The following is a 144,179-nucleotide window of genomic DNA, read 5'->3' on the forward strand; positions in this document are numbered from 1 at the left end:
CAGGAGGATAGGAGTGTGTGTGATGTTTGGCAAAATGTTTAGGAGTAATATAAACATGTTTTTTTGTTTCTTGCAACAATTTTTAAAAATCTGAGAAATCCAACAGGCTCGTCTTGATCACATGACTACAGAGATCATGTGTACCGATTTGCGTGAGATTTGGATGAAATCTGTGCGACTAACATAAACAATGTGTTTTGCAGAAATCGGCCTCATGGTGGCGCTATAACCGGCAGATGTGGAGGGATGCAGGGAAAATGTTTTCCCATGGCCTCTAGGGAGTGTGCATACATAAGTTGTCGATGCAGTTATAGGTAAAACAGGAATTGGCCTGTTATAGCGCCACCGTGAGGCTGATTTGGGATAAAAAATAGTGGCATGTTGTCCTCGGCCTAGTGGAAATGTGCGTGTATAATTTCATGGAAATTGGACACTGTGTTTGTGATTTGTGGCATTTTGTTCGAAACGGACCAATCATGTGAGCTTTGGAAGCCAATCTTAGCCAATCAGGATGGAAGATGGGAAATTGTGCAGATCTGTGTTGATCACATGACTATGGAGATAGTGTATACCGAATTGTGTGATGTATGGATAAAATGTGTACGAGTTATCTACAGAAATGTGTTTTGCCTAAATCGGCGTCATGGTGGCCGTTGAGGAATATTTGGGGCAAAGGTTCGTCGTTGGCATCCAGGGAGTGTGTGTGCAAAGTTTGGCATGGATCGGGCCAACGGTACCGGAGATTAGCTGATAACGGACGGACGGAAGGACGGAAGGACACACACACACACACACACACGGACGGAGTGCAAAACATACTCTCTCCCCATGCCTTCGGCCTGGTGGAGACAATGAATCCATTAGAACACCCATATTTTCAGAAAAGCAACAGTTGTATACTTATAAGGCTTCAACGATTTGCTGTTAAACACACTCACATGACCTCCATGCAGAGCAAATAACTGAGTTGTGTTGCTGACAGGATGACCCATCCCCCCCACCACTGCTCATCTCTTCCTGTGTTCAGCCTCCTACTACACCACCACCCCCTACCCAGCCACGCACCTCCCCCAGCCTCACCCGCCATGACCCATTTCCCCCCCCCCCCCCCCCCCCCCCCCCCAGCCTAATGGCATCAAGGTCATCTGATCTAACTCTCTCTACCCATCTCTATCATTCCATCTCTCTGTATCTCCTTCCCTTTCTCTATTTATCCGTTTATCATATTCCATTTCTATTCCTGTTCATCCAGTCCACCCCTTCCCAATACTTTCTATTCCTGTCCATCCAGTCCACCCCTTCCCAATACTTTCTATTCCTGTCCATCCAGTACACCCCTTCCCAATACTTTCTATTCCTGTCCATCCAGTACACCCCTTCCCAATACTTTCTATTCCTGTCCATCCAGTACACCCCTTCCCAATACTTTCTATTCCTGTCCATCCAGTACACCCCTTCCCAATACTTTCTATTCCTGTCCATCCAGTACACGCCTTCCCAATACTTTCTATTCCTGTCCATCCAGTACACCCCTTCCCAATACTTTCTATTCCTGTCCATCTAGTACACCCCTTCCCAATACTTTCTATTCCTGTCCATCCAGTACACCCCTTCCCAATACTTTCTATTCCTGTCCATCCAGTACACCCCTTCCCAATACTTTCTATTCCTGTCCATCCAGTACACCCCTTCCCAATACTTTCTATTCCTGTCCATCCAGTACACCCCTTCCCAATACTTTCTATTCCTGTCCATCCAGTACACCCCTTCCCAATACTTTCTGCCTCTCTATTTCTAAGTCTGTTTTTGTTTCTTGTCTATTCTTTCTTTCTTTCTTTCTCTAATTGCTCCTTCCTCTTTCTTTCTTTCTTTCTTTCTTTCTTTCTTTCTTTCTTTCTTTCTTTCTTTCTTTCTTTCTTTCTTTCTTTGCTTGTCTAGAAAGAATTTCTTCTTTATTGTGCATTCCAGTATATTTTTTTCTTCATCTCCCTTTCTTTCTTTCTTTCTTTCTTTCTTTCTTTCTCCATATATAAAGAAAAGATATCTGAACTGAAAATAAGCTCCAAATAAGTGTCAAATGTAATGTGTCAATCAGAATACGACTCCCTCCCTCCCTCTACTGTGTTTCTCATTCTCTTTTTAAACTATCCCTCCCTGTCTCCTTTTCCCTTGAGCTATTGATCTGCTCCTTCTTCATCTCTCCGTATCCCTCTATTCTGCTTTCCTCCATTCTTTTGTCTCTCTCACTCTTTTTTGACTAATCTATCTCCCTCTCTCCCTTACATGCAGAGGAGGTGGGGGGGTGGGGGGGGGGCAGACTTTTACATCCACACAGGGAAAGTAAACGCTCATGCCAGGGCATTCTGCCTACATCTGCACATACATGACCGCATACACACACGTACAGTATGCACACAAGCGTGCTTATAGCATGGAACTGCTCTCTCACTCTGGTTCCTTCACTGAGAGGTCAGTGGGTTTACTGGTGGGAGGAACTTTTCAGAACAAGAGAGGAAGCACGATAGCAGAATAGCAGCAGAAAATACTAGCACTTCAGCTTGACTGGGGACATAATTATGTACTGTCTGTATGCATATCTATTTATTATAGCTATAGATAGATATGTAGATACAGACACCCTTCCATTTTACATCCATCCATCTCATGTTGCCAGTGACATCACCTTGTCACATTATCCCTGCATGCTCTCTCTCTCTCTCTCTCTCTCTCTCTCTCTCTCTCTCTCTCTCTCTCTCTCTCTCTCTCTCTCTCTCTCTCTCTGCATGAACCAGCTTTTGTATTGTCTTTCTTTTTTTCCTTTCCTTTCTTTTGTCTTTCTGCTCCCCTCTGGTGACGGACGGTGCAGCCTCTCTGCCTGGACAGGGCAGGGCAGGGCAGGGCAGGGCAGGTGGTGTAGGGTTCAGGGTGTGGAGGTTGTGTTGTGGTGTGCGAGACCTAGTTGTCGGGGGTAGGGTATCTACTCTGACTCATTACTCCTGACTGCATGCGGCACGTGCAAGTCAGCACGCACACAGCCCAGCTGGCGGGAGAGCCCCCATCACCCTATCACTCTCTCTCTTCTACTTCAATTCACCACTCTTCCTCAAAAAGAGAAAAGAAGAAGGGGGAGGTGGGGAGAGGAGGAGGGAAGAGGAGAAGTGGTGGTGGTGGGGGCAGGGTGGAACCACCAAAACCGGAACAGTACCAAGAACTTGTGTGTATCTCTCACTGACTGAGAGAAGACAGAGACAGTAAGACAAGACAGTAGTGGAAAAGATGACAGGAGAAGGAAGTGGTGATAAAGTAGGAAAGCAAGAATGGTGGTGAGACATTTGCCTGAAACTTGTACATTTTGTACCTGATTATTTGATGATGAACAATAGAGGAACTGGTTAGTCAAGAGTGATGAGATTAAGGTATCACCAACATGAGATAATAGATTTCAATTAGAAAAGCGAGAAGTTAACAAATGATATGGTATGTGTGTACTGTGTCTGCATTCTGAGACTGGAAGTGGAAAGAGAAGCACAAAAGAAAGAGAGATTACAGAGAGACAAAACAAGTGAACCACAGAGGATGTCACAGAACGAAACAGAGTAGAAGAGACAGAGGTAGCAAGCAAGAGAGTACGCATAGAACGGTTTCCTGAGCCTGCGCGGTGGCTCATTGCCAGCCTTGTCTCTCTCCCAGGAGCTGGGCTAAGATTAGCTTCCCATATGTTCAAGTCAGGCGTAGCCTGACTTAAAGGGCCAGCACATGCCTCTAGCGCGGCAAAGAGAAGCCAGCAGCATGTATAAAGGTTCTATTCTAGATGTCAGAATGTTGTATTCTAGAAGAACATTCTAGGATTAGAGGAACAACAACAGGTTACTATGGCTCTGAGCCCTGTACATTCTAATGCATGGAAGCTTGTTTTATGACTTTATAGTCTGGGTAAGAGTGTCACGAGTCTAAATTCTGAAATCTCAACGTGAAATGCATATCTCATTGCAAGGATGTTCAGAATGTACAGTAGCAGTATTCTATATGTTCAGAGAATGTACAGTAGCAGTATTAGATGTATGTAGCAGTAGATGTATTTAGCAGTATTAGGTGTATTCTATGTTCAGAGTGTAGCAGTATTCTATGTTCAGAATGTAGCAGTATTCTATGTTCAGAATGTAGCAGTATTCTATGTTCAGAGTGTAGCAGTATTCTATGTTAAGAATGTATCAGTATTCTATGTTCACTTTGTTCAGAATGTAGCAATATTCTATGTTCAGAATGTAGCAGTATTCTATGTTCACTTTGTTCAGAATGTAGCAATATTCTATGTTCACTTTGTTCAGAATGTAGCAGTATTCTATGTTCACTTTGTTCAGAATGTAGCAGTATTCTATGTTCAGAATGTAGCAGTATTCTATGTTCAGAATGTAGCAGTATTCTATGTTCACTTTGTTCAGAATGTAGCAGTATTCTATGTTCACTTTGTTCAGAATGTAGCAGTATTCTATGTTCAGAATGTAGCAGTATTCTATGTTCACTTTATTCAGAATGTAGCAATATTCTATGTTCACTTTGTTCAGAATGTAGTAGTATTCTATGTTCAGAATGTAGCAGTATTCTATGTTCAGAATGTAGCAGTATTCTATGTTCAGAATGTAGCAGTATTCTATGTTCAGAATGTAGCAGTATTCTATGTTCACTTTGTTCAGAATGTAGCAGTATTCTATGTTCAGAATGTAGCAGTATTCTATGTTCAGAATGTAGCAGTATTCTATGTTCAGAATGTAGCAGTATTCTATGTTCACTTTGTTCAGAATGTAGCAGTATTCTATGTTCACTTTGTTCAGAATGTAGCAGTATTCTATGTTCAGAATGTAGCAGTATTCTATGTTCAGAATGTAGCAGTATTCTATGTTCAGAATGTAGCAGTATTCTATGTTCAGAATGTAGCAGTATCCTAGATCCCAGAGTGTGATTCTAGACACTCAGAACTCAGCTCTGGCTCCCCTGAGCGTGAGTACCAGGACAGCCTCCAGAGAGGCGAGAGTTAAAGGTGCGACAACTTAGCGATCCTCCCCCTTCTTTTCCACCAATTCATTTTTCATTAACTGCAGCACCATGCAGCTGACAGCCTCTCTCTCTCTCTGTCTCTCTGATCTAGGAAGAAAGACAGATACTGTACACCATCCATGCCACACAAGAACGTATCCAACCAACCATCCTGATACCCAGCCATGACCAGCCACCAGGAATTGTGCCATGCAAGAGTACCATGAATCCATGCCAGATCTTAGACAGTGCCAGGTTGTATGCACTTGCAGAAGAACATGGGCAACCAAGCCAGACAGTGCTGCGACAAATGTTAGCTCAGTGGCATTAATTAGAGAACCTAAACATGACAACAGTACAAAGTCAGGTAGCTTGCTTTTAACATTTGATGGAGATGTGTGATTTATGTGAGAGTGGTGTTTTACATGAATAATGATTGAGACCCATGTGGCAATTTAAGTTGTTTTCTAAATGAAGCTTTTCAATAACAGGCAATGACCACGTGTTGACATGTGGGAAAAGGGCGACTTCATTGTTGACTGTGTGGAATTATTATAGTACAGTCGTAGTGGTGAAGTCAAACCCTCCGCTTGCTGTGTGTGCTTTACATCAAGCCATTTAACCCCTCCCCCCCCCCCCCCCCCCCCACACACACACACACACATACACTCCCACACGTTGCTATTTGGCTCACGTGACCCAACCATTGAGGCTGAGCTAAAATTACAGCAGTGATGTCACCAGTCATTCATTGTTGCCACGGAAACTAGGTCACGATTAACCCTTTCTCGTCAAGATGTTGGGGATTCCGCGCGAGGCTAAATGCAATAAATACTGAACTATGCATCTGTTGCCATGCAGTCATCAGTAACTGGATGGCATTGTTTCTGTTGGCCGTATGTGATTCCTTCTGCACCCATACCATGTGGGGTTAATTTCATGATGTAGACTCTTGTAGAGGAAATCCTGTGCATGAGTAATAGAGTACATCACGGCGGAGCAGTCCGACTTGTTCGTGAAACTCTCACCTTGGTCTCATTTCCTAAACAACCAAGGTAAGGAAGGACATGCCATAAGGAGGACCTACCCTAAAATTGAAAGAATGGCTGGTTCCTGTAATGGCATCTAACTGTTATTTTTGTATTTATTTTTTTCGCATTAAATTTAGTGTGCATTTCAGTGCTTTACTGTGAAGCATGTTGACCCACACTGTTTATAAAAAAGTACTATAAAAATGAGGTTGGACTTCCTGTCAAGTGTCTCCAACCTGATTCCCATCTACATTGTCTATCTCTCAGCTGTCCTTTTGTTTCTCAATAAAAACTAAACTCGTGACACAGGCCTACACTGCCTAGTATTTTCTTCATTCAAGATCGTACTAAGCATTATAAATAAGTTGACCAGACATTAACATAGTAAGTTTAAACTTTTTCTTTTCTCCACTGAAATGTGGTTTTGAACGTATGAAGATGTTCATTACAAAATCGTATTTAGAAATAGAAGCCTGCCTTTTTTAAACACATTGCAGATAATGCTTTTCTTCCGCACAATATATTTCTGTCTAGGTCGCGACCCCCCATACATCTGGCTAGCTTCCCAGTACTTTCCGCCCCTGCATCTTTCCACCTAGGTATGTGTGGGACAATTGTGATCGATGCCCATGTGTTGTTTACACAAGTTTGCTTGCTGAGTGCTCGTGATCTACAGTATGTGTCTATGGCAGTGACCGGCCAGCCTCATTCTCCTGGCTGCCATCTTTTCACTCACCCTTGGCAGCCCCCCATACAGATACAGTAAGTTTGTTGGTAACATGCTCAATCTGGTTGATGTTTAGTAGCACTGCTTGTAGCATTCTGAGGTAGCACCAAGAGAACAAACTCTACAGTTGCAGAGAAGCAGCACTTGATACGTTATGCTGTGCACAGGCAGATGCAAAAGATACAAAGATGCAAAGGTACACCGCATATTTGTAGCTGAAGTTGAAATTTTTCGGATGTCGGATGTATCTTTGTATCTTCACTAGAGTGGTGCCCGTTGGGCACTGGCCTACTTGGAACGACGCAAGTTGGAAATGGATGCCCCACCCAGTTAATATGTCTGTGTCCCTTTTATGCCTATATATGGAGTTATTTGTCAGGCATGCCCAAATATGGAGTAGCCTATATGCAGATGTCAGAACAGGCCATATATGGAGATGTCCAGAGCCTGGGCAGGGGCCCTGTCCAGAGCCCGGGCAGAGGCCTTTGTGCTGGTTCTGGACAACCGATCCGACGGACTTGACACCGGGAACTGCACTCCCTGTGGTAGTGTGGAACATGTGTGTCAAATTTGAAGTCGGTGGGGCGAACGGTTCTCGAGTTATGTGGATTACAGTCACACGTAAACATGTACGTACACAGAGACATGGTGAATTTATATTAGGATGTCGCTGGCTTCCATTGAAAAGGTAAGACTGTATCTTTAGATCTGCCCATGTGAACGAAGCATCAGGTGAAGTTTGACTTATACTAGCTACTCTGCCACCAAAATGTGGAATGCCCTGACAGGCTGACACCATCCATTAAAAGGTGTGAATCACTGGTTTCATTCAACTACCAGGAGATCACAAGGGGAGGTAAATTTAATTTCCCATAGAAAGGTGTCATTCACTTGCTGCCGTTTTTCCTTGGTCCTCCACATTAGGGTTAGGATTTAAACGTGTAGACTGTAGTTAGTGTTATTCAAAATGGATGTGTAATATTTTGTAAAGAAGCCCCACATTCATAACCATACCGCAGCGCCATATTTAGATGAGTATGCTCAATCACGAGACTCTGTATCTGCTGGCTACAGAGGGGTGTTTGTCTTGATAAAGTAACCAGGAAAACAGTTGACAGAAAAAACAGAGCCTGTGAGAACAGACCATTCTTCCAGAAACCTTGACTCTCTATAAACACACAATGTAACAAATTTAACTCTGAGAGTGTAAGCATGGACCCTTAGTAGTTCCATTGTTATACCCTGAGTTAAATGAACACTGAAGACTTTGCTGTGCAGCAGCAGAAAAGCCACAAGCAGAGGGTGTAATCACATCCTACACATCTCCTTGTGAATGGACAGTTATGCGGTTTGTTTTTACTACTAGGAGAAAATACAGTATGTTCTCCTGTGCACTTTTCATTGTGACAGATTAGTTGGCAAGCAGAGAGGGACACAACATTGGGGCTGGCACAGGAGAGAAGGCTGAGGCGGAGTTCGAACCCGGGCCAACAGACTGAGGTATGTAGTACAGTGCTACACAATGATTAGCTACCAAAGTGAGGGACCTAACTATACGTTGTGGTGAAAAGGTCACGAGGGAATCCTGAAATTACTTATCCCCCAAGAATCATAGTTGTACTGAAAATAGCCCATCTTACAAGCTGTGGTGGTGGCTTTGTTGTTTTAGAAGTGCTGGGGTGCCGCCAGTTACACTCACATCACATCAGGATGCATTGTGAACGTGTAGATCAGCTATTCTCGCTACTTGTCATATGACAAAGTAGCGAGAATATATGGCTTATGTGGTTAAGTGCATTTATATAGAGCCTTTATCCAAAGCGCTTTACAATGTGTATTACAATCACACACACACACAACCACCAACAGGCACCAGCCTACTCATCAGCTAGGGCTTCGGTGTCTTGCTCAAGAACACTTAATTCAACACTAACCCAGAGGAAGCCAGGGATCGAACCGTGAACGGTCCGCTTCCCACTACCTCCTGAGCCATTGTAACTTTGTAAGTAAATTATCTTAGATTTGGCAGATATTTGGTATCATTGTGTTTTTTCCAATATATATTAATATTAATCAATAGACTGGAATATCATTGGGGTTCAGTTAAGTGAAGTAAAGTGTCACCAACTCTTAACCTACTGTAGATAACAGATGGTGGACATGGACTAGATCTATCAGATAAGGAGCCTATGGAAACATGGATTTGGATTATAGGTCTAGCTCAGATAAAAAAAACCTATGTTGGTACTTTTGAGCTAATTGTCTGTGAGGTTTGAAAATCAATGACTAACCTATATTTTCAACCACTGACTGGTCGTTGCATCACACAGCAGAGTAGGACACCTAGATTGTCTTGATGTAGATTTCCCCTCACTTCCACACAGCAACCTTTCAAACTGTGTCTGTATTTCATTGTAGAAGCTAATTGCATGTCAAATAAAGAGCTCCCTTTCAAGTATGCAGGGAAGACAAGACATCACAAAACCGTGTTATGCAACGGAAGCCTGTGACTGTCAATGGTTCCATTCGCCATCTACACTAATTCTATCTTTGCTGTGAACCCATGCCGCTCAATTCTTTCCATATAAATATACAAGCATGCCACGGCACGGCAAGCCAGCGAACAGCAGCACGCGCTACAGGTTTACAACAGTACACAAACAAACACACACACACACACACACACACACACACACACACACACGCATGTGTGACCCACTAACTTATACACCCTTTACCTCATTTGACTTAATAACTTAAGAGAAGAGAGGAAGGAAGGCCGCCCACCCCCGCCACGACTCCTCCTGAGCCAGAGTGTAGGTTGCCTCCTCCCCTCTTCTCCCCCCGCCCCTGCCTCTTGCATTCGCTGGCCGGCTGTCTCAACACATGCCTGGCTCTGGCGCCAATCAGCGGGCAGCGTGGGACGCTTTAAACCCTGGCCGCCGCCACCGCCGATCCACACCGCTCCTCTCAGCTTCAGCTCACCAGCGTGGCTGGAAGATAAAGCACCGGGCGCCGGCACCTGGGCTAGTCAACCCCACGGCGAGGGGACGGGAGGTTTGCAGCTATAAAACATGACTACACACAGTTTTGAATAGCCAACGTATAACATATGGTTAAAGTAGTTACTCAGATGCTTTCCCGGTTTTAATGGGTTCGTACTTTATGTACTCTCCTGGACAACTCCTATAAGGTAAGGACAACAAGCTCTTAAAGCTGTGCACATCTTCTTGTTAGCAGATACTGTGCTCGTGACTTTCATGTTTTGGATAGAATGAGTAAGCACCACTGTCATACATGCAATCAAAGACATAATGTGAAAACATGGTGTATTTACATGCATAGTACATACATGAAAACAGAAGTACAAAGCACGTGGTTGTGGTCATGTACAACCGTACGGATTGAACATTTACTCACAGGCTCACACACACACACACACACACACACACACACACACACACACACACACACACACACACACACACACACACACACACACAGAGCAACAGGACGGCTTGGTGTACTTTGTACTGCCAACTGTAAACCTTCACCTCCTAAGTGTTTCAGCCATTCTATAATGAACCAAGAGCTCATTATTATAAAGTATTGAAGCAACAACAAAACAATCACACACTCATGACAAGTGAGTCATTTTGACTATTGTCCTCTGCACAGGCACAGTATAAAGGCACGTATGCTCGTTCACACACACACACACACACACACACACACACACACACACACACACACACACACACACACACACACACACACACACACACACACACACACACACACACACTTCTACAGAATGCTTGGGGTGTTCTCTTACCTCAGTTGCCAGTTGTTGGTTCACAGAGCAGCTTTGACCGTCGTTCTCAAAATATCCCACCTTTACAGGCATTCATAAGAAATGCAGGGAGGGGAAGAGAGAGAGAGAGAGAGAGAGAGAGAGAGAGAGAGAGAGAGAGAGAGAGAGAGAGAGAGAGAGAGAGAGAGAGAGAGAGAGAGAGAGAGAGAGAGAGAGAGAGAGAGAGAGAGAGAGATTAGAGATACAGAGGAGAGATAGAAGGGAAGATAAAGGAAAGAGGGGGAGGGAAAGAGAGAGAGAGAGAGAGAGATGAAGAATCAATAGAATAATGCGACAAGAGCCATTTTAAAAACACATGTCACTCCAGACAGCAGTGAAGCCCTGCAGAACACACAGTACACAATCCATCCCCACGTTCTCATCCTTCAGATCCTCAGCAACCACGCCGATACCCCCCTCAGCCCACTGCCTAAATCACTTTTATTTTGTCCTCTAACAGCGATCCGGCACTTCCCTCTACCGCCAACTGTGAGAATGAACCAGACCATCAGAGATAGATAAACAGAAATGGAGCGAGGGAGAAATAGACAGACAGCTGAGGATTCCAATTCAATTATGGAATTATGTAATGCCGCTATTCACATTTGGCGATGCCCGCTTTGCCCTGATGTCGGTCCCGGCATAAGTCTGTAACCCCATTTAAGGTTATGGCAGCAATGCATGCAAATTCACTGTCATCGTGTGCATTAGGGCAACTGTCACCAATGCAAAGGGGGAGGAGGAGGGGATCAAAGCCTTCTAAGAACAGGGTTATCATAACAAGGGTTAATTATGGAAGGAATACAACAACGTTTTTCCCCCCTTATCTGGTAGAGCCTATAGGTCTCCCTTTCCTTCCCTCCTCCTCCCCCCATAGTTTAGTTGTACCCTTGTCTAGCGGTTAAAATGTGCCGGCTGTGTTTTGTCTCAAGCTGGTTCCTGGGTCTAGCCAAACAACCCCACCGCCCCCCTCACCCCACCCTCGCCACAACGCCTATCTCCTCCTGAAACAGTCCCTAGCTTCCCTCCAGGGGGGCTGGTGGTTCATATTTACCCAGTGTGCCTCTGAGCTTCCTCGGTGTGTGCGTTCTCTCTGCCGTCCGTATCCCCATCAGAAGACTCCCCAACTCCTTCCTTCTCCCCTCACCTCTCTATCCCTCTGTCTGTCTATTTCTCTCTCTCCCTCTCTCTCTCCCTCTTCTCTCTCCCTTCCTCTCTCGTCTCTCGTCTCTCTCTCTCTCTCCCTCTCTCTCTCTCTCTCTCTCTCTCTCTCTCTCTCGTCTGTGTTCCAGCCCATTCAGGAAGCCATCTTGTGTTTTAATCCTGTTTTACATTAGCTCTAGTACACACATCTCTCTCTCTCTCTTGCTTTCCCTCTCCCCTCCCTCTAACTCGCTAGTACGCTACAGCAGGTCTACAGGACGCACACACGCATGCACGCAAATACACGCGCATTGGAGGGATTTTTCCCCCCCAAAGCCAGCCTCTGTGATCGCTATCACCACTGCACCGTATAGAACCTCCCTCCTCTCTCTCTCTTTTCATCTAACGCTCCTCCGCGTCTCTCTCTAAATCAGCAGCACACACATGATGTGAATCCCCCCCTCCACCGCCCTCACACCCTTCACACAACACACACAAATTGAATATACTCAAGCGCACACATGTGTGCGCGCACACACACACACACACACACACACACACAGCTTGCCGGCGAGACGTCACGCTACAGATAGCACACAAAGACAGTCGATCAGCCAATCAGAGGCTAGCGTTGGCTCTGCTGCTAGGGCGAAAAATACAGAGGGAAAGAGAGGGAGGGAGGGAGGCAGAGGGAGGGAGGGGTGGAGAGGAAGAGAAAGGGAGGGAACATGAGGGATATTAGCTACTATGGGTTAAAGAGAAATGTGTGTGTGCGCGCATGCACGCCAGCAATGGCTGCCATGCGCATGTTAAAGGGAGGTTGACATAGAGAGAAAAAGAGAGAGAGAGACCGAGGCAAAGGTGGACAGAGAGGGGGATGGGACGGCTCTATGCCTGTCAATTATCTCCTCCAGCTTGCCTTCCCTAAACAATGCCTTTGGTATGCCGTATCACTGAACACCATCTGTGTCAGGGTTGCATGCAATAACTGGACTGGACTGCATGGTGCACTCTCATACACGCACGCACGCACGCACGCACGCACGCACGCACGCACGCACGCATGCACGCACGCACGCACGCACGCGCACACACATACACACACTGAATGGAACACTGGTAGTCATCGTCTGGCAGGGGGAATGCACAATTACACAGCAAAGCCTGTGACTTTACATGCTGACTCAAATCACGTGCAGAGGTGACACAGAAATCAGTTCACAAAGTGTTAATTTTGAAAAATCCCTACTGAACTCAAGTTATCATTTTGAAAAATCCCTACTGAACTAATTGACTACATTCGACAGCAAAGTTAGCACGACCTCCATCCCGGCACACATTCTTTGCTATTGTCGCCGCTTTCACAGCGTCAACAAAGTTACTGCTCTACAAATACACACAATAATATCCAGTAAAAGGTTTCCTCCCTTCGGTCACAATGAGGGCTGTATTGTGCCGGGGATGGGCTTGCGTTTCCTTGTTGAACACTGTGAGACTGGCATACCAAGCATATCTGTGGGGAGCTCTGCCCTCATATGTATGTTTACTTTAATCAAGTATGAAAGATATCCCTGGCTTGTACCATTTAAAAGAAAGAGAAAAGCTTAAAGGTGAATCGTTCATGTCCAGCTTTGTTTACAGCTGTACTATGCCACTGGTTTGGTTCGTATAGAAAAAAAAAAGTTCTTAAAAAACAGTCACGTATCAACCTTTGAGGAAGTTATAGAAAAGTGCAGAAAAAAATATCGATAGGCCTTTGAACAAAGATACCGTGTATAGAAAACATTTAGCTGCTGGACAAAAGAAAAAGGGAAGCCGGAATTCAGTGAAAGTTCAGGCAGCCGGGGCACGAAACAAGGGATCGAGGAAAGAGAGAGATAGAGAGAAAAGAGGCGGCCCGGCAGTGACACAGCATTCGTAGGGTCTTTCTGAGCCGCTCTCTCTCTCTCTCGTATGGCGTGGGAAATCCCTGCGTCTGACGTCAGCAGCCCAGCCACGTGTGCCACTGTGTGTGTGTGTGTGTGTTTGTGTGAATGAATGTGTCAATGTGTGTACGTGTGTGTAAGCCAGGGGTGTGTGTTTGTGGTAAAGCGGGACGAGATGAGGAGAGCGGCGCTGCGCTGCCGTATAGTTGTGTGCTGTTTTAGTGGTAGTTACCATGCGGTAGCAATAGCGGCACACTGTTGTATTTAAAAGGCACCTCTCCCGTTAGGTCGACTACACGAGCGAGCCATTCAGCCCTCATTCTCGGACCAAACGATCTCTGTAAGCGGGAGTCCGATAGATACACTCGATGCCAGGCAGCATGCGTTATCGCTGGTTTTAGATGCACGTCTGACAAGAAGCCAGTGTTGGATACCGTAGGTACCCAAATGTAAAGCACGTTGTGTCATGTTCAGAAATGTGGTATCGCTGCATGCATTTGCCTAATTCAAATAATGGAATTTCAGCTCATTCTGCAGTTGCATGTTTGACGTCACTCAATTGTTGCTTTGCTTATAATGCTGGCAATGTACACAGTAAAAGTGTTCATTTATCCATTTGTAACTCAGAAATTGCGTGAGCAAGGTTGCCACTGACTGAGACGTTGCTTGAAAAAAGAAATCTCCTGTACGGAGCAAGTTGGACAGTGCGCTGGGGTAATCTTTTATTGTTGAATTTGAAATTTAAAGAGCAAAAGGACACTGAAATTGAAGGAGTGTACAAATTAACACTCGTGTTTTACCGGCTGTTACCGGCTGATACCGACAATAAACCACTCCTGACCTACTTTTTTTTTTACAGTGTAGGAAATTAAGCTCATTGTACAGATGCAGTACATGTAAGACTGGTGACTGTCTGTCGATGAGAACAGTAGTAGATAGGGCTACATGGCTGTAATGGACAAACTGCAAAAGGTGAACTAACAAAGAGTAAAGGGGAAGCAGCAGACTGGTAGGTCTCTCCACCCTGTGTTCTCCTCAACACTAAGCCAGGCTGATTACTGAGCACCTGGCACACTCTGAACACAACAGATCATTACCCACCCCGACCTCCCCCCACACACATGCACGCACGCATACACATACACACACGTGTACACAGAAAAACACACTATACTGTGTATACTGTATGGCACATCCACTAACTCGGCAGCGTAATCCTGATCAGTGTACTTAAACACAGCCCACAATTCAGTCTGAACTTCTGTCTCTCACTGTTGTCCACTTATACATAATGACAGATTAGACACACACACACACACACGCCTACATCCAAACCTTTGATAAGCCACACCTCCCCAGTCCCCATACCCCAGCTTCACACACACACACACACGCACGCGCACACACACACGCGCACACGCACACACACACACACACACACACACACACACACACACACACACACACACACATACACACACACACACACACACACAGTACACACACACACACACACAATAGTGTTAAACTAGAAAAAGTGCCCTTCTGGGCACAGGTCTCCACCAGGAGGATAGGACTGTGTGAGATGTTTGGCAAAATGTTTAGGAGTAATATAAATAAGTAATATGTTTGCCTTTGATGGCAATTGGATGATTTGAGGCATTTTGTTCCAAAAATGTGTTTTGCAAAAATCAACCTGTTGGTGGCGCTATAACAGGCCAATGTGAAAAGGGTGGGATATATTCCTCAGCCTAGTAAGAAAATGTGTGAAAGATTTGACGTAAATTGCATGCTGCGTTCATGATTTGAGGCTTTTGTTCAAAACGGGGCAATCTTGCAAACTGTGAAAGCCAATTATAGCCAATTAGGATGGAATATGAAATATCGGACAGATCCGACTTGAGCACATGACCATAGAGATACTGTGTAACGATTTTTTAGATTTTTGGACAGAATCTGGAGGAGTAATATCCAAAAATGTGTTTTACAAAATTCGGCCTCCTGGTGGCACTATAAAAGGCAGATGTGGAAAATGCAGGTCAAAGGTTTGTCCTTGGCCTCTAGGGAGTGTGCATGCAACGTTTCACGCAGATCGGTGCAGTTTTAGGTAAACAATGTGAAAAGCTGCCTCATGGTGGCGCTATAACAGGCCGTTCTGGAAAATGCGGGGCAGAGGTTCATCGTTGGCATCCAGGGAGTGTGTGTGCAAAGTTTGGCATCGACCGGGTTAACGGTGCCGGAGATTAGCTGGTAACGGACGGACGGAAGGACACACGGACACACACACACACACGGACGGAGTGCAAAACATACTCTCTCCCCATGCCTTCGGCCTGGTGGAGACAAAGATCTCTAGGGAAAAGGAGGATAGACCGAGGAGAGTGGGTTGATGTGGTCTGGGGGGGTAGTGGTTCAGCTCTATTACAGTCCAGTTAATGGTATTAATTAGGCACTGTTTCCTGTGACTATAAGGCTACAATGTCTACTTTACCCCTACCCACACATTTCCACTTCATGCACATACATGGGCACCACACATGTGTGGTCCATGCATGCATGCATGCATGCATGTGCATGCATGCAATGCATACTGTAAGCAAGCCTCTGCATTCACACATGCGTGCCACTGCCAACAGTAATACACCTGTGTATCCATTCGCCTATATTACCAAAGCCAGAGCAAGACTGCTCTAAAGGAAAAGCAGGAAAACGTCCCTTCCCGATTTCTGCAGGTCTACGTGCTTGAGAGGTTTCCATCCGACAATATGCTTTATTTATAGGATTATTTCACAAGCATTGCACTCCATGTTAACTTATAATGAAGGCAGTGCATGTGATACTCAAATGAAAAGATGGAGGATGTGGTTGCTAGGCGATAAGGACTCAGCTGTTCACATCCACAGAGGGGTCAGAGAGGAGTGATGGAGGGATGTAAACATGCAGTGAAGGAAGGAGAGGTCGCACGTGATGGAGTGATGGAAGAGTGTTGGTGATGGATGGAGCGTTAACCTATTGTTCAAAGCAACTCATGAGCATGTGTGAGTCTCTGTTCAGTGGAGGTGATCGCGTGCACACACCCACGTAAACGTACACGCGCTTATGTGCATTGTGCGTGCACGCACGCACGCACGCACGCACGCACGCACGCACGCACGCACGCACGCACGCACGCACGCACGCACGCACGCACGCACGCACGCACGCACGCACGCACGCACGCACGCACGCACGCACGCACGCACGCACGCACGCACGCACGCACGCACGCACGCACGCACGCACGCACGCACGCACGCACACACACACACACACACACACACACACACACACACACACACACACACACACACACACACACACACACACACACACACACACACACACACACACACACACACACACACACACACACACACACACACACTTAGTAATCAACATAATATCCTATACCTAGGAGAGGCTTGTATATACTCTGTTCCAAACCACAATTATAAGCAGGATACAGTACACAATAATATCTTTAGTGATTATCAAATTAGACTAAGTTTGAAAGAGGTTCTTTCTTGGCCTAATTGGAGTGCGTGCTTGCAAAGGAGGATGCCCAAGATAAGCCCTTCACGGATGGATGGAAGGTCGGACGAACAGAATCACAGGAGTGAAAACATAATCCCTTGGCTTCAGCCGGTCCGGCCTGATGGGGATAAAATAAGAACATGCATAGAAATAGGATATTTTTTAAAGGGGACTAGGACTAGGGGATTGAATTCTCCACATTGCCTCTGGCTTGTCCAGGCGTTCATATGAAAACAGCTGGCCGTGCACAAGTGGGAAGTCGGTCGATCTCTGTCACTCCGCTAGTTACGGGTTGGTCACCTGTTCAATGAGGTTACTTGGAGGATTAAAGTGTTTCTCTGCATGCATTATAAGGAATGAAACTCCTTACTCTCAGGTGAAAACAATTGACATTGCCTTGACATTATGCGTGCGTGGTTGTATCTTGTATGTGCTTTCCCTAGGACCAACTTTAGGAGCACTGACATGTGTTGATTAATGGAAAAGAAGAGTTTCCAATACAGACCTGTTATGGAATGGAATGTTTGGAACCTAGTTACCGGTGGTTAAAAGGAACATTCCACTATGTTCAGTGAATCTCTTAATTGTTGTTCTCTCTTCCTTTTTGTCAAAATTGACAGTTTTCAAATTACACAATAACAGAGGTAAGAAAAAGATGAGGAACTTCTTTAGTGCTCTGGACTAGTGCATGACCGGTGATGCCATATTTTTGGGTCTGATGCCGATTCCAATTTTTTTTAGAGACTAACCAATAACATTTAACTTTGATAATACAATAAGCAAACAAGTAAATACACACAAGAACTGAACTCTTGGTAACTCTGGCAGCTGAGGCACCACAATAATCAGTATGTATTGTTTTGATATACTTATTTACAAATTTACAGCTACATAATTGCAGATAAACTGATATATCGGTCCAGTCGGGCTCTACTCTGGAAATGGTCACACCAGTCAGTCATAAATCTGTTAGTAAGTATGTAAAGTCCTTGCTACATTCTTAATAGTACCACCAGCAGCAGCAGCAGCAGCCCACCCACGTGGCCACGCCTGTTCCTGTGGCCTTGTCTACCACACTGACATGCTCCTCCTGGCCTTCAGTGTCCTCTACACTCCACTGGTGTAGTAGAGAGGAAAGAGTGTCATATTTTCAAGGTGTCAGGAGCTTTGGTGGGTCAACCAGAATAGCATGTATAACATGCACACATTCCTGAGTTTACGTCAGTTGTGTTAAGCCTTGACTTCACCCTTTCTTTTCTGCATCTATTCTGTCCACTGCACCACTGAATCAAACAGTGGTGCCTAAACTTAAAATATGCTCCCGGTTTGATCATCTTGCCAACCTATACCAGTTATTATGAGAGGTGAGGTGACACATGCTATTAGAGCTATAATGTCAAAGAAATAACTTGATGATCATGTATCAGTTATTATTATATGAAAAAGTATTGCCTAGTACCTGCCAGTCCACCCCAACAGGTTGCTAGGGAGCTTCCTTGGCTGTCATACTATGAAAGGCTGTGCTCGCCTGCCTGTTCCCGCCATACTGCTGACCATTTATTGCCTATTCTTATCCTCCTTGACTTACAGCCCATCCCCCATCTGCAGTTCAGAACCCAACTGCACACTCACACACACACACACACACACACACACACACACACACACACACACACACACACACACACACACACACACACACACACACACACACACACACACACACACACACACACACAGTGGGCTAAGGTCAACCCCCACCCTCATGTGAGGGGTCAGGGGTCAGAGGAGAAAACACAGGGAGCTGGAGGAATTCTCCTTTGCTGCTGTTTGTTAGACCCTCGCACACCCTGCCTCTACATAGACAAACAACCTGGGACCAAGACAACACTCACACAACCACTACTTCAGCAAATGTGATTGCATCAAGGCAGCAATACCTTTAACTGCTAAGCAAAATACGGTGTTATTGATAATTGATTTGTATTTAAATCGGTAACTACCGGTACTCACTATTCAACAAACTTGCAGGCATATTTAAACACTGAGGTTCACCTGCTTTTTAGACAATGATTGATCATATTCAATGTCAGTCTCATATTCACTGTCGGAGTCTCCATACACATACTCCACAAAAGTGTGGAAGACTCCTGGAATTCTGTTTTTTTGTTTATCTTTATCCACACATACACAAGCCTATGTAGTCAGGTGGGCGTTGCCTTTCTTTCCCAGACTGTAGTGATCACCAAGTTAGGATGATGGTGTCTTTAACAGGTTTACAACGTCTGCCAGGAAAAAACCTGCTAGCTCTTTCTCAACACAGCTTCAAGTTAGTTTACTGTAACTCAGTCATGGCTTTATTTTTGCATTTACAAAATTCCAATAATAGTTTAACTATTAAGCTACTTAATGGATGCCTTTCAAATATGAAAAAGGTTACAGAGGTAATGGGAGACCAAACTAAGGACAGACTCACTTCACAACACTGCTTCAAATTAGTTTGATCTGAAATTGACTGAACACATTCTCATGGATTGGCATATTTGCAAAACTACCACATACTACCTGGAATCAATGAGGAATGCTGCTCAAAGTTACAAAGTACAGGACAGTCAAAAACAGGAAATCAGTAGGCCTATAAGTCACTGAAGGCATTATGAACTGCTTTTTTCCCTCCTTTTTTAAAGATATTTCTGGGGTTTCTTCTGCCTTTATTTGACAGTACAGTAGGCTGACAGGACTACAACACACTATCAGGCTTAGCACTGCCTTGGTGAACCGCGTTTATACCGGATAACGCATGCAAAATAAAAGCCACGATCAGATATGTAAATGGCAATATGGCCAAAATATGGCAAATATAGTTAATGTGTTGGTAGCTTGGGGTCTACAATGGAAACAAGTGAGTCATCCTTGATGACTTTAAAAATCAGATACATTTGTACAAATTTATTTTAAGAATCACTGAAACAAACTGTCAATCTAAGTATGTAAGCATTAAGCAAACTAGTAACTTAAAAAAGTAACTATCTATCCTGAAATGTAGGGAGAAGCCTGTCAGGACTAGTCAGCTGAGGAATGCCTACAGTAGGGAGGGTCCAGACAGCGGCTGGAAGGCCTGTGTAGTTTCAAAGAGCCTGGATTAACTTCCCACACAAGTTGTTTATAACCTGGCCTGATGGAAATAGAATAGGTTTTGTTGTATAGTTTGCACAAAATAAATAATTAGTGAATCAATTAATTAATTGACAGACAGAGACAGACATTAGTAGTAAGTCACTCACCTCAAAGTCACTCTTCTTCCTCAGCTGGTCACACTTGCGCTGCTTACAGATCTGCTTGCCCGTCTTGCGGTTCACACAGTTTGTGCATGTGCCACAGTTCTCCTTACGCAGGCATGGGGTACACATGCCACATTTTGTCCTCTTCTTCTTGACACGATCTAATGTGTCAATAGGTGGCAGGGAAAACAGCCCAGCTTGGTGGTGTTCGGAGTCAATGTACTTGCTTAGTGGGGAAACCTTTGATGGTTCATCCACGGGTGGGGCACGAGGCCTTCCCCTTGGCCTGGGCATGGTGACAACTGTACAGCTCAATGGCCGTGCTAATCTCTACGGCTGGTTTAAGGTGGACTGAGATAATAACACCACACACGACAAGTCATTAAAGAAAAATAAATTTGTGAAGTGTGTTTTTGTGTGGAACGTCTGTTAAGTGCATTTAATCAGTCTTTTTTGTTTTAAAAACGTGTGTTACCATGAATTAACATGTCTGGCAAGAATTAGAATCTTGTGGCCACTGTGGGCCACTGGTGAAATGGTTAAGTGTCATGTCTGGTAGCTGTTCTATGGGACAGACATTAACATTAATCCATCTTGTTTCTTCTGTCACAGAGTGGCCTGATGAATCAGAGTTAAGTTGTCAATGCTGGTGTGGAACCTCTTCTTGAGCAACTCTGAGGGATGGATTCGGGGTCCACCACACCCAGAGAATGGCAGGAGTGAGGGAAGCCATGGCCCTGTCAGACTGGGCACAGCAACTGGAGGGCTGGGGAGATAAAAGTGTGGTGATGATGGTACTTTAAATATACCTGTACATCTAAACAGTCTTATACTATGAAATACGTACTTATAGCTTATTGCCTTAGTTGATTGAAAATCATATATCACATGGAAAGAGACACTATTTCTAGTGGATTTAGAAACACAGGACGACATTTTAATCTACTTGGATTTATTTTTACGTGGATCAGAATTTAGCTATGATTATTGTCAATATAATAAATGTAATCTAAAAAGTGGTTGAGTAACACTCTTTTGATTGTTTCTTTAGTTTTTATTTTGTAAAATTCACAATACATTTTCGATTAATATTTCCCGCTGTTCCTTGTTGGAAGTTGGAATCTTCAGAACGTTTCAACTGTGAAAAATAAAACACCATATAGGCCTACCTTATAGCCTAGGTCTGCTTCTATAATATTTTTGATGCATTGGACAGGATATAAAACTTTTTTGCAGTAACTATATCTAGAGCCATTCCAGTACTAGGCTATCTAAAGTGGGACAGACACACCATACAGAACTTTGCCAAAGAATATCCACTTGCCTAATGCCTATATGACGGAATATTAATAGCTTATTTTTGAGGGGCTCCTATATACAGGGACAGAGTTTAATGTTTGTTTAGTCGCTAACACAAACATGAAATGCCATTAACAATAAAGAGAGTTTAATGTTTGTTTTGTCTGTGTTTGTTTTACCTCACCATTACATCACCAAATCATAGCAACATGAGTTAGACTTTAATATATTACTGCCCCTCACTTCACACGGGTGTGATTGTTTTATGGCAAATGCTCGCTGTGCACCTGCACCTAAGACCTGCACCAAATCCAAAGACTTTTCCCACTGGGATGGAGAAAGTCACGTGATGCAGAATTGATACATTTAAATTAAATAGGCCTAGATAACGTAGGCTAGGCAGTAGGCACGCTTTATCTAACTTGAATTGATACAAATGTAACAAATTAGTTAAACACTCACATGGCTGTCTGTGGCTTGGCTTGTTTGCTGAGACATTCAAGATACAAGATACGAATTTGTTCACAACTATTTTAAACATGAAAGGGAAATAAATTGAGTTAATAGACTATGATGTCTGACTATCTAACAAATTGTATTATGTATATTACCTTGCGTAGTTGCGTTACAGTAGTAGACATCGAGCATGACCACTCAGGTTGAAGCTGAAAGCAGCCTACCGGTATAGTTGTACAGTTGAGATATGAGTAGCCTACACACCCACACACATGCCTGAGAGAGATAGGCTACATTTTAAAGTAGGCCTATATAGCATAATATTGCACAAATTGTAGGCTATTGGGCCTATCTATACATGCATGGACTAATTGTTTATCCCCCCAAATCATCAAGGTTAATCTGACCTTTGAGACAAATAGTCAATTGTTGCCAAATATGCAGTTACGGCTTTCTATTGGTTCCTGCTGATTACTAATTCACTAAATGCGAACGCTTAGATTTGAAATGTGAAATGCATAATAAAATAAAGCTTTTTTTTATGCAGAAAGATTCCAGAAAGGCACCGGCTTGGAATGAAGCCATATGCCACCCAGTAGCACGCGCTCTATCAACTTCCCATAAGCACATGGCTTATTCAGCAGTTTTTCCCCTTCATTCGCAGCAGCAGGCACTTTAACAGGCGGCAACTTGAAAGCACGCCGTCATGATGCAACAGAAAACCATGTCAGCACTGAGCAGCCCTATCGTTTTGTAGCCTGCCTGTCGTGTCGACATATTATGCGTGTCCGTTTTAACGGCGTCGGAAGTAGAGAAAAACAAACAAACAAACAAACAACCCCCGGGTTTTTCTAAACAGTCACTCCGGGGAGCCGGCCCGTGCATGATGATCAAAGGACCGGCCGAGAAAGAGACGCATAGTGGCTACATGCCATTAGATTTACATGAAGATAATAAGCTTCCTTATCTCTCCACGGTGGTCAGCAGCGGTGTTAAACAAAACAAATCTATTAGGCTACTAAGTGTGTGAGGTCATTTGACTAATTGACTTAGTGAGAAACTCGGCACTTTCACTGGTTCGAACGAATACACATTCAGCCAGCATTGGGCTAAAGGCTAACCTATTATTGATTTCCTAACCCCCTCCCCCTAATCACCTCAGTTCTAATCACCTCACTTGCATAAGTGGAAATAAATAATTGGCCTACGAGATAAATCAAGGATTAAGCAACAACATACCACGCGTGACGGGTCTTTAAATGCTGTGATGTTCCTCTTCAGCTTGATTAGAATCGTAACCATGTAGGCTCCTGGCTACATCCCAATGCAAGAAGACCAAAAAGAAAGTTACAATATTCAGAAAAAATAAAGAAACATTCGTACTATAAAAGATTATAAACCAAAAAACTTAAGTGCTAAAATAAAATTACTAGTGATATAGGCATAGTAGCCTAGTCCTACAACAAACTTAATTGTGAGGACAACAATAGCCTACTAATTCTTAGTGCGATTAACATAAACAAGAAAAACTTTTGGCAACTCCACTTAAACTATTTCTCTACGAGTTAAGAAAGTCGAAGAGATGACTAGTATAGGAGGAGTGAGGGAAACCAGAGAAAAAACGTTGTAGCAGGCTGCAGTGCGGAGACTGAGAGGTTAAAGTGATCACCAAATTACGGAGTGGAGTTCCAACACTGGAACAAGGGGTTAATGCTCCCAGTTTTAGATTCAGTTTGAAAGTTTGACCACACTGCTCACAACCTCTTCCTCAAAAGCGGACTAGAATGTTGCCAATGCCATCCATAGCACCACATGGGAATGCCACGCAGGGCCGGTCCTGAGCAATCTGGCGCCCCAAGCAGGATTTTTCGCGGCGCCCCCCCCCCCCCCTCCCCTCAAAAAATAAAAAAGTTTTTTTTTTTTTTTTTTTTTTTTACTCTGTCCCAAAAATTGAGGAGACACTGTGGAGGCACTGGGGGGACAGTGGGGACACTGTGGAGGCACTGTGGGTCCATTGGGGAGGCACTGTGGGGACACTGGGGAGGCTCTGTGGAGGCACTGGCGGGACACTGGCACTGGGGAGACACTGGGGAGGCACTGGGGGGGGCACTGGGGAGGCACTGGGGGGGGCACTGGGGGGACACGGTGCGGACAGAGTTGGGACAGAGTAAAAAAAAAAAAAAAAAAAAGTTTTATTTTATTTTTATTTTTGGCGCCCCTCCCCCATGGCGCTCGAAGCCGTTGCTTCGTCGGCCTGTAGGAAGAACCGGGCCTGCCACAATGCAATTCGTTCTTCAAATACAAATATATATTTTTGGTTTGAGATTGCAAATGAAGTTTAATTAAATGTTGGGCTTACAGATCTTATAGAAAATGAAAAAAAAAAAATCCTCTACAGAGCAGCTCCATGATGACATCACTACTGTCTAGTAAGTAGAGTAGTAAAGTCACTACTCACTACTGTTCAGCCAAGAGAGCAATCAGTTCTTCCTGGGGGCCATGACAAAACCCTTTTCAAATATTATGTTCAGAATTTGTGCATTTATGTGAGGAGGCTTAGTGGAAGAAAATATTGTAGCATCCCAGGCTGGGAGTGGAAGTCTTCCCAGTATGCCATGGGGAGTTGTCTGTATAGAGGGTATGCACATGCATAAAGTGAATGGCAAATCGAGTGGCAAAATGAGTGACAGTGAGTTTAATGTCGTTTATCGTCGTCTAATGCAATCAAATTCAAGGTTTCTGTTTGGATGTATGGGCTGTCAAGGCCAGAAAGTCGTTTATGTCAATAAACGACTTTCTGGCCTTGACAGCCCATACATCAGTAGACGTTCCTACATAGCTTCCAGGTTTGATGATGTAACGCGCATACCCTCTGTTTTATTGTTGTGTTATAAAGACGTTATTTGCTATGGGAATTGCTATATAATCTTTTTATATATATAATTTAATTTGTTGTATGTGTAATTTATTTTGGTGGCCATTATGGGCAATGGGGGAAACGGCAGGGAACACCGGCCTCCCTTTTATACCAAGTGAGTGAGTTGTCTTTGTGAGTTTGTGCTTAGTTACAAATAAAAAGGGTTCCATTAAAAAGTTGGCTACTCCTTCAGATCAGAAACCGACCAGTCGTTACAATATATTGTGTGTTCGGGACGGGTAGCTCAGTCGGTATAGCTCTCGCCTTTGGACCACAACTTCATGGGTTCGACTCAGCGTATGAGTAGCATGGCGTGGGTGCGGCAAGTCGTGCGAGAAGTACTTGGAGCTGATGGTAGGTGTGGTGCCCCACCTCAGCAATCCATCTCCCAGGGGTATAGCGCATTGTGGGACAAACTCCTGCGTGTTACCGGCTGATACCGACAATAAGCCACTCCTCCCGACCTACTTCTTCTGTCCGTCTGTAGTTTATGTATCTCTAGAACGCTGACGACCCGTGGGAGTGCAGTGCCCAGCCTCGAGTTGGTCATATGCGTTTGTCCAGAACCACCAATACGACCGATGTACACATTGCCCATATAGGCAAGGCATATTATCCGGTTGTCCAGAACCTCAGATCTGACTGCATGCCCATGAATTGCCCATATATGGGACAGACCGACTTCAAACTCTGCATGCATGTAGAGGACCTGAGGGCGTGATGCGCCAAGTGGGAAGTCGGTTGGATAAGAGGATCACCCAGAAATCTATTGAATCCACTGATGCCATCAATATACATGTCAGACTTTCCTTGATGTCACGTCAGACTGGCCTAGACTCAATATTTGGGCAAGCCCGACACTGAACTCCAAATACTGGAATAAAAGATACAGAAATAGTCAATGAATTTCCATAAATTATCTTTATCACCACTCAGATATAACACTTCAGATCTTGTTTTCTTTTCTTTATTCCTATTGTAAAACCTTTGGGACAACACTCAAACAAAAAGCTCTAAACAAAAAAATACCTGCCTTAAATGTAACAGGTTACATTGCCATTACACCATATGATGTAATAAGTCAGTGCATTTACATGCACATTGATATTCTATTACTTTAGCCATTTAGGTGACACTCTTCTGCAGTGGCTTGCTGTGACTGAGTGCACAGGTGGAAGTCAGTGTCTTGCCCCAAGACAATGGAACACAACACTTGGCTATAACAGGGACCTTACCTATTTGAGGATAGTCAGTATAAAGTATGATTTAATAGTTGAGTATTCCATGGTTATTCCAAGTATTGTTTCATAGTTAAATAGTTTTATTAAGAGTGAAACCATGAACAAGTGTATTTCATTGCCATGTTGATAAAGTGTCTAGAATATATTGTGCATGTAAATACATCAGACTGAAAGCAACATAACAGTTCAGTAGTCCAAGCCACAGCCCTGGCGTGTGGTTCTTCAGCAGTCAGATCACATTTCAGTTATCAATTGTCACTTCAAATAAATAACCATTTCAGTTAGTGAGATGAATAAAATAGATAGATGACATAATTAAACTCTTACAATAAATCAGAAAACAGTAGTGGAGATACAACTTCAGTAGTTTTGATAAGATTAGCAAAAGAAAAAAAAGAAAAGAAAAAAACACAACCCTGTCAGATCTCCCAACCCATTTTGGGTCTTGAGCCACTGGTTGGCAAACGATGCGAGTGTACTTTTCAAACAACTCAAATCTGGAATTTCACTTCAGGGCTGCCGTCTCCATTGGCCTGGTGCCAAACAATAAAAGGGAATGTTGGAAATAAACAAAGGAGTAATAGAAATTAAACAAAAAACAAAAAGAGAGGAATTGTACAAAAACTGAAAGACATAGGAGTTGGAAGGCCAGGACTACCACCGAAGCTCCACTGCAGCCATTGGGCGTCAGTCAGCGCCGCATCGTCAATGCAGGGAATGTTCCCTTTTTAATCAATGGGTGCTCCACTGCCAACGGTTGCGTTTGGACGGCGTCTGGACGGCGTCACCCATTCACCTTGGTGAATTTCTTTTACACCGTCCAAACGCAACATGCACTCAGTGGAGCCCCGGCCTTAGTAATCCAATTTCTCCCTCCAAGGAGAAGACAGTAGTTACTCTAAAATGACAAACTAGGATTGTTGTAAAGAAATGTAGGAATTTGCAAGAAAAACTGACATTGTCAAACTTTGAACCTCAAATTGCACATGATTTTTCTTTTCTTTTAATTGCATGACTGCCATTACCAGTTTAGAGCACTGAATAGTGACACAATCCACATTTAGCCAACACTACAGGTTCTCATAGTTTGAGGTCACTGAACAAAAACAAGTGCAATCCAAACTATTATTTTGTCCATTTACTTCCTCCCGAGTCTAAAAAAGGCCGAAAATCAAGTTGCTTTGCTTTTATTTGGCAACAGATGTTATCAGGAAAACCTTCCGTTACTGATATTCTGACCTAGTATTAGCCCAATACCAGACACCAGTTTACTTTTATCGTACATTCCTTCAGAAAAGGGGACTTCTTTACACTTTGTACTGCAATTGTATTCTGGACATGAAATGTAGCGAACCGTCAACTGAAGGATTATGATGATGACGGGAAGAAATAGTCACCAGCACACATCTGTCAGATCACAACTCAAATGGGAAACATAAGACCACAGGAAAGTTTAAGAAAGGTCACTTACACCACTTACAATGAAAATTAACACTATGAGAAAATGGCCTTCCTTATTTGTTTTAGAACTTGAAATTAAAATTGGACTAGACCATTCACAACCCAAAGGGCTCTGATTGGGTAAGCATGACTATTTAAAACACATTCCCTGCCATTGACGGAGATCTCCGTCGATTGAAATCCACCCGTTGTTTACCATTGACGGAATATTCTGTCAATTCATGTTTTATATTGATTAAGTTTGGTCCCAGTCGTATGCTACATATGATTAGCTCTGGATTGCTATGCGATCAGTAAACAGACAATGACCTGGGATCCAAGATGTCTGCACCCGTTGACTTGCATTTGTTTAGATTCTTTCAATGCTTTTATCTCAGATTCTATTCCCAGATTCCGATTCTAATCAAAACCAGCTTTATTCACGGCCGATAACTAAAATGTTGCTGATCACGGTTACAAAATGGTTATTTCGGGTGAATAATAAAAAAAAAGACAGAGAGAGACTTAACATAGAGGGCTTTTACTTCCGGTTCAAGACCTGGGGTAATCTTGGCCTTAAGCAAAAAGCTCAGAATGGAAATCGGCAGGGGCGAAATAATTAATCAATACGTGGCAGGGAATAAATGTTGTCCAGATTTGGGTCGGGTTAAAAAATATTATTGAAAAATATGGACCACTTTTTACGGAAATTTTTGTTTGGATCAGGTTTGCCTCAAATTTTCAAAACGGAAGCAAACTAATCTTGCTGTATATTTGACTTTTACTTTAATATTAGTTTTAATATGTGACTCCATTCATAACAGATAAGAGGGAGTGTGTGTGCACAAATCCTGAATTGTGTACATTGGGAATGTACCATTGCTTCCTGCTTTCTCTTCTGCTTTTCCCCCATCAAGGCACTCCCTTCGGTCAAGTAGTAGTAGTAGTCTGACAGCCACAGAGCAATGACACTCTATGTCCTGACCTGGAACTTGCCAGCCTTGGTCATGTACTTGATGCCCTTAAAAGGTTTGTACTTCTCTCCATACATATCCAACCGATTCACCTTCAGGCCTGTTAAAAGGAAGAGACACAAAAAAGTTTCATTTCCCAAGACAGATTTTGATGCAACTCCGTTATGTTCACAGGTGCAGTCTTTGTTGGAGCTGGCACCATCTAGTGGAAGATGTGTCACTTTGTTAGGTGGTGTCAGTTGAGACTGCCATGAGCTGATGGCAAGTGTAAATGTGCTTGTGTGTGCATGTGTGTGTCAGGGCTGGGGTCAATTCGTTTAACATTGATACAAGCAATAAAACAAAAGAAAGTGTAAGAGAGTGTGTGTGTGTGTGTGTGTGTGTGTGTGTGTGTGTGTTCCCCCCCCCATCCCCTCTCTATCCCACTTCTCTCCCCTCTCCCCTAACGAGGTCCTTCTCCTTGTTACCTCTAGTCGCCCCACCTCATGCTCTCTGGACCCGGTCCCATCCACTCTGTTGCAGTCTATTGCACCTGAACTTCTTCCCTTCTTAACCCACCTTATTAACACCTCTCTGACATCTGGCTACTTTCCCTCTACTTTCAAGACTGCCAGAGTCACCCCCCTCCTGAAGAAACCGACACTTGACCCCTCTGAGATCAAGAACTACAGACCGGTTTCCCTTCTATCCTTCCTATCTAAAACTCTCGAACGTGCTGTCTTTAAACAACTGTCCTCCTATCTCCACCAGAACAACCTCCTGGACTCCAACCAGTCTGGTTTCAAAGTGGGTCACTCGACAGAGACTGCCCTGCTGGCAGTGACGGAGTCGCTCCATGCCGCTAGAGCGAACTCTCTCTCCTCCGTCCTGATACTCCTGGACCTGTCTGCAGCGTTCGACACGGTGAACCATCAGATCCTCCTCTCCACCCTCGAGGGGATGGGTGTCTCAGGCTCTGCACTCTCCCTGTTTGCATCCTACCTGACGGGTCGCTCCTACCAGGTGATGCTGAGAGGGTCTGTGTCAGAACCACACAGGCTCACAACTGGGGTTCCCCAAGGCTCGGTTCTGGGTCCTCTTCTTTTCTCTCTCTACACTACATCTCTGGGTGCTGTCATCCACTCCCATGGCTTTTCCTACCACTGCTATGCCGATGACACCCAGCTGATCCTCTCATTCCCCCCCTCTGATACCCAAGTGGAGGCACGCATTGCTGCTTGTCTGGCTGACATCTCGGCGTGGATGTCGACAAACCACCTGAAGCTCAACCTGGACAAGACCGAGCTGATGTTCCTCCCGGGGAAGGGCTGTCCGCACCGAGACATGGCCATCACCATTGATAATGCTGTGGTGACCTCAACTCGGACTGCGAAAAATCTGGGTGTGACCCTGGACGATCAACTGACGTTCTCGGCAAACATCGCATCAGTGACAAGGTCCTGCAGATTCCTCCTCTACAACATCAGGAGGATTCGCCCCTTCCTCACGGAGAAGGCAGCCCAGGTGCTCATCCAGGCTCTCGTCATCTCCCGCCTGGACTACTGCAACTCCCTCCTTGCTGGTGCTCCGGCATCTGCCATCAGACCTCTGGAGCTTGTTCAGAAAGCTGCGGCTCGTCTGGTGTTCAACCGCCCCAAGTTCTCCCACACAACCATCCTTCTCCGTTCTCTACACTGGCTCCCCGTAGCGGCCCGCATCCAGTTCAAAACCCTGGTGTTAGCCTATAGGGCAGTGAAAGGAACAGCTCCTTCCTATCTCCGGGCTATGGTCGATGCCTACACCCCTGCCCGACCACTTCGGTCTGCCACCTCGGGGCGACTGATTGCCTCGTCACTCAAGGGTCCTTCTGGCCGATCCACACGGTCACGACTCTTTTCTGTTCTGGCCCCACAGTGGTGGAATGAACTCCCCACTGATGTTAGGACAGCAGAGTCACTGCCCATATTTCGCCGCAGGTTGAAAACCCACCTCTTCAGGAAACACTACCCTTCCTCTCTGCCTGACCTACTTGTTGTTAACTAGTTGTACGAACGCTTGTTTTCTATTGTTGTATTGTTTATTGGATCTTGTTTAGTCGATACACTTAATTGTTTTAGCTCATGCTCATTTGATTTAGCTATTTTGTCTCATCTGGTTAAGGAAATAGGTAGCTGATATATTGCACTTTTACCTTAGCGCTAGGTATACTCTTGGTTGCTTGTTTTTTTGCAGAAAATGCACTAAAAACTTCTGGTGATTAGTAGTTTTTGTTCCCTACCTATGTTGAATACACTTATTGTAAGTCGCTTTGGATAAAAGCGTCTGCTAAATGACTGTAATGTAATGTAATGTAATGTAATGTAATGTAATGTAATGTAATGTGTGTGTGTGTGTAAAAAAACACTATCACCTGATGAAGGCCGCCTGCGGTCGAAACGTTGTGTCTTATACTATGGTGTTTTAAATAAAAGAAAAACACCATTGGAGCAAACCTGTGTGCGGACTCTTCTCTTCACTGTGTGTGTGTGTGTGTACCTGAGAGGGCCATCTGCTGTATTTTGAACTGAATGTTGATGCTGGGATTCTCGTCTGGTTTGGAAGCTCCAGCCTGCAGACTCATGGTGCCCTTCAGGCTGGGCAGCTTCTGAGGGTTAATCTTCCCAACATCCCACGTCAACAACTGTGCAAAACACAAAACATTCTTTGGTGTCTATTTCAAACCCAAACCGCAAAACAGACTGTTCACAGCAAAATCCTTCTCAATCCATCTCAATAATAATAATAATAATGAATTTCATTTTTATAGCGCTTTTCCAAGTGCTCAAAGCGCTTTACAATGGTTCATTCATTCATACATTGGGAGGTGAAGCCAGCGTCCTCACTTCCCACATTCACACACCAATGGTGGCAAGCTAACACCGACCAACTCATTGGAGGCAATGTAGGGTTCAGTGTCTTGCCCAAGGACACTTCGACATGTGGACAGGAGGAGCCGGGATTCGAGCAATAGCCAAAAAGTTTTGATTAGTACTTAGTAGTACATATTGCACACACACGTGTTGATAGTGTGCCAGCCATTTACTACTACTCCATCATCACCTAGGAACAAACACTAAACAACACACACACACACACACACACACACACACACACACACACACACACACACACACACACACACACACACACACACACACACACACACACACACACACACACACACACACACACACACACACACACACACACACACACACACACACACACACACACACACACACAGTGTGCCAGCCATTTACTACTACTCCATCATCAAACATGAACATTCCCTCTGTCTCATAAACACAAATATGTTAACATACAGACACCCATGCTCCGTCATGACTACCTTGGTAACTGGGTCAAAGGTGAATGTTCCCTGGGTGGCGTTGAGGTTGGTGTTGAGGACCCCACGGGGCAGCTGGCTGGTGACCAACACAGACTCCACTGCCTTGCCCATGGTCTGCTTGGGGCCCAGCGTCAGGTCAAAGCGGCCCTGGGAGCTTCCCTCACGGAAGCTGATGTTGTGTTTAACGTAAACTGGGATGGCCACGAGACTGGGCGACAAAGAAGTTGTGGTGTATTATAATCATTATAATTAAAAAATATAAAAAATGGTTACCTTCATCTTCTGTAAAATACATTTCCTTTATATTTTCACTGCAATTAATTGTGATTGATAGAATTACAATGTCAAATTGAACCTATGGTGCTGCGAAATGGAAGGAAATTGAAATGGAATTTGAAGGATGCCAGATACAACATTTGAAGGATGCCAGATACAACATGTTGGCAGACAAGGAGCTATAAATTGGAGAAAGATCTGGATCCAATCACAAATTTTACAATTGAAATATGGAATACAAAATTCAAATTGGAAAAGGAAACAAAAATTCTGGCATATGATCCACGTTTCAAACCGGGAATCTATGACCAAGGATTTAAACGATGGGCAACATGGAAGGGTATTAGGCAGTATGTACGGTGATAGAGAAGGGGGAGAGGTTTTTTTTATACTTGCAAATGAGAGATTATTATGAAAAATAGATAAAACCCTGACTCAATGAATGAGGTTATTAGGATTATGGTTCATGCTTACGAAAAAAAGGGTAGAGTAATCTCAGCTCTTTACCAAGGTCTGATTGCAAGTAAAGAAACATCTACTCTATATTGGAGGACTGGTACAATACATGTAAAACACAGTGTACGGCCACAAGCTGTCTAGAACAGGGGTTCTCAACGTTTTTGGCTGGGGACCCCCGGAAATGCTTTGGCTATGTATCGCGACCCATGCCCCGCCCCACCTCCAATACAAACTGACTGCAAAAATAACCAATAATAGAGAAAATATATCATAAACTAGAAAAAGCGCCCTTCTTGGCACAGGTCTCCACCAGGAGGATAGGAGTGTGGCAAAATGTGGCAAAATGTTTAGGAGTAATATATACATGTTTGTGTGTGTGTGTGTGGGCCTGTTGTAGCGCCACCATGAGGCTGATTTGAAAACTGTCAAGTGGCATTTCTTCCTCAGTCTAGTGACAATATGCATGCACAGTTTCACCGCAATTGGACACTGCGTTGAGGAGTTGTGGCGATTTGTACAAAACGGGCTACTCCTGACAACTTTAGGAGCCAATCGTAGCCAATCAGGATGGATAATTATGAGAAATTACTATGGAGAGCATGTGTACCGATTTGCGTGAAATTTGGATAAAATCTGAAGGAGTAATATTAGAAAATGTGTTTTACATGTCGGCCTCCTGGTGGCGCTATAAAGAGCAGATGTGAAAAATTCCAGGCAAAGGTTTTTCCTTGGCCTCTAGGGAGTGTGTATACAAGGTTTTACACAGATCGTTGCAGTTATAGGTAAAAACACAAATCGGCCAGTTATAGCGCCACCATGAGGCTGAGTTGAAAATATTCAAGTGGCATTTCTTCCTCGGCCTAGTGGTATTGTGCGTGCACAATTTCACGGAAATCACACGATGTGTTCATGATTTGCAGCATTTTGTTTGAAACTGAGCACACCTGCGAACTTTTGAAGCCAATCTTAGCCAATCAGGATGGAGTCTGAAAAATCTGAAAGACCCGTTTCGTTGAATGGCTCTAGAGAGACTGTGTTACCAATTTGCGTGATGTTTGGACAAAATCTGTAGGTGTACTGTCAAAACATTTGTTTTGCACAAAGCGGCCTCCTGGTGGCGCTATAACAGGCCAATGTGAAAACTTTCAGGGAGTGTGTGTGCAGAGTATGGCTGCGATCAAGCCAACGGTGCCAGAGATTAGCTGTTCACAGACGGACGGACACACGGATGGAGTGCAAAACATACTCTCTCCCCATGCCTTCGGTGGAGACAATTAATAGAGGGTATGCGCGTGACATCATCATCATCAAACCCGGAAGTTATGCGGGAACGCCTACTGAGTGGCAAAAACTACTTTCTGGCCTTGACAGCACATGCATTAATGTGTTAAACTCACTTTGCCTGTTGCTTTGCCACTCACTTTAAGCATGCACATACCCTCTATACTGAAACCAGATATAAGCATTAAGGAAAGTTTGTGCATGTACTATGTGTACTATGTAACATTTTCATTTCCATTTGCCAGCCATTCAGTTGCAATATTTTATTTATTTATTTTTTAATAATTTGGGGACCCCCCCAAAATAATTTGGCGGTCCCCCGAGGGGTCGCAATCCATGGGTTGAGAACCCCTGGTCTAGAACATGGAGAGCAGAACCTCCAGTTTGTGAGCAGTGGCTGGACATTGTGGAGGAGATATTTGTAATGGAGAAACTAACTCATACCTTGAGATTACAAGAGGATCTATTCATCGCAAAATGGGAGAAATGGAACGAATATAGAATTGGGTTCTATATCCAGTACATTTCTCCCATGAACATTATTAATGAATGGACTGGACTATGTTGCTTGATATTGTTATGTATGAACCCTTGCTCTGTGATAAACTGCAAATATAGGCATATACAATTATTTTAAGTAAAACAATTGGCATCACTTTCTCACTTTTTCTCAAGTAAGAAGTAGGCCACTGCCAAGAAAACCATTATAAAACTGCACCTGTGAGAAAGCGCCTCTGTGTGTGTGCGTACTGTATGTGTCTCTAGGCACACATGACATAAGAGTGAGAGAAAGAAACATGGGCAGGTCAGGCATCTATCACAAACATAATACAAGTTTATCTGTTATAATATGTTTAACTAACTGTGACATGAAGTCTGGTGGTTCACTGTGAATCTGGCAGCAGCAGTCAGAGGATCTATACATTTACACAGACTTTGTCTATGAGTGGTGGAGCACAAAGAGACTCTTTACCCTCATTTACACGGATGTAACTTTGTCTATGAGTGGTGGAGCCACTCTTTACCCTCAAAATATTAAGTTGGGCGTCTTTGCGCAATTTCATGTGGGCCATGTGGACCGCCTCCAGCCATCAGTTCTGTTCATAACTCACCATTTGTTTTGTAACTACAAGTTGCAGTTAAACCATTGCTTCACAAAACAAGTTGTTAATAAGTTGCATACTGCATATCCAGATCCCATATGCAGCTATAGTCTATATCTATACATTATATTTGCGTGCCTTCGGGGGCTAAAATGAGAAATTGAAGTTCACTTACAAATAATTAACATTCCCACATGGTTAAACTGTGGGGCTTACAAGCATTGATAGGCTACTGTACATTCACGTCATGAATATAAATCATTTGAGAAATCATAGAAAAAAGTGCAAAGAGCCTATGAGGCACACGTCATCAAACTACAACATCGCCGCAGTGTGCTTCTGAACGCACATACTATAAAAGCAACCAATGACAGGCTGCAGCCATATCTAAAGCTATAATGATTATAACATTGGCATGTTGGTCAGTTAATCATGTGCATGAAGATTAGGCTACTCACTCACCATGTCAGTTGCCCCAACGTCCAAATAACTCCATTTATTATCATCATTTCCAGTTGTTAACGTTCCCGAGTTCTTAATTAGTTGTAATTTGGAGATTGAAAGCTCTGGCTACTATAGGCTTGGACAAACCACTGAGCAGGATATATGTGGTTGCGCAGAAACAAACCCTTCAGATATTTGTTTCTTCGCGATGCATTTATGTGAGAATCATTTTAAAAGTGGAATATAGTAATGTAATAAATAAGTAGTAGTAAGTCAGAGAGGCTTATTGCCGGTATCAGCCAGGGTGCAGGAGTCTATCCCTACTTTCAATGCGCTAGACCTCTGGGAGATGGATTGCTGAGGTGGAGTGCAACACCTACCGTCCTTCCAGTACTTAGTGCACAACTTCAAGCCGTGCTACTCATACGCTGAGATGGCAGTGCCCGGGATCGAACCCATGACCTTGCGGTCAAAAGGCAAGTGCTCTACCGACTGAGCTATCTGAACAATGTAATAAATATGTGACATTACATGCATGCGAGTTGAGTCTTTGTCGTTCTGGGTGGTGGGGAGGCGGGCAACTGGCCCACCCTAAAGTGGGGGAGCCCATGCTGCCATTGGCTCCATTGGCTAGGCGCTACTGCTACATACATCATACACCAGTGACCTCTGTCCTGGTCTCCAAGAAAAGTTCACTATAAAACTACATAGCAACCAATTTACAATTTGGCTAACGGGCACATATTCTCTCTCTAGGTCGTCCTCAGACGAGCCCTCCATCGTTGCTTCAAGTCATCCCGTTTCTCCATACATCTGGCCAGCTCATTGGTGCTTTGCGCTCCTGCATCTTTCTTGAGTACATCCACTTATGTTAATGTGGGACGTCCCGTGTGTTAGTTCCCACAGCACTAATTTGGCTGGCAGCTCTTGGTGTCTTTGGCAGTGTCTAGTGTCATTCTCCTCAATATTAGCCGCATATTACTAGTGTACATTATGTTGAGTGTGTGCTTCATTTTGTTTAGTGGTGCTGTTGTAACTACCGGTGATGCTCCAGGCACAATGTAATACACAGTACACATGGGTGGAGACGGCATAAAGGCAACAAGGGAGGGGACAGAATGATGGATGATGTCAGTTTGTGTAAGAAGGTGTGTGGACTGTACGAGTGGTAGGCTACTGTGGGTGCTGACCACACCATATCGACAACACTTAATTCACAAAGAGGCAGTAGTGGATTATTTGAAAAAGGAGTTAACAGACTCACTTCTGTGAGCTGACATGATAGGACAGCAGCCTGAAGTTTCCATCAGGAGGGATGAAGGACAGGATCCTCTCTGACTCCCAACGCTTGAACCGTACACAGGGGTGGAAACTGACATCATCCAGCAGTCGAGGATTCTGGGAGATGAAAGGAATAGAAGATCATAATGGGCGTAAGAGGAAGGGTTGATATATCACACACACACACACACACACACACACACACACACACACACACACACACACACACACACACACACACACACACACACACACACACACACACACACACACACACACACACACACACACACACACACACACACACACACACACACACACACACACAAGATAAACAACTTTTAATGTAATTAATCAGTCAAATTATTCACATTTCTGACACCTGTATATTGATGCCACATTGGATGGAGGTCACTGAGCTCACCATAAATGAGAGGGTGAGGTCTGGCATTCCTGTCAGCTTAACACAAGCATCAATCACTCCCTGGATCTCTGCTGTGATGGTGGAGCCTGACATTGGAGAGGCAGGGAAATCATGTGAGAAATTATATGAAATGAATACTTCATGCTATTACCTCAAGCCCTGAATAATGTAGATTTTTTTGTTGCATTCCTTTATGGTGAATGAAGAGTTCTACATCATCAGTACTTACAAAACACAGGATTTCTACTCAAACTTAACCATTTAAAATACTTCCAGTGTAAACAGCACGCAACAAGGAGCACACATGACCTCAAGTTTTGTGAACTCAGCTTGTGTTGAACCCGTTTTGCTGTTCTAAATCTTGGACCCCTATCGTCTTTAATTCATTAAGCATTTCTTCATCCACGGAGAAGGAATGTGACAAAAACAAGAATTATCCACGGATTGATAGAAAATAGTCATTTTGGGGGTGAAGTATTCCTTCAACCACAATTACTTCTACTGCTGCTAACAATATTTCTGATATTTCTGTTGTTGCTACTACTGCGTCTGCTACTATTGTTACTGCTACTACTACTAATACTATTATTAATGCTACATGGTAGAGAAATGCTAAAAGTAACCAATATCGTAACAGTATCCTGTAATAGTAATGTAATATTAACCACAATGGAAACAAGTCCCCAGAACTTTGTTGTTACCCTTTTAGCCGTAATGTCTGACTGTACTTCATGCGGTTTAATTTCTTCTTCTTTTTTTCCATTCATATTTGTATTAGAAGTTAGGCACAGAATATTCACATCTGCATGACTGCATATATCAACTTATTCAGGTGTACATGGAATGATAACTTCCTTAATTGTTTTCAATTACATTTCTGACTAATAAAGTATTCATTCAATCAATGTACCTGACTTATCAATGATGCAATCAATCTCCTCTACTACGTCAAAGTACGCCTCATTGTTGGTGTATTTCACACCGGTCCGTCGCCATGGCACCACTGACAACTGGCCTGTGGGCAGCTGTTCTCCTACATTTGTACTGCCTGTAAAACAAACAAGAACATGCATTTACTCTACTATGGCTGTTCTTTGTGCCACTTCCCACAATCTATTACAGGCCAGATGCCCCACCTGGGATGACTGTCATAATTTTGATGTCCACAAATTGGGGGGGAGAGGGGACACTGTTTACCGTTTGGTGCATTTGTTTAATTGTCTACTCTACTAGTTAAACAGTATACACGTTATATTGTGTATATTTACCTGGCTTTCAAATATTGAAAAGTTATTTTATTTTTTAAATGTATTGTATAGCTCTACTTTCTTGATCAAGTCTTTATATATATTGTGTTCGTAATCTTCTTTTAATAAAACTTAATAAATCATTATCGAAATGTGTTTGATTCATTCTGGACTATAAGCCTCTGTGGCCTGTAGAGATACAGTACATGTTAAGTTTCAGTGGCCAGTGATGGGGTAAACGCCATGCACACCAAGCACTATGAATATAACAATAACTATATCCTTCACCGTTGTCTTTGTTATAGTTGTGGTGTGGACTCCACCATCCACTTGAGTTAGAACAATTGTTCAGATGATATCTTTATACATTACGGTTTTAATGACTATGGCCCCGAAGTCTGCATCTGTATACATGTGCCCCATAAGAACCTTGTCATCTGTGCCTCCTCTATGTTGTCTCCCTCAGTAAAAACACATTCAGACAGCAGAGTAGGAAGTGGTGAAGTCACTGGGGAGAAGGCACTGGCAGGATCTGACCCAAAACCGGCTGAAGATATGAGAAAGTCTGCACTCTGCCAATATGTGAAAGTCCAGCTATTATGGGAAAAAAAGGAATTCCCATTACCTGTAATGGTGTTGACCATTGTGCGGAGGATGGTTGGAGGTTTGATGAGTTCTTTGAGAATGTTGGACTCAGTGGCCAACGGAAAGCCATTATCCAGCATCTCCTCCAGCAGCTCATATACCACCACAACATTGTCCTTAATGGCAGCCTCTGTGCACACTCCAAAATAGTCCTAATAACAAACAATTCACAATTTAGGCCTTTAGCAGACGCTCTTGATCCAGAGAGACTTACAGTAAAGCAAGAACAACACATGGTACTACATCAAATTATTAAATACATAGAAATAGTCAACAAGGATCATACTGTAAGTAAGCTAATTTAATTACCTAACATCCGTCTAACAATTCTGTACAAGAATGAAACTATAAGTATAAACTTTAGAATGTTATATCTACACAGTACATAATATTCGAAACCAGTAAGAAGCCTGACGGCGCGCTTCTCTCGTGCACGCATCCACCTGGATGACAGCAGACTGCTGGGCGAGTGCTGGCGCTTTGGAATGGGGGGTCAGATCAACATATCTGCCTGGGTGACAGCAGACTGCTGGGCAAGCGCTGGCACTTTGGCATGGGGGGGTAATATCTTAATTTTCGGGCCTGTTAAGAACTCTAGTTTTCGCCGGCTGCACTAATAACTTTGGGGCAGGCCTGTCTAGAGTTTAAATGGACTGGTATCAGTCAAAAGGGAGACATCGAAGAGGAAGGATGGATGGGGAAGGATCAACATATGGAATGTGAGGTCAGCTCCATATATGGAGATGTATGGGTTTGAGGTCAGATGTAGAGTTGCTGGCCAATATTGATGACATCAGGGATCTACCGTAATTTCCGGACTATAAAGCGCACCTGAATATAAACCGCACCAGCTAAATTCAGGGAAAAAAACAAATGTGTACATATACATTATACAAGCTGCACTGGACTATAAACCACAGGTGGCCATAGAGATAGATTTAGAAGGTCCCCTAGCTGTAGCTGTAAAAATCCATAGATTAGCCGCACCGTTGTATAGGCCGCAGGGTTCATGCATGGGGAAAAGTAGCGGCTTATAGTCCGGAAATTACGGTATTCTCCATATATGGGCTTAATATTGATGACATCCGGGATCTCCATCCCTGATGATGTCCCGTGGAGCACGTGACCCACGATGACCCTGATGTCATTGTCACGTGCTCTCTCACCTCGACCACCATTATATGGTGCCCGACACACCAACTGACGGGAAATGTGCAATTCCATAGTTAACTGCAACCTTTGGTCGCAATTACATAATTTTAGCCTTTGCATACGCGTGCAAGGCAAACACAAGGAATGAATGAAGGACTCATGAAGAGTCTAATCACTCAAGTTAAAGACTAAAATTGTTTAATTACTAGCTCTGGAGAACACAAAACAAGAATGACACACAACTGCCAGGTGAAACAAGTGCTCTCCGTTGTGCATCTGTCCCCCTTTTTATTATTATTATTTATATTATTATTATTATATTTTTGTAATGTGTATGTTTCTGTGTCACAACCTTGCGGCCGTTGTTTGCGTTCGTTTCTGACGTTCTGTTTGTGGTTCAATCACTGTGTTTTGTTGTGGCTTTCCTGCTGGCTGTCCAGTTAGCTCATAACATTAGCAGATGTTGGCTGTGCATGTTGCATGCAGTGTGCCTGTGTGGGTGCAGACTTCCACGGTGCGTGGCTTAGGCAACGTTTCAGAGTATACCATTGGCTTAGGGGCAGCCAATCATAACTTGGTCGCTAAACCCACAGCAGAGGTTGTAGGCCAGGCTTCACCTGGCAAAAATTAAGACTGAATTTGAGGGTAAATTTACCTGGAACGTGTCGACAACCCTGTGGAGGAACTCGATGACGAAGAGCGGTGGGACTTCACTCTGAATGACGGCCACAAAGTAGATACGGTGGCGGAGCACATTTATGAGGTAGTGATGCGGTGTCGAGATCACCGGCGACACGTTCTCTGGCTCAGTGGCACGCTCCTGGGCCTCGAAGAAGTAGTCGCACACAGATCGGCTGACAACACTCTTCCAGTGTTTCTCCAGGAAGATATCACCGGAGGCATTGACCAAGAACAGGCTGTGGATCATTTTGGCTAGAGGCTGAGAGATGGAAGCCATTAAGAAATTCCATTAGCCACCATGGAAACGATTTACATTTTACAGATAGTCAGTGGAAGACCAATACAAGATGTGTTGAATCAGTGTCAAGCCGCACTGTAATTTAAGATCACAGGTTGAGTGGACAAAATAACAATGTCATTGCCATGATGTAATAAAGGCATGGTCACACATCACAAGCTTCAGCCTACCGTTCCGTACTATGGGAGCAAAAGAGCTTGGCGTTCCAACATTGGTGAACTTAGTTTGACTAGGTGTCAAACTGTCAACCAACAGGAAAGAAAGCTTAGGGGTTGACCTCACTTTTGACACAGGTATTCAGCTATCAGCTTATAGCCGGGGAGCCAGTCACCCAAAATTTGAGAGGACCTGTAATGTCATGCCGTACTTTTTATTTGTGTTTTTCTATTAATTTGGTCATTAAGGTCCACAGAATGAGAGGTCTGCTCTGCCGGAAACATCGCGAAAAGAAGTTATGGACATTTTTGTATACCACACCAGAGACTACTCTATTCCTTTTGGGCCTGTGGCCCCTCGACTATTATAGTTTTCTTTCATTGAGCCAACCACTTCAATGGGAAATTTGCACATTTGATGCCTTGGCTTTCGGTACAAGTTTCTTGTGCATATGTGTGACAGCAACCACACCCATTGGTGGATTGACTGAGGTTTTTATTGACAAAAAAAATGCATCTCAACATTGTGTTTGTACATAGCCGTCAAAAGGATAAAGCAGCACACACACACACACACACACACACACACACACACACACACACACACACACACACACACACACACACACACACACACACACACACACACACACACACACACACACACACACACACACACACAATTCCCCATTGTTGAGAAACCCTAGGCTGATTGTGTAGTTTGTTTTCAGGTTAAAAAAACTACAGCATTTGAGTCTACAGCAGAGAAGGCAAAGAGCAGATTCTAGACATGGCAGGCAAATAAGCGTTTATTATAGATTTAGGTGTTCTCAGAGGGTGTACGGTATACTAATGTGCACACGTCACTCAGTCACAACCATTATTAATTTGATGTGTTTCTCACATTATGGTATCTTGCAGACTGGCTTTCCTTCCTTTCCTTTTGCCAGGATACAGTACAAAATCAGCCAAGGGCTTTTTTTCCCCGAAAAAGCACTCACGCATTCCAAGATGCTATCACAGATAAAAAGAATGATGAAGTGAAGTCCCTTCTTCACTCACATGATGCTCCAGCTCCACTATGGTTATATAGTGGTGGCTCATATGAGAAGGGAGGCAGATCGTTCTTTTTCAATTGCATGTTTTGTCAAATAGACATATGGGCTAATATACGATGTAATAGCATTAAACTAGTAGCAAGTAAGTTGTGGGTTGGAGGAAGCAGGGGAAGGTGATACCGGAGTATTCATTAAACATGCGACACACACAGGCACACAGCTATCGGGTGTCTCTAGTGAATTGCTACCAGCTGCTTCATACATGGCATACAAAATGAACATAAATATTAGTTAACTGTCTGCTACCTAGCTAAATTACTTACAAGGCCATATTAGAAGCCATCATCTCAGAATATAAACATCCATCCTGTGTTCAAATCCCTCCTCCTCCCTCAGTCTTGTGACAGCGGAAAAGCTCCCGTGATACGGCCAATGATGGGAAATAGTAATCGTCGTCAACAACGACACTACAGTTCTTTTAACAGCTCGCAACGTATTTAGTTATTAAAATACCAATTACTCACCGTAGACTCAATTTACGTTTTTGTCTCGCCTTTCGCCTTTTCTGAATGAAAGATTAGAGGCCGTCGTTCCTTCCCCGTTAGGTGGAGCTAACTTCGCGTCACCAGGCTTTCCGCAGTACTTGTGGAAAGCCCGGTTTCCATTTACTGCTCAGTGCTCTGGTCCGGTCTGTAACCCTTTACTGTATCCGGTCATTTGAACACTTACACACACATGCACGCACGCACCGTTTCCGCACTTCGAGCCAGACCGGATCAGCAACCTGCAAAGCGAATCAATCCCAGTCTAGATGGAACTAAATCCTGTTGGGAACTATACTCTATGGTTGGGAACCTTGACAACAGAGACGACCAATCAGATACTGGAAGTGGAAGAAATTACGCCCATTAAAAAGAGCTATTGGTCGACGATGCGGAAGTGGGTCAGTCTTTGACCTTTATTTTTTGCTCTCGACTGGGCTGTGATTGGACAGTATCCAGTAAACACCGCTAGACTGCCTGTCGATTGGCCGAACGATAACGTTGGTCTGACATTTTGTATCCAGTATCAGATTTCATCTTGCAGATGATACAAAAGAACACCGATCAGATGGTAACCAATACCATCCATCACCACTTTTCATGTCAAGGCCCTCAAGGGCTGTAAAAAGATAGCCTGAAGGAGGTTGAATAGACCGAAACGTTCAGTGTTTTCCATTAAACTTTTCAACTGCATTTGAAGACGGGAGTGCATGAGATTTCCCCCCCCCTTTTCATGTCAAGGACCCCACATTTATATTTGGGGTCCTTGACATGAAAAGGTTTGATTTGCAAAATATTTTGATATGAGCTTGTACATGCTATTTTTGAATAGCATAAAAAAATAATGAGCCTGCAAGTGACATTCCTTTGTAAAAATAAATAAATAGCTCTAGTCCATCAGAAATACATTTTCACAATTGGAGTAGAAAGGTTCTCAATCCTGATTGAATGAAATTAACTAATTACTAACTAAATTAACTTAATTACTAACTGATATGTCCCAACAGAAAAAAATATTCTAAAGAGCTAGGCTCATCATTTTGAGATGTGAGGTAAATTCATGTTTAAATTATTTCTGTCAATTATTCATTTGATCTTAAAATGTCTCATCTTCGTTGAGCGGATCAGAAATGGACCAGTAACAGACTTGAATCACATCTGACCTGAAGAAGCCACCATGAAACATAAATGGCTCAACATAATTTATTTTTGTTTTATGTTAAAATGTACAGAGTTCTTTGAAAGTACTTGCTAAGAAAGGAAACAAAAACAAACAAACGAATAAATGAGAAATACATACAGGGACAAAGTAGAGAGTCGAGGCAGTGCCGAGTGCAACTCAACCTTCACTGCGTGCCCGGCCATCGGTCCTTCTCTCTTTTTATTTTGCGCTCTCTTAGCTTACAACGCACCATGTACAATTACAAAGGATACAAAAAGGGAAGCGATATAAACAGACAGAAATATACTGAGCTCATTTTTACATGCCTCTTAAATGTAAGGAAGTCATCCTATACACAGTCAAAAAATAAAAAATAAAGAAAAGAACACTAAGTGACCTTTAGATATCCGTTTTTTCCTTTTTGTTTAAAATAGCATTAATATACTACACAAAGATAGAAAAAATCTAGAGATGAGATGGAATGGAGAGGTTAAAGGCATCTTAAAGTCACTAAAAGTGAGTGGTAATTTTTTTTCGTTTTGAATTTCTTAGTAATAATTATTACCCCAAGAAGTCGAGCTAAAAAATATGTATTGATTTTGTTCCTGAAACAGAAGTGAAAAAAATGACAGTACCAATATCAATGTCAGAATTTTTCCATTGTATATTATAGAAAAAACATTTTCTCTCTACAATATATTTTTATTTTCTTCCTAAAGTCGAAAAAGAGTCAGCTTGTGTCAAAAGAAAGCTGCCCAGTCAGGTAGAATTCATAGAGAAACAAAACAGAACAGATCAATACACACAAATAAAATATGAAAACATCTGGTCTGTAAGGAGGAGAAAAAAATTGTTTTGACTCTGAATACTGGAACATGGAGCAACTGGGTTCAACTCCTCCAACCCTCCCATCGATCGATCGCCTTTAACCAAACAGGACCCCACCACCACCACACTAATGCCCTCAGTGTGGGCATGTCTGTGGGAGGGGCCAGTAATACACCAGATGCATGTACAGTAGGCACACCTCTGCTGAAGGATGAACAGCCTCTCACCCTGTCAATAGCCAATGGGAGTGCAGAGTTTTAGTTTGAATAGAAGAAACACCATTCAAAAATAGAACCCCTGGACGTCCTGGGTCATCAACACTTGTGGGGAGTGGAGGGAGGGGGTTGTGTTCAGCTACTGTTATTAGCAACTGATTTGCCTTAAGGCAGGATTTCCACAATTCATTCTGTAGCCCCCCCTCCGCCAAACTGCTAAAGGGCTGACATTATATATATATATATATATAAAGAATTTGTCAGTGGAGTGAGATATATATATATATATAAAAAGAAAAGTAGCACTTCAAAGTGCTGGCCACCAGAGGGAGACAGCTAGAGTGTGTATTTGTGTGCTGCTGCTGGATTATTAGGAAGTACCAGAATATTTACATCTAAGTGTTTCTCAGAACGGCGGCGTATTGTAAAACAAAACAAACAAAAACTGCTACTTCTTTTATTTTAGCGACATACTATCCATCAAACATGACCCTGCTCACCTGCCTCCTGTTTCTATTTAGCTGTGCATCGATAGACACATGCGGCGTCCATTTAGGAAGACAGAAATCAGGAAACTGGCTTATTCCTCACATGGGCTGAACGCCTTGCTCCTATGCATGTTCTGTCTACAGCCATGTGAGCTCCTCTCCCTCTCGGAGTGCCTTGCTCCTATGCATGTTCTGTCTACAGCCATGTGAGCTCCTCTCCCTCTCGGAGTGCCTTGCTCCTATGCATGTTATGTCTACAGCCATGTGAGCTCCTCTCCCTCTCGGAGTGCAGACGGGAGACGCTGACGTTTTATTTGGTGAAAGAGCAAACCACTGCTCCATGGATGCCACGTACGTATGGACACCCAAGTGTATGAGCGTAGTATAGGAGTATTTTCATCACAACTAAACGTTGATGAAACAAATGAACAAAAAATAAAAAAAGGTTGTTTAAAAAAAAAAAAAACAGTCCATCTACAATGTCTCATTGTCTCTTTTTTAAGATAAGGCTTCCTATGTCATTTAAAAGATTGTGTGCATGGTTGAATATATTCAGTTAACCGCGTTTTTAATGTTTTCCTCATTTTGAGGTCCCTCCCGCACAGTCTGTCTTTTTCCCCCTCTTTCTCTTGCTCCTCATCTCTCCTCCCATGTGTTGCGTGAACCACTGACACCAGGCGGATGTCGGCACACCGTTGGCCTAATTGACGAACCGTTTCAGAGTGTATAGGCCTCACATCGGATGCTTAAAGGTCGGTGTACGCAAACACAAAGCTATTCTGCCAGCTGCCTCCCATAAAACAACTGGCTGGGGGGAGGGGGGGGAAGTCTGACTGAATGGAACAAAATGACAACATAGAAATACAAGAAAGCCAAAGACCCTTTCTCTCTTTCTCTTTAACTCTCCCTGTCCCGTCTCTTGTGCCTGCTGCGGCTGTAGAGAGGGTGAATGAGAGTCACGGTACAATATTTAAGAATACAGCTCAGTATGAGCGCTGGCCCGCCATGCCCCCCTGGCTGAAGTTGTTTTTTGCAGTTTGTTCTTCAGATGCTCATCTGCTCATGTAAGGTGACTGCTTGGGCACACCGGCATAGCTGTGATGAGTGGGGCCCGTGTACATCATGTTGCCGTGGTGATTGGGCTGCATAGGCTGCTGTGGGTAACCCTGTCCTCCCATCATGCCCATCTGCATCTGCATGGGGTACTGGGCTGGCTGGTTCATGTAGGGTGGGTTACCATGGTAACCGCTGTTCATCATAGGTTGGGGCATGCGGTAGCCAGCTGACATGGCATTGAGTGGCGTCATATTCATAGAATTGTAAGCTGACGGGGCAGGCATCAGGTTGGGCATCATGCCACGCTGCACAGCCAGGGTGCGCGGTGTGCCCTGCATAGCCACGGCACCGGAGCTGCGGCCGTACAGCTGCTGCTGGTGTGGGGCCGGGGCCAGCTGCTGTGTGGCTTTGGAGCGGATGGAGATGTGACCCTTCACCGTGGCCATCTGGCCCTGTAAGCGCTGAGTGTGAGGAGGAGGCGGCAGGCCAATATTGGTGCCAGGCATGTTACACTGCAACTGCAGCGAGCCCAAGTTCATGGAGCCAGAGCTGAGGTTGGGAGGGCTGGTCATGGTGGCCTGTCCCTGGGAGAGGGGAGGGTGGGGAGAGGGGGCAAGTTGAGCCAGCCCTGGGTTGGACAGAGACACACTGGTGGCATAGGACGTGACTGATGCAGAGTGGGAGTAGGGCATGGAGTGGGGGTCCATGATACTGTTGGTGAGCTGCTGGATCTTGGCCAGGCTGAAGGTAGCCGAGGGCTGAGGGTATCCCCCAGTGCCAAAGTCTTGACCCATACGTTCATACAGGCTTCGGCCTCCTCCTCCTCCACTTTCTGGGATCTCCATGATCATGGGAGTGGAAGAAAAGCCATTACCCATACTGCACTGAGACAGGGACTGCTGTTGCTGCTGGGGTGGCGGTGCGGAGGGTGGGGGCTGAGGGTTGGGAGGTTGTTGTTGCTGCTGCTGTTGTTGAGGAGGGGGTTGTTGCTGAGGCACCTTCTTCTGTGGTGCCTGCTGCTGCTGCTGCTGGTTGGTGCTGGGTGGCCTCTCAATTACCACACAGTTCTGGGGAGATTTAATGCCACAGTTAGGGGTGTTGGATGGGGGTGGCGGGGGCTGTACAGCATTACCTCCATTATTGGCTCCCGAACCAGCGTTGTTGGGTCCCGGTGCAGTCTGCTGGATGAGGCTGCAGCTGCCCATGGAGAGTTGTGAACCCACAGGGCCTGAGGAAGACCCAAGGCCTGGTGTGGGGACATAGGAGCAGTTGTTAGCCTGGGAGGAAGAAGAGGAGGGTGTGGCCGACCTGGAGGACGAAGAAGCTGACCCAGAAGTCACCGAGGCGGCTGTACCTGCAACGGCCACTGACATTCCCCCTCCACCACCACCACCGCCGTTGCCTGCCCCACCCATGGTGGAGTCGTAGCTGCTAGGGTTGTCATAGTTCTCAGTGGTGCTCTCAATACTGCCCAGGTCACTGAAGCCACTATCCACCACTTGCTGGGAGTGGTCGGACACCGATGGCACGTCCATCATTGGGGATGTCTCCATGTTCTGTTGGGAAGGGGCCGAGAGGGAGCTGGGATGTTCCGGGGTGATCTGGGTGTATCCTCCTCCGCCCCCCCCTGGTACCCCTGCTGGGCCAGGTGTGCCTCCCCTCTGTGATCCTGCTGGCCCTGGCGACATCACACCAGGAGGCAGCCCTGGGCTGTTGACCGAGCGTACCGACTGGTTGGGCAGGGGAGGCATGGGAGGGTTGGGCAGGGGGCTGCTGTGTTGGGAGGTCCCACATTCATCCACAAGAGCCAGAGTCTCCTCCTCTGCCTCCCCTGTGTGGCTGAAGCTCTGCAGTGTGCGGCAAGCAGCCAGGGTCTCCTCACAGTCCTGGTAGGCTCCATGGTGTGGGTGGGGCTCAGCCTCCTCATCCTGGGCCTCACCCTGGGTCAGAGACTGCACAGCCTGCACCGTTTCCAGGTCCAGCTCATTGGAGTGGTGGGGGTGGTGGTGGTGATGGGTGTGTTGAGGGTGGTGATGGCCCAGCTCCTCTTTGAAGTCGGGGTGTTGTTGGTGAGGGTGGGAGTGAGGGTGGGGGTGCTGGGGCTCCATCAACAGTGAGACTGCCTTGTCCTCTGGGTGAAGAGGCTGGATTTCCATGGGCTCTGCTGGCACAGAGATTGCCGTTACCGTTTCAACAGCCGCGGCTGCTGCTGCCGACTCCTCCTGCTCCCTGCGCCTCCTCTCTTCTTGCTCAGGGTCAGCCGATGAGGGCCTGCACTTCACCTCCTGCTGCTGTTCCTCGTCAGCCTCCTCCTCCTCGTCGTCGTCCTCCTGTTTGCTGACATAGTTGCGGGTTGCACTGTCCTGAATGTCTAAAAAAGCCTCACCACCCTGAGGTTCCTCTTTGACAGGAGGAGAGCTGGCGCGGGAGGCAGGTTCTTCCTCCTCCTCCTCATCATCTTCATCCTCATCTTCCTCCGAGTCCTGGCTCTTCCTCTTCTTACTGCTGCTACTGCTGCTGCTGATGCTCTTGTCCTCCAGGTGTCCATCTCCCTCGTCGTCAGCATCATGGTCTTCACTACGCCGACTGCCAGATCCTGACATGGCCACCGGCCGTCTGTCATTTCCAGGTTCCTCTTCCTCCACCTCGTCGTCATCCTCTTCCTCCTCCCTGTCACCTATTTCTGCTTCCTGGGACTGAGTGCCCCGAGGCGGCACAGTGCAGGATGAGGAAGGGGAGAGCAGGGGACGGGACGGTGGCCGACTGGGCTTGTCGTCACCCCAACAGCTCCTCTCAGTCTCGTCCTCTTCCTCCTCAGGCTCAGAAACAGGAGGTGGTTTGGGGGCGGGCGGAGGTGGCTGGCGAAGTGCGGGGTTCTTGGGCGGTCTGCCACGTCTCTTGGGAACCTTCTGCTCCACGGGCTTGGGTAGGTAGTCGTCTTCATCATCAGTGTCTTTGCGCTTGTTGGCGTTGTCAATGCTGGCTCTGCAGGCTCTCTTTGCAGCTCGGTCCTCTACCGGGGATGGTTGCGCAGCCGTTAGGTGCTGCTGCTCCATGGGTCTCTGCCTTTCCTGCTCTTGCCTCTTTGCCTCCTCCTGTGCCCTCTGCAGGTACCAGCTCTGTGGCTTGCGTCCAGGTTTCATCTTGATCTTTGTGGGTGGGGGGACTCCGGATTGCGCCTGGCTCTCTGCAGCTGCCCGCTGTTTGGAACCGCTGCCTGGCGGCCTGCCTGGACCACGTTTCTTCCAGTGGAGGGGCTTACGGCTCTTGCCTTTAGGCCAACCTTTCTTCTTCTTGACAGGAACTTCAGGATTGGCCTCAGTGGACTCTGAAGGGGCCGCAGGAAGTGTGGATACAGGCTTCAGGACAGGGGTGAGATCTGACGGAGAGAGACGAGAAGAGATTGACCAGAATTAATATATTAGTTAGGCACAAGGCTTAAGGTAATTATTCACTGAATTGTGTCTGTCAGCAAATATTCATCAAATAAGTAATTTGGTGATGCATCCTTCATACATGATGCTTTTATTCACAGTGAATGTTTACCTTTCTTTTAGAGCTGCCACAAAACATCTCAAGGTTCGATTGTTACATTGACATTTGAATTTAAATAAAAAAGATTTGGATGTTCGCGTATTTATTTTCTAGCTCCTGACTCGCATGGCAACTCATTCTGGACTTTTCTACACAACCAGTTTAGAAAGGATAAGGAAATGGTGTGGGTTCAAGCCGTGCATGTGTGTTGTGGCTCTAGACCGGATCTGAACACACAGCAGTAAATAGAAACATGGCTGTCTACAGATATTGCCAGACAATGAGACGGCGCAAGTTATACTTTAATGTTCAGAATCAGTATATCCTGGAGTGGATGCATATTCAGTTGAAGTACTACAGAGGTGGAGTACTGAACGGCATGCTATCCACGAGGGGATTTAGCACAGTCCGCAAATTGCGCTAATTAGCTTAGTATCGATGGCAGTTTTGCTAATAACAATAAAGACGCCCGCGGCCGCACCCAAATAAAAAGATGATCTTAAAAAACGAAGGTCATATTTTTGGTTAATTTAGTTACTACCTGCTGTTGTTTCCGTTTGACAGGATGCAATTAAAATTAGACTTAAAGATTGTACTGTTAACTATGACCGCAAATATGCTCTAGAAGGGTGAAAAAAACGTTTTAAGTGTAGTTTTAATATAATAACCAATAATAATCAATAAAGCCTCGACTGGGAGCTCTGCAAAGTCTCAGTGTGCATTTTTTTATCCTGCCTTGATCTACTGCTGTCCAACGGATGTGCCAGTTTTATTTTTTCTTCTAGTTTCCAATAATCCCAAAACATATCTCAACTCACCGTCGTCCTCTGACTCAGTGAGGTTAGAGCGTCGGCCCCGTTTTGGTGCCGGATCAGACAGCCTCATGGCAGACCGGGCTGGGGGATAGCGTCGCAGTGGGTGGTGGTGGAGCCCCAGGGGGGTTTCCTCCTCCAGGCGGGGCATGGGCCGCTCCGAATCAGAGTCAACAAAGGGTTCGTCCAGGACCTCAGTTGTCTCAGAGATGGTCTCGGTTACTACACTGCTGTGAGGGTGGCTCCGCTGGCGGATTCGACGCTTCCTCAGGGGCTTCTGGTGCGGGAAACAAGGGTAAAGTCAGCCGAGCATTGATTCTCTTTTACAGTAACGTCTCTTGCTGCGTCTTCATCACCTCGCTGTACTTCAGTGAGACACAGGAACTTGTGCTATCACCACCAGTTCAGAACTTGATGTAGCAAAGTTTCAAATAGCTAGCAAGTATTCATTCCTAACTATGCAATTGAGAACATTTGAAACATTTGGAGAAATGGGGAAAAGATAAACCACACAGTCAACTTTGATCTACAATGCAGACAGTTTGCCCATTCAGTAGCCACAGCTTGTATGCGAGAAACTTATATACACAAACTTATATACACAACATGATTGTGTTGATTCTGCAGTAAGGTGAATTTATTAAGTTCTTCCATTCACTAACTATTCTCTCCTATATATTCTGTTATTGGACCACTTAACTGAAATAACACCAGCATGTACATCAGACTGCTCACCTTGCATTTTAGCCCCATGGCAGGTTTGGTGAGGATGGGTGGGGAACAGGCTCTTCTCTCCTCGTTCTCATCGTCGTCCTCGTCATCGTCGTCGTCATCATCATCATCCTCGTCATCATCCTCTTCATCACTGCTCTCACTGAAGCAGCTCTTTCTGACAGGCTGAAGCTGTTGCTCGCCGAGCCTGGCCCCTAGGGCTAGCTGGGACAGTCCCTCCACTTGGCCCTCTCTCAGTCTGGGCTTAGGAGGAACTCTCTTTTTCCTGGGGGGTCGACCACGGCGTGGAGGTGTGACGGCCGGGTGTCTTGCCATGTCCGCTGGCCGCACGCTGGAGGCAGAGTCAACCCGTCGGTCCAGGGAGAATAGGGACGGTGGGCTAGTAGAGGAGTGCTGCGTTGTGTTACTCCCATCGTGGTTCACCTCCTCTTCCTCTTCCTCCTCCTCCTCCTCTTCCTCTTCCTCCACCTCTGGAGGCCGGATCTTGGGCGGCCTCCCCACCCGTGGTCCGTCCTTCACCTTTCCCCAGGGCCAGTTTTTGGGCGGTCGGCCCCGCGGCCGGCGCTCTCCATTGGCAGGAGGAGGAGGGCGTGACGGCTCCTGAGCGGAGGTTGGTGGAGCAGGGCAGCGGGCAACGGCAAGGGAGGAAGTCACTGGGGAACTCTGACTAGTAGGGAAGCCTGGGAAGCACTTTCTTTCCTCCTCCTCCTCCTCTTCTTCCTCCTCTTCCTCCTCATCTTCATGCTCCTCTTCCTCTTCCTTCCGCCTCCTTTCTTGGGGCATGTGCCAGGAGAGGGGAGAGACCTTGTGGCTGGGTTTGATCTGTTTACACAAAGAATTAACAAAATCAATCCCAAATCTAGGAGAATGGAGGCCTAAAACAGTCAAAAGCTCTGATATGACAAAGCTACAACAAATACAAAAACCTCTTCAGTGCCAATGTGACAAACCAATAACATTTGACTTTTATGAATGCAGACAGCGGAACCACTATATAAGTTGATGAACATTAACACAACCGTTGCCGGGATTCCTTCAAAATAGGAGCTCTGGGGTGCCAGAAAGACATGGCCGCTTTTACTCTGAACCCCACGACCCGGAAACAATCCGCTAAAAAAGTTTGCTTAAATTGCTAGCTTACATTGCTATCGTTTTAATTTATACGATATATGATCCAAAAAGCGTTCATATTTTGCGGGAGAGACGGTTGAGGAGCAGAAATGAAGCGCTAGTATATCGATCAGTTCAAAACCACGGAGAGCGCCCTGGATTAGGAGAGACGAGTCATTCTTTCTGCCGTGCAGCTAAATAAACGGTAAGCTAACATGAGTGCAGAGCGTAGCATACGGTAGCCGAAAGGCGAACTGAAAAATTTAAAAAAGGAAAAAATTCAGAATATTCTTATCTCGCCCGGTATCATTGAGGATGCGCTAGGACGTCTACAGACGTCGTATGTACCCCTCAGTTCGATTCCCTGTGACGTTTCCAGACGTCCTATGTACAGATTGTGTTAAGAGAAACAAACCCCCTTTTGAAACTAGCTCCTCGCCCTACACACTTCCACTTGGTTTGAGAATAGATATATAAATAATAGAGACGGCACTGGATGGGAGGGGAATCCCGGTGCCATCTCAATTATTTATATATCTATGCTCAAACCGAGTGGAAGTGTGTAGGGCGAGTGGCAAGGAGCTAGTTTCAAAAAGGTCCAAACAAGTCAGTAGTCAGAAACAGAACACAATCACCACCTACATGAAAACCAAGCAACATATAAACAAAAAGTCACATTCACCTCCTTGCGGTTGTTTTCCTCTGGCTCGTCATCCTCTTCATCATCGTCGTCGTCGTCTGCATCTGCATCAGCGTCAGAGACCACAGTGTTTGTGACAATGACTGGTGTCCAGCGGAGACATTCAGGGTCTACATCGAGCTCCCTGGGCCTAGCCTGGAGACGTGCCATGTGGTTGGCCACCAGCTTCTCTCTCCGCACCATTACCAACCTGGAGAAGACCAGGGAGGGAAGTCAGGAATAAAGTCTGTGCAACGCCTGCGTATGTTTTAGATGTGTACAGATAAACGCATAAATATGTTCAGTGTGCATATGTAGTCTTTTGTCTCTAACCGATCTCCTCGCTGTTCCAGCATGTTGAGCTGGTGCAGCGTAGCGGTGATGTCCTGGGGGCAGATCCCTGTCAGCTTGCTGAGGTGGCGGATGGTGAGCTGTCGGTCACGGACATGGTGGAGGCACTCCAGGACAACGCTGCGCCAGTAGGCCATGTAGGACAGACGGCCTAGGTCAGACAGGGGCTTCTCCGGGGAGCCCGGCTGGCCCTCACGCTTTGACAGCAGATAGCCTGCAGGGGGTTGGGAGGTTACATCCAGAGCTTCTTTGACTCAAAAAGTGTGATAAAGCTAAGCTATGGAACTCAACAGTGTGGTGCTGGAAGTAAAAAATCCCATTCATTTCTGCAGAGATTTACCACGAGTGACATGGTTGTAAAACAATGCATCTCATTGGTGGAGCTTGTGTTATTGAAATGTTAGTGCCCCGCAAAAGTCACATGAGTTTATATGCTACACTAGATTAAACAGCTCAGAGACACAATTGTACATCGTTGCTGAAAATCACTAAAGTCAATTGCAATATTTTACCACCCCATTAATCATCGCGAGGTAAGCAAGAAACATTATGCCTCCCGGTTTTTGTACGGAACGGAAGGGGGGGCTTTCAGAGTAAAAGCTGCCATATCTGCCCAGCACCCTGAGCTCCTGGCGCTCATTGTGTTAATATAAACACTAAAGTTAAAGTAAAAAAGGAGCAAGCTAAACCATCATTTGATTGGAAGCATTGGAAATGTTTATTATGGGATGGGATAGTTAAGTACCGGTAGTTCATTCTTAAAATATGTGCAGTGTCCTTTTATGAACCGAATCAAATGTTTAATGGTCATGATTCACCAGATCTATCTCAAACCTTGTATACTATCGAGTAAATTAATGGGAGATTCTTCCCTACGGCACTGTGCCAGAGACGTTTTAAAAGTGGGTGGTCACTGTTGAACTCTATAGGTGGTAGGGTTTAATGTTGGACTAGTAGAACTACACTACATGGCTGTATAAAAATAAATCACACCCGTGTGAAGTGAGGGGCGCTAATATATTAAAGTCTAACATATGTTGATTAGGTGATGTAAAACAAACGGTGCCAACACAAACATTACATGCCATTAACAATAAAGAGACAATATGACGTAAATGACACATTATGAAGTGAATTTTCCTTTATCCAACAAAGAAACATGTTCAAACAGGTTCAACCAGTAGTGAATCTTTAAGCATGTGAACCTGGTTCCGTAGCAATGCATTTCTAGTATGTTACTAGGGCAGCATATTCACCCGGGCATTGATTACACAGTTCAGAGAAATTATAATTTTTTACAGGCCTCGCTTCAGATCCTATTGCCAAGTTTGCAATGGTTGCTGATGGGTGAATTTGAGTGCAACTGAGACTGCCCACAACAGTCCACAAGATCAAAGAGTCCTTGGGCAAAACGCAGAGCACCCACTTGCTCACTCATTATGCATGTTGTCGGAAAAGAGAAATGTGAGAACATTGTCCTTGTTTCCCAAAAAGTTAATAGGTCTCTCCGAGCCAGCCAGCACTGTTTAAACGCTTTAACCCATTTAGGCCTGACGTCAAAAAAGGGGAAAAAAAGTCTTCTGAAAGAATATATATTCAAAGATTTGTGCCGCATTTTCACGATTTTTCAAAAATAGCAGACCTACAAGCTCGTAGTGCGCCACTCGGTGTCGCGCTATGAGCTTGTAGATCTGCTATTTTTCAATAGTTAAAACACCAAAAGGGGTTCCCGTACAGAATGCGTTAAAGCGAGCAACTAGCACAACTGCTCTCGAAAGAACAGGAAATGTGTCAGTGTGTTTCATAGAGAGTGTTCAATACAGGCAGGTTTCAATCTGAATGGCCACGTGTACTTCGATCTCTTGCTATGGAGTGGAATGCCAACGGCAACAACCCAATCTCTGCAGTAGAGGGATCAGGATTAAACAGGCATGACTCCGTAGGCATGTCTGTCTGTGTGCATGCAGTCGCACATCACTCTGGGTGTGTATGATGGCATCACGACTCACGAGTGTGTTGTGTGGGTGTGTGTATGGATGGATATTTGACTGCATTTGTGTGGGTATGCATTGTGTATATCTGAGCTGTGAGGAAGGCTGAGAGGGCCTTACTGAAGTCAATGAGGAAGCGTCCGTAGCCCTTGCGCTGGTACTGGGGAAGAATCATGATGCAGGACACGTTGTACTTCTGTTGACAGTGCTTCTCCTGAAGAGGAAGACATGCACACAGAGACGTCAGAGAGAGACACACATTTTACACAGAAACCAACGGATGAGAGCGCGCACACACACACACACACACACACACACACACACACACACACACACACACACACACACACACACACACACACACACACACACACACACACACACACACACACACACACACACACACACACACACACACACACACACACACACACACACACACACACACACACTTCAGCATTGAAGTGTGGCATAGATCAGGGGATCTAAACCTGTGGGTCGCGACGACTTGGGGGGGGGGGGCGGGGGTCGACAAATTATTTCTGGGGGTCCCCAAATTATATTAATTATATATAATTATATATAACCATGACGTCCGGGGACTAGAGGAGTTTATGCACTGAAAATGTGCATATCGTGCGCACCTTCTTCAATTCTTGGTTAATAATTAATACATTTTTAATTTGTTATTTTACTAGGACATTCTGGTCACGATCGCCCACCCAGTAAAATATTGTCCATTGTCCAGGTAGGGGGCCCCTGGTGTACAGTGATCCTGTGCATGTTACACAGGAGGCAGTCTGTAGTGCTGAATGTTGATCAAGGTGTACTACCCCACACGCTCACTAGATGCTGCGTTTGGCAGGAGGAGGCATGCTAATGGGAGCACCTGCATCAGGACAATATGCTCCAGAATTCATTACAACAGGTCAGTCTAGACATTTTATTGCAGTTTTCCTTTCATGAGCCACTATTTTACAACTGTATTATGTACCTTATTACTTATTGCTGTGACAACTCCATTTCCCCACTGGGATCAATAAAATTGATATTGTCCTTTTAAGTCATTACTGCCTTATTGGCAATACTTTGAGGACTGAAAGTAGAGATAGAGACAGAGAGGGGATGGGGGTCTGGTTCAAAAGCATAAGTTGCAAAAGGCTCTTGGCCTGTGTGATGCTACCTGCCACAGACAGTCTATCTTATGTCATCTAATCTTATCCCATTTCATCTAATCTAAGCCTATTTCTCATATTACATAATGTCGTAGCTAATGTCATGAAGATCTCTTGTGTTTTTGTAGTAGGGGGACTGTGACGGTGTGTTTGTGTAGTAGGGGGACTGTGACGGTGTGTGTAGTAGGGGGACTGTGACGGTGTGTGTAGTAGGGGGACTGTGACGGTGTGTGTAGTAGGGGGACTGTGACGGTGTGTAGTAGGGGGACTGTGACGGTGTGTGTAGTAGGGGGACTGTGACGGTGTGTGTAGTAGGGGGACTGTGACGGTGTGTGTAGTAGGGGGACTGTGACGGTGTGTGTAGTAGGGGGACTGTGACGGTGTGTGCACCTTAGAGAAGTATCCAACAAGATGGCAGCCCTTGCTGTCGTTCTGGGTGAGGACGTAGAAGAGGAAGGGCTCGACATCATAGTACAGTGTCTTGTGGTCCAGGAACAGCTTAGCCAGTAGGCACAGGTTCTGACAGTAGATTGTGCTCACATTGCCATCCACCTATGGGGAAAATAGAATAGAATGCAAATGTAAGTGCATGTGTACATACTAGAAGTATGCATACGCAAACATCTAGGCCTACAAATGCAAATTTGCATAGACAGAACGCACACACACTGGGAGGATATCAATATGAACTACAGTGACAGGAAAGCATCACAAAGCTCCCCGAGGGCATCTGTAAGTGGACATCTTTAAAGTGCTATTAGAGCTGTGGGACAAGGAGAAGATGAGGAGAGGAGGGACATTGAACACAATGATCTCAGCTACATCTCTGGAGACGCACACATGAGCGCACGCGCACACACAAGAGAGGAGAGAAAGAACACAGAGGAAGGACAGAAAATAGCTACGACAGTGGCGAGAACAATAGAAAAATAGAGGTTGGCAGCTGGCCAGTCCTTTCCTGGACCAGTTTCAACATCAGCACTGATTGAGAACAGTCTGCAGAGAAGATGCAGTAACCAAGGCCTAAATGAACACATCGCTGATAGTCCCTGCTGAACAGCCCAACACAACAAAACACCACATCAGTACGTCTGTGGTCTGAAATGGTTGTGCCTGTACGAGAGGTTACGACGGTAGTGGTACCAAGTACAAGCTCAAATGCTTCATTCACAAGGCAAGTTATCCACAGGCTGCAATGTTTAAGAATCCTAACCCACTGTGCTTCCTGTTAAGCAGTAAATCGAGCTGAAGATTCAAATGCCATTGTCCCAAGTGGGAAATTAGTAGTGTGACAGTAGTCGCAGCCAGGCGTGCTACTTGTGGTAGGTTGTTGGGCTGTATTGTGTAACTGTGATGATCCTGTTGTGTATGGCGTGTAGACTGTGTTGTGTATGGCGTGTAGACTGTGTTGTGTATGGCGTGTAGACTGTGTTGTGTATGGCGTGTAGACTGTGTTGTGTATGGCGTGTAGACTGTGTTGGGTGTCATGCTGTTTGATTTCAGGGTGGGGAGGAGTAAATGACACCTCTGGAGGAGGATGTGGACGAGAGGGGCGGTGGCTGCAGCAGACCTGTGACGAGAGGGGCGGTGGCTGCAGCAGACCTGTGACGAGAGGGGCGGTGGCTGCAGCAGACCTGTGACGAGAGGGGCGGTGGCTGCAGCAGACCTGTGGTTTGAGGGCTAGGCCTCGACTGCCTGCCGCCCAGCCCGTCTTTCTGTCTTTCTTCTCTCAAACATTCTTCCTTTCCTCTAACTCAGTCCTCCATCTTTCTCTCCTCTAATACTCGAGTCGGTCGAACCCAAGGTTGTCCAGAACCGCCACAAAAAGGCCTCTGCTTGGGCTCTGGACAGGGCCCCGGCACAGTGTCCATATGTTGTGGAGCTGGCCTGCTCTGACATCATTCTGACATCTGCATAGACTCAATATTTGGCATATCCACATATGGAGATATAAGGGTTTGAGGTCAGCTGTAGAGTTGCTGGCCAATATTGATGACATCAGGGATCTCCATATATGGGCTTAACTGCGACAGCAGGTCGCATTTACTATGACATCAGGGTCTCCACATCTCCATCCCTGATGATGTCACAGCCAGGATGTCACGAAACCAACACACTGACGGGAAATGCACAATTTCATGTGACCTTCGGTCGCAAAAATAATAAAAAGGGACAAATTATGAAATATAAGTGTAAAGTAGATTGGCATAGTTTTAGATCAGTTTGTCTCATGTTAGTATTGTTAAAAGTGTTATTCAGAGATTAAATGCAAGGCTAAGGGTTTTGTAGTGACAAGGAAAGAGCTTGACTCTTGACAGATGAAAAATGCTTTGTTCTGCCTAATCCATTGTCTGACTTTGACAAACCACTTCCTGCCTGGAACTCCAGGCTCTATAGAAGCCTAAAGGAAAATCTCCAGATGAAGCATATCAAAATGGTAAGATTTATTCAAGTAAACTTGGCCCTAGATCTCATGTTGGACAGGGGGAACCTTCCAGCCTGTGCTTACTTACGTTGGAGGATAATGTCGAGTTCCTTTCATTTCTACTAGAGTACAATATTAGCATAGATTTTTATTTTTATTTATGTATAATTGTCTGGCATTTCTGATGTGAAAGTGTTTTATGCCCAGGTGGTTATCTTACATTTCTGATATTATCCCTATTACAATGGGGTCATGTTTAAAGTGTACACTTTAAACATGACCCCATTGTAAATAAGCAGGCCTATTCAGCTTAATGGGTTATTAGGAATTCTTTTTTTTAAAATCCCATTTGAGGATGTATTTTAATTATTTGAGGTGTAATTTGATATTGAATTACAAATCCTACTCTGTCTTTGATCACTCACTCTTTTGCCCTTGTTTTGCCCTTGTTCCTAAACACTTGACTTTCTTTTCTTTTCTTACTCCACACAATTTCCTCCCTCCACCTTTCCGTTTACCTGCGTCCCATTCTACCCTGCTCCCGCCCCCTCTGCTGTGTGGTGCGTCTCTGTCCCGTTGCTCCCGCCCACCCAAGTCTCACCTCAAACACAGAGACTTCTTCCTTCCTGTAGATCTCGTTGGCCGGCGGGTGGAACCAGCAGCACTTCCTCATGTGCTGGTAGAGGATGCTACGGCTCTTCATGTAGCGCAGGCAGAACTCACACAGGTAGAGCTTAGGGAGCCTGGGATGGAGATTGGGAGAGACAAAGCAGAGTGAGAGAGTATAGAAGAGGAGGACAGCGGAGGGTACGAGGAAGAGGATATAATTGAAAAACTCAGCAAAAGAAGCCAGTGCTCAAAAAAGAGCTTCCCAGTGGACAGGTAACCTAACTTCCTTTTTAAACATCGGCTGTACTGGCAGGCATTTCACACAAATACCTGACACAGTGGCTGGTGGAATAGAGTAGTAGGACAACTGAACCAGCCATAGACTGCTGAGCAATCTATATTCGTTTTAGATACAGCCTGTATATTTGCACATAATCATACTGTACATGTACTGTAATATATACGTATGTAAAATGTTACATGCATGTCATTCTTTTGCCTTCTATATTTGTTTTGACTTCCATTGCTGCTTGTATCTAGGCTCACACAGTGTACACAGTGATCAGTGGCCTTAAGCCCTAACCACATCAAAGGGTCAAATCGGTTTTAGCGTTGTGTGATATGACCCTAGTGATTCAACGCATGGAATTCAATGGCCCAAACCACACCAAAGAGTCGAGGCGGTTTTAGCGTTAACTCCTTGCAACCGTTTGGACCCAAGGAGTTGCATGGTGACCCTTTGGTGTGGTTAGGGCTTTATTCTCATTGTATTGGGTTCAAAATCTTTGAAATTGGTATAATATACCAATGATGTTTGCATGTATGTGTGTGTGGGGGCTCACCGGCTGTACTCTTGTGGGTACGGAGATGAGTACCAAGTCTGGATCTCAAACTTGCCAAACTCGATAACAGACGGACAGCGCATCTGGGGGTCTGGGGGGCCCGTCACCCCGACCTTCTGTAAGGTGGAAGCGACAGAGAGAGACAGAGAAAAAGATGGGTCAAGACCAGGGTTGGGTGATGATACGAATATATCGGCAATCGTGATTTGGATGAGTTTATCGCCGAATATTGTTATTAGGCGATTTATGGGGGGGATTTTATATAAAAAAAGAAAGAAAAGGAAAAGACGAGGAGTGAGTGACAACGTGTTAGCATTGCAACAAGCTAAGCTAAAAACACTGTCACCAGCCATGTTGGTGATGTTAGCTTAGCTTGCTGCTGCTTGTCTGTTCAACTTCACTTCATCTCCGCCTGGAATTTATTTCTTGTTTTGTTACGCTGCAAAAACAGACAGATCTACAAGCTCTCAATGCGTAGCGAACGGCACTGCAAAAACAGGCAGGACACAACGCCTTGAGAGCTTGTAGATCTGGCTTTTTTGCGACCCGCAGTGAGCTGTTCTCACTTTACTTTTATAACACGAATATATCGTCCAATCGGTGATTTTTGGACAGACGATGGACGAATGAAAAAAATTGGCATATCGCCCAACCTTAGTCAAGACCAATTACTTTTACGGTGGACAACGTAAAGCATTGGGTACACACACACACACACACACACACACACACACACACACACACACACACACACACACACACACACACACACACACACACACACACACACACACACACACACACACACACACACACACACACACACACACACACACACAACAAGGCACATAAAGAACTGCACCAAATATGCAAGCACACCGACTCTCTCACACAGACACACACGTCCCAGTAGCGTGATAGTGCCAGCAGGGTTATTATTAGTTGTACGCTCTGTGCTGAAGGGAAACTCTCAGCATCGGCTGGCCGTCTGTCTGTTGGTAGGATGCACACCAGCACCACATGCTAGTGTGTGCAGCATTATGCCTTGGCACTTAATAATAATAAAACTCTAACACAGACACTCGAATACAGACCTGTACATTAAATACCCAGAAATGTAGACTCACCGGTCCATTTCCACAAGCTGTACTCTGTCATGTGTATGATGCTGTATATATGCTGTATATATACTATACAGTGCATAGCATATGCATAATCCAGATGGATAACAAAACCTCAGAAGTCTGAAGAACGGCTTGTTGCTCTAAACGTGATATTGCATTAAATAAAATACTCGTAATGGGAGATTTAGTGTGCGAATCTTTCTGCTGTAATCTTTAAAGTGCATACCTGTAGTGCCAGCTCCTGGATGTGTCTGAACAGTTCAATGTCTTTCTCCATCAGGTTTTCATGACCCGGCAATTTGTCGTCATCGTCACGCCAGTCGCTGCCATCCTGATTGTCTGTAGAAAGAAAAGCTGGATTTAACACAGGCTGAGGCCTACAATGTGAGACAAAACTATACCGAATTTCACAGGCTGCCCCAGGTATCTCAGTCTTTGAGCACTTTGAATTGCAAGGTTCTGGGCTCAATCCTGTCACCACCACTCAGCATACGAGTAGCACAGCTTTGTTAACTAAGACATGTGTTAAGTACTGGGAGCAGTGACAGTAGGTGTGGTGCTCCACCTTATCAATCCATCTCCAAGGGGTCTAGCATATTGCCAAGTAGATAAGACACTCTGTGGCTGTGGCTCAGGAGGTAGAGCAGGTCGTCCAATGATCCATGGGTCGGCGGTTCGAATCCCGGCTCCTCCTGTCTACATGTCGAAGTGTCCTTGGGCAAGACACTGAACCCCAAATTGCTCCCGATGTGCTGGTTGGTACCTTGCATGGCTTCCGCCGCCATCGGTGTATGAATGTGTGTGTGAATGGAATGCACAATCTATGTAAAGCGCCTTGGATAAAGGCGCTATATAAATGCACCATTTACCATTTACCATTTACTCTTTGCTCGGCTGATACAGAAAATATGCCAACATCCTTCCTTTGCTCCCTTGTCCCCTGTCCCCTGTTGTCCCCATTTATTTGTGTCACTGTGCTTGAAAACTCAACCAAGTGAAACACATTTGAGTAAAATCAAACACTGCTACATTTCTGAACATTTAAACTGTGGTAATAAAAGCACACAAGGTTGGTGGTGGGATAGAATTTCAATATGCTATATACAGAAATCACAACGTCCTCACTAAGCTCGCTTGTTGTGTCAGGCTAATACGATACCGTGTCCCTTCTTAACGCCAATTCATACCTCAGCGCAAGTGTCCCTTGACAAACATGCATGTACAAAAACAACTTGACACAGAAAATACTGAACGTCAAGACCAGATATTTCTCACTCCTCCCTCACCTGTCCGATCGTCTCCCTCTCCCTTGCGGCTGGACTTCTTGCGAATGCGGCACTGCTGAGAGTAGTCCACTACCTCCTGGCGTGCCTTGCGGCCCTCCGGCGAGGGCGTAAAAAACTTAGTAAGTGCGTCGATCAGACCCTTGGTCTTCTTGTTGAAGCGCAGACCGCCTCCCCCCTGTGCCGAGTCGTCGTCCTCACGTAGGGAGAACAGCAGGCGGTCGTCGCCGGGGTAGCCCTCGCAAGACGAGCTGGAGGACGAATTGGGGGAGGCGGAGCGCTTCCGCCGGCCACGCCCGCCCAGCTTTTTGAAGGGCCGACCCGGTCTGAAATGGAGGGAGGGGGGAGTGAGTGAGGGGAGAAGATACAGGAATAAATGGTTTTGAATTTCACTTATTCACTCATCTTCTTTCCTACTGCTGTAAATTATATCTATAGTAATTATACTGTACTAGTCCTTACCCGTTCTGAATATATGAACACCAAATGTTCAGTGTGGGTAATGCGATGTAATAGATCACATTACTGATAGGGAGGGAATTCTTTACAGTTTATCTTGGGAAGTTGGGTTGGGCACAAAAGTAGTAACAGACATGAGATGAATGTATGGATGGATGGACAGACAGATAGATAGGTATATAGTGTTGCTGGGTGTCTAACTGATAACCCTAACGGCTACTGGTGAACCCATTACATCAAAACACAAGCCTACGGGGCACCCGTTATTAGCCTACACTCCTGAGCTGGGGAGGGGGGGCAAGTGTGTGTGTGGTGTCGACTGGCAGCCACCTTTGGGCCACTGGGACTGCAACCGTCTTCAGTTCGCTATAAACACAACACGAGATACAACCGTCTTGAATGTGCTCACAGCGCCCTGTCTCTCCCTAGCTCTCAAACTACTTTTGCTGGGCGCAAAAGCGTGCGTGTGTGTGTTGTGTGGTGTGTTGTGTTCAAAATATGAACGCTTTGGAGCTTTTAGCGATACAATAGAATCGAGAGCAAGGTAAGCTAGAAAAATATTTCTCAGTTGTTGTTTTTTTTTGGGGGGGGGGGGGGGGGATTCAGAGTAAATGTTTTCCCGTAAATGTTTTCCCGGCACCCCAGGGCTCCTATTTTGAAGGAATCCCGGGACTTATTGTGTTAAAAATGACTTCAGTTAATTTCAACGAGCCAAAAATAGCTTCTCACTATCAAGTCTGAGGCCTTTAATAGATAGATAGATAGATAGATAGATAGATAGATAGATGACAGTGGCCTTCTGGCCTGTGTAGCAGTCTGCCAGGCTGACAGTGGCCTTCTGGCCTGTGTAGCAGTCTGCCAGGCTGACAGTGGCCTTCTGGCCTGTGTAGCAGTCTGCCAGGCTGACAGTGAAGGAAGACGCCATTAGATGGGCCCCAGTTCTTCAGTTCCTTTTACCTGTTCTTGGGCCGTCCCAGTGGTCCGTTGTAGCGGCGTTTGATTTGTGCTGCCTTTTCATGTAAGAGCTTCCTTCCCTTTTTCCTGGGCTGGCAGATCTGACAGATCCACATGCCTGAGAGGGGGAGAACACACACACACACACACACACACACACACACACACAGAGGGGGGGGGGGGGGGGGGGGGGATGAGAGAGAGAGACAGAGACAGACAGAGGATTAGAGCTGTGCATCACTGCTTCTAATGACATATAGTGTCATATAGGGTAGTACCACTAGAACAAAATGGTATGGTATTATGCACTTCATTAGAATAGATTTTTTTTGTTTTATTAGTTTTGTGAATACTTGAAAAATAATTTAAAGCAGACATTTCCAGAAATACAAGATCGTTTTTCCCGCTATGTTATAGAGGGAAATGGCTGGAGATAAATGACATTTAGGACAAAAATGTGATTAGTGCAATAATTGTTATCCCAAATTAAATAAAAGACAGATAAACACGAGTTATTCTTGTATGTCCAGATATTCAGAGATCTCTGCACGTCTGTGGAAATCTAAATTCAATATATGGGCTAGAACAGTGGAGAAAACCAGTGCTAAACAAACCTACGCCTATTGCTTTAAAATGTAATCCTGATACCATCCTAATTTGATGTTCCAGCCTAAAGTTCTAGCGACGGACGCACACACGCGGACACACACACACACACACACACACACACACACACACACACACACACACACACACACACACACACACACACACACACACACACACACACACACACACACACACACACACACACACACACACACACACACACACACACACACACACACACACACGTGATTATTGATTTCGGCATTAGGCAGAGTTCTCCGATTGTCCATCCTAATTTAAGAAATGACTAGAAAGTCAAGTGTGCTCAGTTTAATGTAAATCTCCACCAGGAGGCATACTCTAACAATAATAATACTTTCCAACACATATCAAAATTGCACCTCTCTGACAAATTGGAAAATATAGACAAACCTAGTGCTTTGATCTGTGGACAGATATATGACCTACACAAGATTACATACTACATAAGAGCCTCTTGAACACATGTCAGATGATCAAGGCGTGAATATTGGAAATGTGAATCAAACATGACTTAAGACGAGTTGTGACGTAAACATAATTTGTATCTTTCTTAAAAACAGAAAATGCACTGGCACAGTGGTATTGACTCAATAGACGTTGTGGTTTGGTGATTTAAAACACTCTCGCTCTCGTACCGTGTGTGTGTGTGTGTGTGTGTCAGACTGTCAGTAGGCTCAGTGTGAAGCTCTGTGTGGAAGAGAAAGGCATGTACTCCAATAAGTATGATCTGTTATAATTATAACAAATTGTACAACAGAGTTGTACAATTTGTTGTTGTACCGCCCATTGTGCATATCTGAAATGATCAAGTGCCCGGTCTAATAGCCTGGAGGGATGATTGCTCTGCGATTATTAGGTAAATCAAATTACATATTTGTCGTTGACAAAGTAGTGGACAGACACACAGACACAACCGATGGCAAGATCTCCACCTGGTGGGAAGGAATAATAATAATGTTTGTTTACCTTAGATTAAAGTGGCAGGCCACAGAAAAAGATCTTACCTTTTGGCATTCGCGTGAGAGGGGGGTCACAACACTCCATGTGGAAGCCCCGGTCACAGGAGTCGCAGAACAACATGTTCTCCTGTGCAGGAGAAATACACCAACTCAAACAATGTGATGTAACAAGACATATAATCAAATCCTATCTGAAATTTCTGATTATGAAAGAGATGAGATGGAATCTATGTGGCAAAATCAAAGGGAAAAAGCTCAGGACAGATGTCTGAATGTCCATTAAGCTTTCCCAGTTTTTCATGTCAGACAAAAGAGGCAAATGCCAGAGCTAACTAAAATAGCCCAATGAACCCACTGGGGCCATTATCACCATCTTCCATTAGGTCATGCCATTTTCAAATGGAAAGTCTGTCAAATGTTGACATTTTATTATTGATGTATTAACCCATTAGCTAAAAAAAAAGATGTCTTGTTGAGCTTTCATTTAGTTTTCCCCTACATTGTTATCCCACAATTTTGTAACCCATTTTTTCACCCAGTGTCAATTATCTAATGAAATCCTGGCCTCTACACTCCCTCTGCCAACCTGGGGAGAGCAACGGACTGACCTCATGCTTCCTTCAATGCATGAGTCCAAGCTGCTTCTTATCACCTGACAGGGGGGGGGGGGGGGGGGTTTCCCCCCGGTAGGACGTAGCGCGTGGAAGGAACACGTTATTTCCAACCAGTGAGGGTACCTACTCTAGGGGACACGGGAGAACATGCAAACTCCACACAGAAAGGCCCTTTCGACAACCCCAACTCGGGTATGGGTACCGATGACACAGAAGAGAAAACACGCCCCCCGTGCCCACAGCTTCCCCAGCGGGAATCAAACCCAGGACCTTCTAGCTGTGAGGCGACAGTGATATCGACTGTGCCCCCACTTTCATTTAGTTTCTTGAAGACAGTGATAAGTGTTGGCACTTGTATCCTTGCACCAGCATAACAGACAAACCACTGTACAGCACATGGCAAATAAAGTAGCTTCTTTCTCATTTTAACTGTAAAATGTCCAGGGAATCAGGTCGAGACACTTTCCGATGTTGGGCTTTCACACGTATAGCATGCAACAGGAGAATGTCTGTTTTTCATGCGTTTACACATGAAGGTAAATAGTCTGTTTGATTTTGGGGGAAGACGCACACATTAGCTACTCCCACTTAAATAGTGTGAGGGATTTTACTTCCTTCCACAGAACATGACGGATACATTGTATTGCTTGACATGCAGTCTCCCAAAACACAAACAAAACATCTGTTCTACCATAGTAAGCTAGGCCTAATGTAGACAACGAGCTACAACCTACTTTTCATCAAAACAAGCCGTCCTCAGAGCTGGAAAAATAACATTGGTCTCTATGTACAGAGTGAGTACTGCGCAGGGAAGCAGGTGTTACTCGTTGTCTACAATTACAAAGAGACTTTTGTTTTATTTAGCTTATGAGCCATATCATTAGTTAGCCTGGTATCCAGCCTGCTTCGCTACGTTCGGCGGATTTTTTTTTCTCTCTTCGCTTATCAGTCTGGAAAGCCTCCCATTGGGAGGTTTTGCAGAACTACACTAGAACTACATATGTTACGTAGTCAACGTCGTTGCTGATTGGATGTTGTTCCAACGAATGAGAGTAGCGTTAGGCAACCTACGTCATCAGCCAGCGCCACCCTCCATGCTTTTCAGCGCAGTAGCTGCGCTTTGCTATGACGTCTCACTGGTGCTTTGTCCCGCCCCGCACCACAGACCAATCAGAAGCCACGTTAGGTTTCGAAGCTTTTGGCATGTCCCGCCTCCCTTGGAGATAGGAGGCTTTCCAGACTGATAAGCGAAGAGAGAAAAAAAAATCCGCCGAACGTAGCGAAGCAGGCTGGATACCAGGCTAATCATTAGTTAGATCGGTTCATATTTCCAACTCAGACCCTGGATTTCAGTTACTACTGCATCTCTGCTGTTGCTAGGAGACCGATAAACCGGAAATTAACCAGAAGTGAAAACTCTGTCTCCATCGGCCTCAATGAAAACAGAATTACAGAAAATGCATTGATCTCGGATTCTTTTCCCAGATTGCGTTTTTTGGTCAAAACCAGTTACAGTATATTCAGTATTCACGGCTCAAACTGAGAAACCAATGATCGCGGTTACAAAATAATTTCCGGGTGAAAGAAAAGACACTCGCCCGCCACTCTACACAGCGTTTGTTTACTTCCGATTCACATCGAGACCTGTAGGCCTTCCAAATAAGGGTCTTCACTGAAAAAACATGCGGCAGTGGCGGAAGAATGAATGAATACCTGGCAGTGTTAAAGAGAATAGATGTCTCTGACTCACCGCATTCTTGCCCTGATCCTGACAGTTGCTGCAGGTCTTGCATTCGATACACTGCCACCACAGAGCCTTGACTCGCACTGTGAGCTCAGGGGAGAACTTGAGGCAGGACGGGTGACCTGCAGAGGACACAAATGTACAAGATAAGACTCACATACTGTACCTAGGCACATGCATCTGGGCGTACACACGTGTACATATATAGAATATATGTTAGGTGTTGGGCCATCATGAGCCGCCAGAAGCGTTTCAATGCTCCTTGGCATAGATTGACTGGAACTCTAATGAAGTGATGGAACACCATTCTAACAAAATATATTCCCTCATTTGGTTTTGATGATGGTGGTGGAGAGCACTGTCTAACATGTTGGTCCAACATCTCCACCATTGGGTTGAGATCTGGTAATTGCGATGTTTATAGCATCATAACATCTTATAACGTAGCATCATGACATCATTTTCAGAGTACTCAACCGTTCAGTGACCCCTCGTGCCCTGTGGAAGGTAGTTTCATCACAGGATAAAGGTGATGGCTCAGAGTGACTTTGCATTGATTTGCAGCGACCATTCCCTCTAAGGGGACAAGTGGATTCATGCCCCCACAGCATAACAGAGCCACCATTACAACCATCAAACTAAATGGACATCTCTGACTGAACAATGTAATAATAATAATAATAATAATAATAATAAAACTTTTTGTATAGCACCTTTCATGACATGAAATGCAGCTCAAAGTGCTTTACACAAAAAAGAAAAGAAAAGCAGGGCATAAACAATACAGTGATGACATGACCAACATTTTTTTTAAAAAGACAGATAAATCAATTAAAAGCAAGGGTGTAAAAGTGGGTCTTGAGCTGAGCTTTAAAAATGTCTACAGAGGCTGCCTGTCGAAGGTACAGTGGGAGTTTGTTCCACGCCGTCGGCCCGTAGAAGCAAAAAGCTGCTTCCCCGTATTTTTTAGTTGCCATTTTTTTAGGCAAAGCGAGCAGGCCAGCAGTGGAAGACCTTAGGGGGCGGTTTGGGACATATTTCGGCAGGCAGTCATGTAGGTAGGAAGGTGCGAGACCATTGAGAGCTTTATAAACAAGTAAAAGAATTTTAAAATCAATCCTAAAAACAACCGGAAGCCAGTGCAATGAGGCCAAGACTGGAGTAATATGTTCTCTCATCTTAGTTCTAGTTAAGACTCTGGCTGCTGCATTTTGGACAAGTTGTAATCTGTCAGTTGATTTCTTAGGCAATCCAGAAAAAAGTGCATTGCAGTAATCAAGCCGAGAAAAAACAAAGGCGTGGATTAGCGTTTTTGCATCGTCCAGTGACAAATAGGCTCTGATTCGTGCAATATTTCTAAGATGAAAAAAGGCAATCTTGGTAACATGATTAATGTGTGAATTAAAATTCAGTTCAGAATCAATAGTGATCCCCAAGTTCTTTACTGTACTGTTACTTTCTACAGTCAGGTTGCCAAGTCTGCTTTTTATCGATTCTTTCTGCTCACTAGAACCGATTATGAGAACTTCTGTCTTATCCTCATTTAGCTTGAGAAGGTTCTCACTCATCCAGCATTTAATGCTAGACAGACAGGTCAACAGCGGGCCTAAGGCACAGAGATCATCTGGATCTACAGAAAGATATAGTTGGGTATCATCAGCATAGAAATGAAAATTGACTCCGTGATTGGTAATGAGTTCTCCCAATGGCAGTATGTACAGGGAGAATAACAGAGGACCAAGAATTGAGCCCAGTGGAATACCAGAACTGATGTTGTGTTTGTCTGAGTCAAACTCAGCTAGATTGACAAAATAGCTTCTGTTTGTTAGGTAGGAGGAAAACCAGGACAGGGCCGTGCCAGACAGGCCTACCCAGTGCTCCAGACGCTGTATTAAAATTGAATGGTCAATCGTGTCAAATGCAGCCGTTAGATCTAGAAGTAAAAGAACGGAAACATGTTTCTTGTCAGCAGACACCCTAAGATCATTCATTACTTTTACAAGTGCTGTTTCTGTGCTGTGGCCTTTCCTAAAGCCAGATTGGAATTTGTTATGCACATTGTTGTTCTGTAGAAACACATCCAATTGATGAAAGATGCATTTTTCTAAAACCTTGCCCAGAAAGGGCAGATTAGAAATGGGTCGGTAGTTACCCAGCACAGAGGGATCAAGATTGTGTTTCTTGAGTAAGGGCCTAACTACAGCCGTCTTCAGTGAGTCTGGAAAGACGCCTGATTGTAGAGAGCTGTTTACAATTTTTAGGATATCTCCAATCACACTGTCTAAAACCTCTTTGAGAAAGGTGGTGGGAATTGTGTCCAATGAACAGGAGGATGATGTCATCTGAGATATGGTTTTTCGGAGTTTGTCTTCATCAATTGTACAGAAAGACAATAGGCTCCCCCTGGAGAGATCAACCCTGGCACCATTAGCTGCTGTTAGAGGGCTTGAGCTAGCAGCAGCACCATTCATAATATCAGCTCTAATGTTACAAATTTTGTTATCAAAAAAGCATGCAAACTCATTACACTTAGCTTTAGAGGCCGGGAACGACTGCTTGTAGGACTGGGGGGGGTTTAAAAGTCGTTCAATGGTAGAGAATAAGACTCTGGCATTTTTCTTGTTCTCATAATTATGTGGCATAATTATGCAAGGGACAACCTGTTTTCCCTGCAGCGATAGTTGATGAAGAGACAACTACCATCCTAGACAAAGCACTGTGTTGATGAAGAGACAACTACCATCCTAGACAAAGCACTGTGGGCACATTTCAACTACCATCCTAGACAAAGCACTGTGGGGTGTGGGCACATTTCAACTACCATCCTAGACAAAGCACTGTGGGCACATTTCAACTACCATCCTAGACAAAGCACTGTGGGCACATTTCAACTACCATCCTAGACAAAGCACTGTGGGCACATTTCAACTACCATCCTAGACAAAGCACTGTGGGCACATTTCAACTACCATCCTAGACAAAGCACTGTGGGCACATTTCTGACTTCATATCAAATTACAAAAAAGCCACACACACAATCAGTTTTACAATTCAGTTAGCATGCATGATTAAAAAATGAGGAGATTAGGTAAGGACTCAGAGGCTGCAGGGAATATAGCGAAAGTTCCTTCTGTCTTGGCAAAAACAACAAAAATGGTGCGTTTGCCCTACAACTGTGCAAGTCAACTTGAGTAACATAGTTGAGGACGCAATGATTTGTGAAAAACTGGAAGAGAGAACTTTTGCTACATCTTGGCAGAGGGACTCCAGTTGGTAAACTTTATAGGGCTACATATGTACCAACTCTGCAACTCAGTTGCTGCGATAATGGGCAAACGCAGCTGCCTTGTTGCTCGAGTCAAAGATGTTGCCCCTTCAGCTACCTTTACCCACTGTTTATTTATATAAGCCAAATTCCAATACTCTAACTTTCACATTTAGTCAAGTGAGGAGGTAAGGATTAGAGGAGTCCGGAGAAATCGAGCAGGTTAGGTCCGATTCCATTCTCATTCCCATATCCACATTCTGCCTGCTTTCCTCCTCCATCCTACATGTCATATATTGGACGTTGCATTTCTCTGTTATGAATTGAGCTTTTTGACATGCATTCTCCAGCACCCATACACAACAAACCGCACGATTGTGTAAATAAAGATCAAACCATTCTTTAATTTGTTGCTTCAGTAGCTTTGATCACTGTTATTTAGATAGATATAAATGCACTTCAGTATCTCTTCAAGTTGAATCAAGTGGAACACTGTCACTCTCAGACCATTGATGAACGCAGGCAGGCACAATGTGTTATGTTTACACAATTAGGATACGAGTTATGTTTACATTATTATAATATGAGCAAATTAAACATTATATTAAATATTATAATATGAGCAAAGCTTCTAGTTCCCATCTCCCAGACAGTATAGTTTCCATCCCATAGCCCGAGGACAGTCTATCCAATAACAAAATATATACGTGTGTGCGTGCGTGCACACACACGTGATGCTACAAGATACTGCTACCTCTAACCTTGATATAGTGCATACATTACTGTAGTGTAGACCAGTGGTTCTCAACCTGTGGTACGCGTACCACCGGTGGTACTTGAGCCCCCCCAGGTGGTACGCGGAATAATCTTCTCAAAAAGGGGCGGGGGGGGGGGGGGGGGGGGGTAAAAAAAACGGTGAAGTTTGACAGAACGGTTGATAAACACATGAGATTCCAATAGCCCCGCCTCTCTCACCCCCCCCCCCCTCTCTCTCTCATTCCCACTCAGTCCGTCAGCCTGACTCCGGAGACTGGAGTTAGTGTGGGCACTGGGCAATTTAGCAGTGAGCAGTCGTCGCTGAATGTCTCCGTAACTCCGTTGGGCTCGTTATTAATTAATTTGCTTCACAATGTGTAAGATCATAAGGTCTTTCAAGTGGGCATTGGGCAAAAGCAACACTCTGGCAGTTTTGGTTGACAAACATAGCAGTTAGTTGTGAAAGTTTGATGCTACCCAGACCATGCTAATGACTGCTAAGCTAAAGCTAATGTTGACAGCCTGACTGTGTGTGTGCGTGCTTGCAGGAGAGAGAGAGGCAGGGGTGTGTGTGTGGGTGTGTGCAGGCCCGGTTCTTCCTACAGGCCGACGAAGGGGGGGGGGTCCCCCAAGTGCCTCCCCAGTGTCTCCCCAGTGTCCCCCCAGTGCCTCCATAGTGCCTCCCCAGTGTCTCCCCAGTGCCTCCCCAGTGTCCCCCCAGTGCCTCCCCAGTGTCCCCCCAGTGCCTCCACAGTACCTCCCCAATGTCTGCCCAGGGCCTCCCCAGTGTCCCCCCAGTGTCTCCCCAGTGCCTCCCCAGTGTCTCCCCAGTGCCTCCCCAGTGCCCAGTGTCCCCCCAGTGCCTCCCCAGTGTCTCCACAGTGTCTCCCCAGTGCCCAGTGTCCCCCCAGTGCCTCCCCAGTGCCTCCCCAGTGTCTGCCCAGTGTCCCCCCAGTGCCTCCCCAGTGCCCAGTGTCCCCCCAGTGCCTCCCCAGTACCTTCCCAGTGCCCAGTGTCCCCCCGGTGCCTCCCCAGTGTCCCCCCAGTGCCTCCACAGTACCTCCCCAATAACCGCCACTTACCACTGTTGCCACAGTCGGCACAGGAGATGAGTTCCTCAGGCTTCTTGTCTGGGGGGGGGGGGGGGGGGGGGGGGGGGGGGGGGGAGTTTTATTATTATTTATTTTTTTACTCCGTCCCAACTCTGTCTGCCCAGTGTTCCCCCAGTACCTCCCCAGTGTCCCCCCAGTGTCCCCCCAGTACCTCCCCAATGTCTGCCCAGGTCCTCCCCAGTGCCTCCCCAGTGTCTCCCCAGTGCCTCCCCAGTGTCTCCCCAGTGTCCCCCCAGTGCCACCACAAATGCCTCCCCAGTGTCTCCCCAGTGCCCAGTACCTCCCCAGTGCCTCCCCAGTGTCTGCCCAGTGTCCCCCCAGTGCCTCCCCAGTGTCCCCCCAGTGCCTCCCCAGTACCTTCCCAGTGTCTCCCCAGTGCCCAGTGTCCCCCCGGTGCCTCCCCAGTGTCCCCCCAGTGCCTCCACAGTACCTCCCCAATAACCGCCACTTACCACTGTTGCCACAGTCGGCACAGGAGATGAGTTCCTCAGGCTTCTTGTCTGGGGGGGGGGGGAAGTTTTATTATTATTTATTTTTTTACTCTGTCCCAACTCTGTCTGCCCAGTGTTCCCCCAGTACCTCCCCAGTGTCCCCCCAGTACCTCCCCAATGTCTGCCCAGGTCCTCCCCAGTGCCTCCCCAGTGTCTCCCCAGTGCCTCCACAAATGCCTCCCCAGTGTCTCCCCAGTGCCCAGTGTCCCCCCCCAGTGCCTCCATAGTGCCTCCCCAGTGTCTCCCCAGTGCCCAGTGTCCCCCAAGTGCCTCCCCAGTGTCTCCCCAGTGTCTCCCCAGTGCCCAGTGTCCCCCAAGTGCCTCCCCAGTGTCTCCCCAGTGCCCCCCAAGTGCCTCCCCAGTGTCTCCCCAGTGTCCCCCCAGTGCCTCCATAGTGCCTCCCCAGTGTCTCCCCAGTGTCCCCCCAGTGCCTCCACAGTACCTCCCCAATGTCTGCCCAGGGCCTCCCCAGTGTCCCCCCAGTGTCTCCCCAGTGCCTCCCCAGTGTCTCCCCAGTGCCTCCCCAGTGTCTCCCCAGTGCCTCCCCAGTGTCTCCCCAGTTCCTCCCCAGTGTCTCCCCAGTGCCTCCCCAGACTATCTTAAAGACTATCTGGTACAGAGCAAGCTAAAAGGAATCAACACACCAGCACGCCAGAGACCAGAATACTTCAAACCCAAACAAATAGTTAAAAATAGAACTACAAAACGTGTGCTGGAGATTAAACAACAGATAACAGCCAGCACCAGCAACTGTATTTATTTAATCACATGTGAAAAATGTGGCTTACAATATGTCGGAGAAACGAGTAAAACAATAGCTGCAAGGCTGAGACAACACAGGTACAATATTAACAATGCAAAAAAGACAACTACAAGGATTGTCCAACATTTCATGGCACATGGCATTGCAGATCTAAAAGTGTCTGGACTCCAACACAATCCCAACTGGACAGTAGGACAAAGACGTTTTAATGAAAGACAGTGGATCAAGAACCTCAACACGGATTTTCCTGGAGGTTTAAACATGCCAAAAAATTAGACAAGTTGTTTTGATTTTGTACCAAAACTCCACAGACACATAGACAAAGCCAACACTCAATGGAAATCAGACTTTGAATAGGGGACACATTAGCACATTCCAAATCAACCTGGGACAAGAAACAAAGAGGTGTCACTGACACCAAATGGGCCATTAGACACCGGACCCAGGGAACAAAAGAGAAACACATGTAAATGTTTCTTTTTTGAAATGGAGCCATGGGGTGAATTAACCCCAATAAGGCTAAATAAACCAAAAATCCTACAACAATAGGGTAAACTTAAACTCAGGGATAAACTGGATAAAATCTAAGAGTGATTGGATTAGGCTTCCTTCAAGTACATGGCGAATGCACTCATTCCTTGCAATGTACTTACATACACTTACATATGTTGCGACCTTCGGTCGCAACATATGTAAGTACATTGCACTGAAGTCCCCAGGTCCCCCCAGTCGAGCTTGTACCTGTAACTTGGGGGAAGTCTATTATAATTATTACTGAATTCTCCAGTAGAGACATGTTGCCTCTACAAAAACCACACTACAAATGAAAGAAACCAGAACAACAGAACACACACCCATTGATTCTGATTGGACGGAATGAAACAATGGCCAAGTAAACCACACCCATCAACAAAGCTAATTGGCTGAATGACTATGAGTCACGCCCACCATTAGGAACACATAAAACCAGGGCTCCAGCACAACTAATCATTCTTCTAACAGAATCTTGCCTGAGGAAGGACCAACCAGTCCGAAACGTCGCTATAGCATGCATCAGATGAACTACCCGAGAGACCACTGCAGAACCACCGGAGAAGCATGGCCTGAGGACAGGTCTCGCTTCCGAGGAGACCCTCCACCTGGACGATGGCCTGGAAACAGGCTACATCACCAGGAGAGACCCAACACCCAACCGCCTGAAGACAGGCCACAATTCCACCGGAGACTGGATGAGCCTTGGATGAACAACAGACCTCAAGACCGGAGGCCTGTATCCCCACCAAGACTCAGAGAGAGATCTCACCAACAGTCCCAGGGAATTCCAAACAACCAACCGCCTGAAGACAGGCCACAGGTCCACCGGAGACGGAACGAGCCTTGGATGAACAACAGACCGCGAGACCAGCGGCCTGTACATCAACCAAGAGTCGGAGAGAGACCTCACCACCAGACCCAATCGGGTACAGTAAGATACAACACACACACCTACACACACACACACCACACAGAAAGAGGTGACTTCTTAAAAGCCATCAGGACCATGAACAAATTGATCATAAGTACACATCATCTGCAGAATGTAAATTCTTCTAGCAGACCACCAGCGAGTATAGCAAGGAAAACACTTGAACTCATCAATTTGATAAAACCAGCTCAACCAACAGCTAAAACTACCCTACTACTCGAAGGGATATCCAGACACTGGTGCCACACAATAATCTTAGCCCTAGAAGAACACTACACTACACTCTTAAACACAACCAAACAAGAGTTAACAGAGAGCTTAACAGAGGACGAGGAGAAAAAAGCCTTCACCATAGCAATCAGATGGGCTAGAAAAAACTTAGGGAAGAGACTAAAACAATTGGAGATAAACAAAGCTCAACAGATAATCACACAGCTAAGAACAAATAGAACTGCAATAGCTGCCCCTCCCCCTCCTGCTGTTGTTTCTCTGCATGCCCCCAATTCCATCTCTCCTCCCACTATTCCTGTTATGCATGTTTCCACTCCCCCTCCTCCTGCCCCATCTGTATGGACGATCCCCCATTGTCCTCCACCCGTACCCTCCCCTTGTGTATCCACTGTCCCTCCCTCTCCTCCTTCACTGTCCTCCACCCTCTCTACCCCAGTTGTATGTATCCCCTTTCTCCGCCCAGCCCTTCTACCTACCCCCCCTACCTCCCAACCCCGTACAGGGACAACAACACCGGGAGCAAGACCAAAGGTACAAACAACAGTAGTACAGGTCCTCCCAAGAAGGGACCTATCACAAGAAGACTTTCCCCACCTGGCCGCACCAATACAGAAGAGCCCACCACAGAGGCAAACACGAAGTAAACAAGACCCACCCCAGGGGGCCAATCCAAATGGCACACCACAACCCCAGAGGGCTGACCGCAGCCGGACGGAACCAACAACACAGGTGAACACCACACAGAACCAGACCCAGGGCACAGAAGGAGATAGAATAGACCCAAGTAGGACCACTACAGACCCAGGAGAGAACCTGGAACAGGGAATAGATGAACCGGAGAAAGATGAACCAAGGATCCCAGGGAAAGTATACAGACACATCAACACGAAGGAAAAGAACACACTTTGGAGACTATACCCAAAGAAAAGCCTCCTCATCGTAGGGGATTCGAACCTGGACAACATCCCACCCTTCGGACGAACGGATCTACAAGTGGATTGCTACCCAGGAATGACATTCCAACATGCAAAGACCCTACTAGAGAAAACACCAAAGAACACCACGGTAGCACATTGCATCCTGTCGGTTGGGATAAACAACAAGGGCCACGCTACCGCTTCAGCACAGAAGTCGATGAGATCGAGCATCGTAGCAGCACAGAACGCCTTTCCAGCCGCAAGTATCCATGTCCCTTTAATCAATTTCTCAAATGACCTCCCAGCAAAGGATAGGCATAACTTAAGAGATTTAAATCGCGTTATTGCAAAACAAAATTTCCTCCCGAAATTGGATGAACGGGATTTTAAAGTGGTTCATGATAACATACATTGGAAAACAGAGACAGGCAAAGCAATGCTTGAAAATTGGCTCCTTAGTTTAAACTAATTGACCCCATAAACCAAGAAAGGAGGGGAGGGAAGTCAAACATAATTAATCTGTCCCATTACTTCCAGCCGGATCAACATCAGACCGAACTGCTGGAAAAGGGACTTTCATTTGTCCCGACCCTAGACATCTACAAACAACAAACCAACAGATTAAAGAAGGACCTCTCCCAGTATCACCGCAGACTGAAACTAGCTACACACTTTAGAATGGACCAGGGGAGGGAAATACCACCCTTCCAGCCAGGATCAAACTGGGAACCTGCAGACGCTGTGCTCCCACAGAGCCTGAAACAACTGATCCAGGACGACACAAACACGGTAAGACACATCCCAGGACACCTTAAGGAGAAAGATAACCTCACAACAGAACAAGCTAAAGCACTGAGGGAACTAGCCAACAACCAACAGATTGTAATCAAGCCAGCAGATAAAGGCTCCTGTATAGTAATAATGGACAGACACCAATACCTGTTTGAAGGGGAGAGACAGCTCAGCAATCAGGATCATTATAGGCAATTAGACAGACCAATTTACAAACAAACTGCTGTAAAGGCCAAAGCCATCATAAAAAGACTGAGGGAAAAGAAGCACATAAACGCCAAACAACAACAATATTTGCTCGGACAGGACACTCCACGAGCGAGGATATTTTATCTTTTGCCAAAAATCCACAAGAGCCCGGATTCATGGACAATACCATACGAAATACCGCCGGGGAGACCAATTGTGTCTGACTGTGGCAGTGAGACCTATCAGACAGCAGAGTATATTGAACACTTCCTGAACCCACTGTCAATAAGACACCCCAGTTTTATAAAAGACACTTACGATTTTGTAGACAAAATCAAAGCAATAGTAGTACCAAAAGAAGCCTTTCTGTTTTCGATAGATATAGACAGCCTCTACACAAACATTGAGACGACAGCAGGGCTACAAGCAGTCAAGGAAGTTTTCAGTAAATACCCAGACACAAATCGACCAGAGGAGGAATTACTCCAATTGTTAGACTTAAATCTAACCAGGAATGATTTTTCCTTCAATAACAAGTTATATCTACAAACCAAAGGGACGGCCATGGGAAAGAGGTTTGCACCATCTTATGCAAACATTTACATGAGCATATGGGAACAGACAGCCCTAGAAAAATGCAGACTAAAACCAACACATTACTATAGATTTCTGGATGATATCTTTGGAATATGGGAACATAGCAAAGAAGAATTCCAGGCATTTATTGATGTGTTAAATAGCCATCATAGATCCATAACGATAAAATATGTGACACACACGGAAAGTATTGACTTTCTTGATGTCACAATCTTCAAGGGCCCAAACTTCAACACAAACGGGAAATTAGACTTAAAAGTATTCTTTAAGGAAACAGACACTCACGCCTTACTACACAAAACGTCATTCCACCCACCACACTCGTACACAGGTATAGTCAAATCACAACTGCTGCGATTCCATAGGATTTGCACGCAAGGAAGTGATTTCAAAATAGCCTGTAAAACGCTATTTAATGCTCTCAGACTACGAGGTTACACCAGGACATTCCTACGGAAAGCTCACAATACCTTCTTAGAGGTAAGAGTACGGGATCAAGGCCCAAAAATAGCCCTAGTAACCAGTTATTCAACACAGAGCAGACTAGCCAACAACAGATTAAAAAGGAATTTTGAGAACCGAACAGATGATCTTCTAAAGGAATATAAAATTATATCAGCCTACAGAAAAAACAAAAATCTTAAAGACTATCTGGTACAGAGCAAGCTAAAAGGAATCAACACACCAGCACGCCAGAGACCAGAATACTTCAAACCCAAACAAATAGTTAAAAATAGAACTACAAAACGTGTGCTGGAGATTAAACAACAGATAACAGCCAGCACCAGCAACTGTATTTATTTAATCACATGTGAAAAATGTGGCTTACAATATGTCGGAGAAACGAGTAAAACAATAGCTGCAAGGCTGAGACAACACAGGTACAATATTAACAATGCAAAAAAGACAACTACAAGGATTGTCCAACATTTCATGGCACATGGCATTGCAGATCTAAAAGTGTCTGGACTCCAACACAATCCCAACTGGACAGTAGGACAAAGACGTTTTAATGAAAGACAGTGGATCAAGAACCTCAACACGGATTTTCCTGGAGGTTTAAACATGCCAAAAAATTAGACAAGTTGTTTTGATTTTGTACCAAAACTCCACAGACACATAGACAAAGCCAACACTCAATGGAAATCAGACTTTGAATAGGGGACACATTAGCACATTCCAAATCAACCTGGGACAAGAAACAAAGAGGTGTCACTGACACCAAATGGGCCATTAGACACCGGACCCAGGGAACAAAAGAGAAACACATGTAAATGTTTCTTTTTTGAAATGGAGCCATGGGGTGAATTAACCCCAATAAGGCTAAATAAACCAAAAATCCTACAACAATAGGGTAAACTTAAACTCAGGGATAAACTGGATAAAATCTAAGAGTGATTGGATTAGGCTTCCTTCAAGTACATGGCGAATGCACTCATTCCTTGCAATGTACTTACATACACTTACATATGTTGCGACCTTCGGTCGCAACATATGTAAGTACATTGCACTGAAGTCCCCAGGTCCCCCCAGTGCCTCCCCAGTGCCCAGTGTCCCCCCAGTGCCTCCCCAGTGTCTCCACAGTGTCTCCCCAGTGCCCAGTGTCCCCCCAGTGCCTCCCCAGTGCCTCCCCAGTGTCTGCCCAGTGTCCCCCCAGTGCCTCCCCAGTGCCCAGTGTCCCCCCAGTGCCTCCCCAGTACCTTCCCAGTGCCCAGTGTCCCCCCGGTGCCTCCCCAGTGTCCCCCCAGTGCCTCCACAGTACCTCCCCAATAACCGCCACTTACCACTGTTGCCACAGTCGGCACAGGAGATGAGTTCCTCAGGCTTCTTGTCTGGGGGGGGGGGGGGGGGGGGGGGGAGTTTTATTATTATTTATTTTTTTACTCCGTCCCAACTCTGTCTGCCCAGTGTTCCCCCAGTACCTCCCCAGTGTCCCCCCAGTGTCCCCCCAGTACCTCCCCAATGTCTGCCCAGGTCCTCCCCAGTGCCTCCCCAGTGTCTCCCCAGTGCCTCCCCAGTGTCTCCCCAGTGTCCCCCCAGTGCCACCACAAATGCCTCCCCAGTGTCTCCCCAGTGCCCAGTACCTCCCCAGTGCCTCCCCAGTGTCTGCCCAGTGTCCCCCCAGTGCCTCCCCAGTGTCCCCCCAGTGCCTCCCCAGTACCTTCCCAGTGTCTCCCCAGTGCCCAGTGTCCCCCCGGTGCCTCCCCAGTGTCCCCCCAGTGCCTCCACAGTACCTCCCCAATAACCGCCACTTACCACTGTTGCCACAGTCGGCACAGGAGATGAGTTCCTCAGGCTTCTTGTCTGGGGGGGGGGGGAAGTTTTATTATTATTTATTTTTTTACTCTGTCCCAACTCTGTCTGCCCAGTGTTCCCCCAGTACCTCCCCAGTGTCCCCCCAGTACCTCCCCAATGTCTGCCCAGGTCCTCCCCAGTGCCTCCCCAGTGTCTCCCCAGTGCCTCCACAAATGCCTCCCCAGTGTCTCCCCAGTGCCCAGTGTCCCCCCCCAGTGCCTCCATAGTGCCTCCCCAGTGTCTCCCCAGTGCCCAGTGTCCCCCAAGTGCCTCCCCAGTGTCTCCCCAGTGTCTCCCCAGTGCCCAGTGTCCCCCAAGTGCCTCCCCAGTGTCTCCCCAGTGCCCCCCAAGTGCCTCCCCAGTGTCTCCCCAGTGTCCCCCCAGTGCCTCCATAGTGCCTCCCCAGTGTCTCCCCAGTGTCCCCCCAGTGCCTCCACAGTACCTCCCCAATGTCTGCCCAGGGCCTCCCCAGTGTCCCCCCAGTGTCTCCCCAGTGCCTCCCCAGTGTCTCCCCAGTGCCTCCCCAGTGTCTCCCCAGTGCCTCCCCAGTGTCTCCCCAGTTCCTCCCCAGTGTCTCCCCAGTGCCTCCCCAGACTATCTTAAAGACTATCTGGTACAGAGCAAGCTAAAAGGAATCAACACACCAGCACGCCAGAGACCAGAATACTTCAAACCCAAACAAATAGTTAAAAATAGAACTACAAAACGTGTGCTGGAGATTAAACAACAGATAACAGCCAGCACCAGCAACTGTATTTATTTAATCACATGTGAAAAATGTGGCTTACAATATGTCGGAGAAACGAGTAAAACAATAGCTGCAAGGCTGAGACAACACAGGTACAATATTAACAATGCAAAAAAGACAACTACAAGGATTGTCCAACATTTCATGGCACATGGCATTGCAGATCTAAAAGTGTCTGGACTCCAACACAATCCCAACTGGACAGTAGGACAAAGACGTTTTAATGAAAGACAGTGGATCAAGAACCTCAACACGGATTTTCCTGGAGGTTTAAACATGCCAAAAAATTAGACAAGTTGTTTTGATTTTGTACCAAAACTCCACAGACACATAGACAAAGCCAACACTCAATGGAAATCAGACTTTGAATAGGGGACACATTAGCACATTCCAAATCAACCTGGGACAAGAAACAAAGAGGTGTCACTGACACCAAATGGGCCATTAGACACCGGACCCAGGGAACAAAAGAGAAACACATGTAAATGTTTCTTTTTTGAAATGGAGCCATGGGGTGAATTAACCCCAATAAGGCTAAATAAACCAAAAATCCTACAACAATAGGGTAAACTTAAACTCAGGGATAAACTGGATAAAATCTAAGAGTGATTGGATTAGGCTTCCTTCAAGTACATGGCGAATGCACTCATTCCTTGCAATGTACTTACATACACTTACATATGTTGCGACCTTCGGTCGCAACATATGTAAGTACATTGCACTGAAGTCCCCAGGTCCCCCCAGTCGAGCTTGTACCTGTAACTTGGGGGAAGTCTATTATAATTATTACTGAATTCTCCAGTAGAGACATGTTGCCTCTACAAAAACCACACTACAAATGAAAGAAACCAGAACAACAGAACACACACCCATTGATTCTGATTGGACGGAATGAAACAATGGCCAAGTAAACCACACCCATCAACAAAGCTAATTGGCTGAATGACTATGAGTCACGCCCACCATTAGGAACACATAAAACCAGGGCTCCAGCACAACTAATCATTCTTCTAACAGAATCTTGCCTGAGGAAGGACCAACCAGTCCGAAACGTCGCTATAGCATGCATCAGATGAACTACCCGAGAGACCACTGCAGAACCACCGGAGAAGCATGGCCTGAGGACAGGTCTCGCTTCCGAGGAGACCCTCCACCTGGACGATGGCCTGGAAACAGGCTACATCACCAGGAGAGACCCAACACCCAACCGCCTGAAGACAGGCCACAATTCCACCGGAGACTGGATGAGCCTTGGATGAACAACAGACCTCAAGACCGGAGGCCTGTATCCCCACCAAGACTCAGAGAGAGATCTCACCAACAGTCCCAGGGAATTCCAAACAACCAACCGCCTGAAGACAGGCCACAGGTCCACCGGAGACGGAACGAGCCTTGGATGAACAACAGACCGCGAGACCAGCGGCCTGTACATCAACCAAGAGTCGGAGAGAGACCTCACCACCAGACCCAATCGGGTACAGTAAGATACAACACACACACCTACACACACACACACCACACAGAAAGAGGTGACTTCTTAAAAGCCATCAGGACCATGAACAAATTGATCATAAGTACACATCATCTGCAGAATGTAAATTCTTCTAGCAGACCACCAGCGAGTATAGCAAGGAAAACACTTGAACTCATCAATTTGATAAAACCAGCTCAACCAACAGCTAAAACTACCCTACTACTCGAAGGGATATCCAGACACTGGTGCCACACAATAATCTTAGCCCTAGAAGAACACTACACTACACTCTTAAACACAACCAAACAAGAGTTAACAGAGAGCTTAACAGAGGACGAGGAGAAAAAAGCCTTCACCATAGCAATCAGATGGGCTAGAAAAAACTTAGGGAAGAGACTAAAACAATTGGAGATAAACAAAGCTCAACAGATAATCACACAGCTAAGAACAAATAGAACTGCAATAGCTGCCCCTCCCCCTCCTGCTGTTGTTTCTCTGCATGCCCCCAATTCCATCTCTCCTCCCACTATTCCTGTTATGCATGTTTCCACTCCCCCTCCTCCTGCCCCATCTGTATGGACGATCCCCCATTGTCCTCCACCCGTACCCTCCCCTTGTGTATCCACTGTCCCTCCCTCTCCTCCTTCACTGTCCTCCACCCTCTCTACCCCAGTTGTATGTATCCCCTTTCTCCGCCCAGCCCTTCTACCTACCCCCCCTACCTCCCAACCCCGTACAGGGACAACAACACCGGGAGCAAGACCAAAGGTACAAACAACAGTAGTACAGGTCCTCCCAAGAAGGGACCTATCACAAGAAGACTTTCCCCACCTGGCCGCACCAATACAGAAGAGCCCACCACAGAGGCAAACACGAAGTAAACAAGACCCACCCCAGGGGGCCAATCCAAATGGCACACCACAACCCCAGAGGGCTGACCGCAGCCGGACGGAACCAACAACACAGGTGAACACCACACAGAACCAGACCCAGGGCACAGAAGGAGATAGAATAGACCCAAGTAGGACCACTACAGACCCAGGAGAGAACCTGGAACAGGGAATAGATGAACCGGAGAAAGATGAACCAAGGATCCCAGGGAAAGTATACAGACACATCAACACGAAGGAAAAGAACACACTTTGGAGACTATACCCAAAGAAAAGCCTCCTCATCGTAGGGGATTCGAACCTGGACAACATCCCACCCTTCGGACGAACGGATCTACAAGTGGATTGCTACCCAGGAATGACATTCCAACATGCAAAGACCCTACTAGAGAAAACACCAAAGAACACCACGGTAGCACATTGCATCCTGTCGGTTGGGATAAACAACAAGGGCCACGCTACCGCTTCAGCACAGAAGTCGATGAGATCGAGCATCGTAGCAGCACAGAACGCCTTTCCAGCCGCAAGTATCCATGTCCCTTTAATCAATTTCTCAAATGACCTCCCAGCAAAGGATAGGCATAACTTAAGAGATTTAAATCGCGTTATTGCAAAACAAAATTTCCTCCCGAAATTGGATGAACGGGATTTTAAAGTGGTTCATGATAACATACATTGGAAAACAGAGACAGGCAAAGCAATGCTTGAAAATTGGCTCCTTAGTTTAAACTAATTGACCCCATAAACCAAGAAAGGAGGGGAGGGAAGTCAAACATAATTAATCTGTCCCATTACTTCCAGCCGGATCAACATCAGACCGAACTGCTGGAAAAGGGACTTTCATTTGTCCCGACCCTAGACATCTACAAACAACAAACCAACAGATTAAAGAAGGACCTCTCCCAGTATCACCGCAGACTGAAACTAGCTACACACTTTAGAATGGACCAGGGGAGGGAAATACCACCCTTCCAGCCAGGATCAAACTGGGAACCTGCAGACGCTGTGCTCCCACAGAGCCTGAAACAACTGATCCAGGACGACACAAACACGGTAAGACACATCCCAGGACACCTTAAGGAGAAAGATAACCTCACAACAGAACAAGCTAAAGCACTGAGGGAACTAGCCAACAACCAACAGATTGTAATCAAGCCAGCAGATAAAGGCTCCTGTATAGTAATAATGGACAGACACCAATACCTGTTTGAAGGGGAGAGACAGCTCAGCAATCAGGATCATTATAGGCAATTAGACAGACCAATTTACAAACAAACTGCTGTAAAGGCCAAAGCCATCATAAAAAGACTGAGGGAAAAGAAGCACATAAACGCCAAACAACAACAATATTTGCTCGGACAGGACACTCCACGAGCGAGGATATTTTATCTTTTGCCAAAAATCCACAAGAGCCCGGATTCATGGACAATACCATACGAAATACCGCCGGGGAGACCAATTGTGTCTGACTGTGGCAGTGAGACCTATCAGACAGCAGAGTATATTGAACACTTCCTGAACCCACTGTCAATAAGACACCCCAGTTTTATAAAAGACACTTACGATTTTGTAGACAAAATCAAAGCAATAGTAGTACCAAAAGAAGCCTTTCTGTTTTCGATAGATATAGACAGCCTCTACACAAACATTGAGACGACAGCAGGGCTACAAGCAGTCAAGGAAGTTTTCAGTAAATACCCAGACACAAATCGACCAGAGGAGGAATTACTCCAATTGTTAGACTTAAATCTAACCAGGAATGATTTTTCCTTCAATAACAAGTTATATCTACAAACCAAAGGGACGGCCATGGGAAAGAGGTTTGCACCATCTTATGCAAACATTTACATGAGCATATGGGAACAGACAGCCCTAGAAAAATGCAGACTAAAACCAACACATTACTATAGATTTCTGGATGATATCTTTGGAATATGGGAACATAGCAAAGAAGAATTCCAGGCATTTATTGATGTGTTAAATAGCCATCATAGATCCATAACGATAAAATATGTGACACACACGGAAAGTATTGACTTTCTTGATGTCACAATCTTCAAGGGCCCAAACTTCAACACAAACGGGAAATTAGACTTAAAAGTATTCTTTAAGGAAACAGACACTCACGCCTTACTACACAAAACGTCATTCCACCCACCACACTCGTACACAGGTATAGTCAAATCACAACTGCTGCGATTCCATAGGATTTGCACGCAAGGAAGTGATTTCAAAATAGCCTGTAAAACGCTATTTAATGCTCTCAGACTACGAGGTTACACCAGGACATTCCTACGGAAAGCTCACAATACCTTCTTAGAGGTAAGAGTACGGGATCAAGGCCCAAAAATAGCCCTAGTAACCAGTTATTCAACACAGAGCAGACTAGCCAACAACAGATTAAAAAGGAATTTTGAGAACCGAACAGATGATCTTCTAAAGGAATATAAAATTATATCAGCCTACAGAAAAAACAAAAATCTTAAAGACTATCTGGTACAGAGCAAGCTAAAAGGAATCAACACACCAGCACGCCAGAGACCAGAATACTTCAAACCCAAACAAATAGTTAAAAATAGAACTACAAAACGTGTGCTGGAGATTAAACAACAGATAACAGCCAGCACCAGCAACTGTATTTATTTAATCACATGTGAAAAATGTGGCTTACAATATGTCGGAGAAACGAGTAAAACAATAGCTGCAAGGCTGAGACAACACAGGTACAATATTAACAATGCAAAAAAGACAACTACAAGGATTGTCCAACATTTCATGGCACATGGCATTGCAGATCTAAAAGTGTCTGGACTCCAACACAATCCCAACTGGACAGTAGGACAAAGACGTTTTAATGAAAGACAGTGGATCAAGAACCTCAACACGGATTTTCCTGGAGGTTTAAACATGCCAAAAAATTAGACAAGTTGTTTTGATTTTGTACCAAAACTCCACAGACACATAGACAAAGCCAACACTCAATGGAAATCAGACTTTGAATAGGGGACACATTAGCACATTCCAAATCAACCTGGGACAAGAAACAAAGAGGTGTCACTGACACCAAATGGGCCATTAGACACCGGACCCAGGGAACAAAAGAGAAACACATGTAAATGTTTCTTTTTTGAAATGGAGCCATGGGGTGAATTAACCCCAATAAGGCTAAATAAACCAAAAATCCTACAACAATAGGGTAAACTTAAACTCAGGGATAAACTGGATAAAATCTAAGAGTGATTGGATTAGGCTTCCTTCAAGTACATGGCGAATGCACTCATTCCTTGCAATGTACTTACATACACTTACATATGTTGCGACCTTCGGTCGCAACATATGTAAGTACATTGCACTGAAGTCCCCAGGTCCCCCCAGTGCCTCCCCAGTGTCTCCCCAGTGCCTCCCCAGTGTCTCCCCAGTTCCTCCCCAGTGTCTCCCCAGTGCCTCCCCAGTGTCTCCCCAGTGTCTCCACAGTGCCCAGTGTCCCCCCAGTGCCTCCCCAGTACCTCCCCAGTGCCTCCCCAGTGTCTGCCCAGTGTCCCCCCAGTGCCTCCCCAGTGTCTCCCCAGTGTCTCCCCAGTGCCCCCCCAGTGCCTCCCCAGTACCTTCCCAGTGTCTCCCCAGTGCCCAGTGTCCCCCCGGTGCCTCCCCAGTGTCCCCCCAGTGCCTCCACAGTACCTCCCCAATGTCTGCCCAGGGCCTCCCCAGTGCCTCCCCAGTGTCTCCCCAGTGTCTCCCAAGTGCCTACCCAAAAAAGCATCAATAACCGCTAATAACCGCAGATTTCCGCCAAACGTGCACGCGTTTGGCGGTGGTGGTACTTGGAGTGACAAATAAAATCTGAGGTGGTACTTGGTGTAAAAAGGTTGAGAACCACTGGTGTAGACAATTGCTTGCCATTCATCTTAAGAATTTGAGATGATGCCATGAAAACAATGAATGGTTATATTGTATCTGCAGTATTTACATCATATATATACATATTGCTCTTTTTTCTTGCTCAGCATGTGGGCATAAATCATTTAGATTGTGGCATAAGCCTGGCTGCGGTTGTACCAGATCTGTCATAACCGCCACTTACCACTGTTGCCACAGTCGGCACAGGAGATGAGTTCCTCAGGCTTCTTGTCGCGGTTCTGCTCCTTTGTACCCAGACAGAAGCTGCAGATGGGGATGGGCTCTGCAACCGGCTGGAGTGGACAGGAGAGAGAGAGACAACAGAGTGAGTGCCGTAGAAATTGGGATATGTGTACTGTTGCATAAGACAGAGAGAGGGATGGCAAGGTTGACTGAGATATATTTTATATATATATATATATACACACACACACACACACACATACAGTACATGGGATGTAAATTATGAAATAGGTATAGAGGTATGATTGAGGTTAGGGACATACATGTGATTACACACAGAAGAAGAATTGGAGAGAGAGTCAGTCAACTTAATATCTGCATTGGACAAAAAGGCATAGGACAATGTGTCACTGTGCATGACCAGCAACAACTCTGTCCCAGCATTAGAACAAAGACTATGAACACAGTGTGCTGGCAGTGCTAAAGACCGGGTCGGTGAACAGAGGTCGAGACTTGTTCTGTGAGGAGTAGAACTCATGCAACATGTGGTGTAAAGCCACCATTGTCTGTGTTGAGGTCTGTGTTCACTTCATCAGGAAGCTGCTCAGTAGTGCCTGTCATGAAGAACCACATTATTCATGCTGGCCTGGGATCTAATGTCACCAAAACCCATTTGTTTTAACACGTCTTATCTTTAAGGCGTTGAAGTGGACGCACGCACGCACGCACGCACGCACGCACGCACGCACGCACGCACGCACGCACACACTTCTGCGTTCAATATGGGCCGCCGAAACGCTTCCGGTCGGCAGCCACTCATTCACTGTGAACATTGTAGGAATAAAGTTTGGTTCTTTAAACCACACTATTTAATTTGATTATGTGATGGCGTAGTTTTTCATAGTTTGTATTATTTGTGTTGTGACGTTGACATGATGACATGCGGTAGAAACGACTTAAATCTCCTTTAGGAGTCCTTCCAGTTGTTACACTGCTGTGTTTAACATCTGGAGAAGAAGTAGGCGGAGAGACCGCGGCTTCACAGAGAAATAGTCCTTCAGTCCGACCGAGACGAGTGGACAGGACAGACACACTGGATTGACTGGACTGCAACAACCTGGAGGAGGAATCATCCTGTTTCACCCGTTGTTTACTCGAACTGCCAAGGTTTACCGTTAATGATGTGCGCAGCACTCAGATGTGTAATGAAAGTCTATATAGAACCTCACAGTGAAAAGAATACAGATTGATTGTGTGAGAGAAATAAGCAACCAGGTCTATGAAAAGAACCATGGCTCAGTGGTCCAGGCACCTTGGCTGGTAATCCAGTCTGGCAGTGTGCCGCGGGTTCGACTCCCGATCCCGACGGCCTTTACTGCATGTCTTCCCCCCATCTCTCTCCCCATTTCCTGTCAGCCTACTGTCTGTCCCTCCATAAAATATATAAAATAAAGGCAAAAGCCACAAAAAATTACATTTAAAAAGAAAAAGAAGCCACTCCACAAATGATTACTATCACTTATATATTTATACTCTAGATCTACAAGCTCACAATGCGTATAGATCTGATATTTTCCTAAATAGTTTTTGTTTTATACAAATAAAAAATAAAAAGCTGACACAAAATATTTTTCAGATGGGGGTCCGTGTGCAGATACATGGGGGTCCTTGGCAGAATCACAGGTTTAAACAACATTAGAGAACAAGCCTAAATAAGCAACTACACTTTAGAAACAAGCCCAAAAAACCCACAACCTGCAACTATAACTACCAATATTTTCAAGCAACTTTAATGAAAAACAAGCCCCAAGTCGCTTATAACAAGCGGACATGGCAACACTGGTAACAACTGTAGAAATCCATAAAGAAATGGCCAAAAATGACGTTCGAATATTCATTTTAAAACACCACGTGGGTTCGGAATGAGGTTCGGAATTATCAATTGATTGATTCATAATTATCGTAATAGCCTAATTTTTGTATAATGGTTTAGTTTAGATACAAGCCCAGGACTTATTTGGAGAAGGGAGACGCATTGTTCCAACGACATGCCGAGTGCTGCTGTGATAGAAGTTCTTACCTCGACATTAATTAAAGTATAGCAATGCATTTGTTTTTGGTTTAAATCAAATTAAGGTAGGCTACAAGATAAATGTGACACAGAGGGAGCTTTACCACGAGAGACAAGAATCCATGCATTGTTTTTACATTGCGTTGTCGGTCGTCAAGTCTCACTGTAAACTGTCTGCCTTGAGTGCCTTCACGACCAGATGAATCAGTTTCAGCTTGACCGGTTAACATTGTGTGATTAAACAGCTTTCTAATAGCGACTCGGAGCAAGTTAAAGTCAAAACTGCCTAGTGACTCCTCCAAGGCCTCTGTGTCACTGTAGTCTGGGTAAAGTCTGTGTTAACAGGCAGGCAAAGCAGAGCGGCAGCTGATTTATTCTTCATTGTATGCCGGTGTCGCGTGGGAAAACTAATCTACAAGCTCACAACGCATTGCATGAACGACGCATTTGAACTTTTAACTGGGCTCTCGTTTACACACGGCACTGTCGTATGATTAAGGGGACTTCTTCTGCCCCCTCTGACTGAGGGTTATGTCTCTGACTGAGGGTTATGTCTCACGAGACAAGCCGCCAATTAACGTTACGTGGCCCAGAGTCTCACGAGAACTCGCACAGCATTTTTATTAATATTTTTTTAAATTCAAAACTTAATTTTTTACATTTGGTTATTCTTTATTTCTGAATATTCTTTAGAATATGGAATATTCGTTGGCAGCACTACTACACAGAGCCTGAGAGGACGTAGAATGCGCACATGGACAGGTGGGTGCTGGGTTAAAGAGACTTCAGTTGACAGATGGATGGAGCCCGCACACCATATTACTGTAGGTAATTTCGACGTTTCGATCCTGTGGATATTCATCAGGTCATAAACTCCCAAATAAACTAACCTCAAAGTTGGTTCGATGTGAATATAATAATTATGTGCAATCTCTCCCTCAACTACATTATTTGGCTTAACAGTCTCAATCAAAAGTTAATTAAAATTTGTATCTAGGCCAATATCAATAATTCAAGGCACTGTGTCAAAGTTGTTTTGAAGTGCCAGTATCCTGACATTAACAGAGACAAATGCATACGTATGCTCCCAAATATGAGAAAAGGTGCAACGAGAAACTGCAACAAAACACACAGATAACACTTTTCCCCTCAGAAATGAATGAGCCTGTTTGTTGCAGAAGAACCTGAAAACCCTGACAAATAAATCATGTCTGAGTACACCTGCAGATTAGTTTTTCAGACACTAGATACAATACACATTCATGCCACACACACACGCACACAGAAACGTGAGGCCGGAGTAGAGAGGAAGGGATGACTCTTTCACAATTACTTTGGCCAGGAGCAGAGACAGGGGAATGGAGGAGGCCAACATCTGCCTCAAACTGGAAAGAGAGGTAGGTTTGGCAGAGCACAAACAAGGTGGAGTGGGTGTAGAATGGAGGCAGGTGATTACAGGAGACAGTAAACCTGTACATTTTAATAGGACACATGTTGTAGGTGTGCATTTCAGTTCACTGTATATTATTATAGTCTATAGGAACAATGCAACCCACATTCCCTTTATTCCATTTCGATGGTCCTGTCCTGTGTTCCTACAGCCTGACACTTATTACAGCAATATGATACAGTAGATTCTGATATTTTCTCAAGTTAAACTCAAGTTAGAAAAAAGGGACAATGCCATGACCACTGACAAAAAAAAAACAGGAAATGAAAGTTATATTGTTCATATTATCAGACTTTCTCAAGTCAAAAGTACACTGCCGACTGCTCAGTGTTATGGATGCAAATGGCTCATTATCCCGTCTACAAATAGTGTTAATGTTGAAAATCTGGATGTTTCATTGAGACACCCATTTTCTCTCCCCCTCAGTCTTCTTCATCTCTCGCTATCCCTCTGGACTTGAGACGGGTATGGCCGGGAGGACACATTTATATATTTTTTCTGAAAATCAGCCAATGCCCTTAATGGGCCCTTAGTGAGCAGGTTCGGTTAATGCACTCGTCCAGGGACTATGATGAACATCATGCATACACATTACATTGGCAGTTGTGGGGAATCAAACCGGTGATCTCCCAACATGACTTCATCCTTCCTATGGTTTGGCAACATTGTCAAACTACGTCACCTTTTAATTAGGCAATGCAGATGTATTTGCATTAGGCTTGAGCATGTTGATATCATGGGAGTAGGAGTCATATACAGTAAAGATTTGCACGAGTGATTTACGGTAATGGGGAGTGCAAAGGGGATCGTGTGCGTTTTCACACCTGTGGCTTGCAGAGACAGAGAGATGCATTTGAGACTTGATGTTAGCCTGCCTACGGGTCCTTGAGCAAGACACTCCACCTCTGGAATAGTGCTCTTGTAAGCCATTCGTATCACGATACGATTTTTCACGATATTTTAAACTTTTTCCAGAATTTTATTTTATTTTATATAATTTATCTTCCTCCGAGCTTTTTTCACATTTTACATACTACAACTACATTGTAAAAAAAAGTAGCATTACTTTTGACAGTGCAGAAACATAATTGCCTTCCTTGATGTATTAATGAGCATCAACGACCATCATCACCTGGGCACACACAGCTCCCCACTACAGTGCTCTACTACTGAAAGTGTAGAGCAATATGATGGAAGCTCACATTTCACATCACACACACCATAATTCATTAGCACCCCCTTTTTTTTTTTTTTATCAATTTTTTTATTTTATTAAATAGATTCACATCGTCGGGATTAATATCGATATACGATATAGCATTACATGCCTAATTTCCCCAGATGAGAGCACTTGAGCGCAACCCACAAAAAAGTACAATACAAAACAAATGATACAGTACTCAACTACAATTGGAAATCAAATTGGAAAGTTAAATGAATGCGATTTTCGTGGACTGTCTACATTGTATTAGTGGTTGGCTGTCTTCTTCGCACATAGCTCCACACAGGCAGCCATCCAGTTTGGCTGGCTGGTTGGTTCAGGGAGGAAGGAGACAGGGACAAGAGCTTGATTTATTGGGTTCATTTCCCTCTGACTCAGGCTGCGCTACTCCCCTCCTAAGCTAACCCTCCCTGAACACAGCACAGAGACACTACTAGCCATGGGGGGGGGGGGGGAGAGAGAGAGAGAGAGAGAGAGAGAGAGAGAGATGGAGGAGAGAAATGTAGAAAGAAGAGGTGATAGAGAAAAGAGAGGGAGGGAGAAGATTGAGGGACGTTCAGGGTACAGGAAGGAAGTGGGAACAAACAGGTAGAGAGAGAGGAGAGGAAGGGCAGATGAGCCTAGAGATAAAAAGATGGAACGAGAGAAACAAAGAGGGAGAGACTGAAAGACAGAGCGAGATCATGAAGAGAGGAGAGAGAGAGAGAAAAGGAAGAAGAAATTTAAAAAAAGCCTGCAGCGGCGGTACTCCTTTGCACGGCCTCCGTGCGACCAACACCTCAATCACTCCTGACATTTAACCCTCTCCCTGCCGCTTCAGGTAAATCGTTCTTGCTCGAGTAAACACAGCGAGGAGAGAGACAGAGACACCATCACATCGCCTTGCACATACAAACAGTCCTACTCCGGTACACACACACACACACACACGCGCGCACACATAAGTATGGCTTAATAACTGCTGTCCACTTAAATGAATCCGATAGATTGTATTTTTTATGGAAGAAAAACCTATTTTCCTCCCAATATGGGGACAGTAATGACAATGTTCAGAATTCACCTCAGTAGATTGTCCTTGTTTTTTGCTGTACCAGACATATCTGGCAGGGAGGACAGTTATTAAGCACAGTGACGTTCAACCGTTTCCTCACACCAACAGACTTGTTTGTCTGCGGTGGACAACATTCATCCAGTTGTTGTGCACAATATATTTTAAGCCTGTGTGTGTGAATGTGTGTCAGAGAGAGAGAGAGAGAGAGAGAGAGAGTTGTGACGTGCATGGCATGCACTGTTAAATAAGTGACAGGAGTCGTTGGTTGAGGCCAAATAGACACACCTCATGTCAACAACAGGTTCCAGCTGCATGGACTGACCGTGCAAGAACAGCCACCTCTCCGACTCCTTATACACACACACACACACACACACACACACACACGTAGAGAAACCCACTGTGACCTTGCTCATACACACGAGCATGCACCAACACTAGCAGATTTAAGCACACAAACATGTAAGAAACAAAGAAACACAAACACTCCTCTGCCATAATTAACACACCAACCCAGCCACTTGTGTTTTACTCGTGCACCACAATGTCAAACACACATGCAGTCTATAGCCCTGAGCAACGCATTGCAGAGTGTAGCACTAGCCTAGTTCTCGGACATCCTTGTGTTTTTTTACTCAAATCAAGTGCAATGATACTGGAGGCTAAGCAGCCTATTGTGTGAGGCCATGTAGGGAGACTATAGATTGATGAGCAGGGCTACCAGCGGTCTACTCCCTCCCATGTCCTTTAAAACACAACTGGCCAATTTACAGGAGACAGAGGGCAGGAGAAAGAGGGACGAGAGGAGGGGGGAAATGCATAGGGAAAACAATGGCAAGAGGACGAACGGATAAAGGGTTGAGGGAGAGCTAGTAGGATAGGGCATGAGTGGATGAGAGACGAGAGTGAGGGGGGAGAGGGAAAGGCGTTCCTGTTGTCCTTGTCTTGTTTCAAGTCAAGGTTCTCATTAACATGGGAAGCCAATCTCAGCCATCCCACCAATAACGTCGGCTCCCCAATAACTAGTCGCCCCAACACACACACACACACACACACACACACACACACACACACACACACACACACACACACACACACACACACACACACACACACACACACACACACACACACACACACACACACACACACACACACACACACACACACACACACACACACACACACACACACACACACACACACACACACACACACACACACACACACACACACACACACGTGCGAGTAGGCAAGTAGGTCTACAACCTATGAGCAAGAAAAGGAATCCAGATGTGACACAAGTGCTTGATTATCTTTTCATGGACAACACAGGCAGTCACATCTTCTGGCTGTGTGTACTCACTCACCCAGCCACTTTGGCATTTCATATTATTTGGTGGTTCTGACCTGAAAAATTATGATGCACCACTGAAATAAAACAAACAGCCCTGTAAAACATATAGCTCACAACGCGTATATCTATTCTACATCCGAGCATAGACATGGTAACGCCCCGCCTGCCTCTGATTGGCCTACAGACACTGCCGGCCTTACCAGACTTTACTCCGAGGTGGATAGCTATATGCTGGATAGTCTGCCGCGAGGTTATTCCGTGGTGGGAACTGGGAAATAAATAAATAATAAAAGTACGATATAATACAAGAGCTTGGCACGCGCAACAGTAACTTTATGTTTGTATCAATCATAGAAAACGGCATAAACAATATTAGTTTGCCTCATCTACAAAAATAACTGTTACTGTCGCGCGTGCCAAGCTGTCATCCTCTTGTACTTGTATTATTTCCCACCACGGAGTAACCTCGTGTCTCGGAGGACAGTCTGGTGAGACCATTGGGGCAAGACAGGCAGTGTCGGTAGGCCAATCAGAGGCAGGCGGGCGTTACCATGTCTATGCTCGGACGTAGAATAGATATACAGTTGGAGGCCATCGATATTGTCCTTTTCTTTTTGCTGAGGTTTGCGTGATCTGCGCAAAAGGACAGTTAACCCATTTTGGGCGGGAACCCCTTTTGGTGTTTTAAACATTGTTATAATTTAGCTATTGAAAAATAGCAGATCTACAAGCTCATAGCGCGCCACCGAGTGGCGCGCTACGAGCTTGTAGGTCTGCTATTTTTGAAAAATCGTGAAAATATTTAGGATTTAGAAGGATTTTTTTAAATTTTGAGGTCAGGCCTAAATGGGTCAAATGATAAGGGACAATATCGGTGGCACCCAACTGTACACGCTCACAACCCACTTTAGGGTCTCGCCCCGCAGAAACAATACTAGACCCTTCTGGCCTCCAGATGATAAAGTTTGTTTGTCACTCCAGAAGCCAGCTGTACACCCTGTGCTGAACCAGTATGCTATTGCTCTCAACCCACTCCAGCCCAGGCCCACCAGTCATTACAGCGAGGTTAGCGAGGGAGAACCACGCTAAATCACTGCATCAAACACTGGAGCCACACTGGCCGCACAGGCCCTGGCCCTCGCTTCCCTCAGCTGCTCCACACATTGCCTCCATTTGCAGGGTTATGGGGGTTAGCGGTACGCACACACACACACACCACGAACCATCACACTCACTTGCGACTACGCTGCTGAATGGCAGCTGGCACAGTGAGCATGGCATCACTGAGGCACTTAACGGTTCTCCCACTTGGTGCAGGCGGTTGAGATAAGGGCTGTGGGACATTTTCAGCAAGCTAATGTCCAGATGCTGCCATGATGCTGCTCTCTGTTGCCTTCTGATGCTAAATTGTTAATGATACCCAAACACCTGTATCCAGGCACCACTACTAGCCAAAGGGTTTAGGCAGGACACTATTGGTATGAAAGGAAAATCCTATTTTACCTTAAAAATAAATGCTAATTAATCTGGAAAATGTGTATATCAATCTCTCTCTCCAACAGAGGTTTTCAACTGAACAAATCTCTGAATTCAGGGATGAAACTAGGACACTACAACACTCTTCTCTTATTATCTAATATCTACCTGGGGATATCTATGACATATGAGGGTAAGGTTTCAGCCCGATCAGAGTGCCCTTTGACTACCATTGTAAAAATAAAGTTAAATATTTTAAAAAGTATAAAACGTAAAAATAAAAAATAAAAAAAAAGGATTAGTGAAGGGACTTCTGTGGCCTAGTGCACAGGACATTTGGCACTAATTGGTCCAGTGGTTTGTGAGATTAGAGGCCTCTGAGGAGCCACAATAAAATCCTTCCTTAAGATATATTTTTTACTAACATCTTGGAGTTCTGTGACCCAATCGGGCAATCGGGCCCTATGTAGAGAGACGAGTCATTCTCTTGACATTCCAGTTGCATGGCACTGACCCCGAGAGGCTTTCTAACACATTCCTCTTCTTTGGCCGCTAAGTATGATGGAGCAGAACTAAGTTTGTTGGCGGGAAGGAACAACAAAATCAGACACAGACTGTGGAACAAAGACACAGACAGACAGACAGCTCCTGGAGAGACAGACACAGACTGTCAGAGCAGCAGAGAGAGAGCGGGTGGCTACTATAGCACCGTCTAACTTGCCAAAACCAATTTCTTCCAAATCCAAATTTGTTCCTAAAATGTGTTTTATGGCAATAAAACACTGGAAAGGAAACACTTAAAGGAAACTAAACAACTTTACTTCAATAATTTACTAACAGAACTGTATTGCTTTTCATTTCTTAAATTATACAAATGAAGTTTGCAAATGCAAGACATTTGGCCTATCATTAAATATAACTCATTACCAGGCCCTCTGTCTACCAGACAGAAGGCAGGTGACACGTTTTAGTTTGGTAAAATGTGCTAAATATTGAAGAAAGAAACAGTTTTGTTTGTTTCAATAAGCATTTTGTTTGGTGGTGTTTAATGGAGGTATAAAGTCTATTGCTTTAAGACTTCACCAAGAGGTCGCAGATTTGATTATGTAATTTGTCATTTCTAGGCAACGCTTAAAAGATCTAAAATGTAACGGATCACACCTCAACGCATTCTTAGCTTGTAGATCTATTCCTTTTGATAAGAAACAGCCTCATTATATAAACAAACTATCTAGAAGCCAAACAAAGCTCTGATGATTTGATCAAATTAAATTTAGCGATGGTGTGCATGAGATATTTAAAATAAATTCCTCTTCCTTTTGTTACCAGCGGTTGCCAGGCAATTCAAGTGTGCATTTCAATGTTTCTGCTCAGACCAGCAGAGCACTGATCATGACCAGCAGAGCACTGATCATGACCAGCAGAGCACTGATCATGACCAGCAGAGCACTGATCATGACCGGCCAATCAGCTGAAAACCGGACGAGTTTGCTCGCCAGGTGATTGCTCGGTGCATCTTTAATACCTAATAATGCAAATGTCAGCAAAGGAGGTATTTGGTATTCATAGTCCCCGAGTGACTATCCTAGAGGTAAACAGTAAAATCCTCTGTTCATTTGACTGTGTTTGTAACTTTGTATATAAATAAGAGTACTGAAGTCTGGACGTCACCCCTGGGATGCAGAAGTCATTTCTCTATGGAGAATAACATTGGATCATCTCAATGAACAAACTGTCTCTGCGATATCGTCGGAGAGGTGGCTCTGTATCGTTATTCGTTTACGATAGTCAGTCACTCATATTTCATACAGTCTGTTTCTGGTGAAAATTTAACAAATTCTGCGGCAGTAACATTAGCGTTTTCTTGCCTTTAGTTGATTCTTCATATCCATACCAGTGAATCGGGAATTCGGGATCATTCGTTTATTTTTGGAACACAGTTATTTATTTATTTTAAATGACAACAAAAGCAAAACATTTAGCAGAAGTCAGTGTAAACAGATAAATGAGAGTATAGTATAAGATCACTACAGTATTATGAGGCATTATCATTACGAAGCATATTCAACACATCAACATTCGTTAAGAGTTGGGTGAAGGGTCCCCAGACTTCATCATACATTACACTTTTTTTCTTCAAAATATAAGTTATCCTGTTAGCACAACAGCTGCTCATTTCCCTGAGCCATTGGCTCGCTCGTGGTCTCTGAGTGTGTTTCCATGTTAGAGCAATTGTGCGCTTTGCTTGGAGTAGTGACATGAGAATCTGTTTATTCCTTGGTATAACCAGGGTTACCGGGTACAATCCCAGTATGACCAGGGTTACCGGGTACAATCCCAGTATGACCAGGGTTACCGGGTACAATCCCAGTATGACCAGGGTTACCGGGTACAATCCCAATATGACCAGGGTTACCGGGTACAATCCCAATATGACCAGGGTTACCGGGTACAATCCCAATATGACCAGGGTTACCGGATACAATCCCAATATGACCAGGGTTACCGGATACAATCCCAATATGACCAGGGTTACCGGGTACAATCCCAATATGACCAGGGTTACCGGGTACAATCCCAATATGCAGAGTTTTGGATCCAATGGTATCCTTACATCTAGCATTCTATAAAGTATTTGTAAGATCTCGCTCCAAAATGCCACAATCTCTCTGCATTCCCACATACAGTGAAAAAGTGTTAATGAGGGGAACAAAACATGAGCCAGGTAGGATGTGTAAATTCCGTCAGACTTTGGTGCTCTAAAGACCCGTTTTTTTTTACAGCTGGAATAGTCCAGACCCAGAGTTACAAATGTATATATGAGAACTGAGGATTTAACTGTGAAACTAGAAACAGTGCCCTTCTGGGCACAGGTCTCCACCAGGAGCCTGCTGGGCACAGGTCTCCATCACTACAGAGATGTGTACCGATTTGGATGAAATCTGTGAGACTAATGTAAACAATGTGTTTTGCAGAAATCGGCCTCATGGTGGCGCTATAACCGGCAGATGTGGAGGGATGCAGGGAGTCAGGGACAATATTTGTCCATAGCCTCTAGGGAGTGTGCATACAAAGTTGTACACAGATCGATGCAGTTGTTGGTAGAATCCGGAATTGCCCAGTTGTAGTGCCACCATGCCGCCGTTTTGGAAAGAAATATGCGGCATGGTGGAAATGTGTGTGTATAATTTCATGGAAATTGCACGCTGTGTGTGATTTGTGGCGTTTTGTTTGATACAGACCAATCATGCGAGCTTTGGAAGCCAATCTTAGCCAATCAGGATGGAATATGGGAAATGGTACAGATCAGTGTTGATCACATGACTATGGAGATAGTGTATACCGAATTGCGTGATGTATGGATGAAATGTGAACGAGTAATCAACAGAAATGTGTTTTGCCCAAATCGGCCTCATGGTGGCGCTATAACAGGCCGTTGTGGAATATTTGGGGCAGAGGTTCGTCAGTTGGCATCCAGGGAGTGTGTGTGCATATTGTGGCATGGATGGGGCCAACGTAGTTCTGGTCCATAGCTCTAATACGTTGCATTTAGAGCTATGTTACTCTGAACTTCAGCCTCTCGTCTTTAGCATAAATAAAAAGAACGTTTTTGCTACTCACCAAAATAAAGGCGGGTTGTGTCATTAGAAAGCCTACTTTCCTTAGTGGAAGCACTCTGAACCCCCCACCACACGTATAAACGGTACCTTTTGGCCAAAAGAGGATTTTGTTTCCACCGGAAAAAAATACTTTTAGTTACTCTACTGCGCCTTCTACCGATATTGCCCAGAGAATTGCCTCAGAGAATATTTTTCCTCCGGTGGAAAAAAAATCGCTTTCTGGCCAAAAAGTACCGTTTATACGTGTGGTGGGGGGCTCAGAGTGCTTCCACTCAGGAAAGTAGGCTTTCTAATGACACAACCCGCCTTTGTTTTGGTGAGTAGGAAAAACGTTCTTTTTATTTACGCTAAAGACGAGAGGCTGGTCTGCATTCATGTGAGCGGCGGAAGTTGAGAGTAACATAGCTCTAAATGCAACGCATTAGAGCTATGGACCAGAGCTAGGGCCAACGGTGCCGGAGATTAGCTGGTAACGGACGGACGGACAGACACACAAACGGACAGACGGACTACGCAGCAAAACATACTCTCTCCCCATGCCTTCGGCCTGGTGGAGACAATCAAGAACAATCTAAAAAAGAAAATGTGTCTGTGAATTGGGGGGCACACATAAAGGCCGGATGCTTAATGTAGCATCTCAATTACCATTCCTGAGCAATGGTCTCATTAGCCAGGCAGCCAGCATTAGCCAAACCAGTTAAGAGGGTCAATGGGACATTTGGTAGGAAATCACCAACACGCACGCACATACACACGTACTACATCTATGTGTGTGTGCATGACAGTAGGGGTGTATGTTTATTCATGTGTAGGTGTGTGAATATGTGTTCGCTTGCATCAATAATAAAGTATAGCATGCTGAATAAGTCTTCGGGCTCGTGTGTATCGGTTTTGGGTTTTTTCACACGTCCCCACCATGACACTGCAAATCAACAGAGGGAACTCTGAGTGACCCCACTCCAGCTGTTGGAGAAGAGGGCAATCGCAGGGCAGCAACATCCCTCTTCTCTGCTATGACGGGATGGAGACACACACACACACACACACACACACACACACCATTCACTCACTCTCACACGCAGACACATATAGACACAAATGTTTACGGATGGACAAATGCACACGCACGAACATGTGCACACGTGCACACAAACACACGAAGGCTCAGCGAGTGTTCGCTACGGCCCATCCCACCTAATGGCCATAGCCTCATACGGCTAACGGGTGCTCAGGGAGGCAATGAGCTTTGCTATCTATATACCCCTGACCTCTGGTTGACTTCTCTCCCCCATTTACCTCCCCCTTCATGGCCTGGCAATGACCCCCTATTAAGGGGAGAGGAAAGAGCAGGGAAGGGTGGGAATGGTGCTGGTGGTGGGTGTGCAGGGGAGAGGAGACGTCTAGTTTGAATGGGAGTCCTCTGACACAGCCATTGGGGTGTTGAGTACACAAATCTCCCTCTGATAGGGTCAGAGCCAGTGCTTGGCCATTTGTTTTGATTTTTTTTTTCTTCACACAGCAAGAGTGGTCTCTGGTAAATCATAACAGCCAGCAATCATGTGCAGCAATACGGCCCTGATGAGACTGTCAGACAGAGAGAAAGAGAGCGAGGAGAGAGATTGTGAGTGATCGTCAGCAATGCCAGTCTCTCTCTCATGCATCATTTGTAGGACATACAGATCACACTTTCCATCACTTGGATATACACAATATCACACACACATACACATGCCCCGTTCACTGCATAGATTTCAGAGCATCAAAACAGCCAGCTGAAGGTAGGGCTGTGCGATATGACGATATACCGTATAGCGTCTGGACAATAGAAAATGTCTAGTTTAATATGAAGCTCTATCGTTTACATTTATATCGTCGCAAAACAAGCTTTACGGTAGTATTTTACGGTTTAAGGTACGCTGCTAATCTATGCTACTATTGCATAACAAAAATTAAGGGAGACGATAGCTGAGATTCTGAGCAGGGTAAACGACTGGTCACTGTTATAAATTCAGGTTTCATGCTGGTCAAATTGATACTCTGTGGGCCACACATAGTTTTACACGGTGATGTTGTTGAACAAAGAGCTTTGTGCAAACACTTCTGCCTCATTCCTCCTACCTGCAGTGTTGCTGCTTGTCTTGTTGTTCCAAATAAATGACGCGTCGTCGTCGTCTCCCTCTATCCCCTACCTGCAGTGTTACGCGTCGTCGTCTCTCACTCTATCCCCTACCTGCAGTGTTACGCGTCGTCGTCTCTCACTCTATCCCCTACCTGCAGTGTTACGCGTCGTCGTCTCTCACTCTATCCCCTACCTGCAGTGTTACGCGTCGTCGTCTCTCACTCTATCCCCTACCTGCAGTGTTACGCGTCGTCGTCGCTCACTCTATCCCTACCTGCAGTGTTACGCGTCGTCGTCTCTCACTCTATCCCCTACCTGCAGTGTTACGCGTCGTCGTCTCACTCTATCCCCTACCTGCAGTGTTACGCGTCGTCGTCTCTCACTCTATCCCCTACCTGCAGTGTTACGCGTCGTCGTCTCTCACTCTATCCCCTACCTGCAGTGTTACGCGTCGTCGTCTCTCACTCTATCCCCTACCTGCAGTGTTACGCGTCGTCTAGGGATGCCAAACGACTCATATTTGGCCAATCGATAAATCGAGGCCGCAAATCGACGAGTCGATCGACTTTTTTTCCTATTTATTTTCCATTCTTTTTTATTTTTTTATTTTTGTTGTTGCTGCGCAGCAGTTGAGGAGAACGCAACTATGCATTCCTTTAAGCAACACAACTTCTGCAGCTGCATCCATATGTTTAGAATTTGCATCAATGATCAAAGCCCAATAATAAAAAATAAACTTTATTTTGTAAACAACGACACTGAAGGAGCAGCGGCGCTATCGGCTGCTATGCTATCAGCTAGTCCCAACTCAAGTGTCTGCAGCAGCCTGTCACAAGTCCCGTAATGAACTGATACGGGACGCACGTTGTTCCGTATTTTAATGTCGGGTCGGGGAATAAATACAGTATGAATGACGGCGGGATTTATTTGACAACGCTGTCCTGCTTTCTTCACGAGAAGAGAAGAGCGCTCACAGCTCAGAACAGAGCGGACCTGTCTTTGAGCGTGAGCAATGAGATGCGAATTGCGAACCTGGGGTCTGGGGGCTCAGAGCTGCAGCCATTGGCTCATGATACGAGCACACGACCAATGGGACAGAGCATTCAGTGTTGCTAAGATACCCTTCCCCTTCACCCCACACCCTTGGACGATGGCGCTCTAACTGCAGCCAGGGCATGCATGTGAGGTGCGGCGCTGACAGGCGCAAAAAAAATAAAAAATAAAATAAAAACGATTTTTCGACTCATACGTTTTTGAGTCGCGGAAGGCATGAGTCGAAAATCGAGTCGATTTTCAACTTTTTTCAACATCCCTAGCGTCGTCGTCTCTCACTCTATCCCCTACCTGCAGTGTTACGCGTCGTCGTCTCTCACTCTATCCCCTACCTGCAGTGTTACGCGTCGTCGTCTCTCACTCTATCCCCTACCTGCAGTGTTACGCGTCGTCGTCTCTCACTCTATCCCCTACCTGCAGTGTTACGCGTCGTCGTCTCTCACTCTATCCCCTACCTGCAGTGTTACGCGTCGTCGTCTCTCACTCTATCCCCTACCTGCAGTGTTACGCGTCGTCGTCTCACTCTATCCGCTACCTGCAGTGTTACGCGTCGTCGTCTCACTCTATCCCCTACCTGCAGTGTTACGCGTCGTCGTCTCTCACTCTATCCCCTACCTGCAGTGTTACGTGTCGTCGTCTCTCACTCTATCCCCTACCTGCAGTGTTACGCGTCGTCGTCTCTCACTCTATCCCCTACCTGCAGTGTTACACGTCGTCGTCTCTCACTCTATCCCCTACCTGCAGTGTTACGCGTCGTCGTCGTCTCACTCTATCCTCTACCTGCAGTGTTACGCGTCGTCGTCTCTCACTCTATCCCCTACCTGCAGTGTTACGTGTCGTCGTCTCTCACTCTATCCCCTACCTGCAGTGTTACGCGTCGTCGTCTCTCACTCTATCCCCTACCTGCAGTGTTACGCGTCGTCGTCTCTCACTCTATCCCCTACCTGCAGTGTTACGCGTCGTCGTCTCACTCTATCCCCTACCTGCAGTGTTACGCGTCGTCGTCTCTCACTCTATCCCCTACCTGCAGTGTTACGCGTCGTCGTCTCTCTCTATCCCCTACCTGCAGCCTATTGAAGATCGTTGACCCTCCCGTCTGAAAGTTTAACAAACTACACTGAGCAACAGAGAGAAAGTGTAACAGTTTGAATCCCTATACAGAGCTTAAAAAGAAACGTAACAACTGAGCAGTGACATAAGGTAATATATATTTTCGTTAGACAATGTAATGTAGACATAGGCCTACATGTACTTTTGTGTCTGAATGGGAAAATCGTATTTCTTTATTTTGCTTTTAGTCATAATAATAATTTTAATAACTGATCTCAATATAAATATGGACCCATATTAAGACAATAAAAAACAACTATTTCTTAGATAGAATAAATAAATGCATATATATATATAGTATATCGTTATGAGATTTTGGTCATATCGCCCAGCCTTAGCTGAAGGTGAGACTACAAGCTGGACAAGAGCTTATGTATGAATTGCTAGACACAAATGTCAACATCCTCTCCTCTGTACTGCAGCAACTGCATCCTCTGTCTGGTAGACAGGACAACGGATGGCCATGGCATTTGGAAAACATTCAAAATAGAAAGTAAAGGACTCATGATCTAAATAAACCAAGATAATGTTATCAAACCAAAACAGTCCTCTTCATACCAATTTTTCATACCACAAAACCGCTGTGGCCAAAGATCCAAGCCACCAAAGACCACACTACAATACATACTGTACACTTCAGACAAAGGTCTTCTCATTATCCCCGCCACTAAGCTGCGAACCAAAGGAGATCGAGCTTACTCATTTGTTGCTCCTACGCTGTGGAATGACTTACCACTCTACTTGAGAAATGCAGTGTCTGTTGAGATTTTTAAGAAGCTACTTAAAACTCATTTGTACCGCAAACATTTCGGTTTGCTTCAGTGATTGTCTCAATCTTTTGTTGATTTCTATGTATTGTTCTGTTTTTTATCTATTTCTAGATACTGTCTCTGCTGCTCTGTTTCTTATTTCATTGTTGGTTTATCTTTGATTGTGATGTTCGTTTTATTCCTATTATTTTTATTGTACAGCACCTTGTAACAACTGTTTTGAAAGGCGCTTTATAAATAAAATGACCTTACCTTACCTTACACATGCCATAAAACGAATCAAACGAATGTAGCATTAACAGTATGAAGTGGAAGTGAAACTCACTGCTGGATTGTAGGTGATAAACCATGGCTGATAAAATATGCAACTCTTTAGTTATACCACCATGGTTCTTGTTAAGCACGTTTATACTTAAAGATAATGCATTAGGGGTGCCGACAACCAAGTGTTTAAGGGGCACTGGGCATACCACATATAGGCTCTAATGTAGCCTGACAGCGAGTCGCGGGTTCAATTCCCGAGCTTGACAGCCTTTTCTGCGTGTGACTCCCCATCTCTCTCCACTTTTCCAGTCACTCTCCACTATACTATAGAAATGAAGGCAGAACAGTAAAAGAAAACACAAATCAATCAATCAACTCCAAAGCAAAGTTTGTTGCAATCTGACAGTTTTAAAGGGGAACATTTTACTGTCATTAAAACACCTTAGAGCTCTAGTTCACCGCTTCTACTTCAAAGTTTTGAGCTCAACAAGAACCTTTACATGAGGCTTGGAGTTGGACAGTGAGACCCGTTTTCCTTCTTATAGCAGTGCAACAGAAAAGAAATGGGCATTGCCAGATGTTAGTTCAGTAGTCAGAGAACACACTAGTGGGAAATGGGAAGAGAAATTATGTCTGCTAGTGCTAATCTTGTGTGGTGGTGACCAACTGACCATCTGCGCCAAGCAGGTCACTGTGTTAAACAGGCCTATGTGACGTATTGCCTGTTCGCTCTCTGGGCTAATCCTAGAGAGTGAGTGAGTGAGTGAGTGAGTGAGTGAGTGAGTGAGTGTGTGTGTGTGTGTGTGTGCGCTACCAAGTAAAAAAGGTAATTTCGAGCCCAGACATAGGCCTTCTAAAGTGAGAAACACACAGGCACACACACAACACGGCCAGGTAAAGCTAGGACCAGTACAAAACAGCTTTGCGTTTCTACTTTTTACACCACCTCTAATGCTGCCTGTGCATGTCTCATAGGCTGCAACTTAAGACAACATATGGCCTGTTATGCATCTTCCTGTGAGTGGCACTCGAAGATTTGTTTACATGCCGTTCTCCCCTGTGGGCATGCATGCATCTGTGTGGCAGAGGGCATGCTAATGTGTGGCATTTGTAGGTTCATGTAGCTTCTGTTTAGGTGTGAATGTAGCACAAATCATTCAGCATGTATCGTAGTAAGAATCGTTTAGAATCGATTGTGTCTGTGTCAGACATAATTGGTGTCTGCACATCTGACAATATATAATACCTGTATCACATGTATCTTCAAGTAAAGTAATGGTTGACACTTCCGTTCATGTAATGCTCATTTACAAAGTGTATGTATGTGTGCGTCCGTGAGTTGTGTATCTGGGTGTCCATCCCATGGCCCTGAGCAGTGAACGGCTGCTTTCTCTGATCAGGTTACAACAGTGGGTGTGTTCCCTGGCTCCTCTGTCGCCTGCATGTCTGCCTCTTCCCGTTTCTCACTGTCTCAGTCCTTCTCTACCCTTCTCCCTCTCTTTCATGCTCTCTAACTCACTATCTTTCTAAATCATTCCCTCACACCCTGTTGTTCACACTTGCTCTTTTACTCACTCTCTGCCATTTTGCTCTTTTACTCACTCTGCCATTTTTTTCCCTTTTACTCAGTATTCAGTCAGAGCAGCATGGAGCGCAGTTCATCGGGGCCTCTTAGCTTCCAACATCTCCTCTTTTCTCTCTCCCTCACTTTGTTCTTCCTTCCGTCCTCTTTCTACGCCCGTTCTTCTCTCCACTCACCGTTTCTATTTCCATCTTCCGCCCTCTTCCTCTAGCCTCCCACTCACTTCCTCCCTTCTCGCTTTCGCAGTCTCATTCTGCCTTTACCAGTCACTCATTCACCCGTTTCTCTTTCCTTCCCTCTTTCTGTAACTCCCTCCCTCTCTTTCTTTCTTTGGTCTCCTGACAGGGACCAGCCCTGCAGCTGGTCCACAGCCCTGCAGGAGGCTGGGGGCCACGTGATTCTCTTCGGTAACCTCCTTCTCTTAACCTGACCTCCTCTGTCTCTTCCTCGCTCTTCTCCTGTACTGCAGGCAAGGAACGGAGAAGTGCCCTGGCAGCCACGCACCTTCGTTTCACAATGCCCACCGTGGACCACAAAACACAGACACACTCACAGCCTGCCACAGCAATGCTACACTGGTTGGTTATCGGTGTTCATTGATCTCTCTCTCGACCCCTTGTCCCTCTAACCCCCAATTTAATTTTAAAAACATATTTGCTTTATTCTGATGAGATCTTCTCCGTTGCCAGCTTTGATGCGTCAGGTAGCATGGTATACACAAAATCACAACACGCTTTAATTCACACAAAGTTCTTGCATAGTGTCATTCCCCCAGGGGAGGCAACTTTGTCATATGCAGGCCACAATGGCCAGTCCATGTTCAACTTCGAAACCTGCCACAACTCAACCACGCACTGATTTTTAGAACGTCTAAACGATGTTACCTGCAGGGATGAGAAATGCATTTTAGCTCCGACTAGTAGCTTAGTAGCCACAGCTCAGAATGAGACACTACAGTATCTGACTAGTAGCTTAGTAGCCACAGCTCAGAATGAGACACTACAGTATCTGACTGGTGGCTGACATTTATTTTCCCTCTCTAATTACATCACTTTCTTATAGGCCACAGGCCGCATGATGGCCGATGCAACCAGGGTTTGACAATCCATGGATTCTATCTGTGTTTTTGTGGGGAAAACCATGCTTTAAATGCACTCTGTGGCACATTTTAGAATGACATTTCTTCAGTAAATTAACCCTAGATATGCCTCCTATGCAAAGGCTGTCATCCCCTCGATACCTTTCTATATCCTTCCGTCAGGATGTGATGTAAGCTACAATATAAGAGAGTAAGAGACTTCGTCTCTTCGTCTTACACTCGTGGTTTGAGGTCTGCATAGCGGTGGTGTTGCCAAATGTAGACACGCCATGGATTGTTATCGTTTCTGTTTGGCATGTTTTTGCCATTACGCAGGTCCATGGCAAAAGGATTCTCCAACTGCGCAGTTAGGTGGGGCAGCAGTTTTAAATGGTTTGGTAGAGTCTAGACATGTCATCTGAAAACAATGGGAGTGAAAACGCTTATCTATACAGTTCAGACATGCCATCCTGTCCATCTCTTGCAATTGCGCGCGCACGCACACGCGCGCACGCACACGCGCGCACGCGCACACGCACACGCGCGCACGCGCACACGCACACGCACACACACACACACACACACACACACACACACACACACACACACACACACACACACACACACACACACACACACACACACCTGAAAGACAATCGTGAATAAACACAAAGAGACCATCCTCAGCAGTATCAGCAATCGCTGGGTCAAATCCAATAGGCCGATAAGAGTCTGATGATGCAGAGCAACTGTATTGATTCCATTGTGGTCATTACTTATTAATAAATGTTTACATTTCTGCATGAGTGTAATAGCTGGGTTGAGGGCTGGAGTAGTTTAGTACAATTAGAGTTCCACAATCTCACATTTAAAAAGCACTTGTTCCTAAGGATGGGCATTTGCTGTTTGGCATTTGTTGGAAACACACACTTGGGAGTGTTGCTGGTTTAACGTAGTACGACATATTTAACAATAACATTGCAGTGCATATAACTAGCCTTGGACACAACTGCATCATTAAGTTGTACAGTATGTAGCATAAACGACTTCAGCACTTCAGAGATAACAAACCAAACGTATTGTATAGACAGAGCTTACCAGCCAGGTGAACAGTGCTCAAATAAAACAGCATTAGCAGATCTACAAGCTCACATCGTGATCCGTTTTTCTCCAAATGTTTCCCACAACTCCCACTGCCTTGTAGTTTCCTAGCTGACTCTTTACAAGCTACGGTCTGCTTATTATCCAAGTTATTCTTAATTTTTGGACACTGTACACTGTTATGTTTAACAATGTACCTGACCCATCCTTAGTCCCTAAAAACAAATTTGGGCTAAAAACTAATTTCTCTTTTTCCTTGTTCAGGAAACTTAAGGGGAACATTTGGAATGAGACCATACTATTTCTACAGATTGACACTGAAGTGAAAACTTGTTTTGTTCGCTTCAAAACATTAACAGAGCACACGTATTTCTCAGAAACAAATCACCCATGCTTTGTGCCTCTGCCACAGTTGTAATTTTAACAGGATCTTTGTGATCCAGTCCAAAACATCTGTTGCCATCAGAACATGCAGTGTTGCATTCATTTGAAGTAAAAGCAGCCGTGTGAGTGTGAGGTGTCCGTTTAATTCTCCTCTACATATTACACCGTTTGCTGTCAATTGCCAAAATGAGTGCTCTGCAGTGTCATACTTGTAGAGTTTCAACATTGGACTGTCACATACGTGTACATGTAAAGTTACGTGTTGTATACATGTACTATTTGGCAATAAAATGTTTCAGATAAATGTGTTTAGACTGAGAAAAACTGCAAAGATGAGCCATCTAGGCCCGGACGGTTAGCTCAACCGGCTGGGCACCTAGGCTGCTGAGCAAGCCTGACGGCGTGGTTCGACTCCCGATCCCGACGGCCTTTGCCGCGTGTCTCCCCCCCCCCTCCATGTACACATGCATGCGTGAAGGCATTACCTTGTCTTTCTCATGGGGAAGGAGACGGACAGGTGGGAGTGATTCAAGGGATACTGTCCCCGTCCCATCATCCAGGGTGCTGCTGCGGCTGACCATGTGGAACAGTGGGCCCTGCTTGGCTACGCGGCCATGGGCAACAGCCCTCTTCAGGGCCACCCTCAGCTGCTGGTGGAACAGGCCAGGCCCCATGGAACCGCTGCCTGAAAGGTAGGCCGCCACGTCAGCCTGGCACTTTAGGAAGCGCTCAATGCTCTTCAGACTGGAGCCACCAGCCTCATGGAGACCCTCCAGTGAGCGTTTGATTAGCTTGTTCCAGTCCAGTCCGGGCTTCTTCCCTGAGTGGGAGTGGGAGTGTGTGTGGGAGCTTCCCCCACCACTTCCTCCTCCTGTACTGCCTCCGGCACCTCCACCACCGCCACTTCGTGGTTTTGGTAGGGCGAGGCGGCCAGGGTTTTCAGGGTCCTTGTAGGAGTTAACACCCTTGTTCGAGACCTTAAGAATGGTGCCATCCTTGACACTGAGCTCCAGTTGCTCCAGAACAGTCTTGCGGTCAAGGCCATGCGACATAGACACGGCATTGCAAATGCGTTCCTCCGACGGTCGCTGCTTTTGCTTCTTCACCTTCTTGATGGCCTCCAGGATCCATTGGGTGTACATAGGGTTAGCCAGCTTCACCATGGCTGCAGTCTAATAGTGGGCGTGGTAGCCCCTGCAGGTCTCACTGCAACGACCACAAACTTATAGAGATAGGGGGAAAAAAGTTGATGAAAAAACTGGCCTGTAGGCCTAGGAAGGAAGGGCACGGCCTGCGCCCTAGCGCGCTGCCGCCGCCTCTTCCTTCACCTCCTCCTCCCTCCTCCACTTGGTGACTATCCTTTGTCCTGGGGCCGCACAGCGAGTCCCTCAGAAGCTAAGTATGAGTAGCACGGCAAGGAGGAGTTCACCATAGCATAAACCGGGTGAGCAAAAAGCAAAAAAAAAAAAAAGTGGTCTACCCACTACCCTCTCCAGGCAAAAATAAGTAGCCTGGAGGAGAGCAGAAGGGTAGAGTGGTGTTTGTATTAGTCCAAGTGTAGTTGGGCCACACACAATATGAAGGGTTTTGTCAACTAAAAAATAAAGTGTTTCACCACCTCTGCCTGTTGCAAAATACTGACACAGCCAGACACATACACAGGTATGCCCAATAAAACCTGTTGTGTCAGTCTTATGTCAATAGCAATTAGCCAATCTTCACTGTGACTCGGAAGAAATGACCATGGCCTTTTAGAGGTGACCGTAGTCTTTCGTTAGGTAAAAAAAGTGTGAATTCCAAAGACAATGTGAACACGACAATTTTCCTTGTGTCGTAATTTCCTTGTTCCCTCGTCTCCCTCTCTTCCGGAAGCCTGAGCTTTTCGGTTCTGGGACGGAATGGATATCTCACCCCAGGGAGCAGCCGGGCACGATCACCTTCATGCCGATTGCACCTCAGCAGTCGCCGCACCCTGCAGAAACAAGGACAAAAAACACAGAGACAGCAGGTCAAATTTCAGTGGTTAATAGTAAAGTTCATGTCATATTCCATTAAATAAAATCCAAGAACACATGCCTTCACAAAATAAACAAAAAAAACGCATCCTCCCATCTCACTGCATTATGTAAACAAAGCCATGCTTGTCCACAAAAGTCATAATACATTCTTAAGGCAGGTTCCCTCCAGAATCTACATCAGACAAGTCTGTTTCAACATGCATCTACTTTCAAAACACAGCTTAGCCTATCTGAGACACCAGCTAAATCAAAAGTATCAGTGTTGTAGTGCACATTGTAGACAGTAACTACACAGTCAGACAGTAATTACAACAATCACACAAACATTAGCATAGTACTTTATTTGTCAGCATTAGAAAGAATAAATCACATTTTATTCTTTGGGGGGAAAGTAGGTGACATACTTGGGACTTGGTATCCGAGTGTTCAGGACATACTGACACTATAATGTGTACATCTCAGAAAACCAATTCAATCTTTTCAATTCCTAAACTTGTATGACCATTTTCTAAAGAGCCACCCCCGTCTGAAATGTTAAATCAAATCATGTAACCGGTTGCTCTTTTCACAACAAGCAAAAACAATTGTCAAACAATACGATTTTTACCAATAATATCTGGTTAACGACAAATGATTGGTCAACTCAAATGAGTACCTAGTGTTTAGTCCTGTAAAGTGCATGTCTCTACCCTCAGCCCTCGCATAAAAGGTAAACACAACCGTCCCACAAACTATGCTTCTAAGCGAGTTAGCTGGCGTGCTAACATAAACACGATGCAGTCAAAACACGGGTTGTTAGCAAACACTGGCTAGAAATCTAACAGAGAATCAAAGCCAAGTCAAATGCCGCCTTCCCCTGACCGTTTCCTGGACTGTTGTTTACTCTCACTGATATGACAGGCAATTATGTGACAGCAAACCTTCCCTTCCCGCTTAGTGCTGTTGTTTAGCAAGCTAACGTTAACACCTTGCTAACAACTTACCGTTAGCATTCCTCATCACAAGCTAATGTTACTACTATGCGCTAGCCCCAGAAGGTAAACAGCGTGAAACAAACGTTTGTCACAGCGATGTCATCATGTCTACAGCTGCCGTAGTCGACTCTCAAACAGGCAACAATCCGCGTCGCAGCGGCCACAACGAATAACCTGATTTCGAAAGTCACGGTTAAAATTAATGGCAAGACCGCGGCCTTCCGACAGGCACAATGCAAGTTGCAGACTCAGACGACCGTAGGAAGGGCTAACGGGCAAGTGCAAAAAAAATGAAGACAGTTAGACACCATACAGGCGGATTTTCCTACGATCTGGGTTTTGTGGACACTCGGCCTTCCTCCTCGGCCTCACGTGCGGGTGAAAATACAACTGGTGGCCCGAGTGGCGGCGTTGTTCCAAACACTCCCCAGCTCGCTCACTTCCTTCCTCCGCCAGCCGCCCTCCCTCCCACGTATCGCCTCTGCCTGCTGCGGTGCGCAGGAGAAGACAAGGCCGCTGCCGGAGCGAGGTAGGCCTCGGCTCCCCCTCCATCCAACCACCCCCCGTGCCCCCCTCCTTCCCTCCGCGATCATCATCTCTCCGTACCCTCTCCTTTCCCTCTACCTCTCGCGGTTCCCAGAAAGCCCTAGAATTGGTCCCGTTCGGGGTTTAAGGGGGGAAGCCCGGATGGCGTGTAATATCCTCTGCCCACCAGCCGCTACTCACCGGAATTTCGTGTCGAGTTGCCGCGGAGAATGTGCCAAAAATCATTCGAATCAGAGACAACAACAAGCCCAAAAATGCAGCCAGATACTAGAGGCTCCAAAGCTGACGCCATCTTTGAGTGAAACAGGAGCTCGGCTGCCTGGTGGGGGAGGGGGGAGCTAGGGACCGTCTGCAATCGTGCGGGCTGCAGACGCACTGCGAGGGGAGCGGGGTGGGCACAGCGGAGCTGTTGCTGTGTGTGTAGGGGTGGATATCGGTTGAACAACATGAAATGGAAGAAAGGGACAGATGGTGAAGGAGGAAAAGGGATAGGTGTTCACGCTTTCTCCGCTGTGCGCATACACACAGACACGGGAGCGTCCAAGGGAACGTCTACATTTTATTCTTGCAGCTGGCTCCACCGGAGGGAAAAATCAAAGCAAGCGAGTGGGGTTTAACGTTAGAGGGTATTTAAAGATCAAAGTGAGACACCCTCCACACTGCCTGGTGTGAGAGAGATCTGCAGTCTATTGTAGCAGGCGCAGCTGTATTTTTTGAAAGATTTGGAGCCAGCTGCCAGCCAGGCACACACACACACACACAGATATAGGTCTACTTATGTCGTGGATTTCATATACAGACACAGTAGTATGCTATTACCCGATAATGCACACCCTTTGCCTTGCTAGGCAGATTATGATACGTGGCTAATAAAAAATAAAATAAAAAATGAATTATGTAAATTGCCCGCAATGCCCCCACTATATCCCCATTCCCCATCATATCCAACACATCTTAAATTACAATACATTAGGACCAAATGATTTCTCTTAATTATTTACATTTAGAAAACGATCAAGTTTGTACGGTTCACAGGAGCGCAACATAAAATGAATATAGCATCTGTGACATATATGGACAGGGACAGGCATCACTCTCATTTTTTATCTAATCCCATAAAAAGTATATGCTAATTAACTCCATCAGCCACATGCGCAACAAGCGACTGGAATCAGTCGAGATAGTGATAGTGTCAAATAGACTATAAAAATGTAACAGACTTGAAGTAAAATGCTTTAGATATCGATATTTTAATAATATTTTTGCTTTGCAATATAATCTAACCTATCCATGTGGAATAGCTGCAGGTGTTCAAAATTCACTATGAGCTTGTTCAGAAGAAAAAACAATCAATAACAATGACATTTTCATGCACATGCAATTTAATGATTGGCCTACAGTGAGATACACCTGTTACCTGAGCATCCACTTGTCCTTTTCCATTATGGGCAAATGACAGTGCAAATTAAATTAACTGAAGCTTTGAAACAAAACAAAGTGTACACAAGTCCTTTGGGAGGAATTTGTACAGTAAATTAGTCTTATAGGGACCAATTAAGCCTCAGGTTATTATCCCATGTTACACCATTTTTGTATCGCCTCTTTTGCTTCCCTTTGTTTAGGGACCAGTTCTCTCCATTTTAGTGAAACTAATTTGTTAATTAAGTTGATGAATTGTTATTATGTAAATAACTGGTACCTATTAACATGCTGTGCAATATTTTCCTCTAGAGGCCAAATATATAGTCATATCTCACAGATGGAGTACACTCAGGAGAGCCCATGGCATCAGATCCGTTTTTGCTGGTCATGAATAAATAATGTCACATGATCCAAGGCAGACGTGTAGCCTGTATACTTGTTCTGTTCAATGGACAAACAGACAAACAAAATATCTGACTGAACTTGAAGCACAAAAAGTGTGATCATTGCACTCAATGATCACACAATCTAAAGTTCTACCTAATTGTTTTAGACTGCCTAAAACAATTTGGTAGAACTTTAGATTACTTATGAGTAGCATAATAATATAGGCTACATTTACATTTATGTTGGGTATGGAAGTAGTGTGGATGTAGCCTGGGCCATGGGCTACTTCACTTTACTATTATTGTTCTTACTTAGAATAAGGATAAGCACCTCCTTATGGGTCTTTCATCTTCCTTAATCCCCTGTCCTTTTCCGATTTCTATCCTCCCTCCCTACATCCACCTGTGTGCACGCACGCACACACACACACACACACACACACACACACACACACACACACACACACACACACACACACACACACACACACACACACACACACACACACACACACACACACACACACACACACACCAACCCTCCAATAACATCCCTGCCACCTGATGCCTTCTGCTTTACAGAGGTTCCTGCTGATGCTGGTGCCTGCTGATGCTGTGCGTGTGTGTGTGTGTGTGTGTGTGTGTGTGTGTGTGGGTGTGGGTGTGTGTGGGTGTGTGTGTGTGGGTGTGTGTGTGTGTGGGTGGGTGTTTGGGGGGGAGTGTCCTAAGATCTGATTGATTGTCTGTTTAGGTTCAGAAAACAGGATGTTTACAAATGAAGTCCAGCAATAGGTCTAGTACAATCAAAGTGGTTTGACATGTGACTAAACTCTCAGGTTTAGGATAAGTGCTGCATGTTCTTTTGAATTGACCATAAAACTCTCTATTGAAGTTGCCTGACCCTGTCAGAATATAATATAAAACAGGCAGCGTACCTGTTGTGACATGCTCTATCGTAGATGATGATGAATCATGTTACAAAATGGACATTTTAAAATGACTCAGCTAAATGTGATATATATATATATATATATATTAAAAATTAAAATAAATGATGCATCATTAGTCCTCATAGTCCTCCAAATACAATTTACAATTTAGGCATTTAGCAGACGCTCTTAATCCAGAGCGATTTACATTAAGCAATAACAAAAGCATGGCATACATCACATATATAAAAAGTAGTTATCATGAATCATGCGTACTATACTATATCATATATTATACATGTGTACTATAAAGTGCTATGACTACATAAAATGCAATTCTAGAGCTGTCTACGTAACAAGCTATAAGTCTGTTTAAAATACTATCTAAGTCTACATAATGTGCTATCTAAGGGGCTAGGCTAGGGCAAGTGCTACGGGCCATGGTGGAGTCTGAAGAGGTGGGTTTTCAGACTACGGCGGAAGATTGGGAGTGAGGCTGCAGTTCTGACTGTGATGGGAAGTGCATTCCATAGTTTTGGAGCCAGAAGGGAGAAGAGTTTGGGACGTGTGGAGCGTTGTCCCGGCGTTTTTAGTGAAGGTACCTGCAGCTTCCCTGCGTTGGCTGATCTGAGTGTGCGGGAGGGTTTGTAGGGTACGATCATTCATACTTATATGATATGGGGGAGCCATGCCTTTGGTTGCCTTTGGTTGATGTTGTAAAATACTTTTACAACATCAAAGGAAATAGCCACCTTTTAATAGTTTGAAACGCCACTTCTTGTGTTGAGAGCCAGAAGTCATTCTACAGGCCAAATGTGTAAACTTTAAACTATAGGCTACAATTGCACACATTTCCTGTTTTTGGTGTATTTGGGTTTTGTTTGTGTCATGACTGAAAGGAGGGCTATAATGCATAAATAGCCAAGCTAGGCAGAAACCAGGACTCACTATTCGTCCGTGTGAACTAGCAAGTTTCCTGCTGTGGCTGGCTCCATGCCAACTCTCCAAAACCCCAACTGCTCATCCCACTACCACAAACTTCCACCCCTCCACCAAGATCCCTCCCATCGTGAAAAAGCTCTGAAACATACAACGGAAATTTCCAGTGCCTGTGTCTGCCCAGGAGTGTGCCCCCAGCCCCCCACCCGTGCTTAGCTCCCACTCCCTGTATACACCCACTGCCCTATGGCCCATGCTATACCCAAGCATGTCAAACCCAAAGGGACATAGCAACTGGAAGGTGAAGTATATAGCTTGTTGGAGGAGTACTGAGTGGCAGCGCTGGCCTTTCTGGTTCAAACCACATGCCTCTGTCTTGCATATCCTGGGTACCAGTAGTGCTAAATCATTCTCCCATCTGAAAATGCTAGCTCCTTTACTCATATCTCCAGAGTGTTCAAGGAGAGCGGTGGAGTACACTTGTAAGTGCCTAAGAGACTTTCTCTTTTGAGAGCTGAGAACCAGGTACTCGGTTTTATAAATCAATTGTCCTGCCACTGTGAACAGTCTCTTCAGTGTAGGTACATTTGGAGTCGAGGGGGAACTCTGACAAGGCAATAAACATGCATAAATAGCTCAGACCGTAATGCAATCACAGCGGAGCAGAGCCAGCCGTCACAGTGAGAGATATTACCTGGTTGCTTGTGTTTTTAAATTGTTACAATTCCAAGGCTGCCCTTGAAGCAGTCGATTGTGTTGGCTCTATCAGCAGTCAGGATTCATAACCACATTTAAGTGTGCTTTTTCTTTAGTTTTTGTAGGACTTCAGATTTTTATGGTGTGTCCTAGGGGCCGAGCGGTCTAGAAGAGTGTCTGTGAAGTTTGTCAGTCTGGGGCTAATCTCAAAACCGCTGGACATATATTTAATATTAAAAAAATAATAATAACCACTTAAACTCTGTATTGTAGGGAAAGCATTAGCTCCATCATCTGTATTGTATGGAAAGCATTATCTCTGTCTGCGTGCGTGCGTGTGTGTAATGCACGTAACTCGAGAACTGTTTGTCCCACCGACTTCATATTTGACACACGCGTTCCACACCCCCGCAGGGAGTGCAGTGCCCGGTATTGAGTCGGTCGGACCCACGGTTCTCCAGAACCACCACAAAAGGCTCTGGTCAGGCTCTGCCAGTGGGCCTAATGAGCCAAAGTCCCCTCACCTGTGCACGGGCACGTATAGGTCTAGTTGTTATAAACTAGAGGTTCGCTCACACCATGCACCTGTACCTTGCACTGCGTCGATCCACTGTCACGTGATCGTCCGTAGCCAATCAGAATAATTAATAATTAAAAGGCATTTTTCTCTGAATTTAGGCCACCCGGTTTGGCAGTGGTATGCACTATGCACCCCTTTTTTTCCCCCTAGTCATACATTTAGCAATAGCCCTCATCATTACAGACCTAAAGCATTGGAAATGGAATATACAATTACGTTCATTTTAAATCTACCCTAAACCTGGCCCTAAATCCTGCTTTTTGTGCATTCTTGATTAGTTCCACAATTTAAGCAATTAGCATTTTGCCATGCATATCATTCAGTCAGATTCTACTGCTAACCTCTAGCACAGTGATTTCTCACTAAGATTCACATTTTGCACTGATCGACACTGACCGTCACGGTTGGAAGATATATCAATTATTAACACATTATTGCTATTACAGTTATTCAAGGTACCCAACCCTGTCAGAATATCTTGTGATCAACATCTGGGTCCTGACACACACTTTTAGAAATGCTCCTACGGGCAATAATCCATGCTGCTTGCAGAAACCACCACCTATTTATCATACAAGTCTAGACACTGAAGCAGCTGTCCAGGTGAAATAGGAAAAAAAATACCAGGATACCTGGCTACACACTGGACTCCTAGTACAGTAGCTGCTGCTAACTAACTACACTTCTTCTTTAGTTGGTTTTGTTTAAATGTATACACATGTCAAACAGGATCTGTTTATCTACCGTATATCTTTTGAATAAATATAGGCAATGTGACCTGGTGACTTGTCTGCTCTTACACACACAAAGTAGATTCTCTGTAGTTTTCAACTGGTTTGGTAGTTGAGACCCAATTTTTGACTTCTGTGAGGTCTCAACCCAACTTGTAACTTGTAACACAATGTTCTTCTATGTACGTTGTTCTAAATTTGACCCTGTGAGAATGTTTCACAACTTTCTTTTGGAAACCACCAGTTAAGAAACACTGCTCTACAGTCTACACCCTGCAGCAAGACACATACAAATTCATCTATCATTTAATCAGATTCAGATTCCACCCTCCAAATGTTAATACAAGTTAAATGAACAGCTATATTGGACCCCTTTTGTCCATGCATCACCAACAGCAAACAAACATTATGGGAATAATTTAGCTTGAGAATATCAAAGTACAGTTCTGAACACCAAACTGTATTTCACAATTTACACATTTAATAAACTCTATTTACAAAAAAGCCTCTAGTGAGTCTATATCATATGTTTATGTCCTGTCTGTCGGTCTGCATGTTCTGGTATTCAGACCTCCCACATTTTAGGCTCCTTCCCAAGTCCAAGTTAGAGTGAAGTATGTAGCGGTCTCATGTTTGCCAAGCAGGATGCACCTCAGACAACAATGCACCCTCCAGACCAGGACCCTCTTTTTCTCTCTGTTGCGCACACACGCACGCACGCACGCACGCACGCACACACACACACACACACACACACACACACACACACACACACACACACACACACACACACACACACACACACACACACACACACACACACACACACACACACACACACACACACACACACACACATTCCTGTGGGCCTGGTGATGGTGGGGGGACTTAACCTCTGGTGCTCGGGAGGCTTTGTGCTCAGTCCACCCCCCACTCTACCCTACCACCCTAACCTACCCACCCCACCTCTTGTCTCTGCCCACGACAAACCACACTAAGCTATACACACCACCCCCGCAACCCAACAACCTCCTCCGTTTACAAGGCCCTCAGTTCCTCCTTCTCATGGACTCCTCAGTGTTAGAATCTCTTGTGATCCCCTCGATCAGATCCATTAGGAGACCAGAATGGACATTTATAACAATGAGGATATGTTGGTTTAATCAACAAATGAACCCCAATTGATGTTTAAGCTTCCATGTCATCATCAGCCTTCACCATGTATCTTCATTTTCACTTCAATTTGAACACACACACACACACACACACACACACACACACACACACACACACACACACACACACACACACACACACACACACACACACACACACACAGAGACTTCAGAGGTAATGATGACAAAACTGTATACATTTAATGCAGGATGAGTGGTCCTCTATGGGGCTAAATCACATTACATGGGCAATCAAGACCTCTCTTGTTATTATGTAAACCATGATGAAGCAGTTCTTCGTCCAATATAATCTGTAATTGAATAATTAGATTACTGGCTGTGTGAAGATAATGTGTGGTTTGTCTCCCCCCTGTGCTAGTGAGAGGCAACAGATGGGGATGTTATATAATTAAATGTAAATGTAAATTAAAATCTCAAATTGCAGCACTGGTAACAAATATATTCAGACCTGCTGGGTAACAACATCCATAGTTGTTGACAGTGATAGAAGTGTTTTCCATGTGAGGAAATATGACAGGACGGATAATATTATTTCCCATCCATCACATTTCCTCAAACATTTCCTGATTGGAAACAGCCACTCAATGTCGGAGCACCTCTCATGTGTTCTGGGACAGCAGGTGTACCAGTGCGTAATTGCTGCTCAGATGGAAACGGATATATTGCAGTAGTCCTAATCCTCAGTGAACTTCCCCTTTAGGTCATCAGACAGCTCAGCACCAGCACAGCGTAACCTTCTAGAGCAGGCAGACAGAGCCTAGCCTCAGGCTAAGGCCTTCCCTGACCCTGACAACAACCCCTTTTTACTGCAGCCAGTCTAGGAATCTAGGAATGATACTGGCATCATAGAGCAACTGCTAAGGTATTCAAGTGACTCACACAGACCCCTCAACACCTGCTCATTTATCATGGCTGACACATGACAGCCTACTCCATTTCTCATACATAGTCTGGCACAATCAATCTCACCGGTGAGCCAGTTAGTCCAGCGCAGCAAACCAGTTAACAAGTCAGCCAGATCTATAGCCAATAATACACTACAGTCTGTTGCAATTGGCCAGCCAGTGCCTCCAGCAAGTCTCTGACCAGCCAGCCAGCGTAGCAAGCCCAATGATAGTCAACCAATAAAGCAAACAGCCTTTTGGTAAGCCAACAAGTCATTCCATTCTGCATGTAGACTCTGCGTTCAATTCAATTAAATTATACTGCCAAATCACAAGTTGTCTCAAGACACTTAACATAATATAGATCAGAGACCCGACATTATCCCACCCTGAGTAAGCTTTGGTCTAGATGCCGTTTCTGAGTGGTTCCAAAAGTCTATGGAATCAAATAAGCAGAGTACCAACAAAGGCAAATTGCCCTCTCCTTTTATCCTATCATGTAGGCTAATAAACATGTAATACAAACCAGATTTAAGAGAAATCTAAGGATCCAAACTAAGCATATTTCACTGTGTATTTAAGCTTTCTTCGTCGAACACACAAGTGTGTCACATGTAATTCTGGGCTATGTGACAGCTGAACATTGAAGTGAAAACTGTGAATGAATGACTATATGAATAGAGTTATTAAGGCATGTTATTATAGAAGATAGTTGTTCTTCTCTTACTGTGTAGTGTGAGATGGCTCATTCTTCTCTCTACCACTGTAGTGCTTGTGCTGGTTCTGAGTACAGCAAATATACTTATCTTGTTTAAGAAACCTTGATTTATTTATTTATGGGGGAGGTCTACTACTTAAAATTGGAGTCTGTTGAGACCAGTATGAGTCGAAAAATTGTTCTCAACGTTTCACATTGAGATAAAGGTATTTTGCACACCTACAAAGGTGACAGGTGCGTAGGAGAAGACCAGACGAGGCCCCCAACATACTGAAAGAAAAATATTTCATGGGTTATCTTAAGGAGTTCACATTGAGATAAAAACTTTACACATAGTATTCCTCAAAAAACACATGCCTTTATTAAGCATGGTCTCCTTTTCTGTACGTTTTCTCTTCTCTTAAAAGGCCAGGGTTTGATATACTTTGTTCCACATGGTTGTAGGCTTATGCTTAGTTTGTGAGCTAATCAGCTGTTTTTGGTGTACAGCACCAGCGTGAAACTAAATATAAATCCAGCTTTAAGATAATTCCTGTTCAATTTGAACTAACGTAATTGCTGTTGGGAGGTGGTGTAGAATGGCTCTTGAGGATTGCTCCTTGAGGATAGTCCAGTGGCTATAGCCTTCCTACCAATGTGTGGCCTTGTCTACACAGTAAAAGCTTGTGCTGCCATGCAGAAAACTGAAGCAGCATGTATAGGCAGCATGACCGTGTTCTGTTCATCTCATAGAGAAGATACTTTTTCAAGGTGTGTTTCTAGAGATGATCAAGTTGACACATGCCCAGACTCTCTGGAGAGCTTAGTACACAGGTATGTATGTGTTACTGGACTGTAACAGTTCAGATTCATTATTACCGCTGTTAATAGTTAGGCCTACTACAACTGGTAGGCCAACTACTATAAATATGTAATATTTACTGTAATAAATATGTATTAAAAATGTTTTTATTATACTAGGCCTACCATAACAATACTTATACTACAAATGTTACATTTAGCCTATAGATAGAGCGTCGCAGTCCTGCCCCCTTTCATGATGACGCCAGGCCCAGGAAATAATTCCCAATGCATATTTCCCATAGACATTTCAAAAAGTATTTATTTAAAGACCTTTTAAGCGCCGTACAAAGCCAACTTGAGTTGTGACAAATCATGACAAACACAATATTTTGGACCAAACAAATAATTACAAAGAAGAAAAACAACAAAAAAAAGTGTTGTAACCTGCCGTTTTTAAGTGGTGCAACCACTTCCTTAAGTGACTTTGTGTGTGAGTGGGTGGCTGGCTGGCTGGGTGCGTCTGAGCACGAAAACAGCATGGTTGTTTTTCACCACCTGTGCGCAACCTAACACACACACAAACACACGCACATATTAACTGTAGCCTATATATGGTGATTTCAGTGTGCCAGTACAGTACAGTACAGTGACAGTACAGTACAGTACAGTGGAGGGTACAGTAGAGGGACTGGGTGCGTTCCTGGCTGTGGGTCTGGAACTTCTCCCATAAACCATGCATAATCCATCTCTACCTCGTTTTTTCCCCGCCGACCTCACGCTGACCGCTCCTCTGTGGCGGTTCTTGTATTCTTTATTTTTGTTTTACTGAGAATAAGGTTAGAAATACGTTTAGGGTTAGGCAGATTTACTGAGTTTATTTTAGGAATAGGGTTAGGTTTAGGCAATGTTTTACTGAGGTTAAGGTTAGGAATAAGGTTAGGTTTAACCGTTTAAGCATAATTTACTTAGGTTACTTTAGGAATATCAGGCTGAGCAGTTCTGCCAGATGTAGCCTACGCCCGGAGCGAGTTGGTTGGGCAACTTCATGTGAAACACATTTTATTTTTCTTTGTGATTCTGTCATTATAAATCCTCCACAACACACTACAAGTTCCAGCTACTGTAAGTCTGTTTATTGTTGACTATTAAAGGGGAAAACCACCCATTTTCAACATTTTACTATGTCATTAATATACCTTAGAGCTGTTGTGTGGAAATAATAAAACAGTCCCCCCCATTCTGTGTTTCCTAGAACTGTAATTATGAAAGAAATCATTAACATGGTGAAACACATCTTGATGACATCATCAAGATGTGTTTCACCATGTTAATGATTTTTTTCAGACCTCTAGTTCTAGTAAACACAGAATGGGGGGACTTTTTTATTATTTCCACACAACAGCTCTAAGGTATATTAATGACATAGTAAAATGTTGAAAATGAGTGGAATGCCCCTTTAAGTATTAACTGCTACTTCTTCTATGATCACTCCCACAACAAATGTTCCTGACCTGGTGGAGACCTGTGCTCCAAGCCCAAGGAGCACGTTTTCTTCTAGTTTTCTGTAAAGCACTTGGTCTTGGCAATAAAGTTGACATGTTTAAAATAAAGCAGCCTATCCACTATTTTAGCATCAATAATAAAAGGTTCACAGCACACGGAGCAGAGAATTGCAACAGCGGTAGCCTATTAAATAGGCAGCCTATTAAATAGGCTACAAAAAAGAGATTAGATTAAAGACAGAAAATCAGAAAAGTAGCCTACAAATTACACATTGTGTCTTATTTGGAATGAGCCGTAAATTCGAGGATACAGTGTGAAATCTCACGGATCACCGCTATATTTATCAACGTGATCGATGCGGCCCGTTATTAACTGGAAGAACAAGAAACTACAACGACTTGATTTATCGCCCCGTGTCTGAACTCTGAAGGCGTAGCAGCAGCACGGGCTACTGCCCGTGAATCAAACCATTAAGGTCAGTCACATGCATTTTCATTGCGGCAGCTTAAAAGTGAAGCCACACACATTCAGAGTCGGAACCAGTTTCGGGAAGGATAGGATAGGGGAGATGAAGACAGAAAGATTGATAAGAGTATATAGTGCAGGGGTAAGCTTCAGTGGAAAGAAATGGACTCCATTTTTGTAAGTCCCCCTTCCCCAGCTGTCAGTCCGCTCCCCCGTCCCATGGGGGGGTTGCCACGGTGACAGGAGGCCACATGTCTTGGGGGCGTCGTTTTGGTCAAAGGAGCCCATTGTTCTCTTGTAAGCCGTCTTCTCTATGCCCGTCTGCGGCCTGCCGGGGACAGCTAGGGCCCTGGCTTCACACCCCTACTCGCACTTGTCTTGTAGCCTACACACATGCAATCGGTCTATCTGTGCCTGCGCGCGCGCGCACCCGTCCCTACTCCACACACTTGCATAAAGGTGCTGCCTGCAATTAACTTGTGTATCTATCCACAGACCCACCATAAAACAAGCCAATTCGTCCCGACACTCCCAACTACAACACATTCAAACATTTTAGGACAGTCACTGTGGAAAGTAGGCTAACAGTCATGTTAATTGACGATTTATAAAATACACAATTGACAAACGATCAAATTAAGCTTCTGCTACTGAGGAAAAACTCAAAAGTACCAGGAACAAACCAAACCACCCCCAGAAATAATGTTTATCACTGATGAACGACGTATTCCCTAGGCTTTCGGTAAGACTTTTTTTAGTTTTACGCTGCAAGTTTTTCCTACCAGCAGCCGATCAAGTTGACGGTGATAAATCGCGTCTTTATAAATGCAGTGTCACATCACGTCCACAAGATGGCAACATGTCACCACCACCAGGCCAAAGCCACGTTTTCAGTCACCAACCCAGCCATCCATCTTCCTCTGATTGATTGATTGATTGATTTAAATATTTATTAACAGTTTGCAGAATTACAGTACATTTCAAGCACAAACTCAATACAAAGACTGTTAACTGTGAGTGGACGACCCAATTAAGCATTAGGCCTACACTTGTTTACAAGCGGGTCCACCATGTTCAATTCATCAAAACATTTAGATACGTACAGATAGACACTACTATATAGTCAAAGAACAGAACAGGAATTCATCATAAAGGAGGTAAAAAGGGAAAAGAAACATATATATACAGTGAGGGGATTCAGATTTTACGGGGGCCAGTTTCGAATTGCAGCCGTCCGTAGGTGCCCTTTGAGAGCGGTTTTGAAGGAGTCAAGGGATTCACATGTCTTAATGACTGTTGGTAGGGCCGGGCGTTCCACTGAGACTAGCCTACTCCTTTATAGCTCTATGGTGACTACTGGGCTAGGGTTTTCAGCTGAAACCATGGCATGGACTATGAGCCAAAACACCCCCTGGTGTACTTCAGCTAACTCAGTTCAACTTGATATACGGTAAGGAGCGAGTCAATTGACCCAGTGATGGATGGCTTGGCTTCATGCATCACTCCAAGACCAATTTTCCTACAGCATTCTAGCACCGCTACTGCATTGGTCTCTCTACTGCACTTTCTCTGGTACTTCAGCACATGATGAAACCATCAGAAACCACAACTTGATATTGACAATTAACTTCCACTCAATTCAAAAGTTTCATTTATTTAGTTTAGTGACAAGCAGGCATATCCTGATATCCGTAAGTAACCTCCATTCATGAATGTAGTTATCCGGTTAAAGAATTGCCATCAGATTCCACTAAGGTTTAGTCTGTTCTCAAACTTCTTACATTCCAATACATACAATTCAACTTGTGGATTAATTATCATTTTATACATGTTAACGGCTTCACACTGGTTTTCACTAACATTTTGCAGATCTGTATCAGTAGTGTACTACTTGGGCAAAAATGTGGCCAAGTCACCTGTCATCATTTCAAAGCACAGGTGATTAATTCCATAAAAATGTAACCATGAACTCAAAATCTCTTCAGTATCCCCTCGAGTGTCCCCGTTCCCCTGCTTGTGCAGCATTTGTACTGAAAATGATTCTGGATTCAGTGCAGAGGGTGACCTCTCCTGGGCATAACTAGTATGTCAACAATAATTTCCATCACTGGAAAAACAAATAACTCAAATTAAATTATTATTAAGTAAACGTGTCACATATTTTAAGTCGACAATTTCACTTGTGCGATTTAAGGTAGTTTCTCTATTACTATAACATTAACAGAACATCCACCTTCGATAGGATAGGCAAGAAGAGAGTAGGATCAATCGCCCAATCAACTTTTATTTATTGTCCATGCAGTGGATGGATAGATGAGGGGAAGCCAGACTTGGATAGATAGAACACAACATCCATCTCCACCTATGCATAAAGGAAGAGGAGTTATTGATTGGGAGCTACTCAATCCAATGGCTTTGGAGGGTGATGGTGAACACGCTGCGTGATTCAAAACACAGGCTGCCATATTGATCCAGAGCTGGTCAGTAGAGATGATTGGGCTCTCAGTCTATTGATTGTCTTAGTTGCAGGAGGGGAAGCTGGCTACAAATTACTGAGCAGGCCTGATGTGTGACACACACACACAGGCTATAATCAATATAAAGAGAATCAGAAACCATTTGTATCCCTTTTTCTCCACCTCATTCAGGGTTTAAATACACTCCATGGCATACGTTTCAGGGTGATATGACAAGCAAATAGATTGTCAGCAGTCTACCTATCCATAGAAAAGAACATTTATTTGAAACGATTCAAATCCTTGTTACCTCCACCTGACTCATTTGGTTTATTTATTCATTTAGCTAAGGCCAAAATCTTAGCCTCGGTTTTATAGAACTATTCTTGACTAGATGAATAGCATTATATCGTTGCTGTCAAGTCACAACCGTGTATGTGTAAAATCATTATTTTCAAGAAAGAAAAGTTATCCAATAGATCAAATGTAGTTATTTAGTCATAAGCTCATGTTCATACTATAACCCAGACATATTCACTTCAACTATTTTTTGCAAAAATGGCTGATCTACAAGCACACAACACACCACAAAGCGCTGTGAGCTTGTACATCACCAATTTGCTACTTTTGCACTTCACTCTTCTACGACGATCAATAATTTACCAAAAAAAATAATTGAAATATAAGGTTTCTGCCCGACAGCAACGATGTCCAAGTTCTGGAAGTAATTAAATGAAACACTGATGGAGTGATTGCAGACAAAATTAAAAGCTTTAATATTTGCAGTCAATGACAGTGTAAAAATGAATCATTAAAAAAGAAATAAACATTCTCCCAGATTGTTGCAGGTGTTATGGCAAATATCAAAGTTGAAAAGAACAAAATGCTAATCATCTAATTTCTCTTAGACATGTAGGGCTTGAATATAAAACAGGGTTCCAGAGTGGCACTTCTAATATATATTAAAACAAATAGTGTCTTTGTTTTCAACTCCTACCCACAGCCGATCAAGTTGACTGTGTGTGATTAATCACATCTTTATAAATGCACAAAGACAATATTTGAATATATACATTTTAACCAGCAATTTACTGCCAAAACTCACAGTAAAATCAAGTAGGTCTATAGTCCAAGGAGCTGATTTGCTTGGTGGACATGGGCGAGAACTCACCCATGTCCCTCCTCAGGAAGAGCAGGACGAGGGGGGAACATCCGAGGGGTGTGAGAGTTTACGGGACCTCCTGCGCAACATCCTGATGGAGTCTGGGGAGGTGTGGGGGACCCAGGCCATCCCTGAGCTACTCTCCGCGCACGTGTCACTGAGATTAACTTTGCTCCGGTTCCTCAGGCTACGACGCACGGTGACGGAGCGCTGCCCCCTGGAGGTTATCGGTTTGAAGACATCCTCCACATTGAAGTCAGCCTGCCAGGGAGCAAGATGTGGGTTTGCTGGCTGGTTGTCAGAACTGGATAAGTCCAGCTGACTGGTTGGTGGATTGGCTGGCGGCCCCGTTTCTCCCTGGACCAATTTGCACTCTTCTGTCTGGTTGGCTGCCACCTTACCCTCCTGCAGGATGAGGTCATTTCCAACTTGTCGCTGAACTGGGTTTTGGTGTGCCAACTCTGACATACTCACAGGGTTAGCGATTTCTACATCTATGCAAGTGTCGACAGGTTCATTTAGACTTGTGTGGCATTCCTCATTCTTACCCCTCTCTGTGCATTGTGCATCTAGAACCGAAATTTGGGAACACTGCTCATCATTGCAAACCTCAGTGTTCTCAGGTACACTCTGTCTAGAAAGGGACTCGGTTGCCAAATAGTTTATGGTGGCGTGGTTTTCACCATGTTCATGTCCTGTTGATTCAGTCTGGGGTGGTCTCTGTGGCTCCCCGCTGAGCCAGGGATCAACAGGAACACTCACCTTTCTGCCCTTCCCCACTCTACCCTTTACTTTCACACGGTTGCTCTTCACCACCAACATGGAATTGGCGCATGGCATTGACCAGCTCCTGTTCTTGCGCGTTAGCTTTCCTATCCTGGGGGTAAAGATTTCAACAGGGTCTTCTGAGGGCTTTTCCAACTGGTCTGTGGGACTGACGTCCTCTGTCTCAACAGTCTTATTATTGTCATGCTGCTCAGTGGCAGCTGTGACGACTCCTGTAATGGGGTCACTGTTGAAGAACTCTGCTTCAGTAGGAAGGGACAGAGTTGATTCTTCATCAGAGGCTGTGGAGGCAAGGAAAGGGTTGTGTTTAGGAGTGAGGTTACGGTTAAGTGTGGAAAACAAAGTAGACAGTAATACATGATACATCGTGCATATGAATACTGTATACCCGTGCGTCGTGAAGATAAGCCGTTAAGGGTCTCTCTGACGGGGCTCAGGGTGGGGTCTTTGGAGGCATAGAGTCTGGAGCCATACAGAGATAGGTCTACCTCCTTAGACCAGCGACGATTTGAGGCAGCCTTAAGGAGAAGCAGAAGATCTTTTAACACATTCCCTGCCTGGTATTAATTAGGACCTGCAGCAATATTTCCATTCTGAGACAAATTCACGAGCCCTGAACTGGAAGTGAAAACCGTTACCGTGATCAGCAATGCTTTAGTTATGGGTCAAGAATAAAGATTGTTTTGATTATTATTGGAATCTGGGAAAAGAATGAGATAAAAGCATTTTACTTTTTTTTAAACAACTGGAAGTGTTGCCCGTTTACTCGATCGCATATCAACTAGCTATTCATATGTAGCATACGACCACGACCTAACTACAGCCAGTCAGACATACACACACACACACACACACACACAAACACACAAACCCTGACAGAGACACTATAGCCAAATTAAAATGCCCAACTTTCTGATCACTCCACACTGTCTTCCAGCTTGACCCTGAAATAATTTGTTGCAAGTAATCATTTGCATTTGGAGGAGCCAAGACCTTAGATTGAGTTCCCCAGCCCCTTTGAGCCAGGATCAGCAAGTGTACACGATGTGTTCACATCAGCCTGTTTGTCAAGTGTGGACAGACTATCCGTTGTTATTGGTCGGGTATGAATGGTCTGAGAGTTAAAGTGGCTCACTTGATTAACTGGAAGATATATTGAAGTAATTCACCCATTTTCACCAAACGTTCACCTAGTATAGAGATGCTAGATGGTTCAATAAGTTTCAGGTCCCCATGTCATGTTGAACTTTGCAGAGAGAGAGAGGGCAGGAGAGAGACAGACAGAGAGGGGGGAGGGCCATGGCTGACTCACCTTCATCTTCCCAGTGGCAGCTTTGGCAGCTGAGCGCATCAATCTCTTCACAGGCTCACCACTGTCCTCAGGCTGCTGAAGGAATGGAGAAATGACATCAGGATGGATTATAAGCACAGTCTCACACACACTAGTCATATACACAACAATGCCATACCACACTTCATATTAACATTAAATTGGCAGAATATTCTGTCATTTAAAATCCAACTGTCGTCTGCTTTTGACGGAATTCTCCGTCAATTAGTGCCCAGCTAATATGGCCGATTTTATTTAATTTTTTTTAAGCAAAAATGTTTTTCCCCCAAAGACGTCCCCAGGCGTCTTGGGCACCACATGGGGTGATTGCACACAATGTGTTAAAAGTAGAATCTTCTTTGGCTGTCATCTCTGAAACTAGCGCGGTCCGTAGTGATCATCCATCCGATGTTCGGATTTGATTTGTGATTTTGTTATCGCATCGCTCCCGACATATTAACGTTTCTGGCAAAAGATAAACATTGCGAGCTACTGCTAACATAAGCAGTTTCTTACAATGGAGGTCTGCGAGCGAGGAAACCAGATGTGAAAATATGGTAATCTGCCGTATTCTAATCTGCCGTAAAACCGGGTCCTATGGAATAGGGACTTGATACCCAATCCCCTAGTGATAAGACCCCACCAATTATATTAAAATAAATCAAGACATCTCTAATTACACAGGGAAGACGGTAATTTTAGTTTTAGTCCAAACCGCCCAGCATTCAGATGTAAACAGTGATTTCTAATCGCATCGCGCCAACCATGTTACTGCTTGTGGTGAAACCTGAGACATGTCGGTTGCTGCTCGAAACAGTTTTTGCGCCTCTACTCGTATTGGGCTGTATTGACGGTAATAGAATGGCACCTATATAAGGGATATTGCTGGCTCCCTGCGGTCATTTAAAATGGCCAGCAGGAGGCACTGAAAGTGTTTAAGTATAATATTTCTCACTGGGAAGACAGTAATTTGTTTAAGTATAATATGTCTCAGACTGTTGAATTCAATTGATGCCAATACCAACTACTCAAATGGCATCAATAACTACTAGTCTGCAGCTGCACTAAATTGATTCTGCAGAGTATCTCAGTGGTTATAAACAGCCAAACAGCGTGGTTATACTGGACAGCTCCCAGGTGTGAATGTGGTACACATAAAGGATCTTGTCTTACATTTCCACAGAAAGAGTGTGCAGGCTGATCCGACCCTCCCTGAAGACAGCTGACCTTTCTTTTTCGGGTGGTAGAGCATGCTGGAGCTGGTAGTTCCACCACGTTCTCTGCCTCTGTTTGGGGATGGGCTTGCATTTCAATCTCAGAAGCAGCACAGGGCACAGCCTGAGGCTCTGGGACAGAGTCTACAAGCCAGAGACAAACGTTAATCTTGAACTGGAAATGCACTGCAAAATCACATGTGTTAATAAAATAATATCTCTTATTGCACCTTTAACGATCGGAGTGGCCAATCTGCAGACTGATAAAACTACAAACACAAGGAGCGCTAAGAAGCCCTCAGAAGAGGACAATATTGACAAAGTTGTCCAAAGTGAACCAATATAAAATGCACTCACCGTCACCGGCCCCCGTGTCCGCGAGAGACTCTTCTTGGAAGGCAGCGTTTAAATTCAGCGGCTGGGTCTCCGACATGCCTTCTGAAAACGGTATGGAGAGAGTGGTCACACCCAGCATGTTTGAATATGATGATTTCTTCCATCACAGTAGCTACTGGCAACCAACCTGTTCTTTCGGTCAACACATTGTCCATTTCATCCAGTGAGGGGAATGAAATCTAAGGAACATTAAGCAAACGGTCATGATTTAATTAACTTATAGGCATGCAAGTCATAATACCGTAAATATCATACACATACAGACCATGCCTGGCATTGTGGATTTAGTAAGCCCGTTTTATTTATTTATTGCTTTGGACGGACACAAAGAATGAGCCAGTATGGATACAGTGCCTTGCTCAATGATACTTTATAGGACGCATAGCCGTTTGTGTGCATACATTGGCTGTTGAATTGAAATTGGCACCCGTTTGTTCCTACGATGCAGTAACTATAACTTTACAAAGTTACAAACAAAAGATCTTTTTAGTTCTGAGTACCTTTTCGCATGTCTCCACACCATCCTCATCAGGACACGATACCTTGCGACGACGAGTGAGCGAATATGATAGTATAGGCGACGCTCCCAAGTCCAAGGGGCTACCGAGGTCAGGCTGTGCTGAGGGGGTGGCTAGTCGGGGTTCACTCCTCTGGGGAGTCTTCAGCGCTGGACGTAGACGGTCTCCCGGAGTGGCAGACCGGGCAGGGGTGGACCCCTTCTTCAGCGGGGTGCTCGGGGGAAAGTTCCGGTCAAATACCTCAGGGGAGAGTGGCATGCCAAAATGCACACGCCTCTTCTGTTTTGGATTTGCCTCAGCATCATCGGTTTCAGAAGAAACACTCTTGGCTGCAGAGAGACAAATGTACTTTAGAATGTTAACAGCACAACTTCACAGCTATTCTGTTGTGATCCATCAGAAACAAGTACCCTTTTTAAACTGAACAACCAACCTTTCTTGCAAGCGAGGCTTGATTTGAAGCAGTAAATAAAAGAGAACCCAATGGTGTCAACGAGCATATCCACAAAGTAGAGGGCATGCGCAAGGAGCGCATTGAACATGATCAATTTTGTCTCAACTCAGCTGGGTGAATTATTTATATACAGTATGTGTGTGTATATATATATATATATATATATATATCCAACAACTAATATTCTACAAAATGGGGCAAGAGCTAAAACCCTCAGTGATGTAAATAGATTTTCAATGTAATCTTTGTAATGGGTCCCGGGACCCACGGGTGGTCTTTTAAATTGGTCCCAGGGACATTAATGAGTCTTACTTCAATGACATAGAGTACAGTATTGCATCCCAGGACCCCCAGAGGGTGGCATGATTGCGTCCTCTCAATTTAGTGAGTCTAAGGATGCAGGCCATTTGCATCACTGCTCAAGAGTCAATATTGTAGAATTGTACATATGGCATTTTCCGTGTGTGTGTGTGTGTGGGGGTGGACCTATAAATGTTTATCTGAAAGATACAGACAGAATCTACTATAATAAAATAAAGTTCCCACGCATTTTCCCAGGGGACTGTAAAATCAACATCAGATCCAGAGCAGACCCACAATGCCAGACAGACAAAAAAAAAGTGTTTGCAGGAATATTAATAGGTACTATTCACAGACTGGACTAAAATAGAGAAAAGCAAGAAGCATAATTCTCCTTTATAATAATTCACAGGTGTTTACAATCAGGTAATCAAGCTCATTAAAATATACGTACGACTATACCCAGATTATTTTATGGACAAAAAGTTCTCTGGGGAATCTACCTGGCCCCCTGGCTACTTTTTCCCTGACCCGTTGACAACCTTGGATCTCCCCATGGCACAATCAGGTGTGCTTCATCGACACATGAGGATTCAATGTTGAAACTACACAGCAGTGTTTGGAACTATTGGTAGCCAGATGGGGACCAAGACCATTACTTCTGCATTGTTGTCGTTCTCGTTATCTCTGCACAGTGCACACTAAAAACAGTGAAGTCGTAGCTTAAGTGCCAACATATTTGTGGCCAAAATAATTAGTTATTTCACACACCAAAATATTGATAATGTGCATATTCACCACATTTATAATAAAAGTCTATGGGAGCGTTGTTAATACTCTTTCCTACTGGCATTACTCCATATCCTTATAGAAAGCCCTGGAAGGGCCTTTCCAGTTTAAAAAACAAAACATTGCTATTCTCACCGAGTATATACACTCCATAAAAGCACATAGCCGTGCGTGGTAAATCGAAGGCTGGGGTTACAGAGACAGATAAAAACTGGTTGGCTTCTCTGGTGTGAACCAATTAGTGTCCGCGTGTTTACCTGTGGACTTCAACTCCAACATGGAGCAGTGAGGAGAGGGTGGTGTGGGCAGTAAGCCTTGCACTGCTGCTGCGGCCTCAGGCAGTGGTCGGCTGAGACTTTGAACTTCAAATGGAGGTTCCTGTCGGAGGATAGGAAGAACAGACAGGGTAACCTCTTGGTGGGATTGTGAAACCAGAATGGATGAGCATGTGGAAGATTGGAGAAATATAGAGAATCAGAGCCTCTGGAGTCCGAGTAAAGAGATGAGGCTACACTATTTTTTAAAAAGCATCAGTTTTCTTACATAAAATGTCCACCATCAAATACATAACCTGGACAGTATTTCACAGCAATTTCCTGATGGTGTAGTTTCGTTTGAGTCCTGGGCTGGATCTGAAGTTAGCAGTAAACACAGTCTCGCAGCACAGTAGAGTTGCACCGTTTGGTGCTCTTTTACGTAAGTTTAAATAATCAGATACGCTCTTTAAACAAGGTAACAATGTATTTTAGATTTAACATTTATTTTAAAGACACATTGATGCAACTACATAGTAGTGAATAAATGCATCACTTTACAAAGCACACCAACTTGTCTAACATTACATACCCAATACCTAATCTCTGAGCTACGTTACTGAATCTGTCGGCAGGGGCATTCAGAATGTGTGTACATTGGGGATTAGTGGAATGAAAACATAAGCGCCCCGCTGGAAGTGGAGGGCGGACCAAACAGGACAACACCCCGTTATCCACAGTATTGGGCGGCAACCCACAAGGCAGATCCATAGGACAAAAACAAAGGCGCCATTTTTTCCCTCCCTTTTTTTGCCTGCCCTATGTGTTCCCAGATTGACAGATACCAGTTTTGTCTCCCTGTATAAAGCATCCAAATGGCCCACCAGAGGACTTCCAGGAACGGCTTCATGCCTACGTACATGATCCTGAATAATGTTGTGAGAACAACATTATTTCCTTAACGGTGAATGGAAGAATACAATAGATACCATAGAAATGAAGGGTTTTTCTTATTTTCTTTGGCGAATTATCCTATCCCTTTAATAGATTAGCTGGCATTTCCAAATGTCTAATTGTAGTCTCCCCTTTTATTTATAGTAGTGTGCTGGACCTGGCCTATACACACAATGCCAGAGAGCCAGCAGAAAGAGAGCTAGCTCAACAGTGCAGACTGCAGAGTTATAAAATGTATATGCATAACATGTAGCAGGCACAGCCAGGATGGGCTACATAGAATTGGCATACCATATATTAGTTATATTATATTACTGTGTTGTTCATGTACACTTAAGTGCAGTTTATTACAAAACAAGTCTCATCAAGTGTCAGCAAGAACCCACCGTGCTACAGTGACATACCAACCGATCGGAGGATGGTTACATTTAAATAAGTTATGTGGCTGTTCTCATGGATTTTCAGTTTATCAAACAAATCTGAAAGGACATTGACCATTGCAGAAACTGACAAAGTAGATATTTCTGAAATTCTCTTTATTTGTCATGTGCCATGCTGCTATGGGATATGTAGTTGCAGTTCCAAGCCCCTGCGTATAGACTAAGTTAGCTTACTGCTATGTGAGATTCTCATCTGAATAGCCAATTTCCAGAGCTTGCCAGGCAATATTGATTTGACAATGTCTTTAACTCATAAAAACAGGAAAACATTTACCATTTTTGAACGATCTTCAATATGTGAGAAGTACTGATTTAGAAGGCATTTGTCAGTTTTAGAGTTCTCCTTGATAAGCTTCCCAGATTCAACAAAATATGCTCTTTTACAGTGCCAGTGATGCTGGAAACAGGACAGTGGAAATATAAAATCAAATATAATATAGCCTAATTGAAACCGGCTACTGCTGTGATTTTCTCCTGTGTTCAATGCATTTCTGCGTCTGTGTGTGTACATGTCTTTGTTGTATGGGCAGGTATTTTATTTTTAAACGGACGAATATATCCGTTTTTAAAAAGATCCATATAGTGTAGCCCAGGCCTTAAAGGTATATTCAGTGATTTTGCTTCATTCAAATATCACTTATTTTTCTTTGAATAATCCTTCCTACTATAGAGTGTGCTGACCATATAAGGAGTTCCTCCCTGTCCCCAGTGAGCCCCTGGGGTCAAAAAACCCTAGTTTCAGTTTTGGTGGCGGGTGGCAAAGCCTTCATCCAATCAGGATGAGAGGGACCTTCCTCCAATTATGTGTGGGGGCGGGACTTGGTGCACATGCTGTTGCACTTCCCCCCACTGTAGAGCGTGTGCATGTGCACATTTTGTTACCGGGGCGGACTGGGTGGTTTTCCAAATGACCCAAATCACTGAATGCTCCTAGTGGTGTGCCACCTGAACCAGAATGCTGCCTGCATAATAATTTGACCAACATTTATATTTTGGGCGTTTAGCTGATGTCCTCATCCATATAGTCCAGTAATAATGTAATTTGACCTCAAACTAATTGCAAAAAAAAAAGAAACTCAGATGATTTTGTATCTTCAATATATCCTGAACAGAAAAAAGTTGCCTGGAATTGTCTGAGGGGAAAGTGTTGAAAATGGCCTGTACAGTATGGCCACCATAGACATCCAATATAAGGCAAATATCTTCTAAATTTCCGTTTGCTTTAAGTAGCATGTGATGTCAAACTAGGGTGTTTTCATGATGCTGAATCCATTCCAAGCATTAGTTTTGCATAAAAACACTCATTGGGCTAATAACGGCCATAGCTACTGTCAGATAATTCCATGCAACTTTTGTTCTGTTATTCAGGATATATTGAAGATACAAAATCAGTTGAGTTTGGTTTTTTTACAATTAGATTGAGGTTGATCGTGTATTTTCCATAGTTCCTGTACTAATAGGGATTTACACTGCGTGGAGGACTTGTATAGGGCTTTCTAAAGTCGAATCACTTTTCAAGATGTACACTCAATAGTCTTTCCCATTATCTCAGTTTCAGCTGTTCACAGGCCCACAATGAACATGCCCCTAGGGCTTTTTCTGTCATCTTTTTATCATTGTAAACCGTACCGCTGTACAATCTGCAAACTACTATTAATAAAGTATCCAATCAAAGCTAAACATTCAACTCACTGTTTACCACCATTTGGATATTACAGTATGTTCACACCACAATGATTTAGGTACCTAGTTACCCGTTTTACCCATGCATTCAGAAATAGCACATTCAAATGTAAGCATATTCAAGAATTGCCATGACCCATCAGGCTGTACAAACCTTCAGCTCATCATTTAAATCTGCTGGATAAAGCCACAGAAGAACCACTAATGACAATTGTAAAGGTGTTCCATTCAAAAAACAGAAAAATAAAGCACAAAGGGATGAAAAATCTATTATTTTAGATCTACCTCTCAAACCAATGCCCAGGAAGTTCAGCTCAGGACACACCATAGAAATCTACTTACACTAGAGTTAAAAATAAACTGTTTCAAAGTAAACCAAGTGTACAGAGAAACATACTTTTAGATAAATTATTTACCATGGCCCACTTAAAGTAAAGTTTGCAGTCATTAGTGAGGTTACCTCCTGTTCCTCCACCACACTGGTGCGCCCAAGGATAGGAGCGCTGGCCTCCCTAATCTCCTCCACACACTCCTTCAGGGGGGCCGTGCACCTCCTCTTCACTGGGGGTGGAGTGTTTTCCTTCCCTCCAACAGGGCTTCTCTCATCTGAGAGAGCGAGCAGGGAGGGGACAGAGAGGAACAGGTATATTATTAGAAACCACAAAAAGAGAAAAGTTGCATCAGGGACAGAGAGCAAGAGTGAGCAAGGAAGAATTGTACCCACCCGTCAACAACACACAAGTTACAAAATATTTTGGAATACAAAAAAGGGACCTGGGAGAGTCTCCATGTAAAACAATGTAATAAAAAAAAAGGGGAAAAGAAAGTGCAGTCAAAGTGAAAGAATAATAAAATAAAATCCCCAAACAGCAACAACAAAAGAGTCTTGAAGATTTTACGAACTGATGGGGCTGGTGTTGCATAAATGAAGGAATCCGTAACAGTGTTTTTGCATTCTTGAATTGATGCTTATGAGAATTCAATCATTGCTTCCGATGGAAGCCTCAATAGGGCATCAAAACATTGCCACTGGAATAGCCACTAGAAAAAAGCCATTAAACAAATTACACTATAAGGGAGACGTTAGAGAAATAATCTAATGCAAAGATACCTCCTCCTGTATCTTTGTTCTCCTTTTGAGTTGTATTGTAGCTGCCACAGTCCTCTACATTCATCAGGGTCTGGAAGGAAGCAATCTTCTGCTTCAGGGTGGACGAGACATTGGGAAGCAATGAGCTTCCTCTGTCCAGCTGGTGAAGCAGGATGGAAAATATAATATAATTAAAAAGGACAAAACTTAACATTAAAACAATATAACAATAACTACTGGTGTCTGTCGGTACATCAGTGCAGTGCAGACCCCAACATTCTACTCAAAAGCAGTGTGACTCACTGGAGTTTGTAGAGTGGGAGGAGTATTCAGTCTCTGCTTTGCCATGAACCGGATGAGAGAGTTCATTTCTGGTGAGCCCCGGACCCCGATAGCAGACATCCGTCTCTTCTTCAGCTGAGCCAAACGAGACTTATCTGAAGTTATAGAAAGCTTTGACTGTGATTAGACCAAAACAGCATGCACACTCACATATTGATAGCACAAACGTGCATTTGTTTGGGTGCCATGCTTTGTAGTTTATAAATGTAAAAATAAATATTGAGATCTAAGCAAAACCAATACAGATAAACAAGCCAGATATTAGATATTCTCTAGCCAGTGTGCTAGAGAATATCTAACCCATAATAAAACGGCAACATAATGATCTAGTCAATACCTCATATTTCTCAATTTGTGACCCAGCAGGAATGTCTGAGGACTCACTTCGGTTGAAAAAAGAAAATAGAAGTACAGAACTAAAAAAAGGAAAGGAGCAGTGATTCTCTATTCCTCTATTATGTGACCGAGCGTCTACGTTCCTATTCTATCCTTAAGGGAGATTAAAACAAATTTATACTGCTTGTATCCGCAGTCTTGTTCTTTCACACTTCATGACCATAGTGAATAGGGACGAAGACTGACCCGTAGATGGAGAGCTTTGCCTTCTGGCTCAGCCGTTTGTTACAACAGTGGTAAAATATGCAAATTGAGGAAATTGCTCTGCCTTGATATAGCCATTAGAGAACAAAATTAAAATATGCCTTGAGCAGACACCCAATTTTGCATGGGAATGATGATCCAAGTCTGTATTGTAAGTATACAATACAGTATCCAGTATCCAAGTATACACAAAATGCATTTGTCTGGTGAGAAGAACCAGAGAATTTGACCCAATATGCCAATTTAAGCACGTCCAGGTTCTTTCGGGTTAGTCTACAATGTATTTATGAGCTGAATAGTGCAGACCAAGACCGACCAAAGTAACAAAGAAACTGTGCGCATCGCTCAACCAGGGGCCCGTTTCACGAAACTTGGATTAGAGATTAAACCGGGATTTAACAGATATCCTGGATCAGCGATTAACCGGTTTCATGAAAACTGGTTAATCTTCACAGATTAATTTTGCCAGTTAACCTGGATATGTTGAGGCTTGATTCGGTTTCATGAAAGAAATGCCACACTAGTTACCATGGAAACTAATGCTGTGGATTTAGCCTGATCCGGAGCAGGCTAACAGCCAGGTTTAACCTAATCCTGATGTCTTTACTGTTCATTAAGCAGTCAATCTGATCACAAAATGATTTTTTTCCACACTTATTCAATTATGGGTTTATGTTGCCTTATTTTTATCGGTCTAAATTAAAGGACTAATTTAAACTTATACAAAATCAAAGAATCAAAATATAGGCTGCACAACCTCATCATGACAGTTTGTGAGATTGTAGATCAGCTACTTTTGGTGAATGTTCCCCCAGAATAGGTGGTGGTGCAAGAATTATTATATTATATTATTTTTAAGTGAAAACTGCTAAATATTACCATTACTCATTTCACCCACTATTGAACCCATGCCATGACCCACGGTTCACCAGTCTGGCCCCTGTCTGGGCAACAACCCCCTTCCCCAAATGTAGCTGGGGAAGGTAGGGAGCTTTGGCCAAATATCACAATGCTACAATATTATTATGCTTACAATATTAAGAATTGTTACATTTATGACGATTTCATTGAAGTTTTAAGCTAATATTTTTGGGGTAGTTAATCATTCAGTCTATCCACTATTGAGAGTATTTTCTCTTTAATTACAGCAGCAGTATTTATTTTAGAAGCGTAAGTCCTTGTATCAGTAAGTCTGCAATAGATTAGTAAAGATACTTAAAATCCAGGGGGCAGTAATGCAACTATTAAGGATGCCAACTGCCATAATACCCCACAAAGAAGAAGGATCAGTAAATCTGTGTTCCACCGAATGGGTCTAGTGAGAAAGGACCAGGATGTGTATTTAGCCAGGCTTGATCATGGCTCGCCAAATCCGACCATTTTAAGCCTCGCTTGGCTTTAGTGGAACGGAATAAACCAGGCTGTACAGACCAGGATTTAACAAACCTGGTTTTGGCTTAAATCCTGGATTAGTTAATCCAAATTTCATGAAATAGGCCCCTGGTCCCCAAAATCAGTAAATCTTTATCTAAACTACAAACAGCACAGCGATCAATGGAAACCAAACTACATCTCAGCCTGGACCCTGGGGGACCATTTAGCCTGTGACTAATCTCTCAAGAGTCAACACAGATTCATAGTTCAGCAAAAAAAAAAAGAATATTCCTGTTTTTTGCAGATGGGTTCCCAGGTTGCCTGTGTTGGGACTGGCCCATACTCTGCTCACTACAATAGCTTATGCATTCGGCTAGTGACTCAACAGGCTGCCATAGCGCTCAGTCAAAGACACGCGAGTCCATTAGGCTCGCCTCCTGGTCCAGCCAACAATGGAGCACTGAACTAACGACCAGAGGGAAAGCCTTTGTTGTACTCTGATGCACTGCCCAGAGATCCGTAAGTGTGCAGATCCTAGATCCCGGGAACCAAAGTAACAGAATCTGAACCAACCTGGACCCAATTGACAATTATAAACCAGGGCCTGGACCCAAACGCTTATGCACAAGTAAGCAGTCAGTGACTAATGGAGAGAGCAAACATGGACGTGACTTCACGTTTAGAAAAACGTGCCTGGCAGAAACCCCAACTTAGAACGCCAAGTGTGTCACTTGATGCTTATTTACTAGTATGAAATGATAATGAATTAAGGAAATGACCTGTGGCTCTCACCTTTGTGGCTTGAAGACGCTGGGGTGAAACTCTGGGTTGAGATGCCAAACTGGCTAGGTGTAAGAGAGAAATCCAGTGGGGATGAGGCATCACCCTCACCCATGGGAGTGTCTACACCGGCCATGATCTACAGCAACAGAAAAGACTTTAATCACAGTATCATGCAAAATGTCATAGTCAAGCCAGAAGTATATCTGTTAAAATCTTGTTTGGTTTACATGTCGAGTATACATCCTTCTATAAAGTAGGCTGATCTGTGTATGTACTGTATGTTATTGTCGAATGTCGACCGGTCATCAGACAGATACGTTCATAAAAGGCTAGAGGGACACAGACAGAAATTAAAACTAGTACTGTGAATAGGTACAAACATGAGATCTCTGCAGCCATCTTGTCTGCGTCTCTTTTATGCCAACATATGGATGTCAATATGTTGTCATACACTGTCACTGCCCATATTATATGGAGAATTGGTGAACACTGATGCTCTCAATCTGAAGTCATAGACTGGCCCCTAAGTACAATGATAATGGGTACTGTAGTGTAGAGCCTGAAAATAGGTCCAACTTGGCATAATCAGAGAGGCATGTGTTCCCAACAGGAATCGCCCTACTAGAAAGAAAAAAGAAATAACACCCGTGTGAATTAAGTGAGAGTGGCTCTTATCATCATCATGACGTAAAATAGACACTATTTGCTACGTCGATTTGCCCAGACACTATGATGTCAAATTGTCCATTCATTGTCAATGGGTAGGACAAAGTTTGTGCACACACCAAAAGCTGGATATAAGAGGTCCCTCAAAAAAAAAGCAGTTTATATAGCCATGTAATTGTGTCAACTGTCAACCAAGTATGTTCAGCAGCATGGGAGAGCATGATGCAAAGCATTATAGATAGGGGTGTAATGAACACACACACACACACATAGGCCAAACCGTTTTGGAGAATGAATCTGCTATTGAAATGTAAACCTCTACATGGTAAATAGTAGATTGCAGAGAGAAGATTGATAATGCCTTAGTCTTAGATTTAGACTCTCGTAGATGTATTTTATTGATTCTGACATGTCAGAATCATGAAATACATCAACAAAATTAAAATATGCCTTGAGCAGACACCCAATTTTGCATTGGAATGATGATCCAAGTTATCCAGTATCTTTTCTCAAACGGGGTTCGTTTGGGAAATTCACAGTTGCACACCGGGAGCGCACTCGCCTATTAGTCTGTATTGGCAGTGCGGTCAGCGTGCCTATATCGAACACACCGAGTGCCACACTCGACCGATAGGGGCGCGTAGTTGAAAGCCAATGGCAAAAACACATACAAATGCTTTTTATTAAACAACGCGGGATGCAGCAATGCTAATCGCTGTACCAGCAAATTTCTAACACCCGTGGCACATGTGTCGAGGACTTTATATTTGGGATCTGAATGTTTATGTACACGTTTGCAATGTAAATTTAGCGATCGCATAAAACGGAAGTTAAGCCATGGCTAACGTAGCCTAAGATTTGACTCTCGTAGATTAAAAATGTCATAATAGATAAATACATCTACGAGAGTCTAAATCTTAAGATAGGGCTAACGTTTATAG

At 44.6% G+C, this 144,179-nt stretch overlaps 4 protein-coding genes across 10 annotated transcripts in view; all 4 read right to left on the reverse strand.

Annotated features, from left to right (window-relative positions):
* The window catches only part of tet3 (tet methylcytosine dioxygenase 3), a 46,749-nt gene extending 34,897 nt beyond the window's left edge, over positions 1-11,852 (reverse strand). Inside the window, exons 1-2 of the mRNA XM_079517040.1 lie at positions 11,700-11,852; positions 10,628-10,687 (exon numbers count right to left, since the gene is read on the reverse strand). The gene's annotated coding sequence lies outside the window, so the exon portion shown is untranslated. The remainder of the gene's footprint in view (positions 1-10,627; positions 10,688-11,699) is intronic.
* A 14,289-nt stretch (positions 11,853-26,141) lies between these two features.
* On the reverse strand, positions 26,142-43,562 carry ap3m2 (adaptor related protein complex 3 subunit mu 2). 2 transcript variants are annotated; one of them, XM_079515662.1, is made up of 9 exons: positions 43,290-43,562; positions 41,229-41,513; positions 39,402-39,573; positions 38,440-38,577; positions 37,530-37,615; positions 37,089-37,222; positions 32,262-32,469; positions 31,409-31,553; positions 26,142-28,994 (listed from the first exon to the last, which is right to left on the reverse strand). In XM_079515662.1, exons 2-9 carry the CDS (start codon positions 41,499-41,501, stop codon positions 28,894-28,896), a joined length of 1,257 nt encoding a protein of 418 aa, XP_079371788.1. In that variant the 5' UTR covers positions 41,502-41,513; positions 43,290-43,562; the 3' UTR covers positions 26,142-28,893. The 2 variants fall into 2 exon arrangements, with proteins under 2 accessions (XP_079371788.1, XP_079371789.1); XM_079515663.1 differs by lacking the exon at positions 43,290-43,562 and adding an exon at positions 43,089-43,241.
* A 934-nt stretch (positions 43,563-44,496) lies between these two features.
* Positions 44,497-114,824, reverse strand: kat6a (K(lysine) acetyltransferase 6A). Of its 4 annotated transcripts, none has more exons than XM_079515491.1 (18): positions 114,596-114,824; positions 111,363-112,849; positions 89,171-89,279; positions 74,208-74,255; positions 69,111-69,226; positions 66,792-66,873; positions 65,140-65,254; positions 63,727-64,049; positions 62,667-62,779; positions 61,317-61,432; positions 60,467-60,608; positions 57,831-57,992; positions 56,386-56,479; positions 54,257-54,488; positions 53,927-54,134; positions 52,138-52,956; positions 51,409-51,679; positions 44,497-50,435 (listed from the first exon to the last, which is right to left on the reverse strand). In XM_079515491.1, exons 2-18 carry the CDS (start codon positions 112,038-112,040, stop codon positions 47,053-47,055), a joined length of 7,011 nt encoding a protein of 2,336 aa, XP_079371617.1. In that variant the 5' UTR covers positions 112,041-112,849; positions 114,596-114,824; the 3' UTR covers positions 44,497-47,052. The 4 variants fall into 4 exon arrangements, with proteins under 4 accessions (XP_079371617.1, XP_079371618.1, XP_079371619.1 ...); XM_079515492.1 differs by lacking the exon at positions 114,596-114,824 and adding an exon at positions 114,199-114,322; XM_079515493.1 differs by lacking the exon at positions 114,596-114,824 and adding an exon at positions 113,300-113,412.
* A 14,031-nt stretch (positions 114,825-128,855) lies between these two features.
* cdca2 (cell division cycle associated 2) overlaps positions 128,856-144,179 on the reverse strand; it is a 15,944-nt gene continuing 620 nt past the window's right edge. The window contains exons 2-13 of one of the 3 annotated variants that reach the window (XM_079515718.1): positions 142,582-142,708; positions 139,777-139,910; positions 139,498-139,633; positions 138,844-138,989; positions 135,310-135,430; positions 133,492-133,838; positions 133,119-133,170; positions 132,953-133,033; positions 132,555-132,739; positions 131,364-131,438; positions 130,440-130,569; positions 128,856-130,332 (exon numbers count right to left, since the gene is read on the reverse strand). In XM_079515718.1, coding sequence (XP_079371844.1) covers positions 129,287-130,332; positions 130,440-130,569; positions 131,364-131,438; positions 132,555-132,739; positions 132,953-133,033; positions 133,119-133,170; positions 133,492-133,838; positions 135,310-135,430; positions 138,844-138,989; positions 139,498-139,633; positions 139,777-139,910; positions 142,582-142,705 — 2,577 coding nt within the window. In that variant the 5' untranslated portion in view covers positions 142,706-142,708 and the 3' untranslated portion in view covers positions 128,856-129,286. Of the gene's footprint in view, positions 130,333-130,439; positions 130,570-131,363; positions 131,439-132,554; positions 132,740-132,952; positions 133,034-133,118; positions 133,171-133,491; positions 133,839-135,309; positions 135,431-138,843; positions 138,990-139,494; positions 139,634-139,776; positions 139,911-142,581; positions 142,709-144,179 lie in introns of all 3 variants that reach the window. The other 2 variants (XM_079515719.1, XM_079515717.1) reach the window with 2 other exon arrangements.

Source organism: Electrona antarctica (assembly GCF_951216825.1).
Source record: "Electrona antarctica genome assembly, chromosome: 12".
Classification (NCBI taxonomy): Eukaryota; Metazoa; Chordata; class Actinopteri; order Myctophiformes; family Myctophidae; genus Electrona; species Electrona antarctica.

What these genes read in the sequence shown, in the direction of transcription:
- ap3m2 (XM_079515662.1), bottom strand. Translation starts at nt 41,501, where the DNA reads ATGATCCACAGCCTGTTCTTGGTCAATGCCTCCGGTGATATCTTCCTG. An exon ending in TTGCATCATTGATAAGTCAG is followed by an intron (nt 37,616 to 38,439) that starts GTACATTGATTG and finishes CTCCAATGTCAG; the next exon opens with GCTCCACCATCACAGCAGAG. An exon ending in ACAGCAGATGGCCCTCTCAG is followed by an intron (nt 28,995 to 31,408) that starts GTACACACACAC and finishes TCCTTTTAACAG; the next exon opens with GCCTGAAGGTGAATCGGTTG.
- kat6a (XM_079515491.1), bottom strand. Translation starts at nt 112,040, where the DNA reads ATGGTGAAGCTGGCTAACCCTATGTACACCCAATGGATCCTGGAGGCC. An exon ending in TTCCCCATGAGAAAGACAAG is followed by an intron (nt 89,280 to 111,362) that starts GTAATGCCTTCA and finishes TGTCCACTCCAG; the next exon opens with CCGGTTGCAGAGCCCATCCC. An exon ending in AGGAAAACAACCGCAAGGAG is followed by an intron (nt 52,957 to 53,926) that starts GTGAATGTGACT and finishes TTGTGTAAACAG; the next exon opens with ATCAAACCCAGCCACAAGGT.